The sequence below is a fragment of the Neopsephotus bourkii genome, unplaced genomic scaffold, assembly GCF_033783945.1.
Source record: "Neopsephotus bourkii isolate Nb327-2 ecotype Australia unplaced genomic scaffold, CSIRO-AGI_Nbou_v1 NB_741, whole genome shotgun sequence".
In the NCBI taxonomy this organism is placed as follows: domain Eukaryota; kingdom Metazoa; phylum Chordata; class Aves; order Psittaciformes; family Psittacidae; genus Neopsephotus; species Neopsephotus bourkii.
In genome coordinates this window covers 2773938-2891780 of record NW_026901239.1, presented here as the reverse complement: position 1 = coordinate 2891780, position 117843 = coordinate 2773938, and the positions used below count along the sequence as shown (strand labels likewise).

Below are 117843 nucleotides of genomic sequence, written 5' to 3'. Positions count from 1 at the left end.
CCTGTGCCAGGGCTTCAGCACTCTCACAGGGAAGAATTTATTTCTTATATCTAAGCTGAATCTCTCCTGTTTAAGTTTGAACTTAAAAGTCTTAAGTTCAAACCCATTTAATTTCTCTTTGAGAGTTCTGATATGCTGATGATTTTTATCTGATGCGCACTTACTCCCAGAAAGCTGTGCAAAGCCTTGTCAGGTAATTTCAGCATCAGCTGGGGTTTTTTTTAGGGTTTTCCTTGTTTCCTTCTGCTGGTCTTCCCGATGTTCCACAAGTGTTTTGCAAACTGTGTCCCTAGACAAAGAAAACAGAGTGTATCCTTGTTTGCAGAATGTTCATTCCAGTCTTCGAAAAAGAGTTCCCTCAAAGAAGGCAAGTCTTTCCAAGCCCTGAGTAAGCCTCAGTAGGGTATTTTTTCAGTGCTATCAGCAGACATCTCTCTTCTCATTGCTTTGATGAGCACTCAGATACTTCTGTGAGGGTTTCCTCTACCTGCAGCCCAAGCTCAGCCTGCCCATGTATGCTTCAGGCCCTTCCTCTTTCATGATGAACATGACTTCTGCTGGGAACTCTGCTGGCCACTGAATTTTATGTCTGAGATCAGTTTTGAATTTATTTTAACATTTTATTTGGTTTGTTCTTTAAACCAACATCAACACTGCCTTTTCTGGACTGGTCAAAACTTGCTTGCTATTTTAAAGATCTGAGGTTAGCAATAAATGTAGACAAGCTACATACTATAACGGCTGGAGTCAAAGCACAAACACAGGAATAACAAAGACTCTGCCACACTACATTATCCTCGACAAGCTGAAGCCAAACACCATTATTATTAAAGGTTCGCATGTCTCTAGCCCCTCGGGATATTCAAATGCTTTACAAAATGTTTTAATTTGGCCCCACAACCAACCTGACACAAGGGTAAATTTATCCTTGTTTTGAAGTTGATGCCTACATACCTATGTGAACTCATTGAGCCTGCTTTCCTGTTCTGGGCTTCGTGTGCACAGAAGTTGGGTGGATATGAAAATTAGCATTAACCTTTGCATCTGTGGGTTTAACTGACTGGTCAAAAGTCACACAGTGAATAGCACTTAGGTCTCCAAAGCAGAACACAGAGCCAAACCACAAGAGCATCTGTTTTTCCCTCTGAAAGGTGTTTGAACAGCACAAATAGAAATATCTGCTGCAAAGACCCATGTCCTTCCCTTTTCAACATCCTGGGATTTGGCTGTGAATCCTGTAGCATCTCTTCTTTCCCTCCACTCAATGGTAGAAAAACCAGGCATTGCATAAGATGAGACACAGGTACTACACATGACTTGTATGTGGGATTTTCTTGTTTCCACTAATGTGGATCTGTCCCTGGTCTAATATTTACTGGACTGCCATTTTATCTAGAGCCCAGCCTGCATTAAGGCAGTGGCTAACTGCATGCTTTCACACTGTACTGGGAGCCAGGCTGGGACATGTTTCATTTTGCTGTAACCACAGCAACCCACATTGCTGCTGCACAGCTGGACAGTGAGTCCACTGTACCTGCTGTCTGTGACAACACAGTTATCCTGTCAAGTCTCTTTAAAATAGATATGCTTCATTCCATTCCCCCTCCCACCCCCCTCCCCCCCCAGGATGAACAGGGGCTTCTGCCTGCTACCAAAGCGTACTGCTTGCTCAGCACATGGCATACGTACAACTGTGCTGCTACGCTGACCACTGGGAAGTCATTCCCAGACCTAGGCCACCTCCTTACAGAGGCCTGAGGTGGTCCCAGGAGACCTCACCTCCTGCTGACCACCCTGCTAGGGCAACCTGCTCTGAGGTCTTGCCTGTGCCAGGTGACTTGCTCCTCAGCCTCCAGGATTTCCTTGAGGAGGAGTATCCATCCAGTAGCTGACTAGTTTATCATGCTTCTTTCAGTTGAGCTGGGTGCCGCCCCAACTGTCCCTTCCTACTGTTACAGAGGACAAAGGACTGTAATGGTACCCATCCAGCTGAGGGCATGTTCAGCACAAGGTGAATAAAAGGAACTCTGTTGCAGTATGTTAGCACTAGGCATTACTGCCAAGCCATCAATTCCACAGTCCTCTGGTCTGAGGATGTGCTGCACTGCCTCAGGCTCCCAGTGCTGACATGTGGAATGTTCTGGGAAGGGCCCTGATGGAAATCCCTCCAGCAAACAGAATACACAAGAAGCGCTGAAACTGCAGGAGTGAAACAGTCTTGGGACAGCGTTGGTCAGACCTCCAGCAAGAATTTCCCAGCTAATTCCATCAGATCAATTACCTTCATTGGTCACTGCCACAAACGACCAGTTGGGACAACCGATTTTGGAAAACCTCAACAACTTTACAGACTTACTTAAACACCAAGACCCAGAAGAATTAGAATGACATTGTGAAAGCTAGATAAAATTCAAGTGGGACTTGCCCTTCTTTGTAATTTCTTAGTTCTAAAAGACATATCCTATTTAAAGACAAAAAAGGAAGAGAAATGGAAGGGAGCGGCACACCACAAGCTTAGATTCAAAGAGCAGTTCATCCTATGCACAGGGAAGTTTGGTTGCTGGAGCAAAATAGCTTTTCCTTTAAGTCTTGTAAGTGTGGCCTGAGAATTAATGAGAGAAAGTGTTAAAAAAGCTTATGGCACATGAAATTTTAGCAGACTGGTTCAAAGTTAATTTGTCAGGAAATAAATAGAAAAAAAATCTATGCTCTCTCTATGCTTGATTTATGTCACCGTGCTTATTATCTCTAGAGGAAATCCTCCTTTGTGTGCTGTCTGAACAGCTAATAGCTACAGATACTGGAAAGAGTTTAAAGAAAATGAGTTGCCTTTGCTCTGAACCTCTTGCTTTTATCTGTTAATTTCAACCTCTGGTGGTATAGCAAGGTTTTGCCACTCATCTTCGCAGTGCCAGGATTTTCATGCAAAGCATTCATTCTGTTCCTGGTCTTCACTGCACAGCATTATAACACACCCCCATCTCCTTCCGGGAAAGAAAAGATTTAAAAAAAAAAAAAAAAAAAAAAAAAAGAAACCTTATATTACAAAAGATTTGAACAAGTTTAGCTGTCCAGTTCTTAAGGTGAGAGGACAAAAGGAATAAATGGAGCTTTGAGAAGGCATCTCTGTTTCTCTGGTACTTGAAGTCATCTGTGTCAGTGGAACTGACAGTGTGCCCTCTGGAAAGGAGAATAAAAAAGATGGTGAATCAATCCCTCCAGCAGGCCTTTGTGCTGGGGAAAAGACTAATTAAACAAAGCAAGTAAAGGGTAAATTCCTGTTTACATCTTGTACAGTGCTAAATACGGCAACTCTAGAGGCGACAGGAAGCTGTTTCCTAGCAAACACAGGTCGGGAGATGCGGTACTGACATACAAGCAGCGAGAACTTGACCCTTCACTGCGCGTCCGCACAAAGAGTTGTCTGGAAACAAACGCCTTTGCTTTAAAGTGTTTTAAACGAAACTTTAAAGCTTTCACCTGCCTGCTGCCAGTGTCACTGAGAGGGGCTAATTTAAGCCTCTCTCGAATCGGGGGCTGCTAGAAGGGGCAGACGGGTGTCCCAAGCCCTCAACCCCCGCTAGCAGGGTAAAGGGCTTTCCAGCGCGGCAATGACAGCAGCCACCAGCCCGGCACGGCTCCACGGCTCCGCCACACTGGCGCTTGGGCCTGGGAGACACTGGAATCCCTCCGCTGGAACCCCCTCAGCACCCCTCCAGAACCGTACGGGGACCGCAACCCGCACCCTAGCCGCGCAAGCGGGTCGTAGCACAGCTTCTTGCGGTGCTACCTCCGCGTGATCCTTCCGCCGTACGGCCCGAGGGAAGAGAGTCCCCTCCGCTTTCCTCCCCTCCCCCCTCCCCGTCCGCGGGCGGCGGAGAACAGTGCATGGGGACTGGGGGGGTCCGAACGGAGCGCACCGCCATCGGGCGCCACCCTCCCGCCCAGTGGTGCTGAAGCTGGAGGCGGGGATGGGCTGAGGGTAGGCGGCCCCGCCGGCCCTTCTTTCCTTCCCCTGCTCCCCCCGGGAAGCGGCTGGCTGCGGGCTGCCTCTCGCTTCCCCCCCCTTCCCTTTTAATTTTGATTTTATTTTATTTTAACCCCCCTTTCCCTTCCCCTCCCGCGCGGCGGCGGCGGCGGCCCGCCTCTCTCTTCCTCCCCCCGTCGCCGAGGCCCTGCCATGGCGACATGAGCCCGCCGGCCGCCGCCGCCGCCGCCGCCCCGGACATGGGGCCCGCACGGTGCTGAAGCGCCGCGGAGGAGCCCTGCCGCCGTCGCCCCATCATGGGGTGCTGATGGCCGGGCCCCGCCGGGCACCCCGCCGTCGCGCAGGGGAGGTGAGCCGCGGGGCGGGAGCGAAGGGGGGGGGGCAGACTGGGGGTCCCCGTTGCGGGATCGGGCTTGTAAGGCACCGTTGTGTGTATGTGCAGCGCGCAAGTGCGTGCAAGGCGTGTGTGCGTTGCACGAGCTGTGCATTGTGTATGTGTTGCCCGCGGGTGTGCAGTGACCGTCGTGCTCTCCCCTCCCCATCAGTGTGACTCCTGGTCACCGGTAGCTCTTCCCGGCGCACGCCGTTAGTTGTTTTGTTCTCTCGTCTTCGTGCACTTGGCTCGCAGAGATTGTAAATCCCTCTCTGCCTTCCCCATCTGCCGTGGAAGAAGTTTCCGTGAAAGAAGAGTGGCGTTGTGTTCGATAAATCTATCGCCAAAGGGGAAATTAGGAATTAGAGGAACGAGGTTACCGCCGGTTGTTTCATGCGAGTAGTATAAAGCAGACTTGCAAAAAAATCCTGCTGCAAACTTGAACACAGAACAAACTGTTCCCTCATCCTCCCCTTTCCACCTTGTGAAGGAAGGAAAAAGAATCGATCCTCCGTTTTCCCACTCTTCAGGGCGCTAGAAGGCAGACTGTTTCCAGCCTGACTTTTAAAGAACTTTTCAGCACCAGCATCTGCACTCTCCCAAAACATTATTTCCATGGTGTGCTGCAAGATCCTGTACACGGAGGAGTTATTTTCATTAAATATTTAACCCAAATTTAAACCTGGGGGGTCACATGTACAGCCCAGGTTTTACAAGGTGAGGTTAGGGAGTAGTTTGTCTCTCAAAAAGCAAATCACATCATCTTTTCGTTGTGTCAAGGGTTTGGTTTTAGATCCTGCAAATGATTCAGGTTTTGTTTTAAAGTAGTTTTGCTGGGTTGGAGAGCTGGAGGACCACTCGCTCTCATTTGTGCTTGCACAGACTTTGGTGTGGGATGCGGGAAGCTGATCTTTCTGCTTTTCCCCAGCAGGAATTGAACTTTCACATCATGTGTGTATATTTATATATATATATATATATATGTACTTCTGATTATCCTTCACCCTGATTTAAGAGCTTGTGTAGAGTTTGACATGGGAGAACTGATCTTAGATGCCTCTTTCACTGCATCTGTTCTGTATTCTTACCAAGTCCTGTGCTTTGTTTACTCCAGGTCTTTATTTTAAAGTACTCTGAGATTGCCTCTGTCTTTTTGTCACTGCATGAAAACAGCCTCGCTCAATCAGGATCCTCTCTACAAAAGGTCTGGCTTGGTGGGCGCCAGCTGGGGCTGGTATCTCCCACTGTTTCACATTCAGGGTGTCATGGGGCTGCAGCCAGTGTTGATGAAAACTGCTGTTGATGGGCAGAGCAGCTTTCCCACAGGGCATTTCTGCTCCGGTCTTGCTGTCAGCATCCATTCCTGGACACACTTGAGGGCACTGACAGGCTTCAATGCAGCCCAAAGTTTGCTGGGTGCAGGCTACTTGGAGAGAGCAGCCTGAGCTTCACAGGACCCTGGTCAAAGGGATCCCATTGTGGCCCTGCCAGATTCCCAGGCCAGCTGTGTGGCACATTAAGGCAGTGCAGCCCTCCCTTCTGGGCTCTTCTGCACAGCCAGCTGGTAGAGGGCAGTTTGGGTTGCTTCAGATACTGCTTTAACTCAGTGGTCCATATCTCTACGACCTAGAGGCCTTGGGATGGCTTTGTCTGAAGGAATGGATAAGTCAGGTGTCGGGATCTGTTTTTCCAGGACAACACAGCAACCAGGGCTATCTGTCTGCCATCTTAAATTAACACTTTGATCATTTACTTCCTAAAATATGTTATTTTTCTATTTTCAGATTGTGATAATAATATTTGCAGACATTTCAGTTTAAATATACTTCCGTCTCAGTACAAGGCTGTTCGATTCTGCTACTTTTGCTTGTACCATTGCTGTAGGAGAAACTTTTCAAGCAGTAAGTGAACCCAAGTGTTCAGCTTTTTACAGCTTTGAGCATCTCCCCTCTCTCTTACGTTTTCCCTTCTCAGCTTTTCTAGGCTCACCTAATTCTTACCTTACATCATGCAGGCAACAAATGAGAACATGAGCAGCGTTCGTGTGCTGCAGCTTGCCATTCCCCAGGGCCTGTGTGGAAGGTGCTTTACTTTGCACACCTGCAGCAATGCACTGGTTAAACAGTAAGCTTGACCTCATGCTGAAGTGGCTTTTTGGAAGCGTTTACATTCATGTGTTTAATCTTTCTGTTTTTACATGACACTTTTTTTAGGGAATAAGATTTGGTGCAGCTGTCGTGGTGATGTAAATTATCTGTCTGACCTGGGTGGATGGATAAACACACAATTTACTGTTTATTTCACACTGCTCCATAGCCTGCAGCAGGAAAGCTAGACATCATATTCTGACCACCACATGGTGGTCACCCTTTGACTCTGTTGTCCAAGCAAAATGTGAGTAAAGGAGAAGACTTCTGTTTCCAGACTGAGTGAAATATGGTTGAGAGACCTGAAGGACCTCGCCTGAAAATAGGCATCCAGAGCTAACCTGTCCAGGAGCAAACTGGCTGTCTCCCTTTGCTCCTATGACTTTGTGGCACTACAGGAGGTACAAACCCAAGTAGTTGACACGAGGCTACCCTGATGAAGCAGCAGGAAACGCAGACAGATTTCCATCAAGAAGGTGGATTTCAAGGGGAATGTTGGTTCAATGAGAATAGAGATTAGTTGCTTTGATAATTCAGTATACAGCAATATCTATTTTCACATGCCAAAACCAGAAGGTGAAGTCATCGAGGTGGAAGGAAAATCTCAGGTGTCTCACATCCCAGCATGAAGCACACATGGTCTGAAATGTTCCCTTCCTGTGTGTTTGCAAACTGCAAGTATTACCAACACCAATTTATTAACCAGAATGGGTATTTGCACTTGCTGTGCAGTAAACTCATTTAAAAGCTCACTCATGAACAACATGTTACTGCAGATACTCCATTTTGCTCATCAGCCCAGACATCAAATATTTTCTTTACCAGGATGATGGGAGGTGCTGGATGAACCCATTTGCCAGAGGCAGGCTTTTGCACCTTTTTGGTGGTATTTTGCCATATGCAGCAAGATCCTGTTTCTCAGCTGGGGTGGCTCTTGACTACAGTGATCTGTCAGCCAAGAACTTGGCTCCCAAAGACTTCAACCTTTACCTTCCTAACAATTTTGACAGTAAATCTTGGGGTTTAACTGCTGCCATGCAGCTGCTGTACTAACATGACCAGCAAATGCAGCTTAGTCTCCACTTACGAAAGTACTGCAAATGTGTCCGTACTTGCACTGATAGGAGAAAAGGGTGGCTTTGCACAAGTGGAAGCAGCGGAAGGAGAACTCCAGCTGTCCCTACATGCTAACTCACATATACTGTTCTCTCTTTATCAGCCCCCTGCACCTCCCAGAGTTTCCTTCCATAGGTTTATTTTAGGCTGAGGACTGTTCTTAGGTTTTCCGGAGCAGGCTATCAAGGCTGTTACATTTATACTTGCTGGGCAGGAGAGACCAGCATTTAGGGAAGAGCCAGGACCACGTCTGTGCCATGCTGGTTTTGCAGACAATTGGAATTACCATCTTTTCCATATTGTTTCAACAAGAGGCTAATTAGTCAGTAAGCAACAGCTCCTGGAGGATAATTAAGCTTTATAAATGTGGGTTCTCTCTAGTTGATGAGAAAGAGGAGACAGTACCCTCAGAGCCTAAGAATGCTGCTCTGCAGCTACTATGCTGTACCTCATAATTGATCTGTTGTTTCAATAGCAGGTAATTCCTCATAATTGTCTCTTTTTAGTGCCTTACACTGTATCCTGATGTTAGCGGTAATCACTGATAATTTACCCTGAAGCCAGTCAGAATCTGCAAAGTGCTTGGTGAGCATTTAGGCTTTCAGATCATTCTTTTTTGTTGGTGTCAAGAGGAATCAACCCATTGTAGTAACATGTTTTTTGGATGTGGGTGTTGAACTGGGTATAAACTTGTTTGGTTTTATTGCTGTTCATTTATGTTAATGACCAACTACTGCCGAAAGACAAAGAGAACCATTGCTGAAGCCTGTTTCTGTGCCTTTGCCCATAGAGACATTGCATTTACTTGGTTTCAGGGGATTATATTACTCAGAAGGTGGTGCTTGATGATTTAGAATCCGAATGCCTGTTGGCCCTTGCATGTAGAGAGTTCATCTTTATGAGCTTGCAGGCCTTTGGCCCTGTTTTATGAAATTACTGCTCATTCATACTTTGTGATCTTTGTTTTCCTCAGAGCAACTTCCGTCTCTTTACCATCGATTTACACCAAGCCCTGTGGGTGATGGGGGAAGTGAATCATATTCTCCATGTGTTGCTTTTAGGAGATCAGCAGTGAGACATTACATAATGCCAGGTTTGGTCATTATTCCCTCCCCCCCGCCCCATTTGCTGCCTCAAGAACTGATGAGCTGCTCTGAGCAAACAGCTGAGCCCTCACAACTGTGCAAGCCTAAAGCCCTTGAGACCAGAGAGTAGTTGAGGCTGGAAGGGACCTCTGATGTCCAACCCCCTCTGCTCAAGCACAGGGGACACCCAAAACCAGTTGCCCTGTACCATGTTGTGACACCTTTTCAGTATCTCTAAGGATGGAGACTCCACAGCCATATGGTGATGATCCTTGAACAATAACCAGCATTTGAGACCCTTTTCCTTCAGGGCCTTGCCCTGCGGGACTTTTCCAAGCATATGTTTGAAGAGTCCAGAATCTGCTCACGTAAAGTTGAGGGTTGTGAGCTTGCTTCTTACCTTCCTCCTTGCCCTTGGAATCCTGAACTCCACTATCCCATAGTCACCTCAGCCAAGACAACCTTTGACTTTCACATACCCCACAAACCCCTCCTTGCAGGAGGGTATGAGGTTCACCAAAACATCTCTTTAGCTTCTCTATCAGGCAGGTGTCATCAGTGTACTCAAAAAACTTTCTGGGTTGCTTATGCTTTGCTGTGTTGTTCCTCCTACTTACATCAGGGTAATTGGAGTCCCTCATGAGGGCCAGCATCTGCAAATACGAGGCATCTTCCAGCTGACTGTAGAAGGCCTCATCCACTTGATTATCCACCCACAAGTGTCATCCTTATCTGTTTTCTCTTTAAGCCTCACCCACGTGCTCTCAGTTGGCTCAACATGAATCCACACAAATCTCCACACATTACAGCTGTTCTCTCATATCAAAGGAAGCTCCACTGTCCCCTTCGCAGCATGTCATCTTCCTAGAGCCTTTAGCCCTCCACTGCAACACTGGAAGTCATGGGAGCCATCCCACCACATGTGATTCCAACAAACCTATAGTCTTTCAGCTTCACACAGGTCTTTCACCATGTTTATGCCCTACACTGTGTTCATAAGCGTATGTGAACTTAAGAGCAGCACTCCAACACACTTCCCAGGAAGGGTTTGGGAGGATTTCCCCATAATGGTACCTCATAGGGTGGTTTAGTGTCGGGTAGCTTAAAGACACATCTGGCTCCTCTAGAAGTAGTATGGTTAGCCTGTTCTGTAGTTATAAAGCCCTAGGTGGGGCAGGGTTTTCTTTCCTTCTAAGGCCAGAAATAGCCTGCTTCCCTTCTTCTCCAAAGGTTTCACTTACCTTGATGGGATGGGGTGGACATCACCTGCTTCTCTATTGCAAAGGGAACCTGAGGCTCATCAGGCTGCTGAGTCCTAGAGAAGGTCCTGTCTTTCTCCCAGAAAAACTTCTGTGATGCTGCACACCTATTTCCTCCTGTAACTCCTTCACTTGGCACTACCGTTCTTCTAAGATAACATACCTCCTGCAGCCCAGAGGGCCATTTGTCCCAGTCTCTGAGAGAAGCCCTGGGCACTCCCTCCAGCCCATCATCCAGAGTTCTGTCAGCACCAAAACCTCTAACCCTGCAGGGGCAGCTGCTTCAGCATCTGCTGGGAAACTGCCCCATAGTATGCTACCACCGTATCTGAGACCACTTACACAGGAACAAACCCTTCTGAGTCCCAACTCAGCCCAGCCTCCTCCAAAAACTGAGTCTGATGGTACCTTGGGCCTGGCTCTTACATAAACCTCAACCAAGCACTGACTAAGGGATGCTTGACCCTCCCTAATTAGGAGGCAGCTGCATCCAGGATCAAGGGCAGCTGATCATGCTTGTTAGAAGCTGCTAGAACTCCCTCAGGCACATGGTCTTGTGGTTCCCAGTACCTTGTTCTCTTAGCTGCAGCAGCTTCCTCAAGTTTCTTGCAGGGTTCCCAGAGGTTCCTCAATGATCCTGGACCTTGTCCCCAGAAGATCCAGAAGGTCCCCAGGCAGAACCCAGAAACTGCTGCACAAACATTTATTGGTCACTTCAGGGAGCTCTGCTCACTCCTTTGCCAGCAGTGTACAGAGTTTGGTACAGGGCTCAGCCATTGCCTTCTTGTATTTCCCCATTATTTAGGTTGGAAGCAGCAAACACTCAGTCATCATTGCTTTATATCTGTCTCATGCTTCAGTTCTGAACAAGGAGGTGGCACCATCTTTTTGGCATATGACTGCAAATTGTTCCATCCAAGGGCTGCCTACCCTTGATGTGATAACCCAGCGCACACAATCAGTTCCTGACTTGCCAGCACGGTGATTTTGCACATTGAGAGCTGTGTGCAGACTACTGGCAGGGTCTGTTCCTACCAGAATGTTATCTCAGATGCCTTGGGTGATCTTAATAAACGTGAAGAGTTCACATCTTCAGGAGGCATCTTGCATGCATATCAGGAGCCAGATGATGTGTGTTGAAAGAGTATAAAATGTAGGCATTTCTTTTGCAAGTGTTCATAAAAAGGCATAGAGGGGTTTTGGTTTGCAAGGGGCTTGGTTTTGCTTAGTTTAATCCATGCAAGCAAACAGCCTCCATCAGTTAATAACTTCCCCTTTGATATTTAGGTTCAAATAAACAAGAATCTCGAAGCAGAACTCATTAAATTATACTGAGTTTCATCTCTGCATCAAACACATACATTGTGCAGCTGGAGCTGGTCTCCTAGGGCTGGATTCTGAGTTTACCTTTTTATCCACAGTTTACTTGGTATGCTGCCACATGCTGCCTCAAAGCTGGGATTGAAACAGCTCATTTGCATCACTCCTGAGCTGTGGCATGGAAAATTTAAGCCCTGCTAGGGACCAGAGGCCTTCCTGGGCAAATGCTGCTTGGATGGACTGATCTTGGCTGTTGCCAGAGACAGCAAGGAAATGCAAACCTCCTCTGGCATTTCCAGCCAGAGACAAGGGGGTAGGGCAGGCATGGGTTTGGAAACACACCAGGAGGGAAGAAGAATGGTGACATTGTCTGAAAGTTAGGAGTTCATCTTCTACCTTGTTTTTTACAAGTCCCTGCTTCGGAACATGTCATTTAAGCTTCTCTTAAATAGCAAAGCCCCGGTTTCAACCAGGAGAGGTTTGGTGAATGAAATACTGCAGAGCTTTCTAGAACTACCCTCATTTGTGGTCCCTGGGTGTAGGAGAGAGCAGGATGGGCAGCAGGCATAAATTTTCCAAAGTGGTGGTTGCTGTAAAAAAAAGAACAGCTCTGGCTTGAATGTGCAGAACCCCCCCTGAGTGACAGGTGTCAGACAGCAGCTTTATACCACTGCCATCACCAGTGGCTCTATGGCACCTTCCCTCCTATCTAAAAATGTCCTCATGTGGGCTTTTTTTTTTTTTTTTTTGTCTTTCCCTGAATTATTCCACCTGTTTTATTGATTTATTTTTTTGCAGCCCTTAGGGAATACCATGAAGCACAGAAACTGTTTTTATATTTTCTATCACATTGCTTTACCAGCCTCAGAGTGTTCATGGTGCTGTCACAAATTCCGTCTGAGCTTTGCTTTTTGAACAGAATAGAAACAAGATGATGTTGAGAAGAGTGCACTGCTGCTGGTCCAGGCCTCTCCAGGGGGCTCCTGCTGTTGAATAGACCCTGGGATTTCTCTGCTCTAAAAGAGACTCAAAACCACCTTCCTTCCCTCCCATCAAAACATCATTCTGCCTTCTTGTTTTGCAGTTGCAGACCCATGTCTTTAACCGGCAGGCTTCTTTAAAATGTTTGGAAAAATCCTTCACTTTGGAAAATGGGCACTAAAATGAGGTCAACTTTATTTGCACTCCTGGGAAAAAATCTGGTTGGAGGAGGAGAAGTGGCAAGTGTGTGATGTACATGAGCCTCTTTGAGTGATGCTGCCAAAATATCTCACAGACTTGCCTTTGTAGCAGGTTGTGGGAGTTAGCTGGGGGTGAGTCACACAGACGAGTGGCAAGGGCCCTCTTCATTCTCCAGCCTGAATAAAATTACCTCTTTCCAAGTTTAGGTCTGTGGGCTGGCTTATACACAAAGCAAACACGCTGCTTGTTAAAGGTGCAATATCACACACGTACCTGTGGCATGTTTATGTTCGATACTAATGCATTTCTCATGGGGGAATGCATTCTTGGTTTAGTGTGTATTAGTATTCATTCCACTGAAGTAAGTTTATTGCTTCAAATACATGTGCTTATTTAGATGATGCAATTTGAAATTATATTCCCAAACATCTTTTTTTTTCCAGTCATTTCACTTCGGAAATGTCATTCATATACTGCCTCACAACTCTGGCAAGTTATTTCCAGTAATAGGCTGCAGAAAGATTTAGTCTCTACAACTAAAACCAGTTGATTTTAACTCTTGCTGGTCCTCCATTTAATAGCTATCACATCAGGCTTTGCTTTGGCAGGTTGAAAAGACAGAAAGGTAGATACTGATCTCCAGTAATGAGGCACCCATGGGAGATTATACTCTCTAAACTACAGAAATATCCTCTTAAAGCTATTATGTGGTACAGACATGATGCAAAATTGTAGAAGCGGTTGATGCCTGCTGGTTTTTTTCTTCTCAGATGGAAGCAGCACCACTGTAGGTATTTCCTACATAGAAATGGCATAGATTTCCTGACTACTTTACTGATGTGGGGTGAGGAAAGAGTTAAGCAAAGAGAAAGCCCCAGCTACTAAAATTCACATCCATCCCCATTCTCCTCTTCCCCCTTCTCTGCCTACCCCCCCCACCTCCCTGCCCCCCCACCCCCAGCTTTGAAATCTTTAATCACAATTTGCACTTAGTTTCTTCTAGCAGTGCAAAATACGTTTTGATCATGTGAAATCACAGATGGTTGGCTGGAGCTCTGAGGAATTCAGTCTCCTTCCTCTCTTCCTTCTTTGCCTGCTTCCCCCACCCAGAAAAGTCTGCTTTCAGGTCATCTGTTAAGATTGTATTATTGCTTGCTAAAGCTGAAAATACTTAAAAGGTCTGCAGAAATGTGTGTGGTGGTTAAGCTGTATTGGGATTGCCCTCTTGTTCAGGATACCCACCTGGGCTTGTGCACAAAATCGGGATGGCAGGGGAAAATCAGCAACTGTTTTAGGAGCGTGTGGATAATTCCTGTAACACATCTTTTGTCAGCACAGACACTTTTTATTGTCAGTTCAAATGATTACAAAGCCAACCCCCCCCCCCCCCATTAAAAAATAGACTATTTTGCACACACCCCCCAAGCAAAAAGGCTTGGTAGCTGTCTGCTGCTATTGCAAACATGAAACTGCTTTTGAAAACTGTACCCTGCAGCATTCAACAGTGTAAAACTTCTCTAGGGAAAGTTGAAAGTACCTGTTTAAGTAAAGTTAGTTATAAGCTCCGATCAAAAAGAGAGATCTTTATGAAATGGGTTACATTTTATGGACTGAGTGGGGGTATTATTAATGAATAAGCAGGTGATGTTTAATGCCTTTCACAAGTGAAAACCTCACACCAAAGTTCTGATTGTAATTTCAAAGCAGGATCCAACGTGCAGCTTGTGACCTTGCTCAGATGTCAACAAAAAGCCAACATGTTGACTTGGCTCACTTCTCATTTACTAACTTTCCAACTATTGGACATTGCTTTTCCACTGTGCTCGAGTTTTACCATCTCTCTCCATCTGAACAGAGAGAAGAGAGTTTGGTCTCTCCACAGTCATCAGCTGACTTCCAAGTGCTGGATTTTAGGAAGCTGTTGATGTGCATTTATCTGATTAAGAGCTATGTAAATTTAGATGCAAACTGGTTTCAGCCCTCGGGGTGCTTGGTGTGATGCCTGGCATGCTTTTGGTGCTGGAAAAGTCTGCGCACCACTGTTGCTGCAAGGGAAGCTTTCAAGCACGTCATTCCCCTTCTTTTTTTCCTTATAAAGGTTATTATGCCTCAGCCCTCATTGAACCACCTCCCCAGTTCAGAAAGGAAAAGTTATTTTTCCCTCTCCTTTCCCCTTGGCAACTCAGAACAGTTGTCATCATCGCTTGCTAAAAATGTCCCTTGCAGGGCCACTGGTATGTTAGGGTGCTCCAGGGCTCTCTGCAGGGGCTACTGACCTGTCAAGTCAGTACCAGGCCAACCTAAAAAGTCACCAGGGTAAGAAAAATATCTTTTCTGGGCCCAGAGGCCTATGAAACCCATTTGTGTTGTAAATACAGTGGGAAAGTTTGTCAGTCACAACAGAAGAAAAATGTGTGTGAGGATGCTTGCTTCAGCCTGAAATTTTTCATGTGTTTTCTCCAGTGATTTGAGGGGTGGCTAATTACTCTCTCTTTCCTGCAAAACCAAGAAAGGACCATCAATATTTCATATTAATAGACGTGGTCAGGCTAAATATAGCTATTGCTTTCTTTCTGACAAGCATGGGGAGAGGAGCTCGCTGTCTCCTGGCTCTTGGAGCTCAGCTCTGCTCCCTGGCTTTGGTCTCTACTAGCTTGGTTGAGCTTTGGGTCTGGTCCTAAGATGACCAGACATGTCTTTCACATGGTATGTAGCAACTGGCAGTCTGCAGGCTCGAATAAATAATAAATAAATAAAAAATAAATCTAAAAATCACCCATGTTTTGCTGCGCACAGGTCTGGAGAAACAAACCTCTTTTCTGGGGCCCCTGAGTGGCAAGGCGTGAAGGCTATGCTCAGCTCAACCACTGTTTGCTGGATGATCCCCCCCACATGGTGGAGGGAACAGAATTATTTCACCTGCGCCTGCAATTTGAACTGCTTTTCTCCATCAGTGCAGGGGTGCAGCCCTCAGCACTGCAGTCCTCCTTTCCCAGGGCTATACACCTCCTTTGAAAGCACTGATGGATCTGGAAACGGTGGGGCATCTGGCCTTTGGGAGCCAGTCCAGCCCACAGGGAAACCTGTGTCTGGTGGGAGGATAATGAGATGCTAATTAAGCCCCTGAGTGAATGATCTTGGGCGGGGGGAAGGCTGTGAATGTGCATCAGTCCCATTTAAAGTGGTATGAATGACATGAGGATCGCCCCGAGGTTTAAAAAAGATGCAGAAATGAGTAGCCATGGTTCAGATGACTGTAATGTGCCCTCTTCCCAGGCAGAGTCCCTCTCTTGTCAAGTGAGGAACTTCTAATAGGGATTTTTCAGTCCATGGTGATACTCAATTAGCCATTTGGAGGCTGATGGGAAGTATTTTTGAGACACTGAAGAGCATTTTGGGCCGGTTCAGGAATTCTGAATCCAAGGTGTTTCCTCCAGCTGGAGAAATCTGTATATGGCCCAAATCACCTTGAGTCATTACAAGGCTGGAAACCTTGTATAGGGGTATGCCATGCCAGTATGGCCTCTCCTATGTTCATAGAGAAGCATTTGTTTTATAAAAAAATAATATAAAAGGGTTTTTTGTTCAGGACTGAGAGGCCTGGCTTTTACTTGCCACTTACAACCTGCTTGTCTCTAAGTGGGACTTGAGTGTGGTTTTGTGCCTCATGCAGGTCCTGTGTGAACTGTGCCCATTAAAAACTGCTGTAAATTGATAAATACTTGTTTTACAGTTTCCCTTAACTCTGAAAGCACTCTGAGCTTGTTCAGAGCTGCTGCTATTATTTATAATAAACTGATTGTTTTCACTGTGATTTTGGTTTATTTTCTCTGGTTCTGTCCCCTTATTTCCTGTAAATCCAGCACAAACTTTTGTATTAACAAACTGGTCTTTCTCAGATTGCCTAGTTAGCATTTGGCCCATATCCACCTGCTGTGGGTTTCACAAGAGCCCACAGAAGGAACTGAAAGTTTAAATAACTTTCCCATGGATTTACCCTTCAGGCTGAATTGTTTTGCCTAAGTGATTTGGTACTGGTATGGAATCTGTGGCCAGGGCACTGGTAGATGGTATTAGAACAATTAGAATAAAATTTCGATCAGATAGTCTTCTCCATTTGAAAGCAGGTGGTAGAATCTGTTGCTTTACAAGTTTCCTGTCATGTCAGTTACGTTCTTCAAAGGCTGTCAGGGGTTTTGTCACTTTTTCAGAAAACACATTTCCTATCTAAAATCAGAGCTGTGCCCTCAAGTTTTGTGGATCTGTCATATTTTTGGATTAGATACAAGAGGAGCCTTCTTGAACTCCCTGGTACATTTCCATTGCAGGTGAAACAGGTCTTATTGAAATCCCCTTTATATTTGTCAGACACTCCTCCCTCTTGTCAGGTATTTTTCATGAAACACCCCAATTTTTTATTGTTGTTAAAGCAGGAGAGGTCTTGCCTAATTACCTATGTAACAGAGAACCAGAAAACCTCAAAGTGGCAGGACTCTTGAGCTCACATAGGTGTTGGAGAGCTGTGGACCATTTTGGCTCAGCTTCATCTGAATTCAGTCTGGGTTTGGGTTTCCTTCGGTAGGTTTGCCAAGTTCCCAATCACGGTTCCATTTCTTGCAGCTTTAGTGCTTTTTTGTGTTCAGTGTTTCACCAGGCTGTCTTTGGTTTTGCAGGTAGCTGTATCCAGCTGGGTGGCAGGTGAATCCAAGGGTTACCATGAAGTTTTCAGGACCCCTGGAGAGCCAGAGGTTGTCTCTCCTTCTGGAGACGGCAATCTCTAGGGAAGCTCAAATGTGGAAAGCACATGTGCCGAAAATTCAGCCCAATCAGGTAATGTCTCTTTTTCACATCATTCATCTTAGTAAAGGCATGAGGCCATCCTCTGTTGTCTTCTTATATGAATAGCTGAAGCTCTTGCATGAGAAGTCACCTGCTTGAGACCTGGGAAATGAGGCTGTGAAGTAAGCGGTTACTTTTGTGTTTCAGGGACATGCCTGCCATCAGGGGTACAGAACGCATACCGTATCTTGTTCGATCTCTGCTGTTGCTTGTGAAAGCATGTACATACATTGTCTTAATTAAACTTGTTTTACAAATTGTGTGGATAATTAGCATACATCTCAAGCGGGCACCAACTGTGCAGTAGTTCTTAAAAGCAGCTTCATTTTCTTGGACTGAGTTCACTAATAACATCAAAAATCCACAGAGTTTTATTCAAAACAAAATGTGAAATATGAGGTTGGTTGTGACAGTTTCTGCTACTTGGGTGTTGGCCTGGGCAGAAATCACCACACTGATGGACTCAGAACCAGCCTTGCTGTTCTTGATACAAGCCTGTCAGCTGTTGTCAAAGCTAATCAGTGTTGTGGGTCTGTTTTCTGTCTGGAGAAAGAGAAATTGCTGTTGTACAGGAACAAATAAGTTTTTAAGGGGCTCAGTATTGGTTTTGTTAACCCACATTTAGGTTTACAAATAAGTGACCTGGTTGTCAGAGGTGTTAAGTATGTTGTGCCTGTGGCTAACTTGAGGCACGTACAATTTGAGACCCCGGTTTGTAGTAAACCAGCCTGTTATTCCATGCTGGCTTAGTGATTATAATGTAGGGAGATAGGATTACAGTATAACAAGATAGGTTAGGGACTCACAGTGTGTAACCAAACCAGAATCGTGTGCAAAGACTTCACAGAGACAAGGCTCTTGCGGTTTTGCCTTGGTGAGGTGGATTTTGGTGGCTTGGAAACCACCACCTGAGCCTTCCCAGGAATCCCTCCCTTGCCCTTTGAAGATAAGGTTCCCTGCCTGTGCCACATTCAGGTTGTCACTGCAGCAGAAGGACCCTTCCCCCTGTCTGTGGTGAAGGGCAGTTGTCCTGCTGGCAGGGACCTTGAGGGGATCTCAGTGTCATTGTGTCTGAGGTTTGCAGCACCTCGGTGGTAAACACTCAAGAGAAGTTAACAGGACTTTTGGTGGTCTGCTGAGTATGAAACCAAGGAGGCAACTGTGGCCTGCTGTGGTAAGTCAGAGGAGGATCAAGTATGGAAACAGCCTCATGGCTAAAGCTGGTGTAAAGTTTGTGCTCAACAGCAGTCTCGAGTCTGGCCTGGGGAAATACCAGATTTGTCCTTGTAGTGTTCAGTTACATCGTGGTGATGAAGGATCTCTTCTTCCCTTCCTCCCCTACGCTTAGATCGCTGAGGTGTGTGCTTTGTAGTGTTTCCTGTCTCCAAGGAGGAGACAGGAGTTTCTGCTCCTGGAATTCTCACCCCCAAAACTGTTGTCTTTGTAACCTTTTCCTTTACATTTTCCTACGTGTCAGTTCAGACATTGACTTTTATCAGCTAGAATGCGATACTGTTAAACATCTTCTAGCAGGAAATAATCATGAAATTGGATTGAAATGTGTAACGTGTGAAGGTCAGATTTAAAAGAGAACATAAACACAGCTGTATGCTCTGAGGAGATCCTGGCTCTTCATGCCGTCATGCATCTTTAGTCACGTATTTCCCTCTGTGCCTCCATTCGTGACACCCAACTTTTCCAGCTATGTTCCCCAACTTCCACAGCGCTTATTTTGGCAGTGTGGCAGTCATGGATGTTTAGTGTGGCATTATCCCATTTGGTGTGATATCCCTTATCATCTACTGCCTGCTTCTGCAAACAGCTGCAGTAGCCTAAAACCTCACTTGTATGAAACTGTTGTTTATTTTCCATGACAGTCAGGAAATCTGCATCGTTCTGTGTATCAGATCTGGCAGCCTGCAGCATGTGTAACTTTCCATTTCTTGCTACAAAGGTAGACTGACTGCAGAAAGGGTTTTAATCAAGTCATCTGCTTTGCAAATGAGAAAATGGGAGTACAACTACAAAAGTCTAATGCTCAGATTGGAGGTACCACTAACTAGTTTTTGGGAGTAAACTTTAAGTTTTGACTCTATGAGTCTAGGAGTCATTTTTGGTTTCCATGTTTGGAACAAATTCAGTTTCTAAATATGTATCAGAGTTGAAGTCTTTGAAAGGAAGAAAGAAACTCATAGTTACAGAAACAGGAAGACTACGTTTTTAGTACAAGATACAGATTCTGTTGGGAATGTTTGCCCTGATAATGTAATGTAGGTGATGTTTCTGTTAGTATTACTTTCGTCTGATAACTCCCATTTCCTACTGGCATGTATATTTCTTTTAGTTTCTCTCCTCTAAATGTAGACCACTGGCTCTTGAGTGTTCACAGTGTATCAATGCCAGATCTCACAGGGGCTTTTCAGTCTGAAATAATAGGTGGGCTGAGTCTGGAACCCTTCCAGGGCTGCTGAATGTATTTGGTCTTCATGTTTTCCTTCCATTCCCCCCCCCCCCCCCTTTGGTTATACAGTATCCAGGTGGCATTCAGAAGCCTTCATGTGACTAAGGCTTGAGAAAGCAAGCAGTAAATACTGGTCAAAGTTTGACTATTGCATGTTACCAAGTAACTTTGCAGCAGACAGGTGTGTAAACTGAGGCCTTGCTTTTATTTTGTTACAGAAACAGAGTGTTGCTTAAGTAGTCTCTCCTCCTTTGCCTGTTCTGGCTGTTTGGGTCTTCTCATTGTTCTCTGTTTCTTCTGAGAAACCAGGAGACCTCAGTTTATTTCCCGTTCTTCCACTGGAAGACCTTGTGTTGGTGTTTTAACCTTCTGGTGCCTGTCTTATCCTGTGGGCGAATCGGGGACTGACCTTACAGTTCTGTACAACCTTGTGAAGCGAATACACCCAGCTTTTCTGCTTTGCCACTCAGTCATCTGTCTTCCCGGAAGCCTCCCAGCCTGATAAAGGTCACCCCTTGGAGCCCACAGGACTAGGCAGAAACAAAAACAGGAGAGAGAGGGACAGCAGACAGTAAAGAAAAAAAAATTGCCAGGTCAGGTGTTTTTCCTAGATTAGGCAGCAATAAAATTGAATCAGGATTGAGTTCACAGGTGACATTTTTTCTGGAGTGCACTTTCTAAAAGTCTCAAGGTTGAGTCTCCTGACAACTGGTGGTGTTTGTGTACTCTGCAGGTGGAAGACAGGAAAAGAGCTGGGAAACCTCTTCTGTTGTTATTCTGTGCAGGTGCCCTACAGGACTAAGCAGGATGGAGGGGAAGGAAAGGAGCAGCAGTTGCTGGGTGTGGTTTAATTTTCCCTAGTTAAAGTTGTCATGCTAGGCTAGTGCACTCTGCCACCCCAGGGGTGAAGTTCTGCAAAGGTGGATTTGAGGTGACAAAACAAAAGAGCTGACCACAGGCAGACAGGAAGGAGGCAGACAGGAAGGTACCTCCACGACACAGGGGAATTTCTGCCTTCCAGCCCAAAGGGACTTTCTTGCTTTCAGCCACTGTGCTGTCTCGGTTTTGCTTTCAATTTTATATAACTAAAGAACAGTGACCTCACTGCTTCATTAGTTGTATTGTGCTGCCTTTCTTACTTGTGTTGCTGGGATGATGTAAGAAGCCAGATTTTATTTTGAAGCTGTACACCTAGATGTGAGTTTACTTTGCAGTTAGAGGATCATGGTGTTTGAGGGGTGGGGGTGGCCTGTTCTGTTTGTTTTGATTTTCTGTCTTGATTAGACACACTGTTGTTTTTCAGTGGTTTAGATTAAACACCATTTTTTTGTCACATGGAAGGGACAGTTGTTACCAGGGCCTGAGCGTGCCATTGCTAGTCTTTCTGTTACGGCGTTGCCATTTAAAGTTACCTCCCGAGTCTGAAACTCTGCCCATAAAGGGTGAGAAGATAGAAGGACAGATCTTGGGAGGACTGAAGGCAGCACAGTAAAACAATCTCACCCTTCCCGCCCATGCTGTTTTTAGGGGGAGTCCTAACCTTTTGCTTTGGCAGGCACAGGGTAAACAAGGTTGAGCCATGACAGACTCTGTCCGGTCTGTCATGACCATTTCTGCTGGGATTTGGCAGCAATGGAAGGGGATGAGAAAAATGCCCCCCTGCAGGCTGGTGATTTAAGAGCCAGAGGCAGGTTTTTAAAGTCAAGTTCATTCTGTGTGATGGGCTGGTTTGAGGTTGGCTTTTAGCTGGTACTGGATTCCCCCAGATACTGGATTCCCAAAATAATCCTTTAAGCTGCTTGAAACCTTTTAAAGTCCACATTGTCCAAACCTAGCTGGGGTTATCAGCCCTTTAGTTTGGCTTTGTCTCCTGTTTGAAAATGGGTGCAGTGAATAAAGCAACAAGGAACTTCATTTTAACTACCACTCCTCCTTTCTCTGCCTGGTTTTCTGTTCAGCTGCGCAGGCCTCACTTTGACCCAGGAGAAGCATGGCCAAGATTTCACACAGCATTGCCTTTTTTTCCTCCCCAGATAAACTCTCGGTTCTTGTCCCACTGTTCAGGAGATGTTCTTAGCAGAGCAGTCAATAAATCCCTTATTGCTGTGTGGTGCATTCATTATACACTCCCAGTATATGCTTAACTAGCATTTTGGGAATGAGTGTGATGTCTGCAGAGAGTGGGTGTCCTGCCCGGGGGGGGGGTGGGGTGGGGGAGGGGCTCAGATTTCACCCTTACATTGCAATAATAATTTTGGAAGGTATCATTATTTCTTGGAATAGAGAAAATTCAAACCAGATGCAGTCAGGCATTCAGAAGGGAAAACAAGGCAGGATTTTGTTCCCCACTGCCACAGAGCCCAGAATTCGGCCCAGTGCTTAAGCTCTGCTACTGTCCCCCCTCTTCATTCTCATGTGGTGGTGCTCAGTACCAGTGAGGAAGCTGAGCACAGAGTATAGACATCACACTGAGTAGCAACCAAAGGTGTGAAGCTGGTGTCCTTGTGGAGGCCTGACTGTGATGACAGTTCTGCCAACAGAATTCTGCTTGCACGTGTGTTCTTGGCTCTGGGGTAGTAGACGTGTGGCAAAGCCCATTACTGTCTCTATAAGGCCCGTACCATGGGCCTTTGGTGATGGGTGTAGCCTGAAGTTCTCATTTTACTTCAGTATTGGGTGGTTTTATTTTCTGCAGTTCTGCTTTTCCCCCCCTCCATGTTGTTCCTGGGAGGACAGCTACAGCCCAGCCCAGCAGTGATGGGTGTTTGCACAAGCCCTCACCTTGCTTTTCCATAGTAACTGCTCATTCCATTTCTTTCTCTCAAACCCATCTCAGCAGTAGCCAAAAGAGCACAGGCCCCAAGCATGGCAGAAGAAATGTGTTTGGTTTCACCACTCACTTCTGGACACATCCTTGATAATCACCCCAATTATTATCCATAGAAGTGAGACCAGACATTTGCTTGCTTGGAGGGAAGGGGTCTTCTAAAGCTGTAAATATTTCTTCAGGAATTCAGAGAGAAAGATTTTATGCCAGTATGTATGTGTGGTTGAAATTCAGCTATTGTGCAAACAGGTCAGTGGTAAGCCAAAAAGTTATAAAAAAAACCCAGCCAAACCCCAACAAACATTTTGAGGTGAAATTGTACCTGCTTTGCAAACCCAGGGCACAGTTAACTGTACTGCAGAAGATCTTTTGGAAGCTGTTTGGAAGTTTCTTCTTTTAACATACACTGAGCTTAAAATATCCCTGTAATATGAAGGAAAAATAAATCTTAGTTCCCAAAACATGAGGTTGGTCCCTCCCCTCTTGTGTTTGTCAGGAGCTGAGTACCCGCCTGTCTCCTCCAGCTCATCTGGGTTTGCTCAAGCCAGGCATGTCCGTGTATCAACGTAGTCCTAAGGAGGCTAAAAATAATAACAAGTCTCTTTGTGCTAAGCTGCAGAAACTACAAGACATCCTTCCTCTTTTCCCCAGCATACAGTGAAATTTCTGAGTGATGCAAGGAAAGTTGTCTTTTCCAGCACAAAGTGCTTGAGATGGGGGAAGTAACTGCAAGGACAAAGTGGTGATTCAGGCTGGCCAACTCCCCCACTTTCTAAAGGAGCCTTTGGAAAACTCCTGTGGAGGTAAAACATTTGGTCTTTTCTGACTTGCTGAGCCTTTGTGTAAGAATGGTTTTTCTCTTCAGCAGGATGTAGCCATTTCTCCAAAGCAGAGGGATGAGGTCATTCAGTGGCTGGCCAAGCTCAAGTACCAATTCCACCTTTATCCAGAAACGCTCGCCCTGGCCATCAGCCTTTTGGACAGGTTTTTAGCTGCAGTAAAGGTAAATATTTGCAGATACATGAACTGGAACAGATTTATACCATCCACTCTGCTATTTCTGTATTCAGTCCTTCTGGTGTGGCTATACGGAAATGCTCACTTCCCCCTCTGCCCTCACATCCTCTTCCCTTCTCACACGTGTAGGAGCTTAATTTCAGGTTGTGGAACTGGCAGCACATGCTGCCACCTGGATCTTTTGGAGAAAGATTCTTTCCATAGTAATTTTTCACCTGGTGAAAGCAGCCATTGCTTCAGTGGGAACAGGCAGTGCTTGGGGATCTGACCCAGTGCTTTTCACCTGCCAAGAGTATTTTCCCTCTTTACGTCCTTTGTTAGGCCTATTTCCTTCATGTAATGCAGCTCATTAGTTTAACTGCACATTAACCCAAGAGAAAAGCAGCACTGTTCCTCCTCAGCTCACTCAAACCTGGTTTGAATGTTGAGTTCAGCACCTTACCTATTCCTTTAAGCCATCAGAAAAAGAGGCTGCATAGAGGTTACGGCTTAGGTGAAAAGAGAATGGCCTCTACCTTAACCTAAATTGACTCATAAAGCTAAGGGAAATACCTGCAGTTAGAAACCCAGGCTCAGTGCCCTCTGACAGAGAAGTCATGGGAAGTCCCTGCCCACCTCTGAATTCCTCTGGTGTTTTTAACTGCATTTCATCTCATATGTAGCACCCTGAATTGCTGGGAGCACCTGGCAGTGATAAACTGGCTGGACGAAACAAAGAAATGCTTGAAGACAGGCCTGGGCCTAGCAAGTGTGCCAGTGCTGGGAGAGGAAATTAAAAACAACATTAAAAAACGGGGGAAGCAGATCCTGCCAGAGGGGGCTCTTTTTTGGGGGAGTCATTCACTACAGACTAATAGCTTAAGGCTGATGTCAACTCAGGAGATGTGAAGGAGAGAGATGAGCAAGCATGGGTGCAAACCATCAAAGTGATAGACTGTCACTCCTGCTGGGAATGAAGAATGTATATGGCCATTTGGGTTTAAGGCTGCTACAGCTGGTATCTGCTGCTCTCCTGTCCCTCTCAAGTCCACCATAAAAGTGGGTTAGATGTGGTGATCTGGGGCTGTTTCACATGCATGCAAGTGACTGAACAAATGGGATTGACCCAGAATCGCCAACCTCTGGTTGTCGTCAGGGTTTGGGTTGCATTACTTCTTGCCATGTTTGCTCAGGTATGTCCCGTGCCAGTCCTTAGTCTCACCTGTATTTCTCTAGTCTCATCACCAACACTGTCAGGTAAGCAGCAGAGCTTAAGAGGTCTCAGCAGCAGGTTTTCTCAGCCTGTGCACTTACATTGCAGTGTGACTTAATTTGCTGGAACACAAGATGCTGGAACACATCAACATACCCTTTAAATACTAATACTAAATACTGATGTTTTAGTTGCAAGCCATGGAAATTTTATTTTTAAGATGGTAAAGTATCTGATTTAGTGAAAGACTGAGATGGGAAATAGATTTAAACCCCTCAACATCCAATGCCCTCGAGTACAGTCTTTCTTTCAGTACTTTGCAGCAGCCAAGGAATCACAAAGAAAGTGTAAGAATATGAGCAGGGAGTCTGCTGGGTGCTTCAGGCAGCAAGCAGCAATGGAGAAAGGTATTCCGTCTGGGTGAGCATTGTTCTCCTTGCTTTCAGTGACTCCTGGATCCACAAGCAGATGCGTGCAGACACAACTGCCACCCCCAAGTGTGGATTCTTTATGTGTATTTAAGTTTAAATAACACTGGCAAGCCAAAGCTCTAGGCACAGCATGGTCCTTTTTAAGTAACTGGGGCTGAATGTAGGTAAAGATGTTCAGCTTCAACACTGTCCCGTGTTCTTCTGTTGCTTTCTGGAAACACTGTTCTGGATTCCTTGACAGCTGTTTGCATGAGTGAGTGTAACATGTAGCATCTCACCCCTCCACCACCCCATAGCTCTGCTGCATCTGCTAAAGTTTACCAAGCAGGAATAAATCATGGCAACAGGTCAGGCACCAAGTAGATGCTCACAGGAAGTGCAGGATTTTCACTTACCTTTGCTTTCAGCATCTCCTAACATGAGCAGGAGAGGAAGGATTGCCCGTAGGCTATTGGGTGCAGAGGCTATGTGGCTGGTCCGTCACAGGGACTGGCTGAACACCTCCAGCCCATGTGTCCTGCTTCCCACCTCACCCCCAGTCAAGGCCTGGGAAAGGAGGTTTTGATGCCCATGAAAAAAAAATAAAAAATCGCTCTTTCTCCTCCAAATTTCATTTGCTTTGCCTAAAACAACTCCCTGTAGAAGAGACCATCTGTCCTGATAATCCATGTGCCACAGTTTTGACAACTGCAATATGAAGTTACCCAAGTGGTGATTTTTATGGGTGTTTTATACTTCTCTAGGCAAAGAAAGAGGCTTTAATTCTCTTATCTTCTCTTACTTTCCATTCTGTGCCTGACCCCCGGCAGCACTAATAGCTGACGCTTTTATGGCAAGTGACAGTCTGGCCCTTCTGATTTTCTCCTCCTATTTCTCACTCAAAGCAAGCTTTTTCCACTCCAGCGCTGCACATCAGTGGGTGCCAGTTACCATCACAAGGCCAGCAGATTCCTGTTCCTAACGTCATGGAGCATGGATTGTTGCTGGAGGTCAGCCTGCTGATCCAGGATGCGCTGCATGGGCAGCCAGACCGTGGGGCTCAGGTTGTCCCACCAGAAGGGGTTACATGTGCTTTTCATATCATATTCATAACTTCTCTGCTGTTCTGTACTATAGGCCCGTCCGAAGTACTTGAACTGTATTGCAATCAGCTGCTTCTTTCTCGCTGCAAAGACCATTGAGGAAGATGAGGTAATTTTTCTGCTCTTACTGTCTTAGTATTGTCTGAATGCATGCTCCTCCAGTTCTGCCTTTGCTTGCACACAGTGCCTGGCACTTGCCAGGACAGGAACGAAGCATTTTGTGTGATTGAGTGGTTCTCTCGCTTCTTCCTTTGCATTGGCTTTTGCAGAGGATTCCAGTACTGAAGGTTTTGGCTCGGGATAGCTTTTGTGGTTGTTCTCCAGCTGAAATTCGCAGAATGGAGAAGATTATCCTGGATAAACTGAACTGGGATCTTCACATGGCAACACCACTGGATTTCCTTCATATTGTAAGTAAGAACAAGTAAGGGGCTATTTACATTCATTCTGGTGCTGGTCAGTGTAATGATTTGGGAGGTACCTCAACACAACCAGAACACAGATCTCGGGATGTGTTCAGAATTCTTTCATACAAGTAGTTTCTGACAGAAAAAGCCTTGCCAGAGAATTCCAGAAGAGACTTTTAACACTTTGTGTGCCATTTCCAAAGTGCAGACCTGCCATCTGACCACTTGGCCTATATTAAGGCATGTTAAGGTACATACCAGGACTCAGTTTCTGAAAACCTTGCACCTAAGTCTTAACTTCTAATAGCTTTTCTCAAAGCTAAATGCCAGGCAGCAGGAAAGCCCTAAGCCCAACATGGAGGAAGCACATATGCCTGCTGCTGAAGCACACTGCCAGAGAACCAGGTTCATGGGTGAGACAAGACAAAGGCAAGGAGCGTCCTCAGGTTCTCTGCTGAATTTCCTCCTAGCTGCTTGACTGAGAAGGAGTTTTTTCTAGGACACCTGAAATGCCAAACCTGTGTAGTCAGAGAAGGGTGGAAGGGGAGAGCCTTTTGCAGAGCCCTGGGAAGCCCTGTCTCCAGGCAGATGGGTGTGTGTGATGGCAGGTCCCAACCGGAGAGGCTGCACCGAGCTCTTGATGGGTTCAATGCATTAGTGTGTTTTCTATGGTGTGGAAATGGCCTTGAAGGTTAAGCTGGAGGATCCTTGTATGTCCAAAATGTATCGCATGTGGCTCATGAGATCTGCCCCAGCTTGGCCTGTGGGGTTGCCTGTTGGTGACACCAGCTGCCTCACATGCTTGTTTTCCCCCTCAGTTCCACGCAGTTGCGGTGTCCAACAGGCCTCAGCTACTGACCATCTTGCCCAAGCTGAGTCCCTCTCAGCATGTGGCGGCACTCACCAAGCAGCTGCTGCACTGCATGGCCTGTTACCAGCTGCTGCAGTTCAAGGGCTCTATGCTGGCGCTGGCCATTGTCAGCCTGGAGCTGGAGAAGCTGCTCCCCGACTGGCTGGCTCTCATCATCGAGCTGCTCCAGAAAGCACAGGTGAGGGGGTGCTGGCACCACACATCACAGCAGGGAGGGACCGGGGGCTGCGCCTGGCTTAGAACCCCAGGGATCCAACCATTGGGGCTTTCGGATCCCTCAAGACCATCTCTGGCTGCTTCTGTGGGGATAGCTGTGCTTCAGCCTGAAGGGCTTGTTGAGATAGTTCCACAAAGTCCTGAGCTTGACTGCATCCAGTTGGTGACAAAGGAGGAGCTGCATGCCTTGCACCAGGGAGCAAATAACACACAGGGGAAAAAATCCTACATAACTCCTCTTAGTTGATTCTAAGCATGTGTGGTGGTCCAGCAAGTACTGGAAAGAGAAAAGTTGCTGAAAATATGCAGTGAAACCTTTTAATATCCGAAAGGTTCCCCCCCCCCCCCACACTATTCTCATGAGGTTTAGGCAGGAGGGGGAGTTGATCTTACAAAGTCATCATGTTGGGGGTCTTTTTGGTCCTCTACTACTTACTTTTGCCTTCACCCACTGTATTGAGAAGTGAGGTGCTGGGGTGGGCAGTGTGCTCCAAGCCTGAGCTCTGCCCTGGCTGACAGCCTCCCCTGTCCATAGCAGTGATCCCACAGTGCTGGTTCCTTTGTTGTCTTCCCTCTCTAGATGGATAGCTCACAGCTGATCCACTGCCGGGAGCTCGTGGCACATCACCTTTCCACCCTGCAGTCTTCTCTGCTGCCCAATCCTGTATATGTCTACAGTCCCCTCCAGCATACCCTTGTGACCTGTAACAGAGGAGTGTTCCCATGCCAGCCCTCCTCTGTCCCAGGGCCAGGTTTCTCCAAGGACAACCGCAGACCAGAAGTGCCAGTCACAGGTACAGCTGCACTCTACCAGCATCTGCCAGCTCCCAGCAGCTGCAAACAAGCCTCTGCCAAGCGTAAAGTGGAAGAGATGGAAGTGGACGACTTCTATGATGGGATCAAGCGTCTCTACAATGAAGACGTTGCTCCGGAGGTAGTGGCTCTGGAAAACATGGGCTCTGTTTGTGGCGCTGATGTCTCGAGGCAGGAGGGCAACGTTTCCCCTTGTCCCCCTTTACAGCCAGTGTCTGTGATGTAGCTGGGAGCGCACACCACCTGCTCCACCACAGAAGAGTGCAGAACCTGGCCTCTTGTCTGCTCGGTGGGAGGAGAAGGGGCCATACCTTCTCAGGCTGGACTGAAGGGAGCCAAAAAAAAACCCAGAAAGAAAAATCCTAACCCTTTTCTGATTTTTTTTTCTTGTGCGGCTAATTATAGTTCCACTATTTAAGCACTTAAAAACTCAAAAAAGAATAAAAAATCTAAAAAAAGACCCAAAAACCAAACAAAAAAAGTAGAGAAAATTGTTCCTTTCTAGTGTTGTCAGTTCCACTTCCACTGTTTTTCCGCTCCTGTGTCCTGTAACCCATTCTCCACATCCCAGAGCTCCCATCACTCCTGCAGAGCTGATCTGTTTTCCCAGACAACATCTCTCTGGTCCGTTTCCATCTGCTCCTCGCTCTTTTTTGCTTGTTCCTCCTTTAATTCTCAGGTAGTCCTGTGCATGATGTCCTGTACCACCTGACCTCCACATCACCCTTCCTTTTCCTTTCTGAAGAAAAAGACCCTTCTTGTTTTGCTAGCACTTTGGTGTTTAAATGTAACTAAACTATTTTAAAACTGGATTTCAACTAAAGGTTAGTCAGGAACAAGAGAAAAACAACACGTGCAGGCTGCTCCGTACTTCAGGAATAATCCCAGGAGTGTGAAGAGCACTAGGGCAGCCAGCGACGGGGCTCTGTGCCTTGCACAGAGACTTCAGCGTTTTGCAACACAGAAAGCAGTTTATGGAATTTGCATCACTTGAACAAAAATGGTATTTTTCCCTTGTTTGCACCAAGGAACCTTGCGTTCTGTGTGGATTTTCATTCTACATCAAGCATCAGCCTTTAATTGTGCGGTGTTTTTCCCCACGTGTGTTTGTAAGCTTGGTGTGTGACCAGCCCAGCTGGGTGAGGTGCTGGGGCAGCTCTGTACACCCCAGGTTTGAAAGGCGCGTCATTACCAGCCACAAACCCAAAAGCAAAGACCCTAACCCTCAAGTTTTGTGTTCATGTAACTTCTAACCAAGAGTACAACCTTTAAAATTATGTGTTTTCAATGTTGCACCTCTGTTTCTGAGAATGACCCATCCCAATTGTAAGCTCTCTCCACAGCCCTGAGGAAGGTATTGTATCTGGAGCCTTCGTACTGATGAAAGCCTTCTGGTAGCAATAAAGAAAGTTGTCCTGGATTCCAAGTCTGGTTGTATGATTTTCACCGAAGTCAGGGACCAGTTTTACCTGGAGGCTGGAAGGGAGCTGCGCCATGCCAGACCTGTGCCAGAGCAGTTTGGTGGGGGTACAGACTGAATTCTTGCTCTTCTGGAAGCTCATCGATGACAGAGGGATTAGATTCTGTCATCTTGACACCTTCTTGCTGGCTTTGGTTCTGTGCACTTCAGGAGTTGGCCCCTCTTGCTGCCTGTCTCCTGAGGTGCCATCCTTTTTATGGTGCACAGCGCCCCATGAGCAGCTTCCCTTGGGTTTCAGCTCTCTTCCTACCCGCATCCTGGAAACCACCTCCCGAGGCCACATTTCCCAGAGGGGTGTGCACCATCCTCCCTCCCTCCAGCTATACCCATCCTCCCTGCCCTATAACCACTCCCTGACCTTTTCCGGCAGTCTGAGGGCTTCACCCAGCACACCCTGACACCTCACCTTCCACTGGGTTCTACCCCTCCACAGGTTCCTTCCTCACAGTTTAAAGGACACACTCCCCCTACCCCATATTCACCAGTATTGACACACAGGTTCTCTTGAGGATCACAGCCTTCTGCAAACATGCACAAGGAGAGGGTTTGGCACGGGGCTGGGAAAAGGAAGGTGTTGGCTTGTGCCAGCTGGCAGGGGCCTGGCTGGAACAGAAGGGAGGGAAGCTGGGCCCAAGGGGAGAGCTTTTGGTGCTGCAGGAGCAGCTCCTTAACAGATGTGTTGCTTTGAGAGAAGGCAAGAGCTTTCCTTCTCACCATTTTCTTCTCCCTAAAAGCAAGAACTTTGGGGAAAAGCAACAACTTCACTGTGCAGCAAAGGGGCAGGGGATCCTCTCTAGTGAGAAGCAGCCTGTGAGAGTCACAAAGTTCATTTTACAGTATCATCAGCTGCTGTTAGAAATAAACTTGATGAACAGTGTTACTTCTAGCTCTCCCAGAGCTAAGTGTGGTGCTGGGAAGGGTCCCTGTGTGGAAACCTTCCCACCCTCCCCAGGCTGGGCAGAGCTGGCAAAGACCTCATGAGGTTGGACTCAAACCCCTCCTTTGCTGCCCAGGGGCTACCATGCTCTGGAGCCACAGACACACACAGGCACCCCCAGCCCCAGCAGACTGCAGAGGGAGGCAGGCACCTCTTCATTTTGTTGGTACAATGGACACAGGCAACTCCACCAACAAAAACCAAGGTTCAGCAGACGAAACCTTTCCCCCACCTAATGAACCTACCTCTGCAGGGACCTGCTGTCCTCATATAGGCCCTAGAATGCTTGTGGGCCAGGTCCCTGGCTGTGTTGCCCAGGCCAGGACCTGCACATAGGCCTCCACAGGGAACCACAGCAACATCTCAAGTGGTCTTCAGCCTTGCAGCTCTCCTGCTGCTGATGCTGCAGCCATCTGTGTCTCAGGCCAGCCAGGGCAATGATGAGCTCAGGAAACAAAGGTCTGGTGTGCAGGTTTCCCGTGTTTTACAGCAAAAAAAGTGATGTTCTAAGACTGACCTGCCTTTTAAAATGAGGCACATGCCAGCAACATCCGCTCCCCCATGCAGCGAGGTCCAGCAGGTTTGGAAATAACCTGCATTGCCAAAGAAAAAAATATGTTTCCCACTTCCCATGTTCCCTTCCCACAAAAAAACCCAGGCAATGATGCAGCCCAAGTGTGACCCCCACCCATCACCTTAACACAGTACTCTGACTGTCCTGGGGTGTTGGCAGGGCTCCATGTTACTCACAGGGGAATATCCCGATGCCCGCAACTCCTCACATTCATGTGGCCTTCCCACAAACTTCGTGGCACCCCAATGCTTCACACCATGGACCTGCAAGTGATGCCGAGCACAGGGTGTGCCCTCTGTAATGCACAGGTCAAGTGAATGGCTGGCCAGTGGGGAAACCAGTTTCAAACTGCAGGATCAGTTCCCCACTGTGCTGTCTCCCTCAGGAGCACTGGGATAAACCCGCTGCATTCATCAAACCAGTGCTGACTGTGCTGATATGCATCACCACAGTCCTCAAACCAGGAAGCACCTGAGTGCATGGCACTTCCAGCAGTCATCCCAGCTTACCTTTACATACTGCACAGCTGTTACTCTTTGCAACACCCCATCTTCCCCTAGCGCCCGAGGAGATCTTGCTCTGGAGCAAACTGCACAACAGTGACCTCTGCAATTTCCTCCACAACCCTGCCTCGGTGAGATACCAAAACACTCTGCTGGGGACGCTGGGTGATACCAAGTGACACATAACCTCTCTGGGCTGTCCAACAGCAGGTTTCACACTGCTGTCCCTCCCCATGCTGACCCCTCTTCCCCTAACCATGACGGAAGTGACTCAAAAGGGCAGGTCACCTTCCCTTCCCCTCATCACCAAGGTGTGAGAAAGCCTCTCAACACTGCTCAGTTCAAACCCTTGCTCCACACTCACATCTCACTGCAAACACCACACACAGTGCTGCTCATACATGCTTTCTGCTCAATGTTCCCTCCTTCTGTCCCACCATCACCAGATTATGGAAGTCAGATGTTTCATCCTGGTTTTTCCCTCCTTACAATATCTATGGCTCAGTTTCCAGTGGACTTACCTTAAAAAAAACCCATTCAAAACAAAAAAACCCGAACAAACACCAAGACCTTCTGGCACTATCTGCCTCAACAACCTGGGACAACAAATTCCAGGTCTACTACCGGCTCTGTAGGAAACTTATTCCATGGGTTTGAGCAGATTTCTTCCTAGCCAAGTGCCTCTCTGGCTCCAGCCGTGGCGATTCGGAAACTAGCAGTTCAGCATCCACCACGCTCCCTACTTGGTATCGCAGAATCACAAATAACTTTAGGGTTCAAGGGACCTCTAGGGGACATCGGCTGCAACTTCCAGCTCACAGCAGGGCTGATCCTCCTTCTCATCTCAGCCTTTCCCTCTCCAAACGGAGGCCTCCAGGCCTCTTCAATCTCACGGGGCAGGCTGCTGCTTCATCCCGTTTATCATCAGCGCCCTTCTGTAACTCCACTATGACCTTCTGGAGACAGGAAGTCCACAGCTGCATGCAGGATTCGAGGCACCAGCGCAGCAAAACTCTAGCGCTGCAAAATAAAGGCAATTGACGCAAGTGCTGGCATTTGTTTTGTGCCGATCTGCTTCTCCTTATAGAAAGTTTTAACAGAAGTCTATTGGGAATTTAGAAGTCAACCAAGAATAGTTTTGCGCTCTGCATGCCTTGACGCAGCAGCACTACTGCTGCCGACTTCTGCCACTGATGATGAACAACCTCCTCCACCACAACCCAGCACTTGTGAAGGACAGAAGAAACATCCTAGAAGTGGAAAAGTCTCCTTCAACAGCTGGATGAAATCCCAGCAGATGGGAGTCAACCAGGATACTTCTTAGGCATTCCCAACCTGCAGATTCGGTCATGACTTCCTACTGCCACACACAAAGTTTCAGAGAGTTACAGGGAACAGCTACATGGGTAAGATGATGGGGTGAGCAGCACTTGGTACCCTCTCTTCAGGTACAGGATAAAAACAAAACACCACCAGCCCACTGTTTTTTCTTCTTACTTCCAGTAAATGATGCCCAGCCACCCACAGCTGAGCCTGAGACCCAAACCACTGCCAACAGCACAACATGGGTGACCTGACATGAGGCAGAACCCAGCAGAGTAGCTCTTGTGCTCATGCATGATCATGATCTAGGTAACAAGCGACCATTTCAAGAGAGAGGCTATAGCACTGAGGTGTGATTTCAGAGGCTAAGCTCCTACCACCACGTAAACCCATATTACAGTTCTGAAATGGAAACAAAGGCCCAACCAATGAGACACACATAAGGAAAGGATTCCTGCCCAAACAGGGGCTCTGGGGAGGGTCTCACCATGCAGGATGCTGCAGGAGCCATGCGGTGGGTGGGCAGGACTCCGGGCAAGTAACCTGCAGGGTACTGTGGCAAGTTGGAGGCTTCCATGGAGGGGGGTTGCACAGACGAGCCACAGCAAGGCCCCCGAGCCTGAGGTGGTGGTCCCTGACCCTGCCAACACTGGAAGAAAGGACACAGCACTTGTAAACCAGGCAAGACATCTCAGTAAACCCTGTCCACCTTCATGCACGTGAGGCACTGGCCACTATGTTTTGTCCTCAGAAGGCTGAATGTGAAATGTTTTCCAGATGTGGCTATCGCATGGTAAGCACTTATGGCTGCAGAGCAAGTATCACCTCAGACCCCTTAAGCCCAGAGAGCAGAACAGGCTCCATTTTTGGTATTAGCACAAGTTCTGCCCTAAGCTACATTTGTTCTAACACTGATGTCTGTTCAGTTTGGGTAACAGTCAACAATTCTATTGACACCAGGTAAATCATTACAGCATATGCGCAAGGCCAGAATTCAGTTGATCGTGGCTATACAGTCACTCAGCTCAGTGCAAAGGTTTCCAGGATAAGTGCCTTTTCTGCCACTTTAGAAAGCCAGGCCCCCTGGCTGGTGGGAGCTGATGATCATCTAACCCTTGTCACTAGAGTGCTGAGAGGTAACTGTGCCCCACAGATTTGAGACCCTTGTCAGCTTGCGCTGTCCGCACAGCCTGGAAGAGGCAAAACCTAGACTGTTTAATAGTACCTTTCCCATGGCAAGTTAAAGGAGGTGAATTCCTTGATTAAGGTTCACAGATGAAAAGAATAAATCACTAGTATTCGGTTAACAAACATTGCATCACCCCACATGAAAAGACACCCGAAGAGGATCAGGCTGTGTCCTTCTGTCTGTCCCAAACCAGATAGAGGTCATTACACCCCAAGTTTGCAAGCTTTGTTTTTACCTTCAAACAATACTTTGGTACTCCTGAAGCTTTTTGGACTGAATTCATTTCCAAGGTAAGCAAGTTCAAAAGTTTACCAACTATCCCACATTCAGGATTGTTAAAAAAATAATCAGTAATTAGGCTCCATGAAAACAAAATGAAGCCCTCAATCAATCTAAGTACAAAGTCAGCACAGCTCAGCTGTACAAGAGATGCCAACTTTGCTCCTACAGAGCAAATCAGCCATAAAATAGTAAGGCCTTGACCATTCAGAACAGGCTTCCTCAATGCACCAGCACCCAACACTGACCATCTCTGCTTTGTGCAAACACATACTGAAAACAAGAAGTCACCTATGTCTAAGGACTTCATCTCAGCACTTCTCAGAGGAGCACGGGACATACTTGTGATGAAGTCATGGTGTCCAGAGCAGCCAGACTTGATTGTTAGAGGCAGAAATGAAGTCTTCCAGATGTGCACACTCACCTCATCCACAGTCTGTCATTCTATTTGTCATGAGCAACATGCGCATATTATGGCAAAAGGAAAGAAAATTGGGAGAAAACCCAAACCAACAACTAACCCAGTGCAGTATCTCACATTAAGGCCAAGCTCTCTCCTCCAGCCGTTACCTCTGTCACTTTTGGTAGCCTCCATTCTGTCGGAGACGCGCCGGGAGCGAACAGATCCCGCACAGAGACACAGAGCACAGCACACCCTCTGACACACGGGTGAGAAACAAAAAGGGAAGGAGAGAAGGGCAGACGTGATGGAAGAATGTGATGGCTCTTCTCCTGGTGAGGGTGCCCGTAGCTGCAGGCTCTTCCAGTGCCCTACTGTCCACTGGGAGGGGGGGTGTGGGGGCTTTGGCAAGATGACGGTTACATAAAGAAGAAGCTACAGAAAAAGAGAAAAAACAGAAAAGATAAGAAACAGTGGTTCAGAATTCAAATGAAAAAGTGTGAGAGAGGAATGAAAACAAAGGAGGAACAACACTGTAAAGAAAGCCATGAAGGAAAGAGTGCACTGGGGAGGTGTCATACAAACCAACTGCACTAGAGAGGAACCCAAACATCTCCAAGATACTGGCTGATGTGCAGAACAAGCTGACAACTGCCACAAAAAGCAAGGGACAAACACCAGAACAGCCCTACCAAGGCATCTCAAAGGGATGGGATGGGAGCCTGCTGGGAAACCTTGCACTTCCTCAGCCCCTCTTGTCACACCATTACAGAATGGCAACATCAAAACTAAGTCACAAAGGCCACGCCAAGACCAAAGCGTTTGGGTGAAAATGTATTAACCCCCCCCCCCCCCTTCAAGTGTTGGCACTATTTGTACATATAACCTAAAGCACAGACAAGAAATAACTGAACTTATGCTATAAGGTTATTAATCAATTTGTAATTCAAAACCTGAAATATTTTAACATCAAATAAAGTGACAATATCTAACAGATGCATACATATAATTTGCATTAACACTGTATGTAGGTTACACAATTTAGTTACAAACATGGGTTATTTTCAAATAGCAAGATAATAAAGTTCTACATCTATAGTTTAAGGCAATCAGGATATTAAAAAAAGTATACAAATACAATATTTCTACTGCTGTTCACAGCTTTATTTCCCATTAATTAAAAAAACCCTTCATATTTGTACAGTTCCATGCTGAGACGTGCTGGTGAGAGAGCATCACTGGGCATCATACACCGCAAATACAACCAGGGCCTGCAGAGAACAGACCACTACGCACTCTTCTAACATAACATCTCAGAAGGGCAAATGGCAACTGGATTCAAATGGACAGATGTGATATGATCACACACAAAAAGACATTTCTGTTCTTACACGGACGGTTTAGGAGAAGCAGAATGAAAGCTACCCGCAAAAACCACTGGTCATGTTAAATACAGACATGCTCAAAGAGAGGCACAGAGATACAAATCTCTTTGATGGGATTTCAAGGTGTTAAAAGCACACACAGGGAGGGACAGGAGTCACAGAGGAGCCCAGGAGGGAGGATGCCAGTCATTGCTGTCTCCCCTCCTCAGCAGTGCCACACACCAAGGAGATGCAAGGTGATGCATTTAACGACCATGAACTCAAAGGGTACCTTCCTACTTGGTGCCCTCCTGGAAAAGTAACTGCAACTCCAGTGAGGTTCTGGGGTTCATTCCATGCCCTGAGAACACCATCATTCCAGGAACACATTTTAGTGTGCTACCCTGCTCCTTTGTATTATTCTAAGGTTTGAAATCCACCTTGTCAGGAATGGGCAGCATTATTAGCCGGGTATCATCACTACCTAACACACATTAAAGGCTGCAGTACCTCTCAAGCAAGGCTTATGCCCATGGTTCCACCAGCTGGCTTGCTAGCCACAAGCATGCAGGGAGGCTGTAGAGGGTTGCTTTAGGCAGTCAGCAGGAGCTGGATGTTGTGTTCCCTATGGCTTCTTTTCAACATCTCAGCAGAAGCAGATTATTGCAGGAAGTTTAGGAGTAGTTTTAACCACGCCACTTGTAAGTAAGCGGACTTAAAGAACCCTCCCAGAAAAACAGCTGGTTTTGTATCAGTAGTGAGGCAGAAAGGGTGAGTCTCTTACTACTGTACTTACATGCAAAGGTGAGAGCACATCCAACTAGATTTGAGTGCATCATTTACTCCATGCAGAATCAGGGGCTACTGTGAAAAAACGCATAAGAAAAGAAAGAAGTGCAGCAGTAACAACCTAAACATGGCCCAAGGGTTTAAGGAAGGAAGAAAAATGTCACTTAACATCTCCTTTCGCAAGAGAAATAAAAGAGTACCTTTAACTTCTGTAAGTTTATGGTTTAGTCCCAGTTTCTCCACAGCAGGTTGCTTTTTGCTGGAGAAAGAAACTGAATCAAAAGTATATTAATGCACTTGGCCACAGCTTTCTGACAAAAAAATATATGACTCAGCTGATTTCCCCTGCTAAACATCCCTTGAAGGGCTGTTAAATGAAGCAGGACAAATAAATGTTAAAATGAAGTTTTCTACTTGGCACAAACCACTGGTAATTAAAAAGAGGACATGCACAGAGACAGCTGAAGCAAAGCACACTGCCACAAGCATTCCATGATGTGCCTATGATGTGACTGTAAAAAAACCTCGGGCCAAAGCCCCATCTTTTTCTGTGATAACTCAAGATTTTAAGGCTGGGTTTGCCAGAAGTCATAACCACCATTTACTTTTTCCAAACAATCCCCTAGCAAACCTATTTAACTTGACAAAAAGGGCATCGTGGCTGATAGACCAGGAGGTCAAAAAAAAAAACCCCACAAACCAACAAACACCCCTCCAAAAAGGGAAAAGGCTCAACTATTTTATTTCCAGCTTATTTATCTCCAATCAATTTTTGCTGTCTGTCCAAGACAACCTATTTAGATATGCTCTTCCCACAGCCAGTGTTTAAGCAGTGAGAGTTAAAAAGCAAGACAACCCATCAGCTAGCCTCCAAGCAGATTTTCACAATGCAACACCTGAGAATAGGTGATAATTCCGCCTTCACCCGTCCCCCAAAGATGCAAGAACTTCCATTCCAGAACCAAGCAAAGAACTGCAATGCATGAGACTCAGGTGGAAAGAGTTATTGTAAAGAGTGTATTACAGAACAGGAGGCTACCTAGCTAGGAGCAGTGGAAATGCTGGGCGTGCATCAGCAGAAGAGAAAGATATCTCGAAGTTATAAGATAAGCAGGGCTTGCCACTTCTTGGTAATGAACGGAAAGACTCTGTCCAAAAAGCAGCGGCATAGAAAACACACATTAAACAGACCCATTTCCTTATGATTAGTCTCCTTTGCACATTCAAGGAATATGTGAATGGGATGTGGTCCCTGCTGCAGGCATGCTGGTGGAGAGCATGGGGAATGTGTGTCCAGGCACCCTCGGCTTGTGGAGAGCACAGGGAATGTGTGTCCAGGCACCATCATTGCCTTGACATGAAATTCTGGATCCCACAGCTTTGCAAATCTGTTTATAAAGACATGCAGGAACCTTTCTGAAGGGTCTATGAGGATGCTGATGCTATGTCCTCTCCCCACCCAGGTATCTGATTCCGTAAGGGCTGCTAAGATGGTGCACATGGGAAACCAGGGACTATTTTAAATGAGGTTTGAAAGGTTATGGTCAGACATGGGAAGCAGTAATAAGAAATGGTCCTTCTCCCAGGCACCTGCAGCACTGCTGGGCTCCCACTGCAGCATTCAGCAGGTAGCTACTACACTGAACTGGAAGGGTGGCTGCAAAAAAACGCCAGCATATGACAGTAAATCCAAAACAACTAATATGATCAAGTCAGACAACAAGAACAGGAACTAATCAAAAATATCATGCAAATGTAATGGCATGCAAGGTTGGTTAAACTTTTGTTATCTACACACATATACCCCCTCCCACTCTCCCAACACCAGGACTCCTGTTGTTCTAACACATTAGGTATTGAAGGAATATGGGTTGGACTAGACTCCAGGGCTCAGCCACACTAGGGACTAGGCTTATACAGCAGTAATTCCCCAAGGCTGGTCTCTGTGGACCCAGGGACCCCTTTAGCACACAGCTGTTGCTACCACGAGTGGGGCAGGCCAGCAGCACTGAGGATCTGATCCAGTCAATGATGCTCACCCGAGCTACTGATGTCCGGCCCTGACTCTCAGCTCCAATCTGGGGCCAAGAATGACTTCCTGCTGCTGGTTTTGATGAGAAAAATACATGGAATCATTACCTTGCCCCTCCACCCACCCCTGAGCTTCCAGTTGCATACAGTCCTGTACCCAATCCTTCTTCCTTCTTGTTCCCACTATGTTATTAGATGAGTTAATAGTCATTTATGTTAAATAGGGGAGGGGGGGGGAAGAGAAAAAAAAAAAAAAGGTAAGAAAACAGATGGCAGAGACACATTACTGCAAAAGCAGGTGAATGCAGGAACATCCTTGGCTGGACAGGCTTTATGTGAAGCTTGCACTGCAAGTTAAAAAAAAGAACAAAAAAATAAAAAAGTTAGCAATAGTAGAACTCAAAATGAAAAAATAATAAAAAAAAAAAAACAAAACCAAAAACCAAAATCCAAGGAAGCTGGAAGAGGCGACACCAGCAACCCGCTCTGGTGGGTGGGCATGCAGATGGATTATGGAATTATAAAGAAATTAAACCTCGAGGCTGGGCTCTACTCTGGCCTATGACAAGCAAAAGCAAAAAGAAAACCCAAGGGGGAAGGACTACTGACCGACCAGCCACCTCAGTTAGTCAAGGCTATAGCCTGTAACCACACCATGCTTGGTGTCTTTAAGCTTCAATTTAAGAATGCGCATGGCTGGGGGGTGCGGCTGCAGGTGTCAGGTTTGGGTCACTTCACATGGGTGCTGTCGCAGCAGGCTGTGTGCTTAGCCTGTACCCAAACTTGGGTATCTCACATCTGGGCAGCATGATGTCCCCCAGCACTTCAGCACATCAGCTTTCAGAACCATGTCAGATCCTTCAGACATCAACAAACCCCTCTTCTTACAGGGTGTTGGGCCATATAACATGTGTTACAGCTCTGGGATTGCTATGGGATTAAGCTTGGCCCGTAATGGGCAGACCAGTCATGATGGACTGGAAACAAGTTTTTCATCTTATTTTCACAAGCAGGCTGTAATAAACAGAAAGAAAGCCCAAACAGATGGTCCCAGCTCCTGGGGAATTGGAGAATGAGCAAGTAACACAACGAGACATGCTGAGGCATGCATGTGGCTATCTACCAGACAACAGGCAAGCACCAGAAAGCTACCTGCTGCTCCTATTTGGTTTTGCCAAGTCCATTGCCAGGAACCATCTCCAGATTGCTCAGATTCAAAGCACAGTCCCTCCCCAAAATTAGAGCAGGGGCTTGGTAAGTAATGTTCAGCCCCACATTCAGGGAAGTACTTGAGTATGCTTTATTCTACAGATACACAAGTGTCTGAGGTACATGGATGTGCTGTCCTGAAGACAGCACACCTTCTGTCATCAGGCTAGAGCTGCAACAATTTTAGATGGAAAAACACGTAAACTATAGGAATCTGAGAAATGGATTACACAGAAAAATAATAATTTAAAAAGTATATAAAGACAAGCTGTTCCTACAGGAACAGCCTTGAAATCAAGAAGGCCAAGTTCTCCTTCACGGAGTTAGGCCAGCAGCAGATTTCACTCCAAGCCTTCCCTCTGGCTTACACAGCAGAAAGGAAAGTTTCTGTTGTCCAAGTTGGAGAAATTGGATCCCACCTTAAGAAAAAAGCATTCCTGTTAATTACTTCTGGGGAAGCTACAAGGATCGTGCATGGCAAGGATTTCCTCTGGCAACTGCACAGGAGCCACCACAGTCCATGTCAGCACAGAGAAAGGTTGAAAGCCTTACCTATAGAAACTGCTTTTCATTAGAGTGCAAGGAGAAACTTAAAGCCTTTAGAAAACCCAAGGTGTGCTACAAGGCAGAAGCATCAGCATTTCCCTCTAAAGCCACCATTAGTAACTCAGACACTACAGAACACTAGAAGCGGTTACAGCACCTGGTGTGGAGTGACACTGAAAAGACACACTAAAACACGTGCACGTTCCTCATGACTGGATTTCTGTGAATGCATCAGCAAAGCAGAAACTCTGTTTGTCATGGTTGCTAGAAACATCTGTATATCACACCCACAAGACTGCACATGTGCCAGCCAACTTCAGAGAACCAAGTAATAGCTAACACTGCCTACCAAAAGTCACAAACCTCACAGAGCTCCCCAGGCTGTTATATACTGCACTGGCCTATATCTGTATCTGTATCTAAGAGGTGAAAAAACTGACCACAGAGTTATTAAAAATGTTAAGCTACCAACTCTGTGCAAGAGGTAAGAAAAAGGGCCTTCAAAATTTTCTGTTCTTTTTAGGAAAAGCCTGAATTCTCATGCGAAACATGATTGGTGTTCCAGCCTATCCTATTTACAGGCATCCTAGCAGAATGGTGTTTCAGCATGCTTGGACGTTAGCTGCCAACACTGTTCCTACAGCTCAGCATGATCAGTTTGTAATGATTTCTTTACCCAAGCAGAGCATGCAGCACACAAGCACTCTCTGTATTTCAGCGGGTGCCCAAGGCCAGGCTCTCAGTTCACATAAAGCAGCAGGGCTCCATAGGAGCTACGTCAATTTGGAACAGCTGAGGAACCAGTCCTAGGTCCCTCCCCACCTACCCTGGGACAAGCAATAAATGGTGGGCACTGACCCAGCAGCAGAGACAGGGGACACGCAGTAAGCATCAGCGTAACTTCCCAAAGTACAAAAATAGACTCATATATATGCAACACAACAGAATCTCATAGGCTCAGGCTGTAAGACAGTTCAGACCTGGCTTAAGTTCCCAGGTTAGCAAGGGAGACACAAGTGTCAATACCACATCCCTGCTAGCATTTTGGTTCTTTCAACAGTGACAGCTTTGTGTTAATAGGGTAGGTTACTCTGCCAGTCTGTTAAGGAATGGACCCCTTCACTATCTGCTATTAGGAGAAGCTTGGAACTGTCATTTTTATGTGTGGGTTAAAGAAGCCTTTCCCAGTGAGATTTGCTGCATCACCATCTCTACAGCTTTCCCAACTGCTGCTGTCAGCTAGTGCTGTTATCATAGGTGACCCAGAAAGGACTTGCATGAGTGTTCCCTTACTCAGGAGGGAAAAAGCAAATGGAAACTGTGACAGGAGGCCTCAAAGCAGACCTCTGTTGCAGTAACCCGTCTTGCTGTGCTAGACTTCACCTCTGCAACAGCTGTCTGGCTTCACTGTACATACCACATCAAAGTGGAGCTTGTGTTCTGGTTCTTAAAAGTACAGTGAAGTAACCTGTATCATGTAGTAAGTAGGGGTCTTTTGCATTGATGGCAAGGTCAAGATAGCCATCTCCACGTAGAGGCTGCCATAAGTAGGTAACATCGATTCAGATTAATCTAGAGCTCAAGGTTTTCAGCAGAGCTTTGCAGGAACTGAGCCCAAGTCAATGGCAATGTTCCTCCAGTTTCAGTGGAAGCGGAGTCAGGTCCAAACCGAGCACAGCTGAAAATCCTGCCTCCAAATACTGACCATGGGACTGGCTCTGTCCACAGATACACCTGGTGCCTACTAAGTTGCTGGAATCTCAGAGTACTGTAAGGTATACAATTATATTCCTAGCATACAAATATAAAACAGTAGAAGAACACTATCTTTACTAAAAAGTATGGCTTTCTTAGCTTATTATGTCAACTTGATACAGCTACAAATGCCATTTACCTGCAAATATGGTACCATAGTAGTTTGTTGTTAAAAAAAAACCCACAAAATCAAACCTTGTTTTTAAAGCAAGCTCCCAAGTATCCACTTTTGGCACTAAAATTTCCCATGTGAAAATAACATGGTGGTTTTGTTTTCTAATTTACTTCTATTTACAATTATAACCTTAAAGAATAAGACCTGGAGGCTACTCTTAGGTGAAACAAAAGACAGGTAGAGACCCCCTTAATAATTTTGGCTCAGGCAGATAAATCTGAGTCCAGAACATCCCAGAGCTGGACAGACCACACGTCAAACCTCCACCATCCGACTGCTCTCCCATACCAGTCAGACTGACATAAAATCTGAAGGTACTCTTCTAGAAAAAAATTAAGATCATGTCCCTGGCCCACCCTTTAGAAAAAAATACTTTATTTCATCAGGCTGATCAAAGCCCAGGTTCCAGTCTGGTAATGGGGAAAAGCAAATACAGACATGCACCAAGAAATTAAAAACAACCTCCCAAATGGTAACAAAGCCTACTAAGGATGTGGGTGACATCCGCTTACTTTTTCTTGTCCTTGTCTTTCTTGGTTTGTTGAGAACCTGCCTGCTGAGCCTGTGACTGTAATAGCTGAGCTGCTGCCTTCTTCTTTTGAAAGTTGTTCAGCTCTTCCTCAAGTTCCTTCTTTTTGTCTTCCACTTTTTTCTTCTCTTCTTGGTGAGTCCTCTTTAGATGGTCAAACTTTTCATGAAGCTGCCAGGACAGAGACAATGAGAATTGGACAGGAAGAGAAGAATGTTTCACCCCAGTTACTGGTAATGATGCCTGAAGTAGTTTCACTGCCAGTGAGGCCTCCCAGCATTAATAACAAGTCACTGGCCTGTCCCAAGCACGCCTGACTTTGTGAGAAAAGCCCTGCAGTTCACATACACTTGCACACATGAATGGCAGGAATTTCAGCTACTGTAGGAATATGACAGATCAGGAATATGGTGGTGACATCCCATGTCCCATCCCTCATTACTTCGTATCTAGCATATGCTCTCATGATCAAGCAAAGCAAGAAAACATGGCCATTCAGGGTCTTCTCTGGGGCTCTTTACCTCTGTACAAGTACACACTCCTCCATGAGGCCCCAAAAACCAACTCCTTTCACTAGCAGGATATCTACATTTTCTCTGTCCCATGGTAACCATGCTGACCTACACACACTGAGCAAGCCATGGTAGAGCAGCTCTCAAAGAACTCTTATCACCTTCCTCAACTATGCTGAGTGGGACTTAGGCCATATGGGAAGTCCTTTTCTACTTACTGGAAGTCTCCAGAAAGGCGTGACTGCTAAAGGGCAGCACAGGCTGTACCACAGCTATAGATCCACTGCAAATCAGCATCACTCTGAGCAGCAAATAGTCTCTCCTTTGGGTGGGACTGAAGGGGAGAGGGAGCAGAGAGGACTCCCACATTTCTGCAGGGCATATAGCAGCTGCCACTGTCACTCTGCAGTGCCTCCCACGGTATGTATCCTCCTCCAGGTGCCAAAACCCAGGAAATACTCCTGCTCCATTTTACAGGCACAGAAAAGCATCAGATGACTTGTGTGATGGGGTTACACCACCAGTCCATGGCAGGACTGGGAAGCAAGTTCACATCTGCTTCTTGGGACTGTTTATGCACAGCAAGTACCTTTGCAGGCTTCATGTTGGAATCCGAATCCTCACTTTCTCAGGGATCTCTTGAGAAAGCCCCAGCCTAAACCCTCACACACAGCCCCATAAATTATAACATACTCACATCTTTCTCTGCTTCCTTTAACTCTGCTTCCTTCTCCTTCACTCGCATGACAAACATCTGCCTCATTTCATCTTCCTTCTTCTGGAGTTCGCCCAGGAATTCGTTCCTCTTTGCTTCGTAAGTCTCTTGGAGACTAATAAAACACAGGAAAAACAAATAGTCAGAGATGTGTTTCAAGCAGTCAGGAGTATCCATCCTTTTGTGATCTTACCACATTGCCTTGTCACAGAACATCATCAGAGGTCCCTGACTACAAAAGAGGCACGATCACCTCCACCGAAACCAGTGCTAGCTTGCTAGGTGGCAGCAGCGGGAGATAGATTGACAAGGAAAAAAACAGCACACAGTTCAGGATCCTGCATACCACTTAGCAGGGATGATGACTGTCATTAAAAATAGACAAACACTACATAAGCAGTCCCTGGTGCTCCCATGGCCTGTGATCTTTTTAAATCACACCTCCTCAGTTCTCCCACCGTTTGTCCCTAATCTCGTCATTTGAAGTGCAAGATGTGTGGAAGAGACACATGCATATCACAGTGTGAAATCTGGCTTTACATAGTTCATTAAGCATGACACTGACACACAGCAAAACTCATGTTCACTACTCATTGCTAATGGATTCAGATCAGGGGCTTTATTTAGATCAAGGCACGTTGGGAGACCTCTCTTTCCCCTTTAGCTGTCAAAGGAGGAAAAAATCAAGCCTTTGTGAACAAGCTACAGCATTCCTCCTCCAAATAACCATGTTACTGAATTCCTTCATTCCTTTATTCCCCCTCTACTTCTTGGCATTCCTTTCTTTCCCCAGCAAAGATCTGGGACACAAAATACGTTGTCCACACACCTCTGAGATTTTCAGAGCCTCTTAGGAACTCTGGACACCACATTCCTCTTCATTTTATTCCTTAAATGGATTTCGCTATTTCCTCCATAATGATAGTGTGGGAATGACAACTATTTCCCTCAAGATGCATTTTTTGAAAATGCATTTTTAAAGGGAAAACTCCACTGATATCACACAGATACACTGCATTTCTGCACCTTTGGCTAAGGACCACCTTAACCAAACTTGACACTGCTAATTTACAGGCATTTCAGTTAGAACAAGGCAAGATGGATCTCTGGATTCTTAACTAAATCAAGAACCACAACATTCACGGCAGACAGAGATCATAATACTTCAACCCAAAGATCCCTAAAATTTAGCCTTGGATTTAATCCTCTCACTGTGGACACTGAAACTTAAATTCATAAACCCTTCTGAAAGGTCTGGCTCAAGCCTAGGAAAACCCTGAGGGCAGATTAACCTTGAATACTCAGTGAGCAAGAACTGAATTTGCAATTAGTGACACACTATACTAGGGAGCAGCAGAGCCTTTCAGACCGAAACAGAAAACTCCACATGCTGCTCATAGTATCCTGTATTGCACAAATTTCTTGCAAAGCTCATTTCCAAAAACACAATGCCAGCTGATGGGCAAGCAGGAAAAGGCTGGCACGAATGACGGTGCCAGGGTTTTGCTGTTAAATTTTCCCAGGTTCAATGCTAAACCCAGCTTAAAGCTTCGAAACTCAGCTCTAACCTAAAGCCAGCAAGCTTAATTTTATACTGAAGTGACTCTGACTTCCAGACAAACAAAGTTCTTGGAGAAACCGGCCTCGCAGCTCCAGGCTGCATCTGATAAGAGCACTTAGAGCTCTAAGGAATAACAGTCCAAAGTGACTGGGATCCCTGCAGCTTCTCCCAAAGACGACTGGGGAATTTGGTTTTTAAGTACACAACCACATGAACCTAGATTACAGGAGTAACTCGATTCACCAATACACCCCCACATACTGGATGATGCCCTCACAAATAACATTCTTTGCCAAAAAATGGGTTGAGAAAAATAACTAGAGCAGCAGAGAAACCAGCCCACACAGAGGACCCGTTTCACAGAGCAGATGTCTACGGGGGCACTGGTGCTCCCTCCTCACCTCCTGCAGCTTGGACAAGCATTAAGGTCCTGGCCAGCACCGCCACCCTCCCTTTTTCACACCTCGCACAAGCATCCAGACAGCACCAGTGGTTTGCTGGGGTCTCCTGCCCTGCTCACCTTGAGACTCACAAAAGGCTCCTAGCTCCTGGCTGATGCAAACCGGCTGAAGAGTGGCGGTCCCTGTGGCTCCCAGGGCCCATTCTGAGGGAACAGGCATCCTTTGATCCCTGGTCTCACAAGGAAGATCAGAAAGAACCAAACCTCCTGTTTTCCTCATTTCAGATATACATCAGCCTCGTCCAGACAGCTTGGGATCATGGATTTTGTTTGTTTATTGGAGGAAGAGGCACCCAGAGCAAACGGTTCTCAATCTGCACGTACCAGATGGAGAAATTCTGTACATTTTAATTTCCTTTCTACTTATAGCTTGGTTAAAAGAGGCCTCGTGTACAGGAAGCAATGGAAATTCCTCAGATTCCTCAAAGGGAAGGGCTGACCCCATCTTAAGCCATTGCTCTCCAGAAAGGACATCCAATAAAGCCTCACACTTGGGCTTTAGTAACAGAACTGGCCTTGACTGATTCCAGCAGAGTTTCTGTGCTGCAAAAGAAATGCAGCTGCATAAACTCAGCAAGTCAAATTCTGAACTGATGCAAACTCTGTTGTACTGCAGACCTTGCTCAGCTCACCATGGAGTACTGTTTCCCAGAAACATGAACACAAGGCCCCCACTCTGCTTCAGCTCTGAAGCCAGCTAGCTTTCTCCTGTTGAGGATCAGAGATGAACCATGCCTGTGGCTACCTGTGGAAGCCAGCAGCATGGCTGCTGTCTCAGGGATTGGCACACCAATTCCTGATATGTATGTGTTATGGGGATAAATCCATACTGATAAATTTAATTCTGAATGCCTTCTCCTGGAGCAGAAGAATGTGGAATGTTGCTAAGGCACTGGGCTCAATTATTGGGGAAAAGCTGGGGAGGAATGGGAAACAGGAAATTTAAGGAGAAAACAAACACTCTCTCCCAAATTCCCACACAGATGTTGTCCTTAGCTAATGGCCTGGGCTTCAGACCAATAAAGCTGACAGCACAAACTCTGCATTTAGTAATAAGCCAAACCTTGAGAATGAGACCATGCACCCTCTTCACAGCGCACCTTGGACCAGCTACAAAAAGCTCTAGGAGGGTCAACAAGAGCATTTATCCCAAGATATGCCCCTTGGTAACCAGTTATACCTCAACATGTGACACTTTCATCTTCACATAGACACAGCTGCACTTTTCAAGCCCAGCAATTGTACACGGCCCTGACTTGCAGCAGAGCAAGTTGGCTGCAAAACACAACTGAGTCTGCAGGGTAAGAAAGGGGCACTAATGTATCCCCTGACCATCTCAAAACCTGCCCTGCACAGGCAAAAAGTGTCATGATGAATTTCTGAAGTCATTAACAAAGTCACTAGTCAACAGATTGACCCACGTCTCCATGAATGTCATAGTACTACCAGTAGGAAGATGAGCGTAAGCTTCACTGCAGACTGGACAGTTTACAGGTTTTAGGAAAGCAGGGATGGGTAGAGGGAAGAAAAAAAAACAAACCCCAAAATCGACTTCCCAACCCCAAATACAGGATTCTCCCAGCTTGAAAAATCAACAAGTCAACAATGTGAACAGCTCTCCACAAGGAGTGACAGGAGGAACACTTAGAAATCAATCCTTTCAAAACTTTCAGTGCTGGCTGACAGATAACAGGTGAGAGAGAGACTGAAAGGCAAGCACTTGTTAAGAAACACTATCAGGAAACTGACACAATTTCAGTAGCAGGGCGCAAGCAGATCCATGGACGTATTCTTCTTCCTCCTAAACTTTCCAGGCTGATCTCAAGTAGGTCATGTGCGACCCTCAAAACACATCACCTTCCACACCCTGGTGACATTCTGCAGGCTGTAAAAAGCCTGTACAGCCTTGCTGCAAAGCGTTAAGGCAAGAATTGGCTTTCTCAGACACCCAAGCTTTTCCCATGCTTCTGTACAAATTCTAGGCCCTGAGGGCAAGACTGCATTGCACAAAGTTCTCCTCCCCAGCCGCACTTTAGACCTCAGCTGCTCTAAGTGACCATGGCTGTTCCCTCCCTGCTTCTTGCAAACATCCACAACCCCAAAACTTCCGGTCTCCCTGGTTGTACAAGGCCTGAGTTATGCTTTCCTACCTGAAAGGCTTGCTGTCTGGATCCGTGTCCTTGAATCCCATCTCCTCAAGCTTGCAGCGCCTGTAGAGCTCATAGTGTCGGGTATGTGTCTGCTCTCTCAAGTCCTCCATGTTCACTCGGATCAGCATCTCCCGCAGCTTCACAAAGTCACAGTGATTTTCATTTTCAACTGCAAAAAAGACAGAGAGGAAGTTAAACCCAGGAGCCATGTCCCTCCTCCTTTCCCTGGACCTGGGGCTCCAGTTGAGCAAGGCTGAGAGTTCTTCAGGTACAAAAGGAGAACCCCAAGTCACCTTGCACCAAAATGCCTTACTGAACTGGGATGAAACCATCCTATGCCAACACATGCGCACCAGTCCAAGGCTTTTCACTGGATTTGCAAGATCTCTGTGTTTCTCTTTGTATCAGAGCTTTCATCTCTCCATGCATTTCTGCACCAACAAGGGGAAAATCCATCTGCACACAGGATTTCAGTTTTCACTCAAATCCACTCTAAATCCATGTCACCAGTGGAGGCCCGGACAGGCAATGAAGTCTGTTTGCAGCAGTGGTGAAAGGAAAGGTTATGAGAAGACCCATCAGAGATGCTGTACCCTTTCCATGCCAGCAAACCTTACAGAGGAGCCCTGCCCCTGGCACTGAAGAGAAGCAGCATAGAGTAAATCATGGCTTTACATAGCAACTTCTATGACAAGTAGAGTCTGGCATGCCACTGTCAGCCGTTGGGTGACAGCAAGCTGGCCAGCCCACAAAAGGCCTGCAGCCAGAGTGCAAGCAAACAGATTGGGTCTGCTTAAACACAAGGGGTGGAAGTTCTCTCTTTAGAAAGCAACAGGAAGCTGCATACTCTCTGCTGCTAATAGACCAGTCTGCAACACACCTCCAGGGACCCAGTGAAGCACTCCGGCTGATCCCCTTTGGACTACAGCATCTGTCTCTGGAAAAGGGCCGTTCAGGGCTGGATCTTCAAAGTCTCCCTGGTACCCAACTAAATCTCTTGGACTATCTGGTTCTAGCTTCCTGGGAACAGGAAGAACCCAGCACAATGCATGTGTAGTCCAAGACCTGCCAAACATAATCAACTTCTTTCCTAATTGTGGTTATTCCCAGTATTACCCTCTGGTGTACACAGCTGAAGACAGCAAGTCTGAGGCTGCTTCAGGTCCAGCTTGTATGACTGAGGAAAAACTTGGTGAGTTTTGCAGAACTGGCCTGTAGCTGTTCCCCTGCAGCTTGCTGGGCCATCCTCCAGCTGGACACACAGCTGAAGCCTCAAGCTGACCACTACCACATCAACCCTGTACTCGTCAGCGCTGGTTGGGAAAGCAAACATCAGCCCTGTCTTTGGCCGCATCAGTACAGCCTGGACTGCAAAGGCTGCCCAAGCCAAACTCTGCTCTCCAACAAAATGGAGCTTTTGGTTGACTTCAGGGGGGCTGCATACTTTAGCTACACATCTACATTAAGGATACCAGGACAAGACATACCAAGCAGCCAGTGCAGTCAGCAGGGCACCTGCTGACCTCCCTGGAAAATCCCCAACCACATTTTCGTTCAGGCTTGGAAGCAAGGTCCAAACCACTCGGCTGCCCCAGCCTTTCCTTTGCTCACACTTCTCTGCTGCCAGAAAACCATCAGGAACAGAAAATGGCAAGTTTTCACTTTTAAAGCTAGTCATTTAACATCTCTCAAAACTGATCGCAAGGTTGACATCACCACCCTGCCACCAAACCCCCTCCATGTCTAGATCTGGGTTGCAAAGCTCTGATTCTAAGGAGAATTCTTAAGGGCTTTGATCTTCCTTTCTCAAGACAGATTTTGGTAAGAACCATACAGAGATCAATGCACCTTTCATCAGAATGAGACAGGATGACAAGGTTTTATTCATGCTTTCGGTAACATACCCTGCACAACACCCCAGGGGTACTGCCTGGCTTTTGCCATCTTATTGCCGATCTTCACTTCTTCAGTGCTGCCAACTACAGCAAAAGGAAGGTGGACCTACAAAAGGAAAGGGACAATGAGGTTAGGGATTTCCTTTGTTGCCTTGCCAGGGATTGTATCTGAAGAAAGCTGTTTACTGTGGCAGCTGTGCCAGATTTAAGCTGCTTAAACACCTTTGCTATTCATCTGGTGCTTTAGAAAGAGCAACAGGACAACTGGGATGAGAAACCTGACCAGACTTAAAGTCCAAAATCCTGAAGTCCCCAAAATAAGACACGTACACCATTTTCATGTAATTACAAAGCACGACTGTCTTAAGCACAGAAGGCAGCTTACAAACTGGAATTGAATTTGAGCACTGGAATTGAAACTGAGTTATTATTTGGAAAAAATAACTGTTCTACAATAAAAGAAAAGAACAAAATGAAACCCACCCTCCCAAGGAAGGTAGGCTAAAAATTCAGGGTGCTTCTGCTGCTAGAAATAGCTGCTAGTGCTTCCTCCTAAAGAAGGCAAAGCTGTGAGCAAGGGGAAGAGAGGAGGCGACCCAGCCCTGGGCTGACATATCTGAGTCATGGAGCTCTGCACGCTCCCAGTCTCTCCAGGGGTGTGGTGGTGACAATCTGGGATCTGCTCCCAGCAGTGTGGCTGCTGCCAGGAGGGAGCTTCCCTCTGCCACCAGTCCACACCCAGGGTGCTCTCGCTGCATCCAAAAGGGCTGAGACTGGGTGCTGTGCTGGCCAAGCCATGGTCACAGGCCGGGTGGGGAAGGGAAGGAGCCAAGTGACAGAGGAGACATGATTAACTGGCAAAGGAGTTTCAACGCAGCCAGGCGGCACCAGAGGAAGGCAAAAGACATGGTGCACCCTGCCACAGTCACATCTCTGCACCAGCTGCTCCCTGCTGAGAACACAATACAGGCAGGGAAAAGAGGCAATACAAAGGTTTGTAGAGGATCTGATATCCAGATGGATGTGCCAAGTGCCTATCTACATGCAGTTGTGCAAGGAAAAAAAAAAAAAAAAAAAGGCACAAAAGCCTCGAAGTCACAAGGAAATGTCTTGATCTTAATGCCTCCATTCACCATAAAAACATGGTTAATTCAACCCTGTGCTTGCACTTGCTTTAGAATTGGCACTCGTCTTGGGTGTCATGTGCCCTACTAAAGCCACCCAAGTGCCCTACAAGCACTGCTGGGCTAGACATCACTGACAGAAACCCTGAGCTCAGGCTCTTCTCCTTGCACTCCAAGTTAAGCCCATGGGAAACAGTTGTTTCCCCTCTGTAAACTCCACTAAAACGATTTTACCCTAGCCCTGTTTGCCCTCAAATCCCACACCTACTGCTAGAGGAAAGGAAAGGAGGTGAACACCAGAGTGCTTATGCTGATAGCCAGTGGCCCTGCTGGAGCTGGAACATCATTGATGGTGCCCCCACTCTCACTGGAAAGTAAAACAAAGGCAGAAGTGAATCACCCCCCATTACTCAACAAGTGGTGGTTTGGGACAGGAAACCCAAACCCCAGCCCTTTGCCCTGACCGTGGGGGGGCCCTGCCTCCCATCCTCTTCCTTTCCCAAGATGGGAATACTGCAACAGGGGAAGGATGTGAAAAAATGCTCAGAGGAGAATCATTTATCAGACAATGAAGTATAGCAGGCCAGGCAGCCCACATGTGATAGGTATCTCCAGCTCTAAAAGCCTTTTGACCAGCCTGGTGTTTGGGCTTAGACTGCAGTTTTAAAGCCAAAAAAAACATGTTCAATGTGCCCTACCATCAAGGATGGGCCCACACAAACCTAGGCAAGCAAAAGTGTAAGGCTTCCCTGACCACAGCAGTGGGTTGGAACTACATGAGTGCTACTGCTGAACCCAGGACAAAGTCCTTTCCAACCCAAACCATTCTGTGATTCTATAGCCCCCCTCTCCCCCCCAAGAAACATACACTCATCGTTGCATTTATCTCAGCCACTGTCTCTTCATCCGTTGGGAACTGGTAGATCTGGACACCGTTACTGACCAGCTCGCTCATGATTTTACTCTTGAACTTGTGCAACTCATTTTTTGCAATGGTGTCTGCCTTGGCAATGATGGGGATGATGTTCACCTGCAAGACAATGATAGTACTTTCACATACAGGCCTGCACACACTGCATCACCAGGAATGCAGTCCTCTGAGGGCCACCAGTCACTGTTCCCCCAGAAGATCTTCCCTGGGGCTACTACTGACAGCACCACTGCCTTAGACAGGATTTTTCAGGCAGCTGTGATGATGGCCTTAAAAAGAAGTCAAATGTAATCTGGCAATATGCTATTTCCTGTCCTGTTGCATTCCCCTCCTCCTCCAAATTGGCTGGACAGGAAATGCTGGCACAGATTATTACAAGCTGTTCCAAAAAGAAAAAAAAAAAAAATAACAAAGAAAATTGCCATCTTGGCACTTCTCTTCCACACCACAGCAGGATGTATTACTGCAAGAGACACACTCAGACGGCAGCCTCTCGTGGGTGTTTGTGTATCAGGGACACCCAGGTGGGCAGCAGTGCTGCTGTTCCCCTTCTGGAGATGGAAGCAGATGGCCCACATCCAACCATACAGCATACAGAGTGGGTGATGGCAGGAATACAGGCACTCTTCCTCCACCTGCACACCCTCACATGCTCCCAGACACAGCTGTACGGTGGGAGGAGGGTTCATTTCTCCCTGCACAGCTCTAAGACAATCATCCAAAGGAATGTCATGATGGGATTAATACAGAAATGGAAGGTAAAGTCCTGACTCTTCCCTAGGCAGGCTGTTGGCAACACTGGCAGCAGGATGCCTCTAGGAGCCAAGAGGAGATAGCATGGTACCCTCAGTGTAGCTGAATGGCTCGATGCACAGCGAGCACCACACAAGGTTCTGCTTTGCATGGAGAAGGCAAAAAAGCATTACGACAAAAAATCCTGCTTGCTTTCCCTTCCCGCTCCCTCAAAATGGTCTATTTCTGCTCTAGATCTTGCAGGGTTTGCTTTTCCTTGCAACAACAGACTGAAATGGTAGTGAGGAAGATGCTTATATTGACCTTTACAAAGGGATTTTAACTACAGTACCTGAAAACCCTCATATGCTTCATCACTTAGTTCTGTTTTGAGGGCGGCCTGGAGTTATTAAAGCCCCCTTTGCCAAAGATAAAACATGAATGCCAATTAGCTTGCTTTGGGTAAATCTCCATAACCGTGTTTTAAGTTGAATAGGGCAGGGATCCTTCTCCATCACTGCACTAAACCCAGCTGATAGGCCACTTTATGAAAAGAGATTACATTTCTTTTCTTTAAATACAACCCCATGGTTAAAATCAAGCTTGGTTCTCATTCTTGCTAGTCATTAAGGGTAACTGAAAAAACACATGCCAAGTAACATATTTATTCAGATTCTTCCTGTTTATCACATTATGGTTAGAACAACACAACATTTGCCATGAAATACCAAACCCCTGTTCGTGTCTAGCTGGATGCAGTCAGAACACCTAGACACAGCATTTTGATTTGGTTTTCATTGATTAGTAAGATGAGCTCAAGTGGTTTAGACGTACTTATCTCATATGCACTTATCAAGTTTTGTACAAGAGCCTAATTGATTTGTTGGACAAAGTGAAACACAGATGATGACCACACCTTTGAGTGCTAGAACTAGCAGAGTTCAACTTGAACCTCTCATTTTTAGTTATGCATTTAGGGAGGAAAACACACTTTTCTTTCTTTTTCAACAGCCAACTGAGCTTCCAGTTGTGAGCTGGGGAGCAAGCGGCCATGTTTCCCAACCCAAGATGGGAGTGGAAGAAACTTAATAAATCTCTGCAGCATACAGATCAGTGAGTAATGACTCATTTTAGCAGCTAGCCCAAGATAAAGTTTTCATACAGCACCTCTGCAGTTCCCCACTGCTAAAAACAGACAGCACTCTTCTAAACAGGTTTAACTAAGCCTGTGGCAAGACCACAGAAGAGTTAGCAGGGCCACACAAAGGTCATAACACAGGCAACAAATACCTTACTGTCGAGCTTCTTCATGGTGACCAAGTCTAGGGACTTCAGTGAGTGTCCAGTTGGTGCAATGAAATACAGGCAGGCATGAATTCTGGTGTCATGGTAATTGAACAGGGATCGCTTGATCTTCAGCTCTTCTTGCAAGTAGGCTTCAAACTGTGCATCAATATATTCTACTATAGGCTTGTAGCTGAAGAGAGAGAACATGGCACAGAGAAAACCAGGGCATTCACGGGTAGGGTGACACAAGTCACTGACGGACACTTCATCACGGAAGCTTCATGGGTGCTTGGTACATTATAGGACAAGTGCTGTTCTTACAACACTCCCCACTCAACCTGCAATCCCTCCTTAGCAAGCGTGTGCTCCCACTCAGTGCACAGGAAGCATTTTATGGATGCATTAGCAAGATAAAGTGGCAGAGACCCTGGACTTCACGTGCATGGACTCACAAGGCTGTGACCCCGAAAACCAATGTGTTTTGCAGTCTCTCCAACTAAGGTCTGAGCTGCTGCTCTGCCCATGTCACTGAGAATCAGCTAACACAGGAACATTCAAACACGAAACTGCCACCTAACCGACCTTGTCCAAAACCTTGCTCGTGATCTTAAAAAAGGGCAGACCTCCCGAGGTGGGCAGCTCCATAGAGGAGCCTTCAACCCCGGAGCGAGGGGAAACCCCGCGTCCGGGAGCCCCAGTTCTGAGCGGGGAGAGCCGCCGAGGGAGCCCCGGGCCCTGGCCACGCCCTGCCTCAGCTGAGGCGCGCAGGGACTCGCAGGGGGCGGCGCCAGCAGGGACGGCTCCGCCCTGAGCGGGTAAAACCTTCCTCAGGGAGCGCGGGGCCTGCGTGTGGCGCGGCGGTTGGACGGAGGGAGCGGGCGGCCCTCAGCGCCCGGGCGTGCTCTGGCTGCCCCGGCGGTGGCAGCGCAGGCACCAGAGATAGCCGGTGAGAGGGGAGGCTGCGGAGCAGAGCTCGGGGTGTCGAAAGGGCCTGCACCGGTCTGGTGAGGTGAGGGTGCGCAATGGGCAGGGCTGCAACCGGTGGAGGTGCAAAGCTCAGCAAACAACTGCAGTGTTTATGTACTTGAGGGGATCGTTTTACTGGAGGGAAAAAAAACCCCACAAGTTGGTGCAACATGCCCTGCTCTATATGGCTGTGCTTTGGAAAGGAAGCATTCCGGTCTGTTTCTCCCTAGACCAAGAGCAGCCTCATGACCTCCAGCCGAAGGAAACTCTCAAAAGGAGGGCACTGGAACACCAGCACCACTGTCTTGAGCACTGGATTTACAGCAGTGTTAATTCCATCCCTCAAAAACAGCTGTGAGAAGGAACTAGACCGTCAGCAGTTTTCAGGTTCTTCAGAAACACCCTCTAACTCTTAACAGGCAGCCAGTAAAGCTCTGGTCCGGCCCCTCTGCTCCAGAAGCCAGTGCAGCTGTGGAGCAACTGCTCTAAACCCTTGCTGAAGCAAATAAGTGAAAGCTATAGCAGAAGACAGCCAGTGCTGTGTGAGTGCTGCCAACATCAGAGACCAGTAAGAGAGTACTGAGCAGTGCTTGTTAATCTGTGGACACAGAAGGTACCATGAATATCACTAGGTGGGTTTGCAGTATCACTGCTGCTCTGGTTTCCTTGCTTGTGGAAATTCTGTCTCTGATGATGAGACCCCAAAAGCCTCAGACACAGGCATGTTGCAAAGAAAGCAGTAAGGCCTTACACTGAGAGACTGTATTAGATAAAACCACTGTGGAAAAGCAGAGCAAGGAGGACTGGGAGGACTCAAATCAGAAGCACAGAATAAATCCCACCGACAGGGCACATCAGGATGACAGAAGCTCTGCCTACAGACTGCTGTGGCTGCCCCTCTCTCCAGCTGCCAAGAGGGGAAGTCAGATGGGCTTTGCCACCAATACTGCTGGCTCTGTGCTGAATAAGGCAAATGCAAAATGACCTGGCAGTTAAGACGCTGCCGAGCATCCCTGCTCAGAGCACCTGCTCCTCTGAGCAGCTTTTGTTCTCACCCGGGAGCATATGGCAGTGTCTGGCATGTAGCACTCGCCCCTCACTGTTCAGCTCTGCAGCATTAGATAGGAGCAGGAGCAGCAAAGCAGGGACAAGAGCTGCATTTTGGTGTCAGGTCAAGCAGCAAGCAAGCATTACAGAAAAAAATATTTTAAATTTTCCTTATGGAACAGGAAGCAGAACCTGCTGATCTCCATGCTAATGGGGATCCCAGGGGAAACTGTGATGTTAAGCTGGTATTTTCAAAGAGCTGATGCTGTCTTATCTACAGTGCCCCAGTAGCGCTTGGTTAGCACATGTGCTGCCAGCCAGTGTGCCCCTCACTTGTCAAGGTGCAGAGAAGAGGATCACAAACAACCCTCCAGATGGAGCTGGGATTAGTCCAAGAAGGGTATGTATGGCTCCAAGATACAAAAAATGCATTAATTAGTGAATTAGCCATAATCACAGAATGACAACTTTTAACACTACAGCAAAAGTCCATATGGATGGACTCAAGGGACTGCGTAGGCTGCCCAGAGTATCTAATTCATGCATGCAATGTGACAAATCGGGTCTTAGCTAAAAGTAAAACCCACTTAGACTTGAGCATCCCAGGATGGTGTGAACAGGAACTCTGATCTGAGTTGTCTCCCTAAAAGATGAAATTGCAATTTGAACTCATGCTTTCAAATATTTATATGTTTCAATGCAAACAGAGACTGCAACTAGGCTGCACAGAGTCCAGGAAGGTAGACAGTTTCAGTTCAGTATAGTTGATCTGTTTGTTCTTCACTTCAGTTTCTCCTTACTTCTACCTGTCTCATGTGGTGAATGATGCCAGCTGCCACACCTGGATCAGGAAACACCCCCAAGAACAGTGAGAGACCCACTCCCCACATAGGATCAGGCCCTTCTGATCTCAGGCCACATCAGTGCAAGGATTACTTCACCTGACACAAATGAACTTACCTGTCATCTTTGTTAATCTGATCACCAAATCCAACTGTGTCGACAATAGTCAGCTTCAGACGGACATTACTCTCCTGGAGCTCATAACTCCTGGCTTTCAACCTCACACCAGGCTCGTTGTGCGTCGCAGGTTCACTTTCAAACTTGGTATTGAACAGAGTGTCCATCAACGTTGACTTACCAATGCCAGTTTCGCCTGAGCAGACAAAGGCAACGTTAGTATGATCTGATTGCTTTTCCTCATTTCATTCTCAGGCACATGAACCAGTCTGAGGAGTTACTCCACATGGGCAGCAATGGAACTGCTCTATGTGCACACGGCTAAGCAAAATTATCCCTTCAGGAACAGGTCTTTTGAGACAGTCCCCATCTTTACCAATGCCCAAGGATGTAATCAGAGACTTTGTGGGCATTGGGAGGTGACAGCAGCTCTGACTTCTGCTTCTGGGCTCTGTCTAGTCTCCTCCTCAGGTCACAGCATCCAGGTCTCTGCAGTGCACCTTGCAGACGTACATGAGCAAAGCACCACACGCTGTGGACATGAATCTGAAGTAAGGGCCTGTTAATGCAAAAGCATTTTGCCCTGACAGACACCAAGATAAACCAAATGCCTTCAGAGCTAGAAGCCCTCTCCCACAGGTGAACAGCTAGGCTGCTGGGCTGGGAATGGCAAGAGAAATTTGCGGACTTACTGCACACACAGAGAGGGAGAGTCATTTCTGTTATTAGTTAATATTTCCCATGGGATATGGAGAAATCGGAGAGGATGGCCTAAAGCTTATGGGGCTCCCCGAAGAAAAGATACTAAATTAAAAGGAAGAAAAAAATAAGTAAAAATACAGAACAACGACAGTTGATGCAGGTTCCATCCTGCTTAATGGAGAAAGAGCCCCAAGCTTCCCAGCTTGCAAGTGACAACTGCATTCAGGACAGCAAGAAGCCATTCTTACTGGAGAAATGCTGAATTCTCTCCTTAATAGAACAGGTAAAGTTCTAGTTCTGATACAACTTTCTTTACAGAAGCAAGTTGTAGATTGTCTCAACTCCAAGTTTGATTCCCAAGGAGGTATTTGATTTTCTGCATGTTTTTATGCCTTTTTTTAATCCCTCAGTTTCCCTTCCTTTTTCAAGAGCATCCAAAAGAACCTACAGCATAACTTGGTCAATGAAAACATAGGACAGAAATATACATAAAAAGTTTTTTTAAATATAAAATAGCCCTGCTCTAAATACCAGCTTTTAAAACTATTACAGGTTCACTAATCCCCAGTGCAATTAGTAACAACGATGACAGCATTAGTCTAAATCCCATTTTAAAGTCGTGTTTGCTTAGCAATTACACTCTCAAACTGCTACTGCTGCTCATGCTGTGAGCAGGGACTTGCTCCAACTAAAGAGATGCTGGGACATGGAACAAACCTCCTGGACTACAGTGGGCAGCTCTTGGCATTTGGAGGTCGGGCATCCCTACTTTTTATCATGACCAACCCCCCCCCACCAGTCTTAGTAGGCGTGAAGAAAAGCAATGTAAAATATCAGGAGGGAGAGTCTGCATCTGGGATTGTCCATAAGCATCCCTGGGCTGTGTTCAGCTCTCCTAGAATGAATCTCTCTCTTAAAATATGTTAAAACCCCACTTAAAAGGCGTTATAAAACCATGTAATATTTGTGTGCACAAAAACAAACACTAGTCAGCAACAGCCTGTTATCCTGTGATATTCAACAGTTCATTTGACATTATAGCTCAGAATTTAAGTCCACCTAGAGCACAACCCCAGTAAAGGATCAGTCATAAACTGATGGCACAGACTGCTCATCTCTGAATCTCCCTGTTTTAGTGAGCTCCTGATGGGAACGCAGTGCTGCGCTAGATGGGCTTTGCAGTGTTTTATCCATGCACACCACAATTAGAAGTCTCAATTACAATGCCAAAGTTAATTGGGTCCTTTCTCAAAGCACAATTTCAAAGGTTTGGGGTTTTATTAAAGGGGGATATTTCTATTCCTTGGACAACTGCAGCAATTTGTGTGAAATTTTAATTTGGGGTGAAAAATGGTTGATCAGCACATTCTACAAGAAAAAAAATTGAGCTGGACTAAATTAACTGACATGTTAAGAGAGGAATATTTACTGCAAGAGAAAAAGGCAATTAATTGATGCCATTTTGATCAAAGAGCTGCCTGCTAATCAGGCTGTTCCCTGCTGAATTTGAAATGGTTTCATGCTGCTAGGAGAATCACATGGGGGTTGGTGGCTTGAGTGTGCAGAAGTACAACTATTCTCTTATCTCGTTCTTAGACATGCAAAGCTAGAGAGAGGAGTCTAGTTTGTTGCCAGGTTTCCTTTCAGATGGCTCATCCTGTGCTGCAGACAAAAATTCTCAACTCAGTGTAGAAAAATAACAGAGTTGGGTTCTTTTTTTCAGCTAATTAGTGTAACTAATTAGAAGGGACAATACTCCCTTGCAAGCTTTACATGAATAGTGAATGGGAAAAATGATGTTTGTAGGCTGCTCTGCCAAACTAAGAGTAAACACCACCGTTTTTGTCAGCTTACTGAACCATGTTCTGGGGGGTGTCTTGTAGAGGTCCAGCAAGGCTCCAAGGTGGTTTGGCACACAGCTCCCTAGGGCTGAGCAATGGATTTCCAGTTGTGTAGTATCCAAAGAGCATACCAAGAGAGCAGGTATCTCTAGAGCCAAGAGAAGAAGCTGCATCCCCATATTTCACCTTCTGAAAAGTAATGCAGTAACTCAAGCTATAAAACCAACTTGCAGCATCCATATTAAATACAGCAGAGAAGAGGTGACAGGTTTTGTTCTCAAGTACATCATTTGGAGGCTAAATATGGCATTGTTTCCAAATGGAGAAACTAAGAATATAACAAGATGGGCAGGTAAAGCCTGGAAGGGAAGGAAAGCAATTTATTGAGAAACACCCAACCTGGAGAAAGACAGATTTAAGTTCACATTCTTTTAAAAGTACACTGAGTTCCCAAGTTATCTCCATTTCCTTATGGGCTGCCCTTGAGGAACGCAGTACTACAGGATGACTCCAAAGGTAGATTTTAACAGCCAGAAACTTCCATGTTTTGCCTTGGGGGACAGGATAGAGAAAAGGAAGAGAGGGATACTAGATTTGACCCTGGAGCAAATCTGGGAAGAAACTGTCACTTCTCTGCCACTATGGTCCCACTGGCTCAGACCTTACCCCTCACAGGAGGAAGAATGTGTTCATCTGTGGATACCTGTGCACCCCTTTGTGTGAGCTGATGGCCCAGTGGCACAGGATGACTTACCCACACAGAGGATATTGAAGCAGAAGCCCTGTGACGTTGACTTGTTGACCAGCTGATCAGGGAGGCTGTCGAAGCCCACGTGGCCAGAGAGGGACAGGTTCCTAAGGTCATCATTCTGTAAGACCGAGAAGGCAGGCATTTAGCAGGGTTGCAGTGCCCCTGCCAGGGAAGAACGCTGTGCCTAGTGCTGTCAGAACCATGTAACATCGCAGGAGTTTGAGACACAGGATCTTTCTGTCTTAGGTTCGCCACCCAAACATGCTCTCCTTTTACTTATATCCAGGTCTCCCCTGTGGAGCTTAAGGCCTAAAACATCCCCAGTCCCAAGGCATGCAAACACCACCAGACTTTTTCTACATACCATGATTCTATCCTGATTTACAATACTCAAACATCGTTTCCAAGGCCTCAGTGTCACATACCCCTAGGGTTTCATGAATATTATTTAGGCAGACACCTGGAATAGACAACCCACAGTGAAATATGGGTTCTCCTTGGCTTAGTTTGACAAGGGAGTTGAGCAGCTCTCTCATGCTCACTCTATCCTCCCAGCACTTTTCCTGCAACCTTTCAGCATGGCCACATCATGACACCCCAAGACCATTTTGTGGAGGGTAATGGGGCAGCACAGACCTGGCAGAATGGAGACCTGAAACAACTCCAAGATTATATTTAGGACTTTTCCATAACAACTGTACAGTGATTCACAGAGAAGCTTGTAGAAAGAAGGCAGCCCAGTTATCTCTTCCCTGGCAATTTGCAGTTATGTCAATACCTGAGCACAGACAAAACAAATATCAATCAAAAAACCACCACCAACTTGGTAGACCTAGAGCAGCTCTGCTGATATTTTACACGTTTTTCTCCAAAAATCTGTTATTCTTAAGATACTAACTTTTCTCCAAACTTAAACATTTCCAGCAGAGTCACTCCTCCAAGGCCATACTGTTGACCTAAATTACAGTCGTGGGCAGCTTCAGCCTGGTTTAAAGATGCTGAAAACACCAGCTTCTTTTCCACAAGATCAGTGGGCTCTGAACCATACATGGAAAAAAAGACATTCTTTGGTTGTTAAAATAAGAATCCAAAGCAGAGGAGGGCTTCTCATGCTCTGCACAATTGCTGAGCATCTCCACTTCCCTCCACAAACAGCCATCAACTGCAAGAAGTAGGTTACCTCTGGGCTGAGCGCTGATGAAAATACAACTCAGACTTGAAGAAAAAAAATGAAATTCTCTGAGAAAGGCAACATCGTAAAGTAAAAACGTCACCATATGGCACAAAGGGCTCCTTTTTGCCATACTGGCACACACAGCTTGACACCTGCAGTAGATCCCTAAGCTTTAACAACTGAACCAGGCTTGTCTGAAGGCTTAATGCCAATACACCAGACTGTCCATGTCCACCCCTCCATGTACTGGACAGCTATTCACCAGCACCCTACCACTGAAGCTGAATGTGACTGACAGATGTCACCTCCTTTACTCAGACTGTAAAAAAACAACCCACAACATAAAAAGAGACCATGACCTCATTTACCTGCAACAGTGATTTTCCTGGGAAAACCATGTGCAATGGAAGACCACCCTGGGATTTACGCATGATGTGAATGGGTTAATTTAAATGTTTGCAACATTGGTATTTTTAAAACACCAGTGGGTTGGGTTTATGATGAACTGAAGGGAGCTCGGAGCAGATCCCAGAAAGCAGTAGGTGACCATGACTCACAGGCTTCACAGAAAGCAGTGGGTGTTGAACATCTCTCAGCAGAGCACCCATCTCTCTCTCTCTCTCTGATGTATTTTGGGAAAGCAAGTACTGCCTCATCATCAGTTACTCAGCAGGAACAGGAGTCAGCCTCATCTCCTGCATCTGTGTCAGTTATTTTTGCTGCATACCTTCTCATTTCCTCCCCCCCCTTTTGTTTTCCTCCAAGTCGTAAACATCAACAGTAGAAAAAACAAAAGCTATCTCCATACTTTTCAATGTCAAGTGCTTTTCACAAGCTGTGAAATTATCAATTGACAGTTCTGGCTTTATCAGCTCAACACTGCTCCAGTCTTCAGCCCTTGGCCTGCCCAGGGAGGGGGCAATGACTGAAACCACTACAAACTCAAGAGTAGCTCGTGACCTCAGGTTTAATCCTCATGTAACAGAAGCTTCTGCTGGAGAGCAACAAGCATGATTGCTCAGTGTATAATTAGCGGAATAGGCAAATGATTCACACTTTCAGTCTGGCAAAATAGAAGTGTTTAAAAAACAATGGGATGCTAAGTCAGATGGCCACACTGCTCTAACTGAAAATAGCTCCTGAGAGGAGTCAGTGGGCTGGGGTTTGGTCTCAGGTGAGTCACCCCACTGCAAAATGGGCACCTCCAGCTGAAGCATAGTCAAAGGCTGACCCAGGGCTCCTTGCTCCACAGATACGAGCCCAGAGCCCCTGTGTGCACCCAACAAACTAGGGGAGCGATGCTACAAGCACTGATTTATTCCTTCAGCCACAGAAGGCAGTAGTGCTGCCCAGGCACTTCACCCAGGTGAAAAGGGATATCATCATCCTAACTCTTCCCAAGGGTATTCCTCATTTTCCCCCAGAAGATGAGCAGAGCTCAGCATGCCTTTGAGTTCAGCACAACTCCAGTCTTTCCCCAGTCCTGCACCTAAATACAGTCCTGGACCTAAACAACTCCTCAGCTGTCACTCACAGTAACACAGCCCTAAGAAATGCCTTATTAATGCACAGACAAGCCACTGTATCTGGAAGCACTGACTTCTTACAAGAACTACTGTTGGCCAAGCACCTCCCCTTGCTTGCAGCTTCAGGAGTGACAGACAAGATCAGTGTGGGGAAAACCGCAGCTCCCCAGAGTTCTGGAGAGATTAGCCAGTTTGCAGCACACAGCTGCTAGACTTGGGTGTCTAGATGTTCTCACATGTCAGAGAGCTGAAGGCATCAAAAGGAGTTTTTAAACTCTTCCTTATGACACAGCCATGCTTCCTTTACTGAACCCCACACTACAGGGCAAATCTTCCTTCCCTCTTCACATACCATCCCTGTGAGCGGGAAGAGATTCTGAACCTCCAGAGCTGTGTGCTAACCCCTACAAAACCTACACAGCAACACGAAGAAAGGAACACTTGTTTATTGGGAAAGATGCTGATCCCTTTACTTTTCTTCTCAGAGTGACCTATGAGGCATCCCACAGTTGATATTTCTTGGGCCAACAACAATCTTTCAGATGCTGTTATCACAGCTGCTGGTTTTAACTCTAGCAGGGTAAGGGAAGGGTATGTAAAGCAGAGACAGGCTTTCAGAGGCAGAGAGTCTACTACGTACCATCACTATAGAGAGATTAACTGCCAGGACCCTATATCCTAAGGCTCTTAATATTAAAGGTGGGGAAGGGGAAAGCTTTGCAAAAGACAAGAAAGGGTTTGCAGTCTCGAAGGTGCGTCAAGCCTGCTTCAGGTCTGGTTTTCTTCACGCACAGCTCCTGGTGGCAAAGGTTTTTTAGGTCAAGCCATGCTTTAACAGATGCTCTGTGGCAAACAGTGGGTTTGCCTGGATGGAATTCAATGAAGCTTTATAAAACAGTTTAGCTGATGAGGCACGTGCAAGGAGAGGATCAGCTCATTCCTCCTAAGCCATGGTGGCTTGGCAGAGCTTGCAGGAATAAGGGGAAACTTACTCTCCTCACCGGAGTCGGCTACAACACAGAATTACAACACTGTCTGCTGTGTGCAGAAAGGGAGGTGGAAATAAAGGTAGATCCCATGATTAGAAATGTGTCACTTCTCCACGAGCCATATCCTTACGCTTCAGGAGGTGTCTGGTAGCTCATCAGAGATGAAGCAAATTTACTCTTCTCCTGGCTTGATGAGCATCCCTCCCAAAGGGCAAAGGAGAGAAGGTCCACAAGAACACCTGCAGTTATTGCCCCCATCTGCTCTCCTCCCTTAGAACTTAACCATGATAATGGCTGTTCCCTTAAGCCCAGCAAGTTCCCAGCTGAGCCCCATCTGCTTTATGGCTGCCAGCAAACAACTCCCCTTCAGCCCTTCCTGGCCCACTGCTGCTGGCAGCTGGAGGTCACTTTCACACGGCCTTCCAAGAGTTAAAGAAAACAAAAAGTGAGCCTCAAATTCAAGAGGGGAAAAATCCTGGTATGCAAAATATTGAGCTCAACCACAAATATGGAGCAAATGTTTAGTTATTTGAGGCCACATGACTTTGGAAGCACCTTAAAGAAATTCTGAAAGCTTTTATTGTCAGCAGTTCAGGCCAGCTACATTTCTGTCCTATTACTAGGGGCATGTTCCCCTGTTTCTGCAGTCATCTCAGATGCTGCATCCAAAGCCAGGGACCTCAGATATTCTAGTCTGCTCAGACAAAAAGGTGGCTCAGAGAAAAGCAGTGAGCACAGAAGCAAAGAGCAGTTGGCAAGAGATGGATCTATCGTACCCTCTCCCTGTGTAAATGTGAGAACTGGAGCACAAAAGCATTCCCAGTGCCTACGCCAGAGCCAAACCCACAGCACCCAGCACCCACAATCCCCATCTCTTCCTTATGCAGACTTCAGTGATGGTCAAACCCTTAATTCCTGGGACAGAGAACTTTAAAAGTAATAGTATGGTGGGGGACATGACAAGAAAGAACAATTCCTTTCCCCTCCTTGCCATGGCTAGTGCAGTCATGCCACAAGGAGATAGCCCAGAGCAATCATTTAATCAAGAAAGGAAAGACTGGGTTGTTGTTTTAGGCTAGGACAGCCACCAGTGGCAGCAGCAGAGGGGGAGTTCCTGTCTCCATGCTGTCTACAGACTCAGGCAGATGTCTTCAAAAGCTCCTGAAGTCTGAGAGGTCCTTTTTCTTTTCTCCCTCTCAACAGGGTGAGGAGACCCCTTTGGAAGGCAGGATCTCATCCTGTAGATTAATGGTTCAATCAAGCCATGAGGATTCATGAGAGGCAAACAAGCTAGACAGCCAAGGCCTCCCACGCTACCACCAGCCTACCCAGCGACTCACTGCTGCAGCTATTGTCCCCGAGGGCTGCACCTCGGTGAACTACCTTCTTCCTGGATAAAAGCTGGCATCAGCTGTAGCTGCTTTGAGGCACGCAGCTTCTGGATAGTGTGCTTCATTCAGTAAGTCGCTTGCCCCAGCAGTGCCTCCAGCAGTGTCTGCAACACTAGCAGGGAGCCAGGTCTCCCTGCTCCCAGTACAAACACCCTCAACAGTGTTCTGCCACATCTGGCTCCCTCGTTCAGTAACGCTGGAGGTTACAGGGAACATAAAAAGGCTCTCCTTAAATGTGCTGGTTTTTCCTTTTAATCGTGGTGAACTGGGACAACAAAAAAGGTTATTTTATGGGAGGAAAGCTGGAAGCAATTTGGCCAACAAAGCACCTGGCAGCTACAGATAGGGAAGGGAGGTGTGGGTCCTGTGCTGCCCTTCCTTGCAGAGAATATTGCTCTACAGATCGATGAGGCTGAACTGGGGAATCACCAGCCAGAGGAGGCTGCCAGTGAGACAGGGCAAGTGGTTCCCCTGAGGAGACACCATCAGAGTCTGGGTGGTGCTGGATATGCTTACAGTGGTACAGGCAACCTAGGTAGCCTCTCTCCAAGGCTGGCCCCCTAAGGTAACTGCAGGATGACACTGGGGACAGTGACCAGGCATCACAGCCAGCCCCAACGCAGCTGCAGTCCACATAGCCCATACCTACTGGAGGAAAATCCACCTTCGCAAAACGCCTGCCCCAATCCCAATTCCCTCAGGATGGACAAGGTGTGAGGTAGTACACAAAGCCCATCTCCCTGACATCCAGCACCAAATATCCTGGTTTCCAGCAGCTTGGAATTGCAAGTGGCAGCTACTGCCATGTAGCAAGGCCACGCTCCCACAGCCAAGAGCCACCACTGTTCCTGCACCTTCAAGGCAGGCTGGCAGGGAGGTGAAGGGAGCTGCTTACATTGGCAAGCTGCAGCAGCTCCGCAGGAGGATGGAGAAAGAGGATACAGTCACGTTCTTCTGGGCAGAGGGAAGTCAGCAAAATCTGACAATTCAAAAGTGGCCGTACTGAGTGGGAATGAACATTTCCAGGCAAAATGTTTGGCTAAAGGTCAGCACAAGCTCAGAGCACTAACGGGTCCATTTATGCCAAAAACTGACAGGAAATACATACTGCTGCATAGCTTTCCAAAAACCAGGCACCTTCCTATTTGGAATAAGAGTGACTAATGCTTCTAGCAGCCCCTGATGTCACAAACTGCTAACCAGCAAAAAAGAAGAAAGAAAAAGGAACTGGACTTTGGGGATGATAAGGACCATATGTGCATTCCAGCAAGGCTTGTAAACTCACTGAAGGGGAAAAAAGGAGAGAGGAAGGAGGAAGGGGGGGGAGGGGGGAGGGAAGAAAGACATAATGTGACAAACAAGAATGAAGACCATCCAAAGGCAGAGCCCAATGAGAACCAGATGCTCACTGCTTCTCTGGCCAGTTTCTCTCCTGACAGGAGGATGACATGCAACCCGCTGCCTTTTTGACCGCCTGTATGAGGTTGATGGAATAAATTGGGAGTTATTATTTAGTACCAGGCTCCCCAGGTTGAAATACTCCACTCCTCCCATTTAAAAAAAACGGTGCATGGTTTATTGCAATTTCCATGTCTTTGTTTTCCAAAGTGCCACATGTGGCCAAAAGCAGCACATACATCCCTTTTAGCAGCTCCAGCCTTTTGCTCTCAGCAAGATGCAACTGAGAGAGTTGGAAGACCCTTCACACCAGCCCTCAACAAAATGTTTCAGTGGGGACTTTTTTCCACCACTCCCCTTTTCCAGCCCTTCTGGCTACACAGTCCCACACCATCACAGACACCGATCTCATCCAGCAAGACAGCAGAGAGGAAAAAGGCAACAACAGCCATTTCCTTCTGTATTCCACTGTCATGCACTTAAAATAGCCCTGAAACAGCCGCATCACAGGCTGTTAAATAAGTGGATTTATATTCTGCTACAAGCCTTTAGCTGGAGGCACAGCACAATATGGGACTGGGCACAGAGGAAGTGTGAGACTCCCAGTTACACTAACACAGAGGGTGCTTGCAAGGAGCTCTCTTGGACACTGATCCTGGGCACAAGGAAGAAAGAATTAACACGGACCCAGGAACAGAGTGTCTGACTCCACTGCCAAGTTTTCCTCAAACCTTCCCCAAGCTTCCACCAGCTCCAGTCCCGTTAGGGGTGTGAACGCAACCAGAGCAAAACTAAGATTTTCTGAAAGGAAAACAGCCTATAAAGCTTGCTTATAAAACTCTAACAAGGCAGCACTGTTCCAATACCTGAATCAAATTAAGGGCCACTCCAAACACTAAAAGCAGCAGCTTCCCTTGTGAGGCAGTGCAGGCAGAGAAGAGCAGGGCTGGCTTTGCAGTTTTTTAACCCCATGTTTTCTTTCCTAAGAAAACAGAGCTGTACATCAAGGGTGCATTTTGTCAGCTCCTAGGCAGCAAGCTCCAGGACTAAAAAGTCCTCCATACTGTGCTCTGGATAATTAATTAGCCCTGAGACTTATTACCAGGATCTGCATTAATGCTGTGGCCTTCTTGGCTGGCTCAGAGGCAGGTGGGGACACCATGGCACAGTGCTGCCCTGCATACAGAAAGGCACAGCTTTGCACAGACCCATTTCCAAGCAGGGCAAAAAGAGGTGTGTATATAGAAGAATAAAGCTTCAGATAATTTATCCATTCTCTTGACTCTGGACTAAAGAGTGCAGTTTTATCACAGTAATTGCCTTCATATCAAAATCCTAAAACAATACTGATATACATACATGCACACACACACTGGGTTTCTTCGATGCCCTGATACTACAGTAGTGACTATGAACAGGTCTTGCCTAAAAAATAAAATGATCATCCAGCTATGTGATTTCACATGGTCAGTGCACCGCCAACTTGCTTTGGGCTTGGAGTTACTGTTGGACCTGAATAATGCAGCTAAATGTACAACCATACCAGGACTTTTAGGGTCTCAACCAGTGCTAGATATGCACTAGAATTCCTCAGGGAAGCTTCACTGGTTGAGCACTAGCAAGGAAGTGTCGATCTAGACTCAACTGGACTGAAAGAGCTTGCTCAGACCAGCCCTTCTTAAATCCATGTGACATACATATATGACACTAAGGATATTAAATAAAGGGCCAGAGAAAACATTTCAGACTCAGGCAAGTCCAGGGTTCCTACCCTCATCTGAGCACATTTCTGACAAAGTAATGCAGACAACAACTATGCAGGAAAACCAAGGTTTTATTATGTTCAAGGCATTGTCAACTTAATTTTGAGCATTAAGCCTTTGCATCTGCTTCAAAAAGGAAAACAGACCATGCAGAGCCCCTGATGGTACACAAAGGTCTTCTAGAACGCCACAGGAGTCATTCATCATTCATAAGGACAGATCAGCAATCAAAGAATATTGAGGATTACAAATAACATTGTTTGTGTTAGCATGCAGCTTTCTGTCTTCAGGAGGAGCAAAAAAGGATTGAAGTTGAACTGAATCTGTGTGCAGAGGAAAAGGTGAAGGTTTACTGAATTACTTAGCTCTGAAAGATCTGTCCCTAGACTTCAAGCTCTCAACTGACCCAACAGCAAGTGCTCCCCACTTGCCTTCCACAGTCTCTGTATTACTGCTTTTAACAGGGAAAGCCTAGATAAAAGATTTCATAAGTAGGACAATGCTTCAAGGAGCAATTTCCCATTTTAACTGGAGCAACCCTTCCCTCCACATCATTAATTTCGAATTCCTGTGGCTGGCTTGAAGGACTGCTGTCTTTACAGAAATGTTCATTGGCCAGAGTTCTTCCAGAGGAAAGCACATCAGATCTAGGTCCATAGCACAGTCATAACACTGGTATCATTAGGAAGAGATGGGACTAGAAGGCCACTCTCCACCAGGCTCGTGTTTTGCTGCACTGACAGACTGCTACAGAGGCTTCATATTTCTGGACCCGATAGGCAGTGAGAGACAAAACATTTTTCTTGCATGCAGCCAGCACACAGGAATTTTCCCACAGTCCCCTCCACATCCATCACTTGAAGGGCCAGGATCACAAAGACTTTGATGACCACTGCAATCCTGGTGATGCTCCAAGCCATAAAGAATCCCTGGACAGGACACCAGCAATTGCGCAACATACATTAAAAAGTGTTTGAACTCCATCAACGCACAAGAGATGGGGTTAAATAAACTTTTACAGCACCAAAAGAAAGGATTAACCCTGTAGTCTCAAGGAATCCAAGGATGAGCTTTACAGCTCCAGTTTTCGGGTTGCGGCAGAGGTGAGATCTAAACCAACTCCATAAACATTAACAGCCCCACTCTGCCCCATACTGTTTTCTGCCCTGAAGTTTATGTTGATCCATTCCTCCCCACAGACTGAAAAGGGAAAAGGCTTTCCTTGCACTCCAGCTGCTTATGACTCATTACAAGTAACACAATGTGAAAGATATTACAGAACTGCTAGTCCCCACTACAACACAGGCCACTGAGGCCTCTTACACAGTACAGCCAAGCTCCATTCTGCAGCTGAACATGTCCCCTCCAAAATATGCCTTCAGCCTCCACTGCAAACAGACCAACAAGGAAATTCAAATTGCATGACTTCTTTTTCATGTGGGCCAGAGGAGCTAGCTATGAAGTCACAGAGATGCCCCACCAAGCTTGCATCTCCAAGAGGGAAGTGAGAGACTTGAAATCTCATCTCTCATTGGAGTCAGCCTGGGCAGCTCCAGCTAGCAATAGAGAAAAACATGACTTTTCCTCCGTCTTCCCTGGGCATCAGACCTCCAAGACTGCACACAGCAAAGCATGGATGCCATCAACTTCATCTGCTAATTACCTCAGGAGGAGCCTGTGTCAGCAAGCAAGTGAATGCAGCCCAAATTAAAGTGGCTATCTACCATCTGGAGCAAGCCACCCAGAGTAAGGCTTTGCAGACACTACAGATGTCCTGGGTTCAGCAGTAGCAGTCATTTTTCTCCTTCTTAGTAGCTGGTACAGTGCTGTGTTTTGACTTTCGGCCTGAACAGAGCTGGTAACAATGATGTTTTGGTTTGGCCAAGGACTTTCTGAGCCTCATGCTCTGCCAGGGAGGAGGGAAGCCAGGAGGAAGCAGAGACAGGACACCTGACCCAAACTGACCAAAGAGATATTCCATACCACAGCACATCATGGCCAGCATGTAACTGGGAGGTACCTGGAAGGGTTAGGGGACTGCAGGGTTGGGGGAGGTATCAGTCGGTGCTTGGTCGGGCTGGGGGGGTGAGTTATTGGTCAGCTGGTGGTGAGGTGGTGTATTACCTTCCCTTGTTATTTCCTTTATCATTACTATTATTGGTGGTAGCAGTAATGATTTGTGTTATACCTTCGTTACTAAACAGTTCTTATCTCAACCCGTGGGAGTTGCATTCTTTCTGATTCTCCTCTCCATCCCTCCCAGAGTAGGGGGAGGGCAAGAAGGGGGGGGGGGGTGGGTAGTGGGTGAACAAGCTGTCTGGCTGGGGTTAAACCACGACAACAGACAAGGCAGAAAAACCTTGTGCTGCCTCTCCCTGCCCTGTGCCAGGACACAGCTCAACAACTCAAGGGGATCTTGATGGTTTTGTCAACCAGCATCAGCAAGAGACTCCTGCATCCCTGACTCTTCCCACCTCATGCTTCATTGGCTGCAGGTCACAGACAGGGATAAAAAGGAGCACGTTGCTAGTGAGGCTGAACCCCTCTGAAGGCACTAGGCAAGCAGAGGCTTCTTCATAGGAACATCTTCAGTTCATTCAAAGCAGACCCAACAGCAACACTGCTCCATTCCCCAGGCCCTCTGAGCACCCTTGCCTCCAACAGTGACCCAGGCAGACACCATCACCCTAAAACAAGAGCAGGGTTTTCCCACAGGCGGCAAGCCTGGGAACTTGGCACAGCAAGAATCAATGTCACCTAACATTAGGCTTGTCTGACAAGTTCCTTTTGCAAAGACCTATTTTCCAAACACCTCTACTGCCGAGACAGGAATTCCTGGGGAATAAAATACAGTTTAATTGGCACATCTGGGAATGTACTATAAAGACAATGAGGCCACAGATCAGTGGATGCGGAAAGATCCAGATCTGTTGGAGCACAGGTACATCCCCCTTCTCCCCTCCCCCACCCCAACACACAGAACTTGCTTACCTCCTGGCTTGATTTTAGCTTGCAGCTCTGAGCCTCCTAAAGGCTGGGCAAGCTTTCCCACCAGACCCAGCTCAGATCCATCATCCCAAACCCAGGGATTGCAGTTCCATCAGGAACTGCAATCCCTGCAGTCTCCTCAGCTTTCCAAGGCAACTGAAACAACAAGCTGGGGGTAACCCAGGCCTGAACTTCTTAGCAAAACACAAGAGCACAGCCAGCCAGGCCCCCAAGCATGGGCAAGAGCCAAGCGATCATAGTCATACGTAGTTCAAGAGCAGCTTCATGGCTAGCACTTGCCCAGTCTCTCTGGAAATCCAGAGAGCAAGACACTGCCTTTGCTGTGAGGTTAAGCTCAACACTGGAAATAAAATGGTCTGGACACAAATGCAAGCCAACAGAACCAACTTTTTACTAAAACTGATGCAACCTCCCCAGCAACTACCCATTTTATACTGGGCATGAGACTACAGGAATATCTAAAGCCTGTAATAAAGGCTAATGTAAGGCTTAATATAAAAAACTACGTCACAGGTGATAACTGATAACAACAGAACATGAGTGTGCAGTAAGGCGCTATAATCTGTCATGCAGACCAGGCAGCCAGACTAGAGAAACCCTTTCCTTGGCAACACAGCACTGGCAAACAGCAATTTCCCACTGTCGAGGATTTAAACCAGATTTATTAGTTTAACCCTAATAATGCAAATAAACCCAGATGCAAAACTGGCTTAAGCTGCTATATGTGGAAAAACCTGCCCATGACCCCCTCTTCACAATTCCCTTTTTCCTCCTTCCCCATCCTCTGTAAGCAAAGTCAGCTCAGAGCTACCAGTTTCGTATTTTACAGCCTGCAATCTGCTTGTATGTATTCCCAGCTCAGCAGCATTACTGAATCCCCCCACCAAGTCTTCAAGAAGCATATCTAGATTGCAGGGGAGGAAACTCACTCTTTAAGAGATGAAACTAATCCCACATTCAGCTTCCCACAAGCACCAGTTTTGCATCAACAGCCATCAAGAGAAAAAGCGCCACATTAAATTCCTGGGGCTAGGAAGGGGGAAATCTCTTCAAGATCGTCCAATATGAAAAAACAATAAATAAACCCTCAAAGTCCCCCATTTCCCTTCATGAGAGGAAGCTCAGATGCTGCCAGGCCCTGAATCTTCAGCCAACTGCTCTGTTTTTATAAGCCTGGCTTTTCTTGGTGAACAATTCTAATTTTTACTCTAGAAAAAGCAACATACATACCCCAAAACAAAGCAGCTCAATGGGAAGAGCATATAAATGCATAGCAGAAGGAAGTAAACAAGAGCAAAATAGCTCTCTTTTGGGTGTTGCTAAGTTTTATTAACACTAAGTATTATTTTCAGTAACTACTAGAAAACAAACTAAAGGAAAACGCTATTTCTATAAACAATCTTACACCAGTGGCTACATTCCAGACACTCATTAAATGCATCCTGTAACCATAAAATCCTGTTCTTAAAAATAATTGTGAGACACGGACCCAAAACCTACTGTCAGCTTTAGGGGGCCCAGTGATCCAGCCATAGGAAGTTTATTCCAGCAGGAAAACACACACACACCAAAAAAAAAAGAAAAAAGAAAAAAAGGGGGGGGGGGTAAGAGGAGGGGGTAGGTGTGAAGAGGCAAAAAAAAAAAAACAAACACCCAACCTCAGGAAGCTTACTGCACATTAACAGGACACAAACCACAAAGGTTTTCCAGCATTACGAGTTCCAGGGTACATTGCCAGGAAAGGAAATGGCTCTGTCTTCTGTGGGCTTACTCTTGACTTTGCCCTCATGTTGGCAAGGGGAATCAGCCCTGCTGCACATGCTGAGAACTTCAGCAGGATCACCCATGCAGTAAGCTGATGACAGACTTTGCAGTCACATATTTAACAGGACAGAAGAGCAAACTGATTTATAAACCCAGGGGGAAATCAGACATATATATTAACATCATCATATACACTTAATCAGATTAATTCACTTAGTGATGACTGATAGACACAGCTACACTCTGTATGGTTTCCTATGACTAATCTAAGACCCCTCTGATATATCACTGCATGTCCATAACTTGGCAAGCAGGTTCATCATCAAGGCTTGTAATCCTATGGGCTGTATCAGTGATTTATCATTTTCCAGGTGATTAAGAGCAAGGGGGTCAATGGCCTTTGGCCAGCACTCAGGAGCTATCACAGCAGGCATAGTTCTCATTTGGTAAGTCTGTGAGCTTTGGACATCAGACAGAACTCCCCTATTACAAAATATAACATTAAACTTTGTCTTTTGACTCGATCGAAGTATGGAGACTTGCATCTCAAAGAAAAGGAAACTTATTTTCTAGTCACTGGATTTTTCCCCACACACCTACTACCATCAGTAAGGGTGGTTTTGGGTCCAGAAATATCTTTCCTAGAGTTATTTTTTTTTTTTCCTAAGTTGTCCATCCCAACACTGTCCCTGGCAGAGCCACATGTTCAGTGATCTCATGGTCTATGTCAAAGCTCCAGAACATTTGACGATTGTGTTGTATTTTAACCTGTCCGCTATGAAGACTAGCATTTGTGCTGAAGTAGGAGCAACACTCAGCCTGGAAATGGAAGAAAAAGCAAGAGAAAGCCCTGAGCATTACAGCCAACATTCATTTAAAAATGAGTACACGGTTTATCAGAACATGAGGTCTTCAAACAGAGATCAGTGAACTTGCATCTAGCTGATGACTAAGCTCTGCAGGGGCAAGGCAGAGATTCCTGTTCATCAGTGAGCTCTCACCCACAGCACAGCCCCTGCAGAGCTCCAGCAGCCCCAGGAAATGATGGGCAGCACTCTGCACCAGCCATTCCCCTACAGGTGACAACCACAGGCTGAGCTACAAAGTTTCCAAGTGCCCCCTCTCAGGGAATAACACCCTGCCAGTCTTTGAGGAGTTTCTGCTTGGCAGGTTCCCGTACCCAGCCTCCTCGAACAAACCTGACACAGGAGTTTCATTCTCCTGTCTGACAGCCATACCTCCTCTATCCAGCAACTCAGGCCATGAACTACAAAATGTTCCCGGGCTCTACCACCAGGAAAATAGCCCTGCAGAAGGCAACCACTCCAGCTGCCCAGATGCAAGCACTGCTCTGTGATGTGAGCGCATTTGGAGGCATAAAGTGCAAAAACTCACCAGGTAACACAGATTAACTACAACAAGTCTCCTTCTGTAATCATTCTGAAAGGGACAAAGATTCTTACAGCTAAATGATGCACATGAACTTTTGCAGAGAGACAGACTCCGAGGGCTTGCAGAGGGGTAGCTGTCATCTGAAGTGCTCCTCAGGCACAAGGAACCACTTCCTTATTAAAACCAACACGAAGGGAAAATGCCAGACTTAAGTGGTGTTTTCAGCCCTGTCACAGACCAGCTGGGTGAGGAGAAAGCAAATAAACCACGAGTGGAAGGCAAGCACCAACACTACATGCTGTCAAATACTTCCTGTCCGCATACCAAGGCTCCCTTGTGAGCTGGACCTTTGGCTTCTGCAATCTTCATGGCAGTTTAATTAAAAACAGGAGACTGAAAAGCTGGGAGCAGGCAGAGGAGTGCTGCAGGGTTCACATCTGGCTCTCCACTTTGGTGCTAAGGCAAGGTTTCAGTTTCTTCAGCTGCAGAAAAGGCACCCATCACCAAGCTCCCAAGCCAGTTAACAGGTCTGAAATGGTACCGAGCTGCCTTGGAGCTCTGATATCAAGTGACCTGGCATTTGCCTGGAGTCCAAGTGCTTGAAACAAGGGACTTGTCTTCCCAAATGAGAGAGATATTGCAAAGGCTCCTTGGGAAAAGCTGGTAGCTGAAAACATGTCCCTGCATTGCTTCCACTTCTTGTTTTATACATGAAGACAATTCATATTTAATACATTTCTGCTTACTTCAGAATATGCTGCCCAGTGTTCACAAGACTGCTGGCAGAGATTTGCAAATCTCTGGAATTCACTCACGTGCTCACTGGAATGGTGTTCCTCTAAAATCTTAAGTTATTCCATACACAGGCTGCTACACCATCCGTCAGCCGTTGATGCAGCCCTGCTAAAAGGTTAAACTGGAGCCAGCATCCACATCCCCAGAGGAGTTCATGTTGGTCACCACATTCTGTTTTCACTGTCCACCCCAGTCACGTTAACACTTTAAAGGAAAGCAAAAGCTGTCAGATCCAGACGTACTCTTAACTTCTGCCCTCCTGTCAAGACTTGTGCTGTAGCAACCCATGCCACTCCTTGTAACAGACTGAAGGTAAATTAAACCCACACTTGCAATGTTATTCTGTAATACACCCCAAAAGGGAACAGAACAAGTTCACTGGTGTACTTGCTACCCATCTAACAGTCCAGCTGCTCAGACTTCTCCCAGACAGTCCAGCTAAACACGTACCTGGTAGAATTCAGTCCTGCAACTGCATGACTACAGACAAGACATATTGCACTAGGCTTTGTTGAAATACATAGCTCAAGGATAACTTTTGGAAGCAAACAATGGAACATTTTGCAAGGCTGCTTCTCTGAGTAACAGTAATGAGCAAGAGGATTTGCCATTAGTTTGTGTCTGCTGCACTTACTTCCTGCTGTAGCTTTTGTAGACTCATTACTCAGATTTCTCATCCTCTTTCTCCCCTAAGAGCTGTCACTCCAAAGAAGTGTGATCTAGTGCTCAAGTGCACCTCTCATCCTACCACCTAGTCAAGAGAGTGCAGAGGCAGCTCACAACAGCCTGCTCTCCCTTGCACCAGACCACCAGGCAGCACACGGCCTCATTATCTAGGGTCTCACACAGTGCACAGGCTGTCCACACCAGATCCTATTCTCTAGGTTCAATCCCAATGGCTCTTTTTTCCTGGAAGACCAGGATCAGCAGCAGGGCACATCAGGCATCCCTCTGTAAGCAAAGCAGTGAACTGTTTAGCTTGGCCAACTATGCCAGCACATAATACATCACAGCTAAGCACAAGTCGAGCACAGAGCAAGAACGACTGACAGATTGAGCAGGGTTCCTGCTGAAAGAGTGAGCTCCACTGCACTGTGCTTCATCTCTCTGCAGCTGCAAGGCTGCAAAGACCTGACAGAGCAGGTAAATACTGTCACAACTTTATGGAGCCAAACTGAAGGATTTGGGAAGACAAACAAACCCAAAGTCAGCCTGCTCTGCGCAAGCGTTTCCTGCAGAGGACTAGGCAAAATAAGTTCACATGAAGCAGCTCTCTGCTCCAACATGCTCTATGACTCCAACTGCTGCAGACCTGCCTAACCCAAAACTGGGGCACAATTCCCATGTGCAGTGCACATTTTTGCCCTTGGCACGAGTTACTTAATGAGAAATACCAAAGCAAGTGATGTGCTGCTGTGTATTCCTTATTTAGCACAGCAAAGGCTGGAGATGCAGCAGTCTCCACCTCTGTATTGCTCAAGGTGGTAAGTAGCACACAAAGCCACAAGCAGCACCACATGAGTTGCTTACACCCCAGAGCAGCTGTGGTCTGATAGGTAAATAACTGGTCTGGGAACTTAAGCCTTCAAAGAGGAAGGATAATGCCCAGCTCTTGCTCCCTTCCTATCATGACTGTCCAGGAGAAACAGCTGGGTTTGTACATGCAGTGTTAAGGTTCTCACTCCACACACCACAGTAACAACACAGCACAAGAGCCTGGTCCTATGTAGGCCAGTGTGTGTTGGTCAGAGCAGGCAGGAGAACAGCCCTTCTTTGAGTGTATGATGGTTTTACTTGCATCTCCTTGGACCCCCAGCCTCAAGAGCAGACTTGCACAATCTTTCTACTTTTATAGAAGCCAGGAGGATGGCACCATTCCAGCCATCTCCATCCTCCTTCCTACCATTCAGCACCACTGAACCCAGAGACACTGGGCCATGACCCTCTGCAAGGCACTGCATCAGCCAGAAATACCAGGCCCCCTGCCCTAAACAGCTTTCCATTGCCAAGACATTTCAGCACACACAGTTCAGAAAAATACCCATTTACCACAGCTGGTGTGGATGAGGACAGCATCTGTATGCTCTACTTCTGGGACTCCCTACTGTATATTTTACACAGGGACCACTCACCTATTTCACATTGGAAATATCAACCAACTTTTTAGCCTGTGTGAACTTTATCCTTCCCTTCCCTGCATGTAAACTGGGATTTATCCTGGATTTATCCCTCCAGCTTCCTGGCTCATCCCACTGGAAGAAATCATGAGGTTGCTCGGTTAGGCTATTAAAAAAATACTGCTTTCCTTAGGTTACATCAAAACCAAGTAATGCACATTCCATGGAAAAATGCTTTTCCGAGCCCCATTCCTGGTGAGGCCAAACCCGGGGGGGAGGTAGCTGTGCTGGTAACAGCCACCAGTCATGCATCAGACCAGAACTTCAAATCATGTTTAAACAGCAAAACCAACACACCTCTGGCTTTCATGTTTAAATGGTTCTGGCCTACAACAAGGAAACTCGCCATCTCTGAAGAATGCTCTGTGTGAGAAATTGCCCTGAATTGCATACGTAAACCCAGAGAAACAAGGTCAGTGGAGTTATTCCCACTGCTCACTTTTAAACCCATCTTCCTTATTGAAATTACTTTTTAATCCTTCCTGAAAAAAACAACTCTCTTATTACCCTATTTGAATAGTTATTTTCATGACAGTGTTTTTAATTAAAAGCGTTAGTCTGGTAATGTTTCTGTGCCACAAGATCCCACTGGATTTGGTGCAATAGTGGTAGGTTTGCAAAGGTGACTGTTGCCGTGCTACTAATTCACTGATCACAGATCAGAAGGAAGGGAATTATCACCTGCTTTACATGTGGATGTGGAGAGAACAAAAGCATTTGCCCCAGATCACCCAGCAAATCAGGAGCAGAAACACTTGTAGCATGCCAGCCACACAAGCCCTAATCCCAAGTGGCTCTTGTAATTAATGGTCTAATAATTAATAATTGCATAACTCCAAGTGCTGAATAGCAAAAGCAATTTCCAGGAAGATGAACATGCAGCTACCTGGAAACAAAAGCCAAGGTCCCCTGACACTACTACTTTTTGGCAATTATACATCAGATGCCAAACTAAATGGTTCCAATTGCTCAGTGACCATCAATGGTGCATCCCAGAAGGTAAGGCACTTCAAAGTAACTTGCTTAGTTTCAGCTTTCAGCCCAGCTTCTCTGTAGTTCAGAGCACCACGGAGGGCATACCACTGCCTCGCTGAAGAGCTGCCCCAGGCTGGAAGCAGACACTTACACAAAGCTCCTCCCCAGTGGGAATCAGCTCCCAGATCTGGTGCCACTTTCTACCTCCACGGGACACCAGGGACTTGTGCTGCAACCACTGAACCCCCAAGGAAAATAAAACAACTTAAATTAGGCCAAATGCTCTTGGAAAGCGCCAGTTAATTTATATATAGCAGATTGCACTTCGATGTCATTTAATCTCTGCTTGCTGATGTCAGATACCAGCTGAAATTCACTGCTTTGCTCCGCTGCCATACTAAAGTGCCACATATTCAATATTAATGAGACAGATGAAACAGAATGAGACTAGGTTGGTGCTTTCTGTGATAAAAGAAACTTTGTGACAAGACAGCATTCATTTAGAAGCATTAAGGATTTTTCCTGGCTTGGAACTTACATGCAATACACAGAAAATGAACAAAACCATTTTCAAATGTAATTAAAAATGTTGATCTTCTGATTCTATACACTAACAAAAGCATAATCATTGATTCATTGTTTCTTCTGTTAAAAACAGCAGCAAGGTGAGTTACCCGGCCACAATTAGGGAAAGCTGCTCAGATAAAGCTGCTGACATACGATTTAAAAAATGACCTTTTCCCCCCCACAGTGCCTGCACCCTCGCACTTACATGTGACCAGAAAATTTCAGAGCACAGAACTGACCGACCAAGAAACAAGAGGCACAGTGAGACCTTCCATAGCTCAGCCTGGCCATTAAACAGATGTGGGGGATGAAAAGCAGCAGCCAAGGATGCAGTGGTGAAGTGGTGTGATTTAGCACCAGAGCAAGTCACCAAACTATTTAGTAAAATCCCTGCTGCTGCTGGGGTCCTGACACAAAGATTTGGTGAGTGCATATGTTCAGCCCCAGATGGCTGTGTTAAACCTGATAATCACTGCAAGCATTTGCAGCTAGAAATATACCTGCTCACAGTATGACAACCTAATCTTTTAGCTGTGAAAACTGAGAATAAATGAGAACTGTTTCCAGTGAACTCTGAAGCTTCTCAAAATATCTGTCTTGACATCTCAAACCAGGAACAGAACCAGAGACTACTGAAATATCATTAGCCATGCTGTTTCTAAGTTCATTCTCCAGATATCTAAGAAACATAATTTTACCAATTAAAACAGAAGGAGATAAAAGAAAAAAAGCAAAATCTTTCATCATATGAAAGAAGCAAAAAAGGAAAATCCAACTATACGTATGCACAGCCTCTTTACTGGCAACCCTGTACATTTCCTATGCACATCTGGAGGATGTAGGGTAATCCATGTTATCGCAGAGAGATGCCAAGAATGAGCGTCAATGATAACCAGACACCTTCACCTTTCCAGGTTGCAAATTTCTTTTTTTCCAAGCTTGGCTGTTGCCTGCCAAATTTTGTCCTGAAAAACGGAGCCAGGACCATCAGCCTGCTATCCTTCATTCATCTGGAAGCTGCCAAGAGCTCCTAGGCTGACTCAGGCTGGAGGAGGTGGGTTTTCAAAGGGACTGAAAGGAGAAGATCTGTGTGCTTTAGAAGGCAAAGATTTGGCTGTGGTTACAAGTGGGAACCTCTCTGAAAGAGTAAGTGCAGGCTTCTAATTTCATCTCTGCTGCAGTCTGTTCTCTTGTACTTCCCTGCGAATCAGTCACTATGCTGCCCTGTGGAAGAGGGAAAGACAAGCTCATGCTGTCTACAAGCAAGCCGTCTATCGAACTCGCTCCTCTTCCCACCTTCATTTCTTTACAGACAAAAACAGCGGCTGCCACCACCAGACTGTCAGAAACGTAACTCCAGCCATGTTAATGTGCTTAAGCAAAGCACTCTGCACACTTGGCACTTACAACATATCCCACCAATAGATTCTGTTGGGTCTCATACAGTACACTGTACTTAACACCCAGTTATTCCCCCAGCGAAACAGACTTTGCTCAACACCTTCAGATCCACAAACAGCCCCACAAGTCCTGCAAGTCACTGTTTCTCCCCTTCCACTCCCATCATGAGAGAGAGGTTAGTACAATTTCTGAATTAAGACACGAGATACATGCAGATTTGCAGAAACAATTCATATTAGAACTACTGCTGTGCACAGCAATCAGTTCTCAGTAGCCACTGGCAAAACAGGCAAACACATGTGGCAAACCCAAAATGTTTCTAAAACAAGTCTTCCTCTATTAGCTTCTGCCAAGTATTCATGACCAGATCTGGTAAAGAAATAAACCACAACTACAGTTGTTCTTCAATAACATATTTCCAGCAGCAAGAGCCCATCTGAAAATAAATCTGGGATGCAGAAACAGTAACAAAAAATCCATTTAGATAATAGAAAGATCTACAGAAGCTGTAAGCTGAGATGAAAAACAACAACAAAAACCCCAACACAAGTAAGAACCACCCCCAAAACCAGCAGTAGCCTGCTCTTTGCTATCACCTTATGTGGGATGCTACTAAAGAAAACAAAAAGCCTAAGCCTGCAAGAAAAAGATTCAGCTTCTCCATATTTTCAGCAACTTCAAAGTTCTAACTACAAATTCAGATCCTAAGGCCACTTTCCTAAACACTGGCACAGTCTGGATTTTAAAATAAAGAGTCCTAAAGATAGCTCAAGATACATGAATTGCAGAGCTCAGCAAGATAATTGTACTATTAGTGAAATGCCAATAATATCCTTTGGACCACATTTCATCCAACAGTGGGTATCACTTATGCTGGACAAGCAGAGAGCGGCAGTCACAGGGAGAAAGCTTGCAGAAGGGCTGAGCATTGCTAATGCAAAACCACAGGGAGCCCTTCCTCCTTCCCATGGGTCCTCCTTGTCTGCCTCATCAAGGCCAAGCAAGCCTTGCCTACACCCACAGTAACCATACCTGTACAAGCTGCAGATGAGAACAGCTCTGGCATCTAAAGCAGCATCATGGTGTAGAGGAGGGGGAAAAGATATCCGCATGTAATGAAGTAGCCGAGAAAGATCATCTCATTCCCACCTTACTGAAAGCATCACATCGTGGCACACAAACCAGCACTTACAGGGAAAAAGAAGAACATTTGGGGTAAATTTTTGTTACTGCTGCTCTTAGCTAAGACAGCAAGATGCTGAACTTGGTTTTCTGTCTCCAATCTCAAGCATTCTCCACCAGTGCTAATGCCCAGTGCCAACAGCCCATGGTGTTTGTCTGAACCATTATTACGCATCACTTATTACAGTAGGCTGGAGAGCTGCTCACAGAGCTGGAAGCAAAGGCAGCTAGAGAGTGTACCTAAAAAAAGCTTGAAGCACTACTGTGGGGCTTTTCTGTTTCTTTTTGTATCACCTGGCTGCACCTAACTGTTCTAAGCTGAAACAGCTGTGGTAGCTTTCCCAGTAAGAGCCACTGTAGCTTGGACTGAAGCATGGAGCTAAACCAAGCCAACAAAGAGGATGGACAAGGCAGAAACACTTGGCTAGTCAACAGAAGACCCTGTCCCCTTGGCACCTCTCCTGCAGAGCAAGGCATAAGCTACGGAGCAGCATCGTGCCCATGCTCTCACCGATACCTCGAGAGGGAGAGGCTCACCAAGGGAACAACAGAAGTGACAACCCTCAAACGGCTCTGGAGCAGGCAGCCAGCCAGCAAGCAAAGCCATCTCTCTGAGGGGCTGCAGGGGTGGGAGGGGGACATATTAAACATGCCTCAGCTCTGAATAAATATTTTACTTCTCAGATTCATACTGCTTGCTTAGCCAATCCCCACCATTGTTTCAGAGGCCCTACGCAGACACTGAAATCAATCCCCCATGATTCCATCCACACAAAATAAGGATTTTCCAAGTATCACCATCAGATCCTGATTCCAGCTCAGCTCGCTTCACGCTGGAAAAGCTAGAGGCTCCAAGATTGTGGTGGGCTGCACACATAACCAGCCCCACAACTGAGGGTGTGCTGAAACCAAGGCAATGAGAAGGCAGGTTCCCACCATTGTTAACATCAACAGGAGCAACAAGAATTGCCTGAAAGAATTTCCTACTGCAAACAAGGCACTGAGGTGAACAAAGGAAATTAAGAGTTCACAAACTAAAGTCTTGTGTGCACCACCCCGGTCTGCTTCCCTGGTGCAGGCAGCTGAGCCAGGCCAGGTCCTAAAAGCCACACTTGGCAGGTGAAAGCAGGCAAGGAAGCCAAACCCCATGCCCCTGGCCATCTCAGCAGCCCCAGCAGGGCCACACAAGCCCACAGAATCACCACATCCGTTGGGAGGAGATTCCACAGCCCCACAATGCTCCCTGGAGGATACCAGGCAGCAGGGACAGCTCGGCCTTGCAGTTAACTTGGAAAGGGACAAGCTGAAGAGTAGCCAAGGCACTGCTGACCTGCCAGCAGACAAAGAGTTACCTCTTTCTTAGTGGTCATCTCATTGTCTAAACCCAGCAGCCAAGGTGGCTGTGCTGCAAAGGCTCTGCCCCACAGCTCCTACTGACCCTAGGGTCTCTGCCACTCAGGGAAGGATAATGCATGTGAAGCCTTCAGTTCCATGAGCCCCGCTCTACCTTCTCGCCTCCCTCTTTCATCCCCTCCACTCCATGGAAACTGACAGTTTCTCATTATCAAGTGTGTTTAAAACAGATGGAAGAATACACTGTGCTGTTTTAATTTCTCAGATACCATTTTCTATGTTCCCTATGTAAAATCTGTATTCCAGCTTCATTCTCCATCAATTTTTGTTTGACTTGGAGGGGAGAACAAATTACTATATACATATGAGTAAACATTAGTTTTGCTCCTTTAGCTAGGCCAAGCTATGATTCTGTAAGCACTTAGGATAAACAAATGAAGAGAATGGCAGCAAGGACAGAGCCTTCTTCCACGCTTCAAACTACTGAGAAACCATCCAGCACTGGTGAAGATGCCGAGAAGGAAGGGAGTCTACTGCCCAGCACATCTCACCATCTTGCAGAGTGCAAGTGGCTTATCTCACACTGAGCCCATATGCATCCTTCCACCCTGATGTATGTTTAAGCATATGCATGGTTTTTATCAGCTGAGAGGTCCCATGGCAGCTCCCAGCACCAACTGTGCCAAAACTCTGCTTATGCATGCCTTTATGTTTGCATACTGAGATCCCTTTCCATTAAGTCAAATAAAATTACAGGCAGCGCAGTACACATGTGCTTTCACATCTGTGGGATCAGGGCCCTCAAATGAAAGCCGCCCATCCCACCAAAACACGCCCTGCTCGCCTGCAATTAAACACAGGCACTTCAGAGCAGTTCACTCAAGTTATTTTTTATGCATGCTTTTACAATTAACATAATGTCATATCCTGCCAGGACATAAGAGGTTGTGACTCAGGAATGTGATCATCGATTTTAGTCAAACTTGACTTGCTTTTTGTTTCATTCCTTCTCTTTTCTTTCTCCCTTCCTTTAATTCTACCCTCCAACAACACACATACCACTAAAAGCCCTTATAAAAATACGATTATTATGTTGAAAGGCCAACATTCATCAGTCTTGCTTTAACATATAATTAACTACTTCTTCGAACTCCCTACCACCCCCCAGCAACAACAGCAGCATGCAAAGCAATAGCAGAGAGGATTAGATAAGAGCTGTCCGCGACAAAACACCCCCAACATCTACCAAACACCAGCCCACTGTCCTTTCTTCTCTTATCACCTCAAGACAAGACAACTCTCTTCTCCAAAAGCAGCAATTTGATTCTGGAGGAAGAACGCCTGCCCACCAGCTGCCTGGGAGGAAGCTGAGTGCCCTCATCCTTCCCTCTCCCACACACATGTGGTTCTCACACCAGAGGATGCTTTATTCTGCAGTTAGTCCCACTGGACTGGGCTCAGTGGCACTCAAATATGAATTTAGTTTAACTGGTGTGAAACCCTCTGCAGATGCTGTTTGCAGACTGCTTGTGAACTTCAATAAACCAAAACTGCGAGAAGCTGAGTTTAATATAATGACAGAAAAACAAAGCAAAAGACATACTCAAGAACAAACATCAACCATGTCTTGCAGTAAGCCTATTCGTGTTGCAAGGCTGCTGCTCCACACAAAGCAAAATGGCCCTGCTTGGCAATACCCTTCAGCTTGCCTTAAAAACCAACTCAAGTAACAATTTCAGTGCATCTTCTTACACTGAAAGACAAATTTCTATTTCCAAGCATGCTTCAGACTTTAAGATCAAGGAGTCATTTCAAAAGAAGCTTCACGAACAGCTGGAATACTTCTTAGGTATTCTGTTAACAAACATCAGCTCTTTCTATGCTTAGTAGCATTACTTCCCACCTCCAGTAACACCACGAACCCCATCTTCATACATTTGCTTTGCCACATCAGAACATCCACACAGCCCCGCAGATCCATAAGTGTATAATAAAAGCTGAGAGAAACTGTCTCACCCTGATCACATCTTGAACACAGACCATGTGCTTATTACAAGAAGGAGCCACATTCAAGTCCTCTGCTCACGGGCAACATGTTTCACTCACAAGCACTGAAAAAGTTACTGGGAAATCGGTCAAGTCTCCCTCCCCCGGCCGAGGACGCACAAAAGTGCATTCAGTCTGCTCACGGCGGAGTTTCATTCACGTTTCTGCAAGCTGGCTGCAAAGCAGATTTTTTAATTTTTTCCCTTCCCGGGAATAGCATCTGTTAGTTTTTGTGGGTTTGGCGGGTTTGGGTTGCGCTCCCCCCGCCCCTTTCCTTTACAGGGGAAATCTTCCGTCTTTCTCAACATGGATGCAAAAACCCCCCGGCCACCACATCCCCAGAAACGCGGTCACGCTGGAAGATGCGGAGCACGCGTGTGCCTCCCAAGACTCCCACGCCGGGATTTGCACCACTGTTGCCGCCGCAGCCGAAGCCTTTGAAACCTCTTCCCGGGGGCTGCTGTCCACCGCGTACGAGGCACAGCCCTCCTCACTCCCCAGCTTTCTCGTCATGGGAGTCGGCAGAGCAGAAACACCCGCGGCCAGCCACCGAACGCGGCCCCAGCCCCGACGGGAGCAGCCCGGGGACCACCGCGGTGCCTCCCCGCCGCTTCAAGCGGAGTGCTTCGGAAGGAGCTGCCCTCCGCCGGGCCCGGCCCCGCTGCAACAAAGACCCGCGGCCCCAAACCGGGGCGACAAAGTTTTGCGTGACCCCGCCTTGCCCTGGGAAAGGGGCACAGGCGGCGGCACCTCCGGCCTCGCACCCCGCGACCCTCCGCACTGCACCCTGCTATCTCCGTTGCCGCATGCCGCCGCGCTGGGACGATGCCCCGACAGCCTCGCACCGCGCCGCGCCGCCGTCCGTCCGCCCTCCCGCCCCGCTGCCCGCCGCAGCACCCACCGCCGGTCTCCCCACGGCCACGGCCATCGCGGTGCGCTGCAATACGTTCCGCTCCCCAGCCCGCCGCCGCTCTGCGCTGACTGTTAGAACTGCAACATGGCCACCCGGCGGGGAGGGCCCATGCGCAATGCAAAGGGGCCGGGCGGCGAGGCTGGATCCCCCCGGCCCTCCCCTGGGGGACGCCGGCACCGCCCCGGCCGCCCGGCGAGCCCCGAAAGCCGTCTGGAGCCCCAGAGGGCAGCGCTAAGGGTGTACTCGACGCGCGGCAGCAATGGCAGTGAATCCCTCTCTTGGCCGCGCTGCTCGCCCCCAACCCGGCTGGCCTGCGGGGGGAAACTCGGCCCCGCTCAGACCGCGGCGCCCCAGCCCGACCGCTTGTACCGTGCCCTTCACCAGGAAGTGTCACACTGTCCAGCACCCTCAGCCCTACAGCAGTGGGGGTACAGCTGAAAATAAGAGAGCATCTGCACCAAGAACCCTACCAAAGGGATGGCTAGGAGATCCTGCTCCTACCAGGTTAGTTAAAGAGAATGGAGATTCAGTGAAGAGGTATTTATAACAGGGGCTCAGACAGGAGATACCCCAGCTGGGGCTGTTTGCAAACATTAACCCCTAAAGCCCTCTTGATAACAACCCAGAAGGGACAACCAGGCACCTCATTCCTCTCATTTCTCTGAGCTCTCTCCTGCTGCCAAACACACCCATGCTTTGTTTTTAAACAAACTGGGTACATCGAACTATAGTCACAGCAGCCAGGTGCTCTCCCCCTCCAGTAAGCGATTTCCAGGGGTGAAGCTCCTTTCCAGGGGTGAAGCATAGCCAGCTCCATGCTGCTCCAACTGGCATTCTTCATAAATATATATAAATGCTTAATATCTTGATGTTAGGCATGGTAACATACCTCTTTACCTGCAAAGGTGGAAGTCTTAGGGCTAAATTCAACACATCTGCTCAAGTCATCAACCAAGGCAGGGGTAAACGGTCCTGCAAGGCATAAAGCCCCAAAAGGCTACAAAAGACAGAGACCCAATTTGCCACACTCATGAAAGACATGCTGAATTACAGATGTATCAGAGCTACCCCCACATGTGAACATCCACAGAACCAAAATGGGAAAGCCAAAAGGCTAAAAGCTGAGAGCACCTCCTATAAGGAAATAACCCAGGATAATAAATAAGTAGACCTCAGCAAAACACTTAACTATTTGTACACCATTCAACCTGAAGCTCTTACCTTTTCCCTCCAAAAGCCATTTTTGTAGCAGTATGAATAAACACATGGTTGGTGGAGAACTACAAAGTCCAGGCATTTCCTTCTTGCAGCTCTTCTCACCATGCTTTGAAGGACTCAGGAACTGGCATTTGAGCGTGGTGACCCATGCCTGCTCCTGCAGCCCCCTTCTGAACAGAAACCTAAGGAAGCCCACAAGCACTCCCTGGCACTGCTCCTCACCTGGGGCTCAGGGTCTGCACCTCAGGCAGCAGCCCATAGCTGGGTGTAGTTGCAGCCATCATCACCAAAGCTGCTTCACCAAAAAAACACCAGTGGGGTTTCTGCCAGTAAGATTTTGCAAGGGTGGTTGATGCGGTGCTTTTATGACACGAATGTGTTAGGCACTACTGCTCATACCCCAGGGAGGCTGCTATATTAAACTCATGTTATTGCTCTTGTAGCAAATTCCTCCCACATGCATGGCTCCAGGTGAGGAGGTGCTGAGTGTGCCTGTACTGGGAAGTGTGCTCAGACCAGTGCAGCCTCTAGTGGAAACCTAATGATCCTATTTAAAAAGTTGCCCTTGTGGCATCTCCTGGGTGAGGCAGACAGCTTCCCCTTGGTGAATTAGAGACATGCAGGATACTCCTGCATCAGTGTAACTTAACTAACACAAAGATCTGCATACGCAAAATCCTAATGTGACTCACCCTTCCTTAGCCTGAAGCTGGGAGAGCTGTGGCTGAGTTTTCTCCATGATATTCATGCATACAGACCTTCCTGGGTATGGCCATTCATGCTGAAAGAGAGGGAAAAAACAAATATCAAAACAAAGAAATGTTCTGCTGCCCTTCCAGATCACAGCTAGCGTGGTTCCTTGCATTCCTCATGTTCAGCAGGATGAAGCAGACCCCTTGCTCCTGAAAGTTTAATAGCTGCTGCCAAGAAATTGGTACCTGAGCAAAGGGAATTCCCAGTATCTTGTTCTAGAGCCCCTGTGGGAGCTGTCTCCATTTTTCCAAAGCTGTTTTGCCTCACTTTGCAGGTAGGGTACATTGATGCTTCAATAACCTTCTGTGTCAGCTGCAGGACCATTTGTAACCTTACACAGGCTGTGAAAATCCACAGGTAAACACGGAACTTTGGTTAACTTACAGAACAAAAAAGCCAAAAGGCTAAAAACTGAGAGAACCTCCAAGTAACTGTTAACTATTCAGAAACACAGCTATGTAGCTCCCTAAAGGCAACATCTTCCTGTATAACAATAGGACTAAGTGGTGGACTGATTTTTTTGTGTTTAATGTTGCAGTAATGCTGATCCTGCCTCCATTTTGTGGTCAGCACTGCTCACAACTTGCCTACAAAACGGTAAAGAGACATGGAGCTGTTGGAGTAAGTCCAGAGGAGGCCACTACGATGATCAGGGGACTGGAGCACCACCCATATGAAGATCGGCTGAGAAAGTTGGGGCTGTTCAGCCTGGAGAAGAGAAGGCTGCGTGGAGACCTCATAGCAGCCTTCCAGTATCTGAAGGGGGCATATAGGGATGCTGGGGAGGGACTCTTCATTAGGGACAGTAGTGATAGGACAAGGGGCAATGGATTCAAGCTTAAACAGGAGAGATTTTAGGTTACATACAAGGAAGAAGTTCCTTACTGTGAGGGTGGTGAGGCACTGGAATGGGTTGCCCAGAGAAGTGGTGAATGCTCCATCCCTGGCAGTGTTCAAGGCCAGGCTGGACAGAGCCTTGGGCTACATGGTCTAGTGTGAGGCATCCCTGCCCTCAGAGGGCAAAGGATGGCAGAGGGGTTGGAACTAGATGATTTTAAGGTCCTTTCCAGCCCAAACCATTCAATGATTCTATGGCAGTCCTAACCAAACAGGTTACAACCGACTGCTGTACTACTGCCCAGCATCTGAGCTATCCAACCAGTAGTATCTCAAGTGAGACATGTTAGGTGAACCCATTTCACCTCAACAAGCTCAACGAGGCCTTTCCAACCTCAGCAAGGCAAAGGCATCAGTTTGAGTCCTGCAGGTACTTCAATAGTCACTTAATGTTACCTGAGCATGTTTAACTGCAAGAAAAAGTTTGCAGGGTGAGAGCTGACATTCCTCAGTAGAAAAACCTCTATTTTTTTTAGTCAAAGCTAAGCTTAGAGTAAACATGATAATACCTCCAAGGATGTTTAAATGAAAATACAATACCATGGAAAGCCTCCTGCTGACACCTTAGCCAAACACCACTTTGATAGTAGTGTTGTCATTTGCCACTGTTACTTGGGTTTTTATCTTCACAATCTACCCTCCTCCCTTATTTGTGATTACAATTATATCATTATGCTCCATTAATCTCATCTCAACTACTTCTGCTGAGAGAGTGCTGCTGCCAAACACAGTAGTGACTGTAGTTCGGGGCTCATCATCAGACAAAGGAGAAAGGTATTTATACCTTGACAAACTGTACCAAAAGCATGTGTGAAGTGACGAAATATTAACATGACCCTTACCCTCTTCCCAGCACTTTCCTCAGATGAACACCCCTGATGGGAAGCAGCCATACTCTCCTACAATATACACCCCAAGGAAAACCAAGAGGGATAGGCGGCAGGGCATGCAGTACAGTTTCTCCTGCTGTGCCACCCAAGCAACCCACATGGCACATGGGAAGACTTCTCTGATATATCGCCTAAACTGTAACTTCTAACATAGAAACTTTAAAGTTTCTTTCAGGACTGCTTCCAGAGGTTACAGTTTAGTGGTCCTGCAGCACCACAGTGCAGTTCATCTTCCTTTGAACTGAGGGTTCAGAGTCAGCAACCTGAAAGCACAGGCCCATGTAGCTGGCTTACTTGAGAGCAACATTGTTGTACACATCCAGCCTGCATGTGTTTGCAGAGTCTGAACCTCTAAACTTATCCTAGGGCTTTGTGTCACCAAGACAGAAATCACAAGCCTATACCCACCACCTATCTGTCTGGCGTTTGTGAACGTTGCAGACACTTTGGGACATTGATCTTTCCATCCTTAGCTGTAACACACACACTCAATGGTAATAGCATTAAGAATACAGAACAACATTAGATACTCACTCCAGTACAATATGTGTCCAACCTGTCCCAGCCACACAGTGAAAACAGATGATATGAGACATAATTTGACTTCAGGCACTCTTGGTATTTGTGTGTGGTTGTCATAAACAGGTACAATCCCCCACACTTGCAATAACAGGTACCCTGAATCACATCACATTCACATATCTTTATTACCAGCTGTGGTAAGTTGGGGACTCTCAAGGTGGGTCAGGGTGGAAGGCACCTCTGGAAATGCTCTGGTCCAGCCGTTGCTCAGAGAAGGTCACACATAGAGGTTTGCATGCAGTGAAGCTCTGAGTGTCCCTGAGGATGGGGACCACAACCTCTCCAGGCAACCTGCTCCAGTACCTGACAACACTCACTGTAAATGAGTTTTTCCTCACGCACAAACGGCATTTTATGCATTTCAATTTGTGCCCATCACCTCTTGTCTGTTCACTGGCACAATGACTGATGGAGTGCTCATTCTCATCACCGCACGCCAGCAGTTAGCCTCGCACTTCTCAGAGCATGAGCAGGGCTCCTCCAGCCCCACTTCCCTCCCTTCCCGCTGCTGCTTCGCACCGCTGTCACCTCAGCCGCGCTGCCCCACGGGCCGCCACCCCGGGCAAAGGCACCCGGGGGTGGCGGCCCGGCTGCGAAGGCGGAGGAGGAGGAGGCGCAGAGCCCCGGCGCGGCAGGAGGCGGGTTCCCCGCCGCGGCAGCGCTGCGCACCTGGACGCAGCGCCGGGCACCGACGTGCAGCACCGAGGAGGAGTACCGAGAGGTGGAAGGCCCGAAGCATGGCGCGGGAGCTGAGCCAGGAGGCCGTTCTGGACTTCCTCTGGGAGGCCGGGGGCCGAGCCCCCAACACGGCGCTGCTTCGCCACTTCCAGCATTTCCTCCGCGATCCAGCCCTGACAGAGCCGCAGCAGCGGGAGCGCCGCGAATACTTCAAGAGCCTCGTCAATTCCCTGGCCACCGTCCACCCCGCCGCCGCGCCCGGCGCCTCCAAGGACATCGTCCTCCGCCGCAGGTACCGAGACCTCCTCGATGAGGAGCTGCCGCCGCCAGAGGAACAGCAGGAGGAGAAGAAGGAGCCGCCACCGCCCCGACGCGACCCCGACGGGAGGCGCTGCCCCCCGGGGGAGGCGGTGGAGAACAGGCACCTGGGCGGGGAGCAGCCCCAGAGAGCCGCCGTCGCGGGGGGCTGTTCCGCCCGGGGCCGCGGAGGACTCTGCTGCGAGTGTCGCCGAGCGCGCCGCGCTGCCGCCGCCGCTGCCCCGACGCGCCCCGGGCCGTCCCGCTCCCGTTCCCCTCCTCCCCCAGCACAGCCGCCCCCCTATCGGACCCGGCCGCTGTCCTCGGGCCCCTGGGCGCTTCACCCCGACGGGCCCCCGCGCTGCCGGCCCCCGGCGCTGCCGACGGGTTCTGGGGCGCTGACCCCCGCCGGGCTGCCCCCATACCAGACCCCACAGCGGCCCTCTGCCAGACCGTCCCGGTGCCAGTCCCCACCGTTGTCCCGGGGCCTGCCTCCCTCTGGGTCAGCCCCATCCGGGTCCCTGCCACCACAACGCCCTGGAGGGTCTCTCCCAAGCCGAGCCCTGCCACTGCCGCCGGGTCACGGCGTGCTGCCCCCTGACAGACCACTGCCCCCTGACAGGCCACTGCCCCCTGACAGACCACTGCCCCCTGACAAACCACTGCCCCCTGACAGACCACTGCCCCCTGACAGGCCACTGCCCCCTGACAGGCCACTGCCCCCTGACAGACCACTGCCCCCTGACAGACCACTGCCCCCTGACAAACCACTGCCCCCTGACAGACCACTGCCCCCTGACAGGCCACTGCCCCCTGACAGGCCACTGCCCCCTGACAGGCCACTGCCCCCTGACAGGCCGTCTCAGCCCCCGCCTCCCCCGCAGCTCCCCACCGAAATGCCCCTACTGAAGGCTCCGCCACCCTCATCAAGCCCGGGGCGGCAGCCCTGCAGCAGACCGTCCCAGTCCCCCCTGCTGCCATCGGGCCCTAGGGCGCTCTCTGCCACCGAGCTGGCCCTTCCCAGCTCCCCACAGCCTCCCCTCCCCGAGGCACTCCCATCCCGGTCCCTGCCGCTGCTGTCCGCTCCAGGGGTGCTGCCCCTGTCCCGGTCCCTGCAGGCGCTCCCTGCCAGCACCTCCTCAACCCCACAGCATCCATCAGGCCCAAACGTGCTACCCTCCACCAGGCTGCCCCCGGCACAGTCCCGGTCCATGCAGCATCTCTTCACCAGTCCAGCCCCACTGAGGTCATCCAGGGTGCTGGCCCCCAGTGGACCAACCCAACCTCAAACCCTGCTGCTGCACCCACATCAAACCCTGATACTGCCATCATGCCCTGGGGTGCTGCCCCCCACTAGGCCACCCCCATCCCAGTCCCCACCACAGTGCTCCACCCAAACACCCCCTGCCAGGCCACCCCCGTCCCAGTCCTTAATGAAAGCAGAGGGCCCTGCAGGGCCCCAAGCCCCAGAGAGCAACCCCCCAGCCCCACTACCTATCTTCCGGAGCATCAGGTGCCAGCTTGCTTTGTTGGAGGCGCAGGGCAGCCCTCCGTCGCTGCCAGATGACTGCGGGCGGCAGCCCCGCACCTTGCCCTCCAAGAGCTCCCCTCGGCACGTCCCAGGCCGGGGGCTGCTGGTGCCGCTGGGGCAGCGGGAGCACGCCTGGCTGGTGGCGGTGTCAGCGGGGCGCTGGGCGCGGGTGCGGGGGCTCTTCCTGGAGGAGCCAGAGCTGGCCCTGCAGCGGGATTTCATGTCGGGCTTCACCATCCTTCACTGGCTGGCCAAGCACGGCGACGGGCAGGGCCTGCAGGAGCTGGCAGCCGCGGCACAGCAGGCTGGGCTGGCCCTGGACGCGGACGCGCGGTCGGGCTGCGGGTACACGCCGCTACATCTGGCTGCCATACACGGGCATCAGCTCGTCATCAAGGTGCTGGTGCTGCAGCTGGGCTGCCAGGTGCAGCTGCGGGACAGCAGCGGGCGCAGGCCCTGGGAATACCTGGGCAGCGCCACCTCGGGGGAGATCTGGCAGCTCCTGGAGGCTCCCCGTGGCACAGTTATGTTCCCCACTCAGCCCCTGGCCCGCAGCGTGTCCTCCGTCAGCAAGGCCTCGCTGCCTGCTGGCAGGGCAGCACTGCCTGCCTGCCTCAGGCCGCAGCACGGCCGCCGGGCAGCATCCCACCGCACCGGCAGCGAGAGTGACTGAGAGACGGCTTCCTGGGATCCCTGCCAGTGGAGATGGGGCCTTGCTGGCCACCGTGCAAGGGGAAGCCATGCAGACAGAAAATGCTGTGAAACAGACTGAACCTATTGGAGAATGTACTTTAAGTTAATCTGACAAATCGCTGTCTGAGCCTCTCTGCCCTTCCCCCCTTTCTTGCTTTTCTATCAGTGGGAGGATGCAAACAACTCTTTTGGAAGCACACAGGACCCTGGTAGGCAAATCCTATGTGCCTCACAGGGCAGGCATCAGCTGCTGGGGCAGCCACAATCTCCAGTGCTAGAGGGACCATGGTTTTGGGGTATCAGACTCCGGTGTGAAGCTCACAGCCTGGCCCCAGCCAGGGTGGAGTTCTCGCTTTTGCTTACAGCAGCAGATTGGTTTTGGTCCTGGGTTCGCAAAACTCTTGTTTACACTGCCTAAACTCTGGGCACTGGCCATGGCCGCATCCCTTTTTAATCCCAGCAGGTTAAGGATGAGCCCGCTTTTAAAAATGCAGCTGATCGAAGTCCAGCCTTCCAGCAAGAATCCTCAGAGAGCACCTGGCCATGGCAGAGGGCGGCAGCTGGGGAGCCCTGAGCAGAGGAGGGTGCAGCACTCCCACCCCATTTCTCAGCCCACTGTGCCCACCAGCCCTTGCAGAAAGGAATGCAGGGCACCACCACAGCCCTGCTGCTCCCCATGACTGCCTGGCAGCATCGATACTTGCACCTCCAGTCCTTTTCCTCACACTGCAGGACTAGGAAGTGGTACCTGCATAGTGGCTAGAGCCTATTCCCATGCCTGGGGGTGGAAGGTGCTGCTGGAGGAATCTGTGTTGGGCAGAAAAGCTGTGCTGTGGTACAGGTCCCAGGCTTGTAGGGGGAAGGCAGTTTCATAACCAGAGCTGCGTTTTCCCAGAGACCCCAGCCCTTAGTTGCTTGTTAGGTGTTTATGTGATGGGAGTGGGGGGGATTGGAATCCAGGTGCAGGGAAGAGATGTCCAGTGCAGTCATTTGTAAGAGTTTACAAATAACAAGCTGGCTTTAGGAACCTCACTGGATTGCGTGGATTCTGTAATGTACTCTGCTCTCTGAATTAGCATAAATGATCTTTTAAACAGTAAAACAAATACCACAGGTTAATCTTGCACCTAATCTTGCTCTCAAATAGACCCTTTATAGAGGCAGGAAGAGAGTTAAGTACATGAGGCAGGGATACATCACTGCCTGGGCGATGCTCCTGCTGCTGTATGACCCCAGACATAGGACCAGTGGGTGCCACTGCCTGTTAAACTGGGGCTGCTGGCTGTGCTCCAGCAGGATGCTCTGGGGCACACCAGTGTGGTAGGTAGGACTGCTCATGTATTTGAGGCATGTGTCTGAATGCCTGCAGTTTCGGGGAGGAACGGGAATCAGGGCAGCAGAACCTGACCCTTGCATAACATACTGCTGGGGAATGCCTCGAGTCTTTGATCAGGCACTAATTGAGGTCTCTGCTTTGGCTGGGGTTTGTCTAATGGAGGAAGTCTTTCCTGCAGAGGGGAAACTGCTCTGCCTGACTCTGTGGCCACAACCTTTTCCCAGCCTGGTTCTATTCTTTCACAGAGGAAAGAGCTCAGTAAACCAGGGCAGTGTCCTGTGAATGATCGTTCCCCTCTCAGAGGACAGCACAAGCTTGAAATCATGAGAAATTCAGCTCCTATGTAACCTCTGATCCAGTGGCATGGGCACCTGTGGAGCCCTCCAGGATTCCCTCACAGCAGGAGGAATCAATTCTATGTATATTCCTCCCTCTTAGACCCAATGACAGGTTATAGCCTAGATCATCACCAACTTGCAAAGCAGCTGTTGCCTGGTAAAATGCCAGTCTTTTCCACCACAGAGCCATTGCCACAATTCACATCATGTACCAGGCTCCCTTGGGAAAGAGCTCACTACAGCCTTCCTCGAGCCTTGGCTCGGAGCTCTTAAAAGCAACCAGATTACGGCTATTAGGGATGCCACCAGAGCCTTTGCGTACAGCAAGCTTCAGGGAGGAGATCCCAAATGAAAGAAGTCTGTGAGCTGACTAAAGCTGTCTGATGGCGAACATGCCTTTGCTCCAGAGCTGTTTCAGGTTTTGCCCTTACTATCTCCAGTGTTAAGACAAAGACTGAGAAGGACAGTGCTACCTTGGGATTCTCATTTTACAGCCTTTCCATGACCTTTCTCCGTGACGCAAGTCTAAGTAGTGCTTTTTTCCTCCCCCCTGCGTGCTGTTGAAGACCTTGTCTGTCATCTTTTCAGAGCAGCTTTCTCTCCCTTGTAGTATTCAATTCAGCAGTCAACAAGGTGTGAAAAGATTTTGTGACCACCCTGTGCTTGCCTGTTGGGATGACACATACAAGCTGCTTTCTCCAATTTTTAAATTATAAAGCAGCTCTTAGGAAGTTTGGAACTACAAAAAGACCTCTCCCTACTGGATCCAGCATGCATTCACTCTGGTTTATCACCCTAGGATGGCTTAAGAGTTCTTGGACTGCTTGGTAATACTACACAGCTCCTACATCACTCTTTTAAAAAGCAGCCAGTCACTGCTTGTGGGAATAACCACACTTTTAAGACACGGAAACCCTCATCCTCCAAGTTTCTTGCTGAAATAAGCAATGGACAGGGTGAAACGCATCTCCAGGCCATGGTGGAAGGCAGGGCCAGATTCTTCATCAGCCATGGCTAGAGGAATCACCCTGCTGCCCTGGAGCATCAGACAGGCAGAGCAATGCAGGCGTTGTAGGTCCAGTCCCCCAGGAATAATCCACCCCTGGATACACACACATGCAGCCTGAGCATCTCTGTTCAAAGCACCCTCTACTTCCTCACTACTTACTCATCAGCCTGCCTGGCCCCATCCACACCTGTGCACGCTGCTGTTTCCTGATTGCGGGTGGACGTGGCTCCTTGCCTCACACCCAGTCCAGGCATCTGATTTAGCACCACCCTGAAACACAGGATGTGCCATGGATTAATGAACAGCAGGACTCTGGCCTCTCCTCTCATTGCTTGTGAAAACACACCTCCCACCTGATGGCTGCTGATGACAAAAGTCCATCCCCTGCTCTCCAATGCTTATCTCTAACCAACTGCTTTGTGCTCTGAGACACATTCTCTAAAGGGGGTGGTTGTTTATTTATGCAGTAGCCTTTGCCCATCTCATAACATCAAGCTTGTGACCTGGGAGCCTCACAAAGCTGTGGTAAAGGTGACTCTGTGAGCACAGTCCCACCCTTCTCACCACCTCCCTGCTCCTGGAGCACATCCTTTCCTACCTACTCATTAGATTGCTAAAAGCAGACAGCACGGCAGAGCTGGATGTTGATTCGGATTCATGCAGCTTCGTTAAGGTCTTGATTACATTCCCAAATTGTGTCTCTCATTAGACTCATGCGACAGCTTTTACTAATAGAAGTTGGTCTGGCAGCCTGTTGTGATTCCTTAGCTGTTAACCAAGTCTCTTATTAGTCACCAGCTGTCCTTTGACTATAGGGTCCTTTTCACTTAAGCCCAATCAAATGGCTTCTTAAACCAAGAGAGTTTGCAAGACCTAGTGCTTAAACCAGCAATCATTTGTGCTGAATAAGGTAAACCCAGCACAGAAGGGGTAGTCCTATTTTCTGACAGAGCTATAATTTGAGGACATGAAGCTCCTCCCACTCAGAAAATCAAAGCTTTCCATCTGAGAGGAGCTTCCCATATACGAACACACCAGATGTACATGGAATGTCCCAGTCTGACAGCAGCAAGGTGGTAACGAATGGCCATGCCTCAGTTTGGGGTTTTACAAGCCTCTGGGCAAGGACCAGGTGCTAGAGCAACAGTGGGATTCCAGCTCAAACAACCCAAGGGGCTTTCATGCAATTAAAACAGTGCTCTTGGGCAAAGCAGTTGAGCAATGCAGCAGAGCATTACTAACATAAGCTAATGGCCAGGACACCCTTTAGATCACGGCACTTTCTGAAGCAGCAAGAGCAAGAACTTGTAGAATTAAAATAACACATTGAAGTCCACCACACGAAATTAACTTTTTCTACAGTGACAGATGCCATTTGATTTAAATAGTTTATATACAACTCCAGAGTGAGAAGAATGGCTTGCACACTTAACAAGTAATGAGACAATCTCAATTACTACTAATACCTGTTAAAGCTGGAATTTCTCATGACTACATCTACACCCAGTAGTACTAGGTTAGCAGGGTGCGTTTTACAAGAAGAACGAACTCCAATTTACTGTACAATTTTCTCCAGCCCAGGTTTCCCCATTAAAATGAGAATTGCTAGTGCTTCAGGGGAAAAATATAGTCTTTGGGAACTGTGTCACACTGGAAAGCACTAGAAGTTGAATTCTTGTTTTACATAAATGAACATCCCTAATCCCCAACACGAGGCTATTTAAACAGATGAAACTTGTTTTACTATTAATAAAACAGTGAAAAAGATACATGAACTTAAAGCTATTCTAGCAAATTCATTTAATGATAATATATCTAAACCAGCTACTAAACCATTTTCCCTAACATGTAAAAAAAATAAAAATATTAAATTATCTGCTTTGAAAAAGAAACAAATCAAAATAATTTCTTAAAATAAACTGTAATAGTTGCATCTCAAAGACTTCTGAGAGTACCTAAGAACATTTTTCTTTGCCTACACATCTCCGATCAGATATAACCCCCAAACCTGAAAAAAATAACCTTACCCATCCCCTTATACAGTCTCAGCAGTGGGCAAAACCTGCTTAAAAGGAGCCTGGAAGTGGCTTTATTGTTACCACATGTAGTGGGTCTCTTCTGATGGTAGAGTCTTGTTGGTGTTTCCTTTGAAAGCAGCAGGATGGCAAAATAAAAAGTACAAGAACGGAGGTGATTTTGGGGTTTTGTTTTGTGGCTGAGCAGATGCACTGTGTTTCAACTGTGCTAATTTTGAAGAAAAGAAAAAGCTGACATGTTTTTATCTTACTCATAAGGAAAGCTTAAAGCTTAAATGTGGGGGCAGAGAACTTTTCGGACAAAGCATTTAATTGTTGACTTTATGCAATAGAACAGTGGAAAGAAGAGGAAGAATTCAAAAGCCAGAAGGAGAACAAGCCAAGGAAGGTATTATAAAGGATAAACCCTAAGTTTTTCTTATGACGTAGAGAGAAAGTGGTATAGTTCCATATGTAACCTATGGGGTGATTTTGGCTGGCACTGGGAGAAGTGTCACAGCCTTATGCAGGTTAGTCACTTGGTGCACTAAGTACCATGGGTAAGAGGCCTGGTGCTGAGGCACAGCTGAGTGGAATACCTAACCAAACACAGCACCTTCCAGTGCGAGAGCTTGTCTGTAAAGGCACAGAGGCGTGACCTTGCATGTGTTATGTTTCTTTCACTGGAGCAGTTAATTTGACCTAGTAGAGCAAACCTCTGTCTGCATGGTTTAAGTGAGTCTATGGCTCATAGTGCTTCAAATCTGCACTGTACTCTGGCAAAGTTAAAACACTTACGCTCCTAAGGTCTATCAGTACTTCCCTACTGTACAGCCTGTTAACAAAACATAAACAAATCAAAATCTGGAATATACTTTCACCCTGCTATTAGTTTCCTTAGCTCGATGCCACTGAAGGAAAGCACAAAACTGCTCATGGCAGATTGGTCTGACTAAAATTTCTGATGTCTTTGTCTCTGTGTGATAGTGTTTCCCAGGCAGAGCTGTTCTAGCTGTTTAAAAGCCACAAGCTACTTAAAATGAATTTTTTAAGAAGCCATTTTCTGTGGGGAAGGAAACTCCCATCGAAACTATTCACAAGTTTCTCCACGAGAACTGGTCTCAGTTTGCATTTCTAATGCTGCCATGGGAAGCAATGACCTAAATCCTTCCAGATGTGTCACAGCAGCTTACTCCTGGCTGCTGGGCCTCTGTCAGAATAGTTATTGGTTTAAACATTTTCTTTCAGTTTTCCTGTGACACAGCTGTAGACGTGAGGAATGTTCTGATGAATCTGATACCAGAAGAGGTCTTCAATGTAGCTGAGAATACTTCAGTCAAAGTGGGAATCAGAAGAATTTGCGTGTGTATGTGTCTCGGGCTTGTTGTCCTTTAGTAACTCAGGAGGGAACAAAGAACTATGCACAGCCAAGCACAGAGCTGGTGTTATCACAGCTCGTTCAAAGTCCAAGCGGGAATTGCATGCCACTGGTAAACAGAAGAGATTGCTTAGGGAAATGGGAAGGTTTTGAGTCTCACAGATGACAAGAAATACTGCAAAGGCCTTGATGGGGAGTGTTACTGCTACAGGGATGCAGAGCTGTGGTCTCTCCAATAACAAGTGCTTCCCCCTCCTTATCTCCTTAGTGTTACTTGAACTGCATGGTGATGGTATTTTAAGTATGAGGATTTGGCCTGCTCTATTGTCAAAGGTAAATGAGTGTATGGGGCTTCAGCCATTGTCTAAAGGGTTGACAGCACCCTTGCTGTTTTGGCACCCTGGCCTTGGCTGCCAGGAGCCAGCATTTAGCACTGTGCTTTGTTTCTTCCCTGGGCCCTAGAACAAAATGGGGAGTTCCTTAGGAAGAGGATTGTCCTTGGAGCCAGGCAGTTTGCAAGTGTCCAGGGAGGGCAGCAGGGCTCCAGAGCAAAACCCAAGGGAAAAAGCAAGTGCTCCTGCTCACTTGCAGCCCACAGGGCTTTGGTATAGGCTCTGCAGAACTTGGGGGGAGCAACAGTCCCTTTCTGAACCATCACTCATTCCGGACTAGTGCAACTTCAGTCTCACTGTGACTTTACCCAAGGGAAAGCCTGCCTGTTGCTGTGGATTGCTTCATGTCCCTGTCTGGCTATGCTGGCACTTCTAGTTTAGCCCGTACATCCATGCACTGGATAGGCAACGAAGGTGGGACCCTGTGCTGTGACCCTGACTTGACACCCCAAATTGCGCTACATCCTCCGTCTGATTGAGGCTGTGTCCCTTACCCAGTGCCTGCGTTTGTGCCAAGTGGCACCAAGTCACCCCAAAGGCTGGAAGACACTTGCTATGAACATGCTGAATATTACTGAAGACTTTAAAATACAAATACTGGGAGGGGATTAACTCATATACGAGAAAACATGTATAAAACCATCCAAATCCATTAACAAATAACCTTGCTCTTTTCCTTCCTAGGTAGCTGCTTGTATGAAAACACTTCATCAGCTGAGTTTCCACCTCTGCTTGTGAGTCATGGCATCAGTGACAAAGAAAGTAAAGCCTGAATCTTGCTTCAACATATTTTGTGCTGGAGTTTATAAGCCACAAGCCTGTTAACTGGAATTTGTTCTCCTTGCATGAATACTGGTCACCACAGCCCAAGGCAAAGGCAAAGTACCACAGCATTAGGAGACCATAATTCACTGCAAGCACAAGAAGCTGACAAACCCTATCAGAAATCCCTATATGTAAAGCCCTTTTTTCTGGAGATGGGGGACACACAATGTTGTTTCATTGAACATAGGATGTATATATCAAAACGCATCTGTTCCCATAAAAAGATGAGCAAAAAGATGGGCACTGTACAAAGCTGAACATCTCACTGACTAGATATGGTTTAAGTGATTTAGAGTTGGGAAAGAAAGCAGTGAAAATCTCTTGCCATGGCAGGGCAGTGACCAGGGAAGTGGCTTTAATAAATACCACCTCCAGGAGGTCAGTAAGCCTGGCAGTCTTGCCTCTGGGTTAAGACACACAGATGGGCATACTCAAGGGAAGCTGCACATTTTCCTTTGCGTAAACAATAAAACTGGTTTAGTCATCCGCTGACTGGTGTGCTCAAGGGAGATGCAGATCTTTGAGTTCAGGAGGTATTTGCATCTGATTTGGATTTTTTTGTCTCTTTGCTTGATAAATACTGAATAAATGATGTAAACAAACATCCATGGTTTCCCATTGCTGCCTCACAACAAGCCCAAGGCTGCTATTTCTCATAGTGCTTGCCTACTGATATTATGTTGGATGGCTTTTTAGCTGCTGGATGGTGTGTGCTAGAGATGACAGCAGTCAGTCATGGATCTGCAAGTCCATGCATACAGACAGAGCATCTGCAAAATCCTGTTCTTCCTGCCTGTGGTTGAAGGGGAGGGCATTTAAGTGGTGCTTCCCTTGGATATTGATCCTTGTGGACTCTGGCAGGTGTGCTGCTTGACAGTCTTTGGGCTGAGATGCCCAAAGATGCTGGGGGTTATGTGCAGTCAAGCTCTGACAGGCAGCTGTCTCTTTCCTCTTTGGTGCTGAGCACACCTCACTACAGACTCTCACCTGCCATGGGAAGGCAATGCCTCAGAGGATGCCTTAGTGGAGTCTGCCACCTTTTGCTGTCTGATGTGGTGGCAGCTGTGTTAAGGTAGCCAGTTGCATTGGCGCTCTCCCATGGGACTTCAGGGCATGCTGGAGCCCATGTCATGAGTCATGGCTGAGGCCCTTAGCATAAGTCACAGCTCTCCCAGTTTCCGGCTGCTTGTCAGTATGAGAAATCCTATCGGCTTCCTTCTCTCTTCATCCTGCAGTGCCCAGGGCTCCCCACTGCTGCCTCATTTCATCATGCTGTGCTCCAATCTTTTCATGGACCCACCCCAGAGCTCCAAGCAAGAGCACCACAGCCTCCAGGGGATTTAGGAGAAGGGTTTCTGCTCTGCCCACAGTGCTCCATAATGATGCTCTTGCTTCCAAGCAGGATTTAGTACCTGCCACTTGTAAGTGCATTTCTCAGTATCTATGTGTGCACTTCTAACTGGCTCTTCTTATTTTAGCTATCAGCTGAGATGTTACCTTCCACCCATGTGAGAAAATGCCTATTGATTGAATGGGAGACAACCAAATGATGCGCCTGGATTTGATACTATTTTAGAGCTGCTGTATTGAAGGGATCCGGTAATGTTAGTGTTAAACCTGAGTGCATTTTATTTTGTTGCACTTTAGCAGTCAGATAGGATCAGAGCTTGTTCCTGAAGCAAGGGAGCCCTCCTAAACTATTTCAGGTAAAGCCTAAATCTGGCTGGTAAGACACAGAGAGAAGGTGGCAGGAAGGGGAAGGAACTTCACCCCTAGAAGCATCACTTTGAAGGCCCTTCAGTATCTTGGGCCTCAGAATATACAGTGTCAATGTTTATTCAGAGCTAGTTGTTGCATATTTCAATCGGCTGGTTCTTTCCAAGGCATTTCTCAAATACTTGCTGACAATTTTCTTTTGCCTAAAATTGAATTTGGGAAATCTAGGCCAGCTTTAATACAATCCCTTCTCACTGTGGGTGGCCTAAAGGAGACAAATTCTGGCACACTCATGTTCCTGTGGGAAAGATCTCCAGATGGCTTGAGTTTCTAAACCATCATGGCATGTTGTATGTGCTGTATGTCAGGCTAGAAGTGAGCTCTGATAAATCAGTCCAGCTTAAGGTTGCTGGAATGCTTGTGTGGACTCTGGGCTGATGCAGAAGGCTTGGTCCCACCCTATTCAAAGTGATTGTGAGGTGTTTTCTCCCACTGATTTGAGTAAAGATCCAAAACAGGAAACTACAGTCCTTCAGCCTAAGGGAGACTGCTATCTTGCAGGCTTTGTGTAGTGATAAAGTAAGTAAAATCAGGCCTTAAAAAGTCATAAGGAGAAAGCATAAAAGGAGCAACAGACCTTATTTCTGTCAGCTGCTGGGGGGAGTAGGAACCCACAGCCAGTGCCTTCTCCTGACTTTAACAGGACTAAGTAAGGCATGTCACCCTGAGCAGTACAGAGCTGCCTCTGCCTTCCAGCCCTGCTTAAAGCCACTCCCATGTCAGACAACAGTAGAGGAAGTCATGCTTCCTGATGTGTCTACTGTGACAGTATGGATCCAGGCCTTTGGCCTGGAAAGGGGCACATCTTTCAGAAGAGCATTCTGGCTTGCTTGGTAAAACCTAGCAAATTTACCTTTATGGATGTCACTAAATGAGGAAAGCTGATTTATGACTATGACATGAAACAAAGGCTAGATCCCTGATCTCTGTGCTGTCACCATAGTTCAAGAAAAAAACTACCTAAAAGCATGCTCCAGTAATGCTCCTTCTCTGCAGACACCACTTCTTTATCTTGAACCAGAACAGGCTCTGTTACTTGCCATCTCTCTCTTCTTGCTCCACTCACCATAAGGTCCAGACCCAGCTAACCAGCTCCACTGCCCGAGTACTTTGTGAAGAGTAATGCAGATGCACTCCCTTTGAGCTTTCCTCATGTCTTACCATGCAAAGAACTTCAACCCCCACAAGTCCCGTCCAGCTGATTTTAAGCCCAGCTTGTCTGGAGATAGACCACAGGAATATAAAAAGCTTGTAAAGCGCTGCTATCCTACAAGTTTGCAATGTGGTCATAAATGTGAAGTAAACAGTGTTGTTAAGAAAAATAGAACTGCCAGAGCTGATAGACCTCTGGAAAACATGCGCTTGAAGAGTCAGTAACCTGTGGTCTCTGCTAGGGACTCATACTCCAGTAGCTGCTATAGGTTCCAGCTCCAGACCTTGCTGTCTGGGGCATGGTCTCACAGGGGAACAGGAGTAGGTCTGTCCCAGGTGACACGGGTCTCATACTGTGGTAAGAAATGGGGAAAGGAGTGGTCTGCCAGTCTACAGCAGCAGGGCCTCACACTGCTTTTTTACTGCACTCTTGCAAGTACGGTGACTTTGGATGAGAAATAAATCTGCCTGCTGTCTGATGAGTTGCACAGAGGAGGAAAGGAGGAAAACATGTACCTAAGTTTAGAGAAGTGGGGACCTCCAGTAAGGAACAAATGTGAACAATTCTTTTGAGATGAAGCAATAAACTCAAAGGAGAGGTGTTTGCCACCTGCAAAATTAAAAGGTGTGGGGCTGTGTGTGCCCAAGTGAAATGAGTCTAAAATAACAAAGCCCCAGTTCTCCTGAGTAGCTAACAATTTGCTCTAGTTCAGTGTAATCCACTGAGAGATGAGAGAAACACAGGGATTGGCAGCTTGGGTCAGTGTTAATGAGGGAAATAAAATGATGAGACATACTTTAAATTCCACTGAGGGCATCAGCAAACTCCTTTCATCACTCTGAGATAGTGCAAGAAGTTCTTTATAATTAACTTAATTGATAATTAACCTGGAATAAAGGTGCTTCCCTTTTAATGTAAGGGAGAGTTGAAATTGGGAAACCCTCTGGGATAAAAATGCTGTGGTGACATGTGGCCACGTAACCCCAGCTGGCATCCAGGGCAGACTGGACTGTCAGCCCTTCTTCCTGGCACAAACCTCCCTCCAAAGCAGCGCTCTGGGAGGCATGGTGCCTGTAGGCTGTGGGAGGGCCTCAGCCTCCTGCCGCATTGAACTGTGGCTCCCCAGACAGCCTTTGTCTTTCAAGTGCAGGGAATCTGGCTCTTTTTCCATATAGACCAGGCCAGTCCTGAAGTTTGCCCTGTAGATAGGGCTGGAAGATGCCATGGTGGTAAGAGCATTGTTTTAGAAAGGACCTTTGCAGAAAGGTCCAGAGAAACTGTGCAACAGAAACCTTCAAGGGGCTACTACTGCTCAAGCAAAAAGGCAGAAGCTTCTCAGATGAGACAAACTAACATGCTGCAGAGGAAACAGGAAGAGTCAGACACTTCAACAGTGGTAGCAGAAGATTGCTTAAGTTAAAGTCCCCGGATAGTCCAAGAGGTAGAAAACAGCCTTGTGTGTGTATATATAATGTGTGTATCTCTTATGCTATAACAGTATAATGCTTAGGTTGCAGGAGTAACCTGGTGCTGAGACCAGGATCCCATCCAGACAGTGCTGACACAAGTATTCCTTAAAGACAGTGCAAGAGAAAGATGCTGTCTTGGCTTGATGAACTGAGAATGGACTTAGAGAGACAAGCTCAAATCTTCCCTAAAGAAAGTGCAAAAATCTCTGAACTTACACCAAAGTGCAAGCTTTAGCTCTCACAAGAAAAGGGTGAGGAGTTTTCCTTGTCATTATTTTACCAGTCTGGCCCTTGCACTAGTGTAAATGAATTGGAGCAGTTTTTCTCTTTCCCTCATCAAAAAGACTGAGGTGCAGTGGTGCCCTCCCAGGGAGGCACATGTGCAGCACCACTGTGCTGAAGGAGGAGAAAGCTGCTCTCCACTCTTTCAGCCAGAAGTAAGGCCTCTTTCTCAGCAATGACTAATGTAGGATACAGAGCACCAACAGCTAGCAGTCTGTGTGGGTTCAGTGCCAGACAAACCAGGCACAGATATTGACAAGCCAGCAGCACTGGCCTCTGCAGCCTGTGTCACACAGGCTAGAGAACACACCATAGTCCGTGAGTTAGCAGAGGTGTGTTCTTAGACCTTCCAAAACCAGCGCTAAGGCATTGCTAATGACAGGAGTGACTAGTCAGGGATATGACTTGCCAAGGGCTAGGGTGTATTTTTATTCATGGACTAAAAAGAGTAACAATCAGCATGCTGCATCCTTTTGGTATTCACATTTTTCTAAAGCAAATCTGGGGTATTTTGAGAGAGTTACAAGAAAATCAGACTGGCTGGTTCTCTGTGCAAATCAAGACATGAAATAAAGAGCTTGGGCTGCTGGGGCCTGCCCAGGACCAGGTCCCCATGCCCTCAAGCAAGCCTGCAAGGTGCTGGCAGGGCACTCTTAATTTTCCTCACAGGGGTGAATTCCTCTGGGCATCACCCTCTGGATGAGAAGGAGATCTCTTCCTGGTTCTGCCAGAGCTGCCTGGTGGGTGCAATGCTTCTCCCCAAAAGTGTGTGTGAGCTTGGAAATGATAACACATACACTGCATGCACCCATCTAGTCTCTTTCAGGGCCTGTACATACTGCAGCCCTCGCTATAGTCCAGGTAAGACCTGGGCTCTTCTCTGCATTCTGTTTTCTGCCCCAGGTTTTTTCTCAGAACATCACCTGCTGGTCCTGGGGTGCAAGCGCAGCTTGCATAGGGCAGCACCTCTCTCTCTTCCCCACCTTTGAAGCACACCCTAATCCTCTGCCTGCCTGCTGTGAGCTTTACATTATTCCGTAGGCACAAAATTCCCATGTCAGGAAGCAGAGTGGGGCAGTGCAGGATGTCCTCTCCCTTGTGTCATACAGAGGGGCTGGGGCCACCCTTGATGGGGTGGGGGTGGGCAGCATTGCCTCACTTTGTGGTCCGTCTCCCTTTACATACCCTCTGAAAGGGAAGGAGACCCTCTGGGGAATTCTAGGATCATAGAATCACAGACTGCTTCGGGTTGGAAGGAACCTTAAAGCTCATCCAGTTCCAGCCTCCTGCCAAGACTGGAACACCTTCCACTAGAGCAGGTTGCTCCAAGCCCCGTTCAACCTGGCCTTGAACACTGCCAGGGATGGGGCAGCCACAGCTTCTCTGGGCAACCTGTGCCAGGGCCTCACCACCCTCACAGGGAAGAACTTCCTAATGTCTAATCTAAATCTCCCCTCTGACACTTAGATCCATTGCCCCTTGTCCTGTCCCTACAGGCCCTTGTCAAAAGCCCCTCTCCAGATTTCTTGTTGGACCCCTTTAGGTATTGGAAAACTGTTATAAGGTCTCCTCTGGAGGGAGAGACCTTCTTTTATCCCACTGGAGGCTGAAAAAGGGAAGATCTTTATTCTGCTTTTCCAAAATTGGTATAATCCCTAAGGAAAATGGAAGGAGTTGGGCATCTCAGCATTGCAGTTTGAGAACAAACACTTTACTGATTTCACAGGGCTTAACACCAGGAGTGCTTTAAACATCAGAGGCAAGGCCAAAGGCTTTGTTGCTAAACCAACCAGGCTGCCAGTGCAGAGTACTCAAGGAAAACAAACAGTGCAGCCTCCACATATTACTAGAAAGGCATTTCCCTGTCTGAGGGAAGGGGTCAGAGGAGGAGACTTCAGGCCAGAAAGCAGCTCACAAGAAACGTGCATTTCAGAAGCGAGTCAGAGTGGCCAGCACTGTGTCACTGCATGCCCCAGCTCCACAACTGCCCTCACCAGCAGCTCTTCCACCAGAAACACCGCAGCACCGAAAGGCCAAGAGGAGTCTGCAGGGATTTCACAGGCCTCGATAGAAAGCAAACACAAAGCCCAACAGAACAAACAGAATTTGCTCAACCCCTCACATGTGGCAGTGAACAGGGAACAACTGCACAGAAAGCAAGCGCCCATAGCCTGCCTAACACATGATCCCACCTAACATAGTGCTAGAGACTGGGGCAAGCTTAAGGTGGAATTATGTGGGCTTTCTCCAAACTATCCGCAGAGGGGCCTGCTCTCAGTGGCATCTGCTACCTGCACCAACTCTGCAGTTAACTCCCAGCTTCAGCGTGGACCTTGTGTACACATTGGATGTCCAAGGACTCAGTTGGCAGCAAGAGATATGTGGGATTTTCTCTACTGTACTTCCAGTCAGCATTTTGCTCTCTTTTAAACAGCCTAGTCACAGGGATCCAGTTCAGGCTTGTGACTTTCTAGTTCAAATGCAGACTGGCTTTGGCTCACCCAGTGTCATACAGGATGCTGAAATGCCCTGTCAATGTTCAGCAATGGGTGTGGGGGATATCTGGAGCAAGAAGTGGTGTCAGGAGTCAGGATGCTGTTGGTGTAAGAGCAACCATGCTCTAACGAAGCTCCAGCAGCCTTCTGCTACCTAGCCATAAATTCCTGCACTGTTTTGTAAGCTGCCCTGTGCAGCCCTTCCAGAAGTTCTCAGCAGATAGGTACCTCCCAGGCTAGGACTGGCTTAACCACAAGTAGCATCTATATAGCAGCTCTGGCTGAAGTTTTACAAGTAGAATTTTGAAGTTGCACGTTATTAGTGTCACTTGACGTACGAGGGAAACTGAGACACGGAGGCCTGAGGACACTGCTAAAGCCAGTCCAAAGCTACAAGTGGTATGCAGCTGATCCAGTCACACAAATTCACAAAGCAGCTGCTCCCACTCTCTTTGCAGGTCTCTTCGCTGCAAAGACGCTCGGGGCAGTCATGCTGTGTGCTTTTAAGGAGCATACTAAAGGGGGAAAGCAGCCTCCTTTCTAGCCGGCTGCGCTCATCCCTGACCGGCGCTTCCCCTGCTAACAAAGCATTCCTCTTTTCCCTCCGGAGTGTTTTGCAACTGGAACGGAACGAGCGATCAAGCTCCTTTCCAAAAAGCTGCCGCCTGAATTCTCACGCCTAGCAGTGCCCCATGCGAGCACCCTTAACTTACAGACACTCTAAACGCTGGCATAGAAGATAGCAAACCCTCGGGTTTCATTTAACTGCCAGCAGTGATGGCTTGTACCCAGGGGCTCCCGTCACAGGCACGAGGCTGGGTTGGAAGGATGCGTACACATGAATTCTCAGAGGCAGTCACTTTGCAGTAGTAACACGAGGACTCCAACCCTGATTTTAGGCAGGGATCGCTTAACAAAGAGAAGCCACTTCGCTGCAGGCACGGAGCCATGCTCGCGCTACGGGGATAGCAGCCAGCATACGCTGCGCAGCAGCTAGAAGAGCTTACAGTGAGGATTTCTAGGATCACGCAGAAGCAAACAATCCCTAGCTCTTAAAATGACACATATATATACTGCTCGCAGAGAACAACATCAAGATGTCCCGGCGCTCGGAGCCGGCTGGGAAAGCTCCAGCCCCCTCCCAGCTGCGATTGATCTCCTTCGTCGCCCCCCCTCCATCATGTGATGGTCCTGCCCCAGTGATTTAAGCTGCGGGAGCTCAGCGCTGAGTCACTCCGTTTGTGGAGCGGGGGTTCTGGGGCGTCCTGCTTTGTGGGGCTGGTGTCTGCAGCATGGAGCAAGTGAGTGCTTTCTTCAAGCCGGACCCGTGCACTGAGCAGGGCTAGGGTTTAGCTGCCTGGGGGGTTCGGGCTTGGTGCCAGAGGTAGGAGGAGAGAAGGGTTAGCTGAGAGGAAGCGCTAGACTGGTACATGGCTGTGGGAGGTATAGGTAGGGCTGATCAGCTGTGTTTTATTCTCCTCTCCTGTTCTCTAGTGTGTTATCTAAGTGGGAAAGCTGTTCTAATGCATGTTTATATCCTCGAGTACTCCAAATGGCTGGGACGCTTGCAACTCTACAGTTTGAATACCCTTTTTTTTTTTTTTCCCTTGAACTTTCTTTTTGCTTCTGGAAAAATGACTTTTGGGTAAAAGGATGAAGCTACCTCAATGCAACAGCAGAGGAAAAAAGTGTATTCTAACCTACCCCTGCCTCCCTAACCTGCCTTTTGCTGTGCCCCTGGATGCTGAGGCTGTGCTTCAGTGCTGCTCTAGAAATAGAGCCAGAAGGCAATGTTGGTGCTGCAGTGGTAAGAGGCTTAGTGACTGGAGGGATTCTGACCCTAGCAGTCTGTGTATGTGCAGAGCAGGGAGGAGGCACGAGGACACAGGGCATAGGCCTGTGCAAGCCAGGCAAGGACAACAACATAATTCATTTGAGATTAGTTTCCCTTCTTCATCTGGTGTGCAGTTAAGTGGAGCTCAACACTGGGCACTTGGGCCAAGAGCGCAGGCAGCAAAGCATGATTTCAGTTGTGCCTGACCTCACCAGACAGCATCCCCCTATTAGCTGTGGGAGGCTGGTGATGTTAAGTAGTTTTCTGGGGGAGGAGAGGGGATATGTGGCTGGGGGAGTGAGTAACCTGGGTCTGAGGCAAGTTTCTCTGCAATTCAGAGATTCCTGGAAGGCTGTTTTAATTTACTGGGCTGCAGCCAGAAGTGGGCTCCACTGACCTTTCTTTCTGTGCGTAAGGCTGCTCTAGGTCAAAGCAAGAAACTTTTCTGGTGGCTCCTGTTCCTAGGGAAGGGAGAGATCTAGGGTTAAAAAAGCTTTGTAACTAACTTTAATCCTATGCTAAAGGCTCTGGCCCCTGCTGTCTTGAAAGTGCAAGCTTGCTTGTGAGGATATCTTCTGTAGCAGCTGGTAAATTAGTGCCTGAACCTTACTCCTGTTACACTGGCTTGAATTGCCTCCTTGTTAGCTTGGGTTGCCTAATGGGGTGGGAGATCCCAGTGGGGGTGTGGTGTGAACTGGGGCTCCTTGGCAGAGGGCTGAGATGGGCAGCTAACCTGAATCAGCCCCTCTGCTCACATGAAACCACAAATACGTCTGGGCCTGCCAGAGCTGGTTGATGCCATGGCCTGAGCAGGGCTGGTGGGCCTACCCTGGGACACAGTAATGCCTGTGCTTTGGCCCTGCAGGGACTGGTGGTTACTCAGCTGGACATCCAGCCTGGAGAGTGCATCAAAGTCAAAGGGAAGATCCTGTCTGATGCCAGAGGGTGAGTGACATGGTGAATGGATTGATATGGCACTGAGGGATGCATGAGCTCCTGCAGTGTTCAGCTCATCAGCACTGTGTAGCTGTGTGCTACCTCTGTTTCCCCAGGTTTGCTGTGAATGTGGGGAAGGACAGCAGCACCCTCCTGCTGCATTTCAACCCTCGCTTCGACTGTCACGGGGATGTCAACACCATTGTGTGCAATTCAAAGCAGGATGGCATGTGGGGTGAGGAGGACAGGAAGGCTGACTTTCCCTTCCAGCATGGGGACAAGACTGAGGTGAGGCCCCAGGGGTGTGTGCAAGGCCCTGGCCCACAGCATTAAAGGGCTAAGGGCACAGTTTTCCAGTGCTGCTTTGTACCTCTGGTAGAGAAGGAGCAGGCACGGAAAAGGGAATAAGCAACAGGGGAAACCAACTGTCTAGACCTGCTCTTGTTAAGTCAATGCCCAACAGCTTGGGGGTTTGAAGTGCTCTACTCTGGCCTTCCTTTGCAAGCCACACAAGTAAGAGATATTACAACACAGACCTGAGATTCAAAGTGGGTCTGCCTCATCCTTTTGTTGCAGAAGCTTGGATCTGACCTTGGGGCAGACCAAATAAGGCTCTGATGGACAGGGTGGAAGCTGAGCTAGTGAGCATAGGCTTGACACTAGGAGCCACATCTTGTCCTGCACATGAACTGCAGGTAGTGGGGAGTGAGGCTTCTGAGTGGTGGTGTATTAACCTTCATTCTTGTGGCTCTCTACAGATTTGCATCTCCTTCAATGAAATGGAGGCAACAGTGAAGCTGCCTGATGCTGAGTTCCAGTTCCCTAATCGGCTGGGCATGGAGAAAATTGAATACCTGGCTGTAGAGGGAGACTTCAAAGTCAAAGCCATTAAGTTCAGTGATCAGCTATAGCTTGGTTGGTCTGCTGTTTCCCCCCCCTCGCACAGTGAAATAAACCCAAACTTGCAATGGCTTCTTCCTCTGCTGTTTCTGCTCTAATCTGCTTGCTCCTGTGTGCGCTACACGGGTGGGCAGTGGGAAGGGGTATGTATCCATCTATGTGCCTACTTATGCTGTGGCCTTGCAGCTGGTGCTGAGGTAGACCACATGCCAGGCAAAGCATGATTTAGTGTGACTAAATCTACCTTAGTAGTAGTTGTTCCCTTGACCCTGTTTGATGCAGTGAGGGGTCCCTGGCTGTTTGGTTTCTAAACTCTGACAAGCCCCAGCCAGGAAAGCTTGAACAAGTGCATGTTGGACATGTGCTGTGCCATGTGTGGCCAAGGAGTGCTGCTCACATCCCCTTGCTGGGGTTGGGGGAGTCACAGGGAACGGTGCTTGTGCTCTTGCTAATAGCTTTGCCTTCCAAGAGCATGCCTAGCAGGATGGCACTAGTGTACTTAACGAGTAGAGAAGAGCAGGCAAGTCAGGCTAACTGCGCTTGCCAGTGGGAAGATATGGAGTGGAAGGTGAGGCCTCACAGACAACTTGGGATTGAGGTCTTTAGAGGATCCAGGCTGTCTGTGCTGCTTCATGAAATGAGGTCTTGACACTGTCAGAGACCCAGTATTGTGTTTTCCCATAAAGTCATCAGCTTAGACCATGTCAGGAGCCTGTGGGACAACGTCTGTAGCACTTGGCTGCTAAGTTCTAGGTGCGGTTTACTAGAGACACTGAATCCTGACTGCACCAAGCACAACTAGTTGCAGTTAGGCAGACAAATTAAAAAACTTAGTAAACAGTGCTTTGTGTTCAAGACCTCTTTGCTGTGTTCGTGCAATGCCTTGGAGTGTGGCTGCTGCTGCTATTGCCCAGCTGCCTGCTAGCCCTGTACCCAGCGCTGGAGTTGGGACTGTGTCAGCATCTGAGGACCTGATGAAAGGTAAACTGTGGAGTGCTGGGAGCCTGGGCAGGTTGCCCAGCTCTGGGGCTGGCTCACTGACTGCTGCAGCTTTGTGGGTGCTGCCCCAGTGCAGCCTGGCTGGTCACTGACTGCTGGTGAGATCTTCCATTGCTGAAGAGGTGGAATTTGACTCCTGATGGCTAATCTGTCTGCAGGGCTGCATTTGCTGCTCCTCTGAACAGCTGCCTAGCTGGGGGCACTACCAATCTGTAGAGTATTTCAGCCATGTGAAGGCTTTTTATGGAGAGGTTTACAGGCCTGTTGCCTGATTGTCAGCACAACTGCTGCCTGGCAGCAGCACTGCCCAGATCTGTGCTACAGCAGCTGCCCCAGAGTATTGGGGTGGGGGGAAATGGCTTTGGAGGGTGGATGGCCTGCTGATGTACTGATGTCTTATCTCTTCTACCTGATAACCCTTGTTATGGAGGCTTTCTTGCAGCTCTGCCAGAAGGGCCTGAGTTGTAGCTGTGTCTTGCCAGTCACCCTTTGGGTACAGACATGGTGACTGTGCACAGACAGGGTCTTTTCTCTCTGCTTGCCAGAGCTGATGCAGCTATGGAGAGCAAGGGACTTCGTGCAAATAAGCAGGAGGCTCTCTGGTAACTGAAGGTAAGCTAAATAATTGTACAGGCATTTAAAAAGTGAAGGCCCTTATGTTGCAGAGGCACAGGAGAGCTTACAGCTGGGTCTCTGTTCCTAGCTGCCCTAATCAGATGAGGTCTGTGTGTCTTTTTGGCACTGACGAGAGTAAAGCTGATCTTGTTTTTTTGCCTGTTAAGCTGGCAGCCCTGGTTGCTAGGTAGGTTAGCTACAAGTGCTCCTGACTGCTGTGCTCAGGGTACAAGCTGTGCCTTCATCTGGGACTGCCCCATCTTGTACTTAACACAAGGGTTAATTAGGCTTATCCTGCTTTCTATCACTGGCAACGGCCACTAAGGAGACCACAAAACAGGAGAAAGGGTAGGAAGGAAGCATGCCTTTGCCAGCACTTCCTGCCTCTTCAGGTTTGTTCTCCCATGTTCCAGTGCTGTAAATAATCCTGTTCCTATAAGTGACACTGTTAAATAGGCAGAGTGTGTGCAGAGTGCCCTGGTTAGCTCCTAGGGGAAGGACAAGACTTTACTGCTACAGCCCCATGAAAGCAAGAATACTGTGCCCTGCTGCAGGCTGGGAGTCACAGTAAATGTAAACCTGGGGCTTATCCCAGCCAAGTGCACTCTCCTTGAAGTGCAGTGTGAGCTGGGCTTGTTAAGATCCTGGGAAAACCTGCTCTTGTTTGCTCTGGGGAGGAGCAGAAGCACCACAGCATGGCCTAAGGGGGTGTGGTGGTGGGGGGTGTTTCATTTTTTGTATTTTAACTTAAATCCTGCAGTGTGTAGCAGACTTGCAGTCCAGCAATCCATCCCAACAGGAGCCTACAGGAACAATCTGTCCCTTGGTTGCCTGAACACTGAGACTGGGATGGGAGGGAAACAGCACTGATCCCTGTTAAGAGAGTTGCGTTTGAATCTTGCAAGCTTGTACTCGGCCTCCATCCCTGGCTATTCACTGGGAATCAAAGCTGACATGCTTTATTTCCTTAGACCATAATGGCAAGGGAAAACTGGACCTTGAAAACCCTGCAAAATGGCTGTGAGGGTTATAACATTAAGATTTAGATTGGGTATTAGGGATTGAGTCTCCAGGGTGGTCAAACACTGGAACAGGCTGCCTAGGAAAATGGTGGAGTCACCATCCCTGAAAAGTATTGGGAAGATGTGTAGGTGGGACATAGTTTAGTGGTGGACTTGGCAGTGTTACATTAATGGTTGGACTCTATCTTAAGGATCTTCTCCAACCTAAATGATTCTAGGAACACGTGATGTACGATACCACCTCATGACTAGGAAGAGGATAACAAATACCAAGTGGCAGAAGAGGTTAGATTGGAAAGAGATGTGACAGGAATATAACCTCATGCAGGCCTTAAAAAAGACCAGGGATAGCTAAGATAGACCAGTAGCTTTGTCTTCTTAAAAATAACCTCTCCCTGAGTACCTCACATTAACTTTATTTGACAGAAATAGGCCATTCAAGTGGCTCTGTCTACACAAGCATGCATGTGACACTTCACCGTGGCCTCAAAAAACAGTCGCAGGACACTGTGCACCCAGAAACTGTGCATGGTATAAGCATGTGCTAGGGAAGCTTATGGGCACTCCAGGTTGTAGTGAGCTAGGGGAAGTCAACTGGGTCACTTCCCACTAGAATTTACAAGCTAGACAATTTCTTCCAAGCAATAAACATGAGAAATTAACTGACATCTCTTGTACAAAATGAAAAGGTGACCGCCAGCCAGCTTTGCAAGAGCATTCAGTGTGTTCACAGTCATGTTCTTTCTTTGATTCTCCTCCTGCTCCCTTGGTCCTATTTTAAACCATTACAAACCAAAGAGAACTTCTGTCACTTAATTTCAGGAAGTCACCCTCAAACCTTAAGCTGCACTACCTCATACCTGGCCCCTGTTCTGGTGTCGGACACAGGAAACATTAGCCATGCAATTCCCCTTTCCCATAGTGTGACGGAGGTCTGAGCACAAGCTGCTGATGAGGGATACCAGGCCCTTGGGGTGAGACAGGCTCAGACAATGCTATGTGGACAGGAGCCAAGGGATCCCACAGGCCATGCTGAGATCCCCTGGATGTGTGCACCATCACCTCCCTACATGCTGAGGACACCCCTGTGGAAACCAACCCTCGATGCACCTACTTTCCAACAAACTGGGATGTTTTCTCCCCTCAGCTCCAGCCCATGCTCTGCGGTGGGTGCAAGCAGGCACACACAGGCTGCAAAGAGTTCCACAGGAGGAAAAAAATGTGTAAATATATATAAAAAATATATGTACTCACCTTTTCTTAGCAGGCTTCAGACTGAGGCATGCATCCTACTGCAGTGTCTTGTGTGGGGGCTTGTGGCCAGCTGCTCCCAACCCTGCTGTCCCTCATTAGCTCTGATTATGCTCACCTGCTAGCTACGGAAACTGATCTATTCTTTAACTGCAATTTTATTTCAGCTCAGTAAAACACTTGCGGCACGACGAACTGTGCAAAGGCAGGTCCTTAAGTCCTTTCCTCAGTATTCAGTCAGGCTTTCACTAGCCCTTAGTTTTCCCGTCTGAGTTACATGGCAATTGGTTGGTTAGTCCTAAAACTTCATTTAGTGCTAAAATGAATATTAACTAAAATGCTGCTGGCTTTTCTGGTTTCGTTTAAAGCCTATCCTCTCACAGAGCAACCCTAGCAGAAAGGCATTGTCTCAAACTGCAAATCACAGAGGAAAAACCTCCCTGGCTCACATGTACTGTATTTTCTTCAAGGTGTATCAGAAAACAAATCCTTTTTCCTAATCCCAAATCCCAACCTGGGCAGAGCTGTGCTGACACCCCCCTCCAAGACCAGCTCCCTTCCATCTTCCAACAGGCAAGGAGAAAGCAAGGTTTTTGCAAAGACTTTTAGCACCAACACGCAGCAAGCTGCACAAAAGCCAGAGCTACAGCTGGAAAGGTTGTGTTCCTGTACACACACAAGCAACAGTATAAGCAATGTGCGTGTAAGCGTCTGGCAAGCACTCTCTGGAGTAATTAACACCCTGAATTCAGCTTATTTCCACAGTTTATATTGAAGAGGGTCACCAGAGTCTGGCTAAACCAGGCAGGAGAGAACCATCTCCTAGAGTGAGGCCACTCTGGCCACATAAATACATCCAGTTGCATGACACAAACAACGTTTGTTCAGTAACACATGGCTAGAAAACCCCCATGGTACACAAGAGTTGTGCAATAGTTTATGTGCAGAAGCATGAGCAAAAGTCCTGCAGGAACACAGCCAAACCATAGTGCCATGCCACAGTTAGCATACATCCCCTCTGGAAGGGATATAAGGAAGAAACAGCTCTTAACGTGAATCAAACCCAGATGTAAACACTGGCTTGGTGGATGGTTGAATAACACATACAGAAACCATAAAGA

General features: G+C 47.4%; 4 protein-coding genes across 10 annotated transcripts; 3 read left to right on the top strand and 1 right to left on the bottom strand.

Annotated features, from left to right (window-relative positions):
- Positions 1-4001: 4001 nt before the first annotated feature.
- Positions 4002-30046, top strand: CCNI (cyclin I). 3 transcript variants are annotated; one of them, XM_061354705.1, is made up of 7 exons: positions 4016-4337; positions 17144-17300; positions 23466-23600; positions 26354-26428; positions 26589-26729; positions 27545-27775; positions 28394-30046. In XM_061354705.1, exons 2-7 carry the CDS (start codon positions 17187-17189, stop codon positions 28850-28852), a joined length of 1155 nt encoding a protein of 384 aa, XP_061210689.1. In that variant the 5' UTR covers positions 4016-4337; positions 17144-17186; the 3' UTR covers positions 28853-30046. The 3 variants fall into 3 exon arrangements, with proteins under 3 accessions (XP_061210690.1, XP_061210689.1, XP_061210688.1); XM_061354704.1 differs by having other exon boundaries at positions 4017-4337; positions 23463-23600; XM_061354706.1 differs by lacking the exon at positions 27545-27775 and having other exon boundaries at positions 4002-4337; positions 23463-23600.
- A 4569-nt stretch (positions 30047-34615) lies between these two features.
- SEPTIN11 (septin 11) lies at positions 34616-97659 on the bottom strand. 5 transcript variants are annotated; one of them, XM_061354701.1, is made up of 10 exons: positions 88380-88496; positions 61347-61461; positions 58050-58245; positions 55080-55266; positions 52995-53156; positions 51012-51108; positions 49108-49276; positions 44919-45051; positions 43693-43880; positions 34616-35746 (listed from the first exon to the last, which is right to left on the bottom strand). In XM_061354701.1, exons 1-10 carry the CDS (start codon positions 88479-88481, stop codon positions 35731-35733), a joined length of 1365 nt encoding a protein of 454 aa, XP_061210685.1. In that variant the 5' UTR covers positions 88482-88496; the 3' UTR covers positions 34616-35730. The 5 variants fall into 5 exon arrangements, with proteins under 5 accessions (XP_061210685.1, XP_061210687.1, XP_061210683.1 ...); XM_061354703.1 differs by lacking the exons at positions 34616-35746; positions 88380-88496 and adding exons at positions 36234-41470; positions 97540-97659; XM_061354699.1 differs by lacking the exon at positions 34616-35746 and adding an exon at positions 36234-41470.
- SOWAHB (sosondowah ankyrin repeat domain family member B) lies at positions 92230-94773 on the top strand. The gene has a single exon (XM_061354715.1). It carries the CDS (start codon positions 92236-92238, stop codon positions 94675-94677), a length of 2442 nt encoding a protein of 813 aa, XP_061210699.1. The 5' UTR covers positions 92230-92235; the 3' UTR covers positions 94678-94773.
- Positions 97660-110318: 12659 nt separating the features above from the next.
- On the top strand, positions 110319-112907 carry LOC133212871 (16 kDa beta-galactoside-binding lectin). Its single transcript, XM_061354698.1, has 4 exons — positions 110319-110466; positions 111865-111944; positions 112052-112223; positions 112694-112907. Exons 1-4 carry the CDS (start codon positions 110458-110460, stop codon positions 112844-112846), a joined length of 414 nt encoding a protein of 137 aa, XP_061210682.1. The 5' UTR covers positions 110319-110457; the 3' UTR covers positions 112847-112907.
- Positions 112908-117843: the final 4936 nt, after the last annotated feature.

Bases quoted from the DNA above. Each gene is read 5' to 3' on its own strand.
- CCNI (XM_061354704.1), top strand. From the start codon at position 17,187: ATGAAGTTTTCAGGACCCCTGGAGAGCCAGAGGTTGTCTCTCCTTCTG. The intron at 17,301-23,462 runs GTAATGTCTCTT...TTTTCTCTTCAG, and splicing joins CGAAAATTCAGCCCAATCAG to CAGGATGTAGCCATTTCTCC. The intron at 23,601-26,353 runs GTAAATATTTGC...TCTGTACTATAG, and splicing joins GGTTTTTAGCTGCAGTAAAG to GCCCGTCCGAAGTACTTGAA.
- SEPTIN11 (XM_061354699.1), bottom strand. From the start codon at position 88,481: ATGGTGAGAAGAGCTGCAAGAAGGAAATGCCTGGACTTTGTAGTTCTC. The intron at 53,157-55,079 runs GTATTTGTTGCC...ATTGTCTTGCAG, and splicing joins TGAAGAAGCTCGACAGTAAG to GTGAACATCATCCCCATCAT. The intron at 45,052-49,107 runs GTAGGAAAGCAT...GTGTTTTATTAG, and splicing joins CCAGACAGCAAGCCTTTCAG to TCTCCAAGAGACTTACGAAG.
- SOWAHB (XM_061354715.1), top strand. From the start codon at position 92,236: ATGGCGCGGGAGCTGAGCCAGGAGGCCGTTCTGGACTTCCTCTGGGAG.
- LOC133212871 (XM_061354698.1), top strand. The intron at 111,945-112,051 runs GTGAGTGACATG...CTGTTTCCCCAG, and splicing joins ATCCTGTCTGATGCCAGAGG to GTTTGCTGTGAATGTGGGGA. The intron at 112,224-112,693 runs GTGAGGCCCCAG...GGCTCTCTACAG, and splicing joins AGCATGGGGACAAGACTGAG to ATTTGCATCTCCTTCAATGA.